At 38.0% G+C, this 112685-nt stretch overlaps 2 protein-coding genes across 2 annotated transcripts; one reads left to right on the forward strand and one right to left on the reverse strand.

The window, feature by feature from the left end:
* Positions 1–22291: 22291 nt before the first annotated feature.
* Positions 22292–83807, forward strand: LOC128467096 (mucin-5B-like). Its single transcript, XM_053448610.1, has 117 exons — positions 22292–22370; positions 23912–23947; positions 24219–24284; positions 25168–25429; positions 25620–25734; positions 25863–25953; positions 26440–26546; positions 27504–27720; positions 27942–28067; positions 28180–28297; positions 28999–29137; positions 29259–29369; positions 29756–29825; positions 30347–30484; positions 30569–30733; positions 31147–31241; positions 31557–31683; positions 31986–32241; positions 32411–32457; positions 32573–32673; positions 32912–33063; positions 33158–33296; positions 33406–33516; positions 33744–33923; positions 34036–34275; positions 34420–34576; positions 34768–34896; positions 35031–35178; positions 35645–35691; positions 36196–36378; positions 36740–39055; positions 39437–40774; positions 42963–43183; positions 43427–43601; positions 43733–43983; positions 44369–44552; positions 44775–44961; positions 45477–45655; positions 45759–45828; positions 46357–46457; positions 46903–46934; positions 47059–47163; positions 47253–47351; positions 47438–47566; positions 47653–47751; positions 47901–48020; positions 48220–48318; positions 48738–48857; positions 49202–49300; positions 49705–49824; positions 50271–50369; positions 50504–50623; positions 50819–50917; positions 51245–51364; positions 51470–51568; positions 51762–51936; positions 52273–52523; positions 52848–53031; positions 53336–53528; positions 54022–54200; positions 54334–54403; positions 54770–54870; positions 55373–55404; positions 55641–55745; positions 55833–55934; positions 56046–56174; positions 56261–56359; positions 56497–56616; positions 56826–56924; positions 58002–58121; positions 58315–58413; positions 59308–59427; positions 59753–59851; positions 60415–60534; positions 60901–60999; positions 61176–61295; positions 61486–61584; positions 61743–61862; positions 62013–62111; positions 62458–62632; positions 62906–63156; positions 63547–63730; positions 63993–64185; positions 64405–64583; positions 64722–64791; positions 65060–65160; positions 65451–65482; positions 65630–65734; positions 65821–65922; positions 66042–66170; positions 66342–66440; positions 67789–67908; positions 68346–68444; positions 68562–68681; positions 69011–69109; positions 69237–69356; positions 69978–70076; positions 70346–70465; positions 74339–74437; positions 74667–74786; positions 75106–75204; positions 75741–75860; positions 75962–76060; positions 76552–76671; positions 76997–77095; positions 77325–77444; positions 78258–78356; positions 78591–78710; positions 78901–78999; positions 79594–79713; positions 79824–79922; positions 80472–80591; positions 81155–81253; positions 81771–81890; positions 82285–82330; positions 82714–82831; positions 82977–83807. Exons 1-117 carry the CDS (start codon positions 22310–22312, stop codon positions 83167–83169), a joined length of 17955 nt encoding a protein of 5984 aa, XP_053304585.1. The 5' UTR covers positions 22292–22309; the 3' UTR covers positions 83170–83807.
* A 10284-nt stretch (positions 83808–94091) lies between these two features.
* On the reverse strand, positions 94092–95915 carry LOC128467107 (acrosin-like). The gene is made up of 4 exons (XM_053448631.1): positions 95567–95915; positions 95040–95305; positions 94784–94929; positions 94092–94449 (listed from the first exon to the last, which is right to left on the reverse strand). The coding sequence occupies exons 2-4, from the start codon at positions 95254–95256 to the stop codon at positions 94198–94200; spliced, it is 615 nt and encodes a 204-aa protein (XP_053304606.1). The 5' UTR covers positions 95257–95305; positions 95567–95915; the 3' UTR covers positions 94092–94197.
* Between the last annotated feature and the right edge of the window lie 16770 nt (positions 95916–112685).

The raw sequence follows: 112685 nt of genomic DNA on the forward strand, positions 1-112685 counted from the left end.
TATATATATATACATACGTGTGTGTGTGTGTATATATATATATATATACATATACATATACATATACATGTGTGTGTAAAGGCAGGGGTGTGTGGTGAGGGCAGTGTATAAATGTGTATGTATGGACAGGCATATGTGTAGATATATATATAGATATATATATTATATATGTGTGTGTGTGTGTGTAAGGGCAGTGCATGTATGTATATGTCAGCAAATCAACCAGCAAATCACCGGTAAGGTACATCGCTTGCCGTGATTGGCTGGTTGTTGTACGCTGGGTAGAGGGGTAGTCTTATACGGCGAGTATAGTCCAAACTCTATATTTGGACTGTAAAAGTTGGGGGTCGTCTTATACGCCCAGTCGTCTTATACGCCGGAATATACGGTATATATTAGAACATTGTTTGTACGCATTCTCAAACTACAATGCATACAAGTGACAGGCATACTTGACTATTCAAATATCAACTGACAGAAAACAAAGGCCTAGCTAGCCAAGCTCATCTCACCTTACTGACATGAAAATAATATACACCAACATGAAACAGTACTTAAATCAGTGAAAGTATATACTAATGCATTTAAAACAATGACTTACAGACTTATATTTCCAAGGCCTGTGAGGAAAAAGGGAGAGCTCATAGCTGTTACTTCTCCTCAGGCTTGCTCACAGTGGAATAACCTGGAACAGGAAGTTGACAGAAACATGGCCAAAAGAAGCCAAAAGAAACTGCAGTACAGTGAAGTACAAATGCAGTAAAACTGCAGTAAATGTGCAGTAATACTGCAGTAAAAGTGCAGTATTGCAGTTTTTTCATGTCCAAAAAATAGCAATATTACTTCAGAAAAACTGCAGTAATTTTTCGTAAGGGAAAGACCTTAATTATTGATTTTAAACTAGATTTGTTACAATGAGAAAAGATACAACTAATTTTTGCTGCTTTTGGAGGACCAATTGACCACTACCTTTCCAATAGGGAATCCCATTTTGCATGTAGAGGAACATGGCATATATGATATATGATATACAGTTTTTGCTCGATTATAAGACGAGATTTTTTTCAGAGCAAGTGCTCTAAAAAACAACCATCTTATATTTAAGAGTGGCATATAGCGGGTTAAAAGGGATATCAGGGAGGCAGAGTGGTATTTAGGGGTGTATAAGGGATATCTGGGGCAGAGTAGCAAAAAGGGGATCAAGAGGCATATCTGGGAGACAGAGTGGCATATAGAGGGTATAAGGCATTTCTGGGGGGGCAGAGAGGCATATAAGGGGGGAAAGGCATATCTGGGAGGCAGATGTGCATAACTGGGGCAGGTTGGCAAATACAAGGAAATTAAAACAAAAAAATGCATTTTTATCAATCATAGTTTTTATTAAATATGAAAAAAATGTTTACATGTGAATTAATATTTACTAGTAAAAGTTTATTTTTTTCCCCTAAATTAATATTTAAAATTGGGGGGAGGGCATCTTATAATAAGGGTCATCTTATAATCGAGGAAATATGGTATATATGATACAGTCTGTATTGGAGGAAAGCTGGCAAGACAGGCAAAACAGGACTGGTCAACACAACTGAATAAAGCACAGACACAAAGGCAGATGCACATAGCACGATAGCCCACTTCCCATGCAGTGGCAGGGAGCTGGATTCATAGCAGGAAAGCCCTCAGATAGGGCGCACGCCTAGAAGGCCACAGACAGGGAACACGGCTGAGGTAAGGGACTCTTAGGTAAGGAGACATGGTCAAGTAGGCCAGGTCTCTACAAGATCACCAATGGATCACACAGAGATTCTCCATTTTGGCTTTATTTTTGTTGAATAAATCATAACACAGTGTAATACGTCATGTTAGCATTTTTATACCTGCTAAGGATCAGATGATTGTTATTATGTCCTGATATGTAAAATCATAGCATTCTAAGAGGTTATACTTTCTTTTTCACACGACTGTGGTTGTGATGGTCAGGGTTACATATACTTTTGGTCATATAGTGTATTATGTTTTAGCACATTGATTTTACTGAAATAAAATAAAATGAGCACTTAAAACATATACATGTGCAATTATTTCTGACTTTGGAAAATATAATAAATATCTTCCTTTTTATTTTTCTCTTTAAGAATGTATAATTCCACATTTGTCTGTCATAGTCCATTTACAACTCTTTCGAAGCACCTATCAAACAGTTAATATTGGATTTTCCAGTTTCACATCAAATAGGTGACAATAGTCTTGTCATAAGATACGTGTTCTTGTCTGCTTTTCTTACAATTTCTAGTAGGCAAACTGAAGAGTGACTAAGACATTTGCAAACAATGAGTTGACGTAAAGATTCAGACAAAAAAACAGGATTTTCTTTGTTTTTACTCTTTGTTTTTTTAAGGTTTTACTTGTACGCCACCAAAAAAATAGAATAACTACAGGCAGAGGAAAACAATATTTAAATATGAAACTTACTTGTACTTACAATTTAAGCAAATGCACATCTTTTAAGGTAGTTTTGTTATTTGGAGAAGTTATAAGATTAATCTACAGTATATGGATACATTTGGCACATCACGAATAGCAAATAGTAAATCTTAGACTTGGAAAGATTAGGCTAACACTAAGGCCTTCTTTTGTCTCCCATAAAAGATATCTCTTTAGCACTGGTTAATGTTATAATTCATGGTTAAGGGGACACTCTAATGTTCCTGTCACTGCTACCATAGAAGAATGGATATTAAAATACTTTGTGAGAGAGATTGCGTTTTGAGGAGCCATGCAGACATCTAGTTAGAAAGAGAGGCAAGACAATAAGTGACACAATCAAAGAGGGAGAGAAGCGATGAGAGAACGAAAGGTAGATTTATTTCTGTCTAAAAGCTATTCGAGAAGTGAAATGTGGCAGTTGTTTGACAGACTGGTAGCAATCAGGGAGGGCTTTTTAAGGGTTGGTAGGTAAGAGTCCGGAGTCTGGAACAGTGGGCCAGCATGCAAAGGGCGATAGGATGATTGGATTACTCTGACAGGGGTAGTTGGAATTAATTTAAGTGTTGATTTAAGGAGGGAAAGTCAGTTAGTAGAGTTGCAATCACAATGGAATTAATCAGTATCTTGGTAATGTCTTATATGAGGAATGAAAGGATTTGAGATATATTTAGTGTTACAGTATGACTGTGCCCAGTGCACAAAACAAGGTCTATAAAGTTTGATGTAGAGAAACTCAAGTGGCTGGACAGGGCCCTGACCTAAACACCCTTGTGATGAATTGGAATGCTGGTTGCGAGCCAGGCCTTCTCATCCAATATCAGTATCTGATCTTTGGCTGAATAAGTACCAATTCCTAGAAATTAAAGTGCTAGACCATAACTGATCAGATTAGATGATGACATATAAGCAGTTCGTTGTACTCACCTAGTCTTAAATAAATACAAACAAGCTACAGGTTCACCAGAAGATAACTCTTTGAATTAAACCGACTACAGAGGTGGAGAGAAAAGAAAATGAACAAAGCATAAACACTGAGTTTAAAAGAAGCATGAAGTAAAGGGTTCACATGTTGATCTCAATTACAAGAGGGCTGTACGTGGAAGAGAAGGAGATGTTGTGATGTCAATGCAGGAAAGCAGATTTGCTAGGTGATTTGTGTAAAGGAAAACCGGGGGAAAACATGATAGCTTAGCATGTCTGTGTAGTCCAGTGTAACTCCGACTGTCCCCTTAAGAGGACTTATAAATGAAAATGAATTATGGTTTAGATGTAACGTGGAAATGAAAATATATTAAGTTAAACAATAACAAAAATCTGTCAAAATGTTACATTACTTTCCCTTTATTGGTTTATTTCTAAATGATAAGTGCATTCGACAACATATATACATATAACAACATACAGTATAAGTATTATAGCATCTAACATTATTACAGTATAACAGTATCTATAAGTGAGGATAGCTGTGGTACTTTTTTTGCAGAGGTTTTTGATCAGGCTCAGTGTTCCATGTACAAGTGAAAGACCACGGTTCCTGGTAGTGGTGACACATAGGCGATACTGTTGCTTCATGGTGAATTCATACAGCACAGCTAAACAAATGTTTCAAAGCTGGCCATGCTTAATGTTTCAAGGTTATGCTTGATTAGAAATAGCATATTTTTCCAATCTATTTAATTTTACAAAATATGATTAATATTTGCTCAAAATGTTCTTGCTTGAAAGACATTGTCCATAAAAACATTATTTTCTAATTCATAGAGGTGGTAATCATAAGGTAACCAAGGTTACTGAGGGTCCTTGGCAATTTGGGTATATTTACCAGTGCTCCAAAAACAACAAAGCATTGCCCTATGTTGTCAATTTTCTTCAAATCAGTCATCATTTCCTACTATAGCCCCATCTAATATAGTCTCTTGCTCTTTCATCTTTCATACAGGAAATTGGTTGTGACATCATGTAATAAAGGCAAGTTCTTTCATATGGACTTATTTCAAAATGGGTTGATTTGGTGTGGCTTATCAGTCGGTTCCCTCGTGTAGCCCTTCTTTACAAAAGGACCACCAACTGTTTTTGGTTTTCAGCAGATCAGCAACAAATATTTCACAAATGAAACAATAAAAATAAGAAGATACATTCTAGAAAGATGACCCTAAGAACATTATGTTATGTCATCTCCAGCCCTGTTGTACTTGCCAAAGCTTGGACTTCATGAACAGATCCATGAACTTCAACACGTTGTTGGAATACCAGTTTGTCACAATCAAAAATAGCATATAGCTATACTGTGTATTATAGTGAACATGTCACTTACATTATAGAGGAACTGTTATCACAGCGTATAGCATATGTAAACCAATTAATTAAAATAATTTAGCTTGTGCTTTTTGTTTGCCAATTGGTGTAATTATTTTGGAGATATTTAAGATATCGAAGTTTAGATTGGCAGTATCCTATGGCAAGGCCAGTATATGTAATCAATGTCCTAAAGTTTCCCTTAATCCTTTCACACATCCTTAAAAAAATACCTGCCCCAATGGTATTGTATACGATGTGTTTATGATTTATATCATTTATAGAACTGTCAAATGTAGATTTAGGGAAGTGACATAGAAATTTAAAGAGATATAAGAATGATTTGGGCCATTTAGAATGCCAGTTTTTTCTTAAAGATGCAAACTATAATCAAACCTTGGTCCCATCTTGGATTGAGGATAGACATATTCCTATCCCCTGCATTTTAAAATTATCTTACTATGTTAAGTTCAGCTTAAGTATTCTAAAAGTAAGCTATTACACTGTAGAGGGATCTTTGAGTATTATAGTGTATCTCTTGTAGCAGAAATATGTCTACTCTCTTTATGTCTAAATTATTAATCAATTTTTTTACATGTATTGATTTAAAGGTATAGCCTTGTACAGCAATATCAATTCACTTTCATATAAAGAAAGCTATTTTTATCCAAAACAAATTGTTAACACACAGGACAGCAATAGAAATCTTAGAAACAAAACAATAAAAACTCAAAATATTCTAATTGAACGACAGTAACAAGTATATAAACAAAACATTAAACAAGAGAAATTATCAAATTTGTATAAATGAAAACATCAATAAAATATGAATTTTCATGAAATGACCAAATCACCATGCAATACAGATAAATAAATAATAATCAATATAATTATCAGAATAAACTGTTACAAATAGAAAGATGACTGATTAATAACGCTGATATGTATAGTCAAAAATAATACAAATGTAATACCAGTGCACTAAAACACCCAACATACACACTGATCATTCATATATGGGAATTAATCTGAATAATGACCCCTTCACAACAAATGATTTGCCATGCACGTCATGGAAAAACATCCCATTGATGACAATTGACGTGCCTGGCACGTTGTGACTTTAAATGGGTGTAAAAAGCGATCTACTATTGCTTTCTTCACAGAAATGCTGTTGCTGTAATTTCTTGATGTCAAGGCATTCAGCATTACTGCATGGAAAGGGTTAAATACCAGCATTTAAAATACCCTGTGATGTCTAGTTTCCAAATATATGTGGTTTGATTGGGTAAATTGAACTGTTCAGCTTCAAAGATTACCCAAATAGGATATTGGGCAGAATTTTCAAATGTTTAGAAAAATGCACATTTCCCAAATTAGGCCTTTTAGCAACCAACAACACACTCATGCATGGGGTTATTATTGTATTCAAGTACCTTGTTATCTTGATATTTCATATTAACCGTCAAGTAAGCTATGAGTGAGACTTTAAATATATTTATGTACACCTCTTGCATTTTTAAATCCTATTCAAATATGCTCCCTAAGCCACTTCATGTTAATCATACTAAGCAGCAGTGAGTGACATTTGACAGGTGACCTCTCTCCAAGTACCTTTTATGTATAAGTTGGCGCTAATGCTGCTTTTAGGCAGGATGATGGTACTAAAATAGTAATTAATATGCACACTCTGCTATATTAAAGGAAAACTTTCACTGTCACACTCTTCCAGTAGCAACTGTGTCACACACCATATTCAAGAATGCAAAGCTTAGAAGATTCACATTTCATTTAATCACCTTAATCTTATAGTATGACACTCCATACTTAACTCCTTCCATTGGTATGCTATCTCATGCCTTTATCTTCTGTTTACACAGTTTTCTCTTATTCTCTTTTAATCGCTAATGAATCTGTGGATTCCAGAGCTTTTTGTCAACATACTAAGACATCATTGGATACATGATTAATATTTATTCAGTAAATTGCACAGAAATATTTTGTAGCAGCGTGTTAATTTCATGCCTCCCATGCAAAGGTTTTATTCTAATTCTTTGACACTATAGGAAAAATGACAAAAAAAACCCAAAAAGTTGTTTTGAAGCAATGTGCAAATACACATGGAAAATCTCAATGGCAAAAGAAGAAGACAAACAGAATAGTTATTTTATGCGACCCTGCATATGGTAGATATCAGTGGCGGAACTACCGGGCCCTGGAGTTCTGCCAGTCAGGGGGGCCCAAGGGGTGCCGAGCGGTTGCTGAAAACGACCGCTCAGCAACTCTTGGGCCCCCCTGACTGACAGAAATCCAGAATGCCTCTGCTCCCAGCCGCTGCCGCTGCTGCCTCCGCCGCTGCCGCCGTCGCCGCCTGCCTCAGCGCTGCCCAGAGTGCAGTGTTGGGAGCGTGAGGCGTTTGTCTCGGGTGCCGGCGCTTCACGCTGAGCGCCGGCATATGACGTCATATGCCGGCGCTCAGGAGTGAAGCGCCGGCACCCGAGACAAACGCCTCACGCTCCCAACACAGGAGTTGAAGGCAAGTGACCTACAAAGGGGGGAGTTAGGGAGGGAGTGGGTAGATCGTGAGAAGGGGGGAAGGGGGTTAGGGAGGGAGTGGGTAGATCGTGAGAAGGGGGAAGGGGGTAGGGGGGGAGTGGGTAGATCGTGAGAAGGGGGGTAGGGGAGGTAGATCGTGAGAAGGGGGGAGTGGGTAGATCGTGAGAAGGGGGTAGGGAGGGAGAGGGTAGATCGTGAGAAGGGGGGTAGGGAGGGAGAGGGTATATCGTGAGAAAGGGGGGGTAGGGAGGGAGAGAGTAGATCGTAAGAAGGGGGGTAAGGAGGGAGAGGGTAGATTGTGAGAAGGGGGTAGGGAGGGAGAGGGTAGATTGTGAGAAGGGGGGTAGGGAGGGAGAGGGGAGATTGTGAGAAAGGGATAGATGGGTTGGGGTGGGGGGGCCCTTAACAGATTCTCGCACCGGGGCCCTGAGGTTTCTAGTTACGCCCCTGGTAGATATTACACTAAATCCTTATGCCACCAGGTCACACACACGTCTCTTATTCCAGGAATCAAAGGCAAATGTAACCCAGGCATGCTCCCAGTAGTGTACCATTGTCAATGTCTTGTTCAGTGTATAGTGGTGGGAGTTATGCTATACTACCTTCAGTGCCTGGCTCAGTATGTAATAATGGGAGTTATAGATTCTGTAGCGCTGTTACAATCAGTCAGTAAAATTAAAACTCAAATAACAAACCCAAAGAGAAGAGGGTGCTGCTCTTACAATCTGGTTGAAGAAGGTACAACATAACTCCTATCACTATATACCACTATATACCACTGTCAATGTCTCTCTCGGTATATAATAATAACAGTTATGCTGGACCACCATCAATGTCTGGCTTAGTGTAAAGTGATAGTAGTTACGCTGCTCCACTGTAATGTCTGGAGTTATTGTGCAGAAGCGTGCAGAGTTGGTCAGGGCCTGGTGCAGGGCACTCTACCAAGTGGGCACCTAGGGTTGTGCGGCCACATACCAGGGCCCTGACATAGCAGCCAATGTTGTCCAGAACAAAGCAGAACTTGGAGATATCCTACAGACACCTTGGAACAGGCATGAGACATAGCACAACAGACAAATGTCCAGGTTGCTGCAGGCTGGGAGTATGAAAGCTAAGCAGAGTAAAAGCAGAAACATAACAAGCAAATGGGACCGAGCAAGCAAGGGGTACAGAGCAGGGAATGGAAGACCAAGCAAGAAACATAGCCAGACAAGACATACATGATACAGGACACAACAAAGGACAGGGAACAAGGAACACAAGCGATGGAGTGAGGAGCCGAGATCCTCAGACGCTTCAGGGAAAAGAGGGCAAAGGTACATAAGAGACAGACAAACATGAATACAGGAACTAACCTAAGATCATGTGATAACAATTGGAGATTCCGTCACATCATATGGCCATAGTATGCTTAGCCCACCACTACGCCAAAGTACTCCAATATACGGTGAGTCCTAGCACTAAACTTGTCCTTCTGAATTAATAAACTGAAACTAAACATTGAACTTAAACACAGAACCAAAAAGGACATACCTTTAGACTGCAGACTGAGACAAACATAACAGACAGGCGGGGCACACCTTAGAAAGGAAACAGAGCTGAAGCTAAGAGCAAAACTGGAATCAAGGAATCAGAAGCACAGAACAGAGCATATGGAAATCCAGGAATGGATTACAGCAAAGGGGAAACTATAGCGAGACAGGGAAAATCAGAGATATGCAGGTCCACAGCCTGGATGGACCCTGACAGATAGGCATTATGCTGTACCACTGTAAATGTCTGGCTCAGTATATAAAGATAGACGTTATGCTGTACCACCATCAATGTATTTCACAGTATATAATGATATGTGTTATGCTGTACCACTGTCAATGTCTGGCTCAATATATCATGATAGCAGTCATGCCATACCACCATCAATGTCTGTTTTACACATTACCTGCTGATTCAATTAGATTGCTAGATTTTTAACAGCAATTAGTGCAGTTTGAGCACTGGCCCACCCTGCTCTCCAGATGCTCCACCCCAGAGACCCTTACCATGGTTTGCAAATTACCAGCAATATACTTTGTATAAGCAAACCCAGTATGTTTCCCTGGGACATTTGTTTAATTGGGAAATGAAAAATGTTGGTGCTCTAAGCATGTTCCAGGCCCAAATAATACAAATGTGTAAAATGAGGCCTACCCAAGAGGTGTGAGCAAGCTGCAAATACAGTGTATTGGCTGCACAGTGTATCACCATAATAAAGTTGGCAACATATATATAAACATTATATAAATGAGAGGTTTTGGTTATATGAATTGGCCAAAGCAATTAAGCTCACCCATCACACTCTCAATAGATTGAGAACCTACTCTCACCTCCTACATAGTAGGCACAAAAAGCATCTTATACTGCTACCAAAACCCTATTAATGTGTTGGGGGAAGCAAGCCACCTCCCAATTAACCCCTCGACAGCAAACTGCAACCAAAAAAGCAGGCTGATACCGTATACCTTCCATGAAGGACTGTACCGCGCATTCTATCACAGTATACAAACAGATTGAGTTGCACCAAGGTTTTAGATTTCAGAAAGGTTGATGTTGCTCCGATGGAAATATATTTTGGTGAGTCTCTGATGGCCTGGTCCAGGAGAAATGGAATTCTCCTGGAATTAAAAGATGTCCTACTAAATGCAGCAGACCATTGCATTAAACTGGTCGGTAAGACTAAAAGAAAATTGAAACCATTATGGTACTCCACAGAAGTGGCACATACATTGAAGGAGAAGAAGGTAGCATTTAGGAATTTTACTGATTGTTGTACAAAGAAAGAACTCCTAGGTCGCTGCTTAAATAGGTTTTAAAGAAGTAGCCATATTTTAACATTTTTAATTTAAGTACTAGTAATGTTTCTTTATAAAAAGTGCCCTCTACATTGCAACTTGAACAGATTGATGTTGTTAAAAAAGTAACCAGATTAAGATATTCATATGAGGGTTACAATAGTTTAGATGACTATTGTTCTTATGTCTGTTAATCACGTAAAGCCAAAAACTCATCTTTATGCAGATTAAAGTCACCGAAAAAAGTATATCTGGTGCAAATTTGGAAAAAATGTCTTATTACCATAGCAGCAATGGATTTGCCCAATCTGTTTGTTGCTATGGTGACCACTTCAGCAACTGTGCTGAATATATTTCTATATAATCACCACATGGTTCAGGAAACTATAATTGTGAGAGTGTCTATAGAATATGGAAATGTAAAAGGTCTATGTAGCTTTGCCTTATGCCATAAGAAACGTGTACATTAGGTTCATGGTCAAACGGCAATGACTCTTAAGGCAAAATGAACGGAAAGTGATACACATATCCAGGATAAAAAGAGCGCGTGAGATCCGTAAAGGAAAAATGGGTGTTTTCCAAAATATAATAGTTTTACGTTTAGAACAAAGTTTATCTTTGGGATATCATGGAAAATTATTGTAAATATGAGATTATGAGATATTTGCCGTTGCATGAAGCAGGAGATGGCAGGAGATTGCAAAACCAGAAAGAGAGCTAATGTTAGTAGTTGCTTCGCATTCCACATACATGGGCTTAATGCTTTTGGCTTTACCAGAAGGTAAAGCTGAAGATGGTACTCAATAGGAAAAGATGGTCTTTGAGACCTCGGTCAACAAGTTAGTCATGAGGAGATACAGAAAACATGTACTACTGCAGAAGCTTGGGGACCATCATCGCAAAACCCTGATCAATGATTAAACATAGAGTTAGACTATAACACTATCACTGTGTATCCTAATGTGACATGGACATCGTGAACATTTTTAATTTTTATTATCACCATAGCATGGAACCTCTAATAAGGATTACAGAAAGAGAGACGTTTAGAAAGATACAGATGTCAGAAACATTTATAAGACAAATTTAAATCAGTTGTTGATGGCAATAATTCTGTTCCTTTTTTGGAATTTTCTTTTAATATGTGATCCAACATCCCCTAATGCTGTTCAACAAAAAGCCTGACAGGCAGAGGGGAACATATGGAGCTTGGCACATCTGTCTATTATTGTAGAATCATGACAAGTATTGTGTTGCATAGTTGTTTCAATGTTCGTCACACTAAAAAAATTGGGATAGGATTGGTATAGGATTTCTCCAGTAATTACTAAAGTGTAGATTATGTTTAACCGTTTCCTGTAGCACAAATCTTGACACGAATTTAAAAAAAAAAAAACACTGGAAATGGGACTGTAAAGTTCTGGATAAATATATTATGGTATATTTTGAACAAACCTTTATTTAAATCATGTCCAAGAAATATCACATTTTTACCAAAATGTTTAATAATTTTCTGTGGTGCAAATCTTGAAAGGCGATTTTTTTAACCATAACAACCCATGGAATATAACCGGTTATTGGAATATTTTAAATCTTTGCCCCAGAATTATTTTTTTATACAAAATCCCAATTTCTCTAGAGAGAAATCGCTGAATCAAAATTGCGAAAAGTTACTACAAAGAGTAAACTGTTTTCTTACATCTTGGTTATTTTATATGCTCACCTCTCAACCCTTGCAATAGTCATCTAAATCCTAACCCCTAAGCTTTTTTGATGTCTGTTTCAGAGCATTTACATTGAAACATTCAGTTCACCATCTTCCACCAAGATTCCCAAGTATGATGAAGATACCAAGAAATAGCAAGGTATATTTTTTTTCTATTAATATGTTAACATATAGAGACACATATAATAAAGTTAACACATTTTTGATTACTGCTGAGTGCCAACATACTTTCCAAAATATATATTTCTTAAGGCAATGTTTTCCACAGCTACTACCGTATTAGTAACTTTTTTTTTATTAATTTTATGACAAGGTTTAGTATATAGTAGAATATGAGCCATCAAATGTTATAAAGAGAAAAGTTATCACCACTAATATATATTCCTCATCGTCATGAACACATCAATATGTAATATAGGATAAAAACTACAAGTTGTAAGATTATACAACCTGAAGTACAAACAGCCAAAACTTGCATATATAAAGAAAACAAAAAAGAAACTAGCAATGCAAAGCTAAAAAAACCCATATGCCTGATATGAAGTATTAACAAGCTTCAGTGTGTAGCAAACTGCTCAATGCAAGTAGGCCATCCTTATTTGGGAAAGACAATATAGCCTTTTTATATAATGTTAATCTTCATCCATAATCCCGTGATTTGGTCAAACCTATGTGTGATAGTTGACCCCTTATGGTTCGGTTCTTCCATATTTTGTATCTTGCTTACCTTACAATCAATAAACCTAAACCCACCCATAGGACCATCTTTTAGGGGTATTATCTGAAAAAACGTAGAAGTGAATTAACAATGGGCCCATCTGAAGAGGTACTTTTACTCTGCCAGTTATACTTAAAAGCTTTCCCAGTAGGTTTATGGTTTTGGGCATTGCTACCATATAGGAATCATACAACACAAACACATACCCTCCTGCAACCTTAAGACATATTAGGGAATGGTTTAACTGGGTTTAACTGAGATCATTAGATTCCAGTTTTTACTTGGCACATCCCTACCCATTGCCCTTTCCCGTTGTATATAATTCATCTTATCTGACCTTTATGAATGAGTTTATGAATGAGGGAGTGACATATGGAGGTAATACCGATGACATTGAAGCCTAAATATATATATACAGTCTTCAACTCATGACAGAATAGTGCCATACTGAAGGTTGACCTAGTTTGTTAACTTATAATAAAGGTAAATTTCATATGACACATTACAGGTTTTGTATCAGGATGACAAAGGTAATTACGCAAAGTCTAGAGTATTTTTGAGAAGCAAGCGTCAAGCTTTAGAGAGAAGGCAGTTGTAGGTGGCAAACCTAGTTCAGACAGTCTGAGAGTTGGGTAAAACCATGAAAGTGATGCTATCTCATGAGATTTAGCTAGTACATCACACTAGATTTGTCTGTATTATAAATAATAGTTTGGGTCACACTGGCAGATATATAATATGATTATTGAAAATAGAATATTATTGTAACTAATTGTAAAAAGTGGATTTTTTTGTTGCCTTCTTTTGGATCAACAGCAATTAACAGATGTGGGAAAGGCTGAACTTGATGGAGTTGTTATGGTTACAAGACAACATTTTAAACTGTGCACCAAATGTATATTTATATGTAACTATCACTTGGCTAATTTAAGAAGGCATTAACATTAATTGCTACGTGTAACAAATCTTAAGGAAAAATGAATGGAAAGTGATACGGATGTCCAGAGAACAGGATAGAAAAAAATGAAAGCGTTCCGTAAAGAAACAAAGGGAGTTTTCCAATATGTAATTGTGTTATGATCATCTTTTGGATGTCATGGAAGGGGATCGTAAGTCTTTCCGAGATCTAATATTTGCTGTTACGTACGCAAAAATAAAAGTATGATTAGTTGGAAAGGGCAACTGAATTAACACACTTGAACAAAAATGAAGAATTGTAATATATACATACCTACAATTCCAGGAGCAGTGGTTTAAAGAAAGATTTAGAGACGTTAAATGAAAAACATAACTATTTTACAATTGCTAAATTAGACCACTTACACTTTAGGTTTACAATTTTATGCTCGGTCCATCAATGGGGAAATTTTAAGAGGAAATTGATATAAACCTGAATATGTGAGGCATCCTTGACATCAAAGTGGAGGTTTTCACCCTCTAACAAGTTCCCCATCAGGTTGAGCTCTGCATTTGAGTGGCCATGGAACCCCCTTTGATCTGGTAGTTGGACAGTGGAAGAAAAATAGACCAAGCCAAACAGTCAGGGTAGCAGAAATCTGATCAAATGCCAAAGTTAAGATGCACCAGAATTGGTTTTTTACATATAATCCCCATCTTCTCTTAAGATATATCCCTGAATGGAACTTATATGAACCTTATATGCTTGAAAACACTACTGCCAGTCAGTTCCAACACTGGCATGGGGAATACTGTGGGAATATAGACCCCCTGTGCACATGAGAAGATATTATTCCTCCTGCCCTTAATTGGCTGATTGGAGAGACTCATCAAATCAGAGATGAGGTGCATAACTGCAGCTTCTATCTAAGGTAAGTCATTTTATTTCTTAATTTTTTAAAAATATATATATTAAGTACTAACAAAATACTTTAAATGCATGCTTTTTATAGTAAGGCTGTCAGGGACAGTAAACTGTTTGTTGAAACGAGTAATTTAGATTTTCTTGGCAAAATCATATAATTTTTCATGAATGGTTTGGCCATTTTCCATTCTCTTTTGGGCATTTTTGCCCCACTACATCTATTCCCACTCTATATCATTCTTTTATTTAATTCATAACTACAACATTTGTGTTTAGAAGATCTTGAGATACAAATACCAGACTGAAGGTTAGGAAAACGTAAATGGCCATTTATGACAATTCCTAATCGTGTAACAATTAATTCTCAAATTTCTGGAAAGAACCAACTGTGGTTATGACTGTACAACAAATAATTGTGAAGCAGAATAAGGGTTAGCTTTCTAGTGCTAGGTCTACTATTCATTTTATAATATACTTAAAATAAAATATGCACAAAATCTCATTATTTTTAGATTATATTAGGTGGATGAGCGTTAGAAAACATTACAGTGACTATAATGACTATAGCACACCAATAATTCTCAAACAGGTGTTTATAAAGGTAACTAATACTAAGATGTAACTAGCCAATATAGGGGAAATATTATTATATGCAGAATTTAGTATTAGGGGGAGAGAACAAAAAAAAGAAAATATATTTTCCATTAAAATTTGATAGCATGAATCAACAGGGCAAGAGTTTGTAATATATCTATGGTATCTTAAAGTTGTGAGATAGATAGATAGATAGATAGATAGATAGATAGATAGATAGACAGATAGATAGATAGATAGATCGATAGATAGGTCGATAGATAGGGAGACAAATAGATATAGATCCCATATTCTTGGTGGGTATTTTGTGAAATAATTAATAGTCAGTCCTCAAATATGATAATGTATGTTAAAAGAACATAAATACTATAAAAAAAAACTCTATTGTATCTTGTAGCCATTTTTGGCTACAGAATCAATTCAGTTTAATCAGTATTGTATATGTAGATAAAAAAAAGAGATTTGCTGTTCTCCAATGTTTAGCATATAGATAGGAGTTCATTAATAATTGTCCCATTTTAATAAATTATTATTATTGCTAATAGTAGTAGTAGTAGTAGGTGTTGTAGTAGTGGTGGTAATAGTATCTGTTCTAGTTACTTATGCATCATTGATATAAGTAAATGATCAATGCCATTGGAATTCATTTAACGTTGTAATCTGTATTTCATGACATAAAGTAGATTTGTTAGTTACTGTATTTTCCGGCGGGTACTGAAACTTACCGAGCCGGAGAATCACGATTCCCCACGAAGCCATGTATCTCTAGGAGAGGGGCGAGCGGAGAATCAGCCTCCCCTGGGCCGGTCTTCAGGGCCGCGCCGAGGTAGGTGCAAGATCGTGATCTCCCCAACTAGCCCTGATCAGCGGGCGCCTGATGAGCAGGGCTGGTTGGGGAGATCACGACCTCCCTCTAACTAGCCCAACATTAGGGAGCTCGAGGTCTGGCACTTCAGACCTCGGCTTCTGTGCTCCCTAATCACTACGCGCCTGCTATTGATGCCGAGCGCGGGGATTACGTCATATCCTGGCGCTCTGCATCAATTGCCGGCGCGTAGTGATGAGGGAGCAGTAAAGCAGAGGTCTGAAATGACAGACCTCGCACTCCCACAACTGGATGGAAGATAGAAGATGAGAAAGGTAAGAGATGGGGAGAAAGGGGTGTAAGGGCAGTCTATGTGTATATATGTGTGTGTGTGTGTGTAAGGGCAGTGTATGTATGTATATGTCTGTGTATGGGCAGTGTATGTGTATATGTGTTTTTGTAAGCTGGTGTGTACGTGTATATGTGTGTAAAGGAAGGGGTGTGTGAGGGCAGTGTATGTCTATAGATGTGTGTGTGGACAGGCATATGTTAGGGAGACCTGACCCACCCAATCCAAGCAGGCTTTGTATACAACAACCAGCCAATCACCGGTAAGGTACATCGCTTGCCGTGATTGGCTGGTTGTTGTATACTAGGTAGAGGGGTAGTCTTATATGGCGAGTATAGCCCAAACTCTATATTTTAACTGGAAAAGTTGGGGGTCGTCTTATACGCCCAGTCGTCTTATACTCTGGAATTCCATGTTTAAAAGCACCTTGCTACACACAGGTTGGCCATTTATTGTCTTTTATTTTAGACATTTTTTTTTTTGAAGTAAACAAAGAGAGGCATATGCTTGTGTGATGAGATACAATAAGGAAAATAGATCTAGCCCTTTCACCATGGTTTGTCGTAATGCTATCTGACCCTGGCACTTGAAACAGACAGCACTAGCTGTCACCCCAGAAAATGACCTCAATGTGTGGAAGCAGGTCTGGTGTCTCCCAGGTTTATTACGAAATCCTTTGTAGTACATGACTGGGAGACATGCACAAGAGTTCTAAGCCAATGTTGACATAGTGTGGAGTGGGGGCAGAGAGGTGTTATTTGATCAAGGACCAAAGTAGAGATGAAACCATGGAACCCCAGTACAATAGACTTAATCACTATCTACAATCTATATTCAGCCCAGATAGGAGAACAACAGGTAGCCAACATTTCTTAAAACTTGAAGATTAACACTCTTAACTAAAAGTGTAGGACCTGCATTGCATTATATTCCAGCAAGCCTTATGTCTACCCCAAGCATGTTGACATTATGTTGGAGATTTTCAACCAAAGTTAAGCCTGTCTATGTTTGTAATGTATCTCTATGTGATATAAATTTGGGTTAAGGCAATATAGTAATATTTATTAACTTATTAAGTTTAGGACTAGTATTTAATTGATAATTAATACATTATCAAGTCTTAACACTATCATGTTGTTTCTACCACTCTAGGACTGAAGTCTGAGAACTCAGATGATATAGTAACAAAACTACATGCACATGTTTCTCTACATCTGGAGAGATAGAAAGAGAGATCATCAGTGATATCAAGCACCTTCGTTTATATATGCACGTGGATGGAATACAATTTAACAACACAATGTAATAATAATAATTTGTAATATATATATACATAATCCAGGATAAAGATGATACTATAAGGAGTTTCCAAAAACAAGTTGATTGCAGAATTTAAAAGTCAATAGTTTACTCTGTTTTTCATCTTATGTTTATCTGTTCTTTAACTAAAGGCAGAAGACCATTTTCATGTTAAAGAAAAGCACAGTGTGAGACAATTGTGTTTTATAAAAAGTAATTCTGCTATAAAGTTTGAAAAAAGTTTTCTATCACCATGGACATCCCATCAATTACTATAGTTTTACAACTATTATGGTTGACAAGTCTATGCAGGTTTGCTATGTATTGTAAGAAAAGTATACAGTGGCTTTATGGTCAAATGACAATGAATATTAGGGAAAGAATGAATGGAAAGTGATACACAGATCCAAGACACAGGATACAAAGAGTTCAAGAGACCCGTAAAGAAACAAAAGGGGTGTTTTGTAAATGTTTTATGTCTGGTACAAACAGTATTTTGAGATGTCATGCAAAGTAAGATCTTACCAATATTTGCCCTTACGTATGTGGAAATAAGAGCATGGTTAGCAGGAAAGATAATACATTCAAAATAGTATTATTTCATTATTATGTCAAATAACTAGTGTTACATTTACTTCACTTTCCTCATGAAAAATCAAATATACTTACCATGGGTTAATAAGTTGACCCTTACCAAAGAGCGTACGGTTTCCTAGACCAGGTGGAGATACTTATTTATGTTGGAAAGTGTGGGTTTCTAGGCTTTCCAGAGATAGGAACAGTCAGTTGGACGGTGAGCAGAAAACCCGCACTGCAGGGAGGGTGTAAAAACAATCATTAAAAAATCCTGCTCAAGGTTTATACCTAGGGTTAGACCATGTTGTTGTGTAATTATGTTATTGGTAACATTTTGGGGCCACAATGCTATGGAACCCCCATTAAGTCGTAGTGGAAGTGCAGTAAAAGACAGAAATCAGGATTCATCAGGGCAGACTGGGAATAAAACCACTGGAAACAACTGAATACCAGTATTCACGGTGCAAGTATTGTGCACATGTGTGGGGTCCTGACCCCAATATTTTAATTTTATCAGAATAGGGACAAACCATGCATTTATAAAGTATATTTGAAGAGAAAACTTTGTCATAAATAGGATGCATATAATAACACAGTTCCAGTAGCCTAGCTAAGGGGGGGGTCATAAGCCCTGATGCCACTCATGAGGGGGCAGCTGAACAGATGTCTTTGTGGCCCTATGGTTGTGGCCCCTAGCTTAGTGCTGTGGACTTTTCACACTGTGCGAAGAAACTCTTTTCCTGCCCAGGTTCCTGCTTCTCCTGGGTGGGAAAAGAGAGTTTTCCACAGTTAACAGGGGTAAGCTGCTGGCCCGCATAAGGTGGTTGTCAGACTGCATGGATGTCTGCGTGGTTCCAGTGCTGCTCGGTCAGCCCACAGACCAGTGAAAACTGCAGGAGAGGTAAAGGGCTGCAGGAGGCTAAATGAATGAAGGAATGAATGAATGCATGAATGAGTGTTTAGGGGCAGAAATTGGACAGGCAGGCTGTTTAGGGGGGCATAGGTTGCACAGGCAGGTTGCTTAGGGTGCAAATGTGGCACAGGCAGACTGTTTAGGGGAAAGAAGTGGCACAGGCAGGCTGTTTGGGGGTAGATGTGGCACAGGTAGGCTGTTTGGGGGCAGATGTGGCACAGGTAGGCTGTTTAGGGGAAGTGGTAGCATAGACTGGCTGCTAAAGGGGCAGAGGTGGCACAGGCAGGCTATTTTAGGGGAAGAGGCCTACCACGTCAGTGTCTGGCTTAGTATGTAGTAATGGGGTTTATTGTGCACTACTGAAAACGGGAGTTATGCTGTATGACCATCAATGTCTGGCTCAGTATATAGTGATGGGAAATATGCTGTACCATATCTGTTCAGTAAATGTTATTTATTTAAAATATTTAATTTATTTATTAAGTTAATAATTTATTTTTTTTCAGATTTATAGTTTGTTTCCAGTTGACATACAGTTTACAAATTTGTGAAATAAATATTTCTGCCAAAATTCATTTTTTTTGTGGGTGTCTTTACATTTAAAAGTGTCGGGTGCCACATATAGGATCCACCCCGGGTGCCAAATACTCTAGGAATGTTCCTCCACAGTTAATATCAGTGTGGCCCATGACATAATTGGTTGGGACCACCTGTGAGAGCAATGGTTCCAGTCCACATAATGCTAAATAATATTTTAAGTATGAAATAAACCATTTAAAGTTTACTTAAATAAATAGCTGAAAAACATACATACATTTAGTCCTGTATGATCTGGGTGTGTTTGGCTTGTGTCCTGTCATGCTTCTGCTACTGCTCCTGCTGCTGTGGTTCAATCCCCTTCCTTACCCTGAGGGATCAATTTGTTCCAATATTTTTACAATTTTTGGAAAATTCAGTGCCATGGAGCTGGATGTGTGTATGTGCCAGAGTCTACCCAGTGCCTTATTACTGCTGTTGCTGCCCTATCAACTTCCTTACTTTGAGGGATCAATTCATCAAAATGGTCCAATATTTGGAGAAACCATAGTGCTGCTATTGCTTGTGGTCTTGCAATGCTAGATATTTAACATGATTGTGCTTAATGAATTTGTCCTTACCAAAGAACTACTGTTTTCCTAGACCAGTGGTACTTATTTATTTTAAACAAGAGTTTCTATGATTTTCCAAACTGGGAACAGATTAATCTATTAATCTTTCAGACCTATAGCCAATTAAATAGTCACTTGTGCTTTTGTACCCACAATATTGAAATCCAAATATCACTGTATGCTGATGAAATGCTATTATGGATAATCCATCGGTCATGATTCCCCGCATAATGCAACATCGCCTTTGAGCGGGCTGCAGGCTTTAAAATAAACCTTGGTAAAACAGAATCACTGTGTAATAACTGCATTTCTCTTTCTCCACAAATCCATCTGCATTCCTCAGGCCTCTCAGAGTGCTTCCGCGAAGTCAGCCATGATGGTAAGTTGTATATTAATAAAACTTTGTGTACGAATGTTCAGTGTAGTCTGTCAACTGTCTTCTGAATATCAAACTAAAGTAATAAACATGGTTTGGAGAATCTAAAGGCATCCACTGTCACATTTATAAGTTTGTGTGTGTTGTTGACCCCATACAAAGCTTCATCTGTATGAAGCAAACATGACACGATCAAAGTGAGTCTATTAGTCAATATTTTACATACAGTTTGATGTCACCATTTAATAGAGAAATTGACCTACAATTACAGACTCTGGTGTCCTTGTATAAGTGTTATTTCTGGTTACAGTATGGATAAATTAATTTACCCATACCACGTTGACACTGCTTCTCATAAAATCTGGTCGTTCAGAGTTGCTGTCCTGGCCCACATAGATGTGAAATGCCACAGTTTTACACAGTTTACAACATTTGATGCCAAACTGGGGACATTTTTGAAGGGATAAATTATTACCACTCAAAAAGGTCAATTTTAACTAAAAGTGTCTTTGCCGACCTGCATGTGATTCACCCCTTAAGCGATCATATGTATGCATATCAGTCTGATTGGCTGGTTTGACTGGATCTCCATCCAGCCACCAACAGCAGTCCCGCCACTGATCGAAGCAGTTCATGGAGCTTAGTGCCGCAAATGGAAGACATGAGCCCTTCTATTCTCATTGTTTCAATGATTGCTTACTTCATGAGATTTACCAACATGGAGATGAACTCTTTCTCAACTGGCTACTTTGATTTCCATTTTTATAATGTAATGGCCCTAAATGTTCAGATACAAACAAGCCAACATATGGTGCGACTGCCCCTTTCCGTATAAATTATGTTATATACTAAATTATTAAAAATGCATTAGTAAACAGCATGTCATGGTGACAAAACCTCTCTAAAGTATGATATTGATAAATTACATGAGCCATGTTATGTAGGCAAATTAAATTGCAACATCGCTCAAGACGCGTTGGAAAGAGAGAATCTTAAAGCATTGTAATTTACACAATATCTCATTCAATTAACCCCTTAATGACAAAGCCCGTACATGTACGGGCTCAAAATGCATTGTTTTCAATGTGTTTAGGGACCACCTATTGTCCTTAAGGGGTTAACATAAAATGTGGGAGCTCTAAAACGTTATACCGACCTACACTTGACGCAAAAACATAACATTCATTTTAAATAAGTGATTACAAATAAAAAATTGAACAGGTGAAGATATGAAGTTGATCAAAATTAAGCTCTACCTGGCCTATAGCATATTAAATGCAGTGCATATAATATTAATAATTCAGAGTTCAATGAATACATTATTTTTGTAATTTTCATTTTAGGACAATAAAAATATATAATAATGTAATAGTAAAAAGGTTTATTGTTTGCTACGGGAAACAGCCCACTCAAAAAGTACAGCATACTGTACGAAAAGATTTGTAAATTGATAGAGATTGCTTATTTTTGAAGACTTTGTACAAATAAATTGATTTTCTACAAGCTTTGGGCATACATAAAAATGCACACAGACACCTTTGTCAATGCATGGAAACAGTTTGCTAACAAATATTTTCTGTGTGTAAAGAGAACTGTACCAAAAAGAAAAAACAGAAAAACATACACATAGGTACACCTGAATACACACCTTAGCATCCGCCCTAACACCCATAAGTAAAGAAGGGACCAGCAACCCCTCCCAAATTTACTGTTTGGGGCACTCCTTGGCACATTTCCAAGGTGGCTCAACAAGTGTATATAAGGACAACCAGAAGACTGGACAAATTGTTCTCTATCTACCTTACCGAGCTGCTAAGAGGATGGGAACCTTTAATGGGGTCCCATTGTGGGTCCTATTGGTCACCTTGAGCCTACTGAACGGTATGTACCGTTACATTTTGTCATCTAGCTTGCATATATAAGTGTGTGTATGTGATAAAGCTTAATAACGCATACATATGGACACATATCCCCAACCTCTATCACCCAGCAGATTGTTTTAGATGGGACATTAGATGGGTAACATTGCCACTCCACGCAAAATGGAAAATTTATCATGCAAAAATTATGATATGATATTTTTCATATAGGTGTACATACTGATGGTTTTTTCTATTTTTTTTTTCTTAAGCCCCCCCTAAGAACATAGAATTTGATGGCCAATTAGTACCATTCCGCCCATCTTCTCTGACATTTTTCATGATGTAAAGAATCAGTTCTTGGTCTTGTCTAAGATTAAGGATAGTTTTATGTTGTATATTTTAAGTATGAATAGCTATAAATGGGAAAATTTACACTTCAATGTGTACCCCTCAATTTCCAATGCTAACTCTGTTAACCCCTTAAGGACAATGGGCGATCCCTAAACCCATTGAAAACAATGCATTTTGACCCCGTACATGTACGGGCTTTGTCATTAAGGGGTTAAGATCTGTTCCAAACAATTCTTAATCTATTTTCATAAAAATGCCAAGTAATCAGGACCTTATGTTTAGATTTAAAGTTGGGGAAGACCTTTGTAGAACTTTAAACACCGGGAGAAGGTTATTGGGGACAGTTATAAGTAAAGGTCAACAAGTTGCCCACTAAACTGGCTAATATGATATTTTGATATTTACTGACCAAAAGAAATAGTAACTATGTATTAATTGATTGAAACGGAAACTAAATTGTAAGAAAGTAGAACTTGTAAGAAAAATTGGAAACTATATTTTCATTATCAAATTCATTTGTTTTGTGTATAATTTGACACAGAAATCAGATATTGGTTCTAAAACCTGTTTAAGGCCAACATAGAGAAACACATAAGCTTTTAGGACCTCAGAGGTCTCTTTTTACAGATGGAACCTTTTTTTCTGTGCTGGCACAATGACAGATATTTCCTTAGAATAGATAAATTGACCAATCATAATTTAAATTTAAATTAATTTGCCTTTTCTTATTTAGTGGATTTTTTTTAATTGCAAGAGGCTTAAAATGTAAATTACTTATTCCCTACTTATGCTGTGCATCATTTTAGGTCAACTGTCTACAATACATAATGAGTCACATGAGTTTTGAGAACCACATATAGAAAAAAAAAGATACATTTTTGTTCTCAAAAGCTTATGTAACTCTACATCTTTTTCTTGGATGACCCCAAAGTATAACCTTTGATTAGGTCATTTAAACAATCACATGTATGCAGAAAATGCTAAGCGAGAAGCCAGTTTTTTAATGATATAAAATCTACATTTGAATTAATTTATTTTTAATCAGCTCCTTACATTACACAATAATGGACAAAGTGAACATAAATCCAGTGTTTTGGTTAAAAAAGCTGGCAAATTAATTACTGCTTTCCAATATACAATGTAGCCTTCATCCTGTTTCTAATTTTTACAGAATGTCACCTTTTTTTCCTAACTTCTGTCTCTTTACAGTTCTCCAAGCGTATGATGAGACTCAACAGACTGACGGTAAGCCAGAAATGTCGCTTATTATAATGTTATCACATGAGCAGCGTATGAAGTTAGTGTATAAAGTTGAGGAGTTATTCGGGACATTAAAACCAAAGATCTTGCAAAATAATTCAATGTTAGAATTAATGTAATAATTTATACTAATTTATATAATGAAGAATACAATTTATGAAATCCAGTTCAATTACCAATTATTATTTGGAAAATTTGCAAAAACAAGCAACATAAGTGATTTTATGTTCTTCTGTATAATTCCTTTTCTCTGAAGTTATGATGAATGGACCTTCAAGGATATCCTTTATCCAGACTACATCTTCCACACCTGTGATTAAAGGTGAGTCACTGAATCCTTAATGCTGTCAGCAGATAGACACCATTCTGCCCGTTTCATCTATTGATTTTCTGCTATACAAACCTTAAACTGTAGCCAATCCTTGTTCTTGTCTTATAGACAAGAACAAGGATTGGTACGAAGATTGGTACGAAGATTGCCAACAAGCAGGGATCAGTAATTATGATGCCCTCCTACCACTATAAAATCTCCCCATAAAATAAAAGCAAAAAAAAATAAGCAACACACAAAGATACACACATGTTTTATTATGTTATTATTATTATATTTGAATGTTCAGTCTAAAGGGCTTTATTTTACATCTATGAACATTGAACTTAGCTGCTATACTCTCAACAATTCTTCCAATTTACTGGCAATGTTGGGGACCTTTATATTTTCAGCAAATAGAAATATTCAGCATCAACAACAACTTTCTATCTCCTGTTACTTAGCCATTCTCTTACGCAATTAACTATTTTTCCATCTAAACATAAAACACTTATATATTATAAAGTTTGAGAAATAAAACACATTTGTCTTTAATATTACATTATTTTATTATATATATATATATATATATATATATATACTAAACCAAAAAAAATCACATGACATTTCCTTTTTACCAAGCAAGCTTTTATGTTTTGAAAATAGTTTTGTTGACATTTTTTGTATATTGTGTCTTCCACTCAACCATGAACAATCAACACCAACGGCTGTTGACACCTATATACATTGTATTTTTCAATCAACTTTCAGCGATCAACACTGCTTAGTGATGTTGACATTTACACACATTGTATTCTCCATCTACCTTGAAGCAAACAGAGCATCTCAATGTTGTTGACATTTACATGCACTGCATTCTCCATCTAACTTACAGCAATCAACACGGCTCACAATAGCAAAATCTGCAGCACCTGGGGGAACTTCCACTTCAAGAACTTTGATGGGGATGTCTTCTATTTCCCGGGAACCTGCAACTATGTCTTCTCGTCCCACTGCAAAAGTGCCTACGAATCCTTTAACATCCAAATTCGCAGAACAGTTGTTAATAATGTTGCTACCATTGATAAGATCAACATGAAAATGGAGGGGCTAGTAGTGCAACTAGACCACAACAATGTGATGGTGGATGATAAGAGGTAAGGTATATTTTTTACTTTTTATTGAGTTGCATTGGAAAGACAGAACTTCAACGCATTGCCGAAAGGTTATAGTATATATTTGTATTAAAACATGTTTATTTTTTTATGAAGTTATTAGAAAATAGTTTTTTTTAAATCTTTGATTTTTCCATAATACTTCTAAATGGACGTCCACATTTTTTTCCAGCGTGCAATTGCCCTTCAGTGGTAGTGGCGTTCAGATTGATAAGAATGGCGTTTATCTAAAGGTGAACTCTAAGCTCGGTCTGGTCTTTATGTGGAATGATGATGACAGCCTCCTGGTGAGAAAATCCATTAATATAAATACAACTAAATATTAAATATCATGTGATATGTAAAGTGAGAACTAATGTATACATAATGATAATTTACCATGCACTAACATTATTTATTTTGCTTCTCTGTCTAGCTGGAACTTGATGAAAAATATGCTAACCAGACCTGTGGCTTGTGTGGAGACTACAATGGCATTCCCACCAACAACGAGTTCATTTCCAATGGTTAGTGTAGAGTTATATTAACTGAATAGAATATGTATTCTGTATGGAAATATTCAACACTATTTGCCTGGCAGGTCACCAGAAATGCTGAACTTATCTTACAAACTTAAGTCATTCTTAAGATGTGAAAACAGGGAACCATCAGTAAAGAGTGACTTCACATGGAAGTAAATGTACGGCGCAGAGAGAAAAAGAAGGGAGAATAATGGGAGGAAAAGAGATTTCCCATTTAGTTCAGCAGAGTTTTCGACGTGTCTTCATAAAATAGAATATCTGTCTAGAATAGCTAAAACTGAGCAAACTTCAACAAACCTTTTTATATCTCAACTCAGTACCAAAGCTGATTAAAAGCAACATATTACATTGCCATATGACACAATAGGCACACTATTTCAATGGCTTTACCTGATCGCCTATAAGATAAGGTTATTATAGACTTGAAAGACTAGTATGCGCCCATATGCCATAACTTTTGTATTTTCTCAGGAATCCAAATCACAGAGACTCAGTTTGGCAACTTGCAGAAATTGGATGGACCCACAGAACAGTGTCAAGAGGTTCTATCTACCCCCAGGAATAACTGCACAGATTATGTAAGTACCATTTTGGATGCAATGACAAGATAGAACATGTTAAATATATATGGTTATGAGAAGCTTTTTTTCCTGGTAACGTTAATATCAGATAGAATTAAAAAATGTAATGTTTTCCACTGTAATACTAATAATTTAGTATGATCTACAGTATGTGTTATCTATGTTTTACAAATGAGTACTGTATTACACACACACACCCTCAGGTTGCCCATCAGTAATTAATCACATGTTATTCTAGACACTATTCTTTCCTGGTACTCCTTCTGTTTCACAAATAAAAGTTTCAGTATCACCTTTTCTATACAAAAAACCCCCCCATCCCCTCTGCTTCATTTGGCTTACCCCAAGGCTAAGTTCTTGGACCTCTAATGTTCTTACCTAACACTGACCACCTTTGCAAACTGGTTCCAGCCTTTGGTTTACAGTGCCACCTATATGATAATTAGACTCAGATCTACCATTTTCCCCTGATCACCTCATCACGCCTGTAATTGCCCTACCTTTGTTTCTAAATGTTCCCCTACACATTGCTCTGTCAAACTGAATTTCATATCTTCCCTCTTTCGACTGGCAACATTTCCCTCAATGTCAATTGTGCAACTAGCACTAGGATATGTTATAATCACAAACAATAGCAAACTGGTACAAAAGGAGAAGAGGGCCATGCTCTTGCAAGGTTACCATCTAGACGTACCATACTCTCCATCCCACACGCTTGCTATCCCGTTTTCACTTCAACCTCTAATTCATCCCATAGATTCATACTAACTCCAAAAACTGTCCCCTACATCCAAAAGTGTTGCTCGTATTTGTCCCTTTCTAAAAGAAGATCCAACTAAAGCCCGGATCTACTGCATCTGATCTCCCTTGATTCCTAAAAGGTCCAAAAAATGGTTGCTAAGAAATTGTTTCCAGGAAAGTTCATTCCAACCTACTTTTTGTATATTTTTATAGGAAAATATATGTGAGGGAATTCTAATGATGGCAGCCTTCTCGAACTGTCACTCCTTGGTGGGTGTTAGGAAATATATTGAAGCTTGTGTACAAGACCTCTGTCGCTGTGACAGCAAAGCAACAGCCATCTGCTTGTGTAACACATTCGCTGAGTATTCACGGCAGTGTGCCCACGCCGGAGGTGAACCACAGAACTGGAGATCATCAAATTTATGCCGTAAGTGGCTTCTAACTGTTACTGTACAATTTTGGGCTTAAAAAAACTGATGTTTTCTATGTGATGATGTGGGAAAATGTACTGTTATATATCCAAGTTTACATGGGTAAATTGGTTAGATCCGGTTTTTATTGTTACTATAATATATTGATCACACAAACAAACATATCAATAGAGGAGTAAACATAATTCTTATGAATTCTGACACACTCACTCCGCAGCTAAAACGTGTCCTTATAACATGAAGTACCAAGAATGCGGATCCCCCTGTGCGGATACCTGTTCCAACCCTGAGAGAAGTCTCCTCTGTGAAAACCATTGTCTGGAAGGATGTTTCTGTCCATCAGGTAATCCTGTTTTACTAAAGTTTAAAAATTATAATAAAAAAAGATATCATTTCTGTCCGTCCCCTTTAAAAAAAAAAATCTAACAAACTATTATATATTTTTTTTAATTTAGGAACTGTATTTGATGATATCAACAACTCAGGCTGTGTCCCCGTTGATACGTGCTCCTGTACCTTCAACGGTAAAACCTATGCTGCAGGAACCTCTTACTCTACTGAATGCAGCACCTGGTGAGGACATCTTGCGATTATTAAGCTGTGTTGCTTCACTCAGTTTGCTCTGACGACTGTTAAGAATCATTATGATACATATGGGTGTTGTTGTTGATGCTATTGCCAGTAATATATTTTTACCCCAAAAATCCCTCTTCCCAGCCGCCATCCTCTCTGCCTTTGCACAAGGAGAGTATGGAGGCTGTGCTGAGCTGGTTGGGGGGATCTATATCTCCCTTGTAACCAACTCATTCAGCAGCAGCACTCGGGTGGGAGGCTCATAGTTTAACCAATATAATATTCTTTAATTGTTGATGATCCCTCTAGATTTAAAAGCTAAAAGCCCATTAAACAACAGCTATTATAAGGTTTACTAGTATAGCCCTATATGACACAATGGACATTTTAACGAACAGGAAAATGCACTAATAACGTTTTCCAACCTAACAAAATACTGTTGTGAGTTTTTTTTATACCGGTGTTATTTAAAAATAATATTTCTGTTACATTAGTTTTACGTTTATAGTTCACATGATTAAACAAATTGTGTTTTTTTATTTTTTTTTATTGATGTAATGTTAAACTTTAAAGGGTTATATCGTTATTAGGAGACCACACCATTTTTATTCAATAGCATTAGTAAAACCTGTATGATGTATAGGAAAGAAAAATGTAATATAGAGTGCCCTCTAGTTGCTCACATATGCATTTTCTCATAGTATGTGTTCAAGAGGAAAGTGGAGCTGCCAGAATGTGCCTTGCCCATCAACCTGCGCAGTCGAAGGGGGATCCCACATTACTACGTATGATCAGACTCGTTATACCATTCATGGGGATTGTAACTATGTGTTGTCCAAGGTATGAACTACTATATTAGAATATTCAACAATCTACATAAATCTTCAATTTAAATGAAAATAAACTAAAATTACTTATCTCGGTGGTCTTAGTTTATGCTTGTTTTCCTTTGCCCACACAGGTCTGCAGCGGTACAGGATTTACAATTCTGGCAGAACTGCGTAAATGCGGTCTTTCCGAGAGCGAAACTTGTCTAAAAAGTTCCACTATAATCCTTAATGGAGGAGAGACAGTGAGTATATATACCATTTGAACTAATACGAGTGTAGATACTGTATGAAAATCAAATAATATTACATATTGTAACATATAGAATTAAAACTTGATCTTTTTGCAAGGTGATTTTTTTTTGTGGCCACATATTGTGGTCAAAGTGAGGAAAATGAGTGTTCACTGCTTGTTTACAAACTCTGAAGAAACAGTAATTTTCAAACAGTAATATATATATATATATATATATAATCTAAACTAGGATGTTTTAGATACATAAACCCCCGAAATTCACTTTTCACAAACAGCTACAGCTTTGAGTTTGTGAATTAAGGAAAATAGAAAGATAAACCTATGGATGGATGCATTTCAGTCCTTTAAGATTCAGCCGTTTAATTATTTCAACAGATTATTGTCATTAAACCTTGTGGCAGTGTGTATGTGAACAACATCTACACCCAGCTGCCTGTCTCTGCAGGTAAGATATCTCTTTTATTCGATTCCTCATATAATTAAGGCAGCCATGACAATGACTTTCTTTTTACCTATTAGACCAGTGGTTCTCAACTCATGGGTCGCGACCCCTCTTCCTGCTGCAGCCCGCGGACAGCCTTTCTACTCCCTCATCTTTTCTGAGGTTATTTTTGGGTCGTGACTTAATGACCAAAGACAAATGTGGGTCCTGAGGATACACGGGTTGAGAACCACTGTATTAGACTATATCTATCAACGCCTAACTTCCTCAGGTCCTGTTTTGTCTAATAATATCCAGATAAGCAATTAACCCACAAAAAAAGCTAATAACTTAAGTCATTCTTGTCTTCAACAAGAGTCATTCTTTAATAGTTGTGTTTGTTTATGTGAAAAAAATGTCCAATCAGGACATCAGCCAGGGTGTTGTATGGTGGAATCAAATCTACATGTTTTGTGAGTCAATCAATTTAACTGTAAATTAGAAACACACCAATTACATTTTTCATTACTTTTTTTTAACCACAGCCAACGTCACCATCTTCAGACCATCCTCATTCTACATTATTGTCGAGTCTAAAATGGGAGTCCAGGTAGTGGCTCAGCTCACTCCTTTCATGCAAGTCTATCTGATACTAGACCCCTCTTTCAAGACCAAGACGTGCGGTAAGACTGATTCCAGTTTACTTTTCTCTTGAAAAAGTAATATGTGCTTGCTTTGGATGATCTAATGTGAATTTATCATCTTAGGTCTCTGTGGAAACTTCAATGACAAGCAATCAGATGATTTCCAAACCATAAGTGGTGTAATAGAAGGAACTGCTGCGTCCTTTGCCAACACCTGGAAAACCCGAGCAGATTGTCCAAATGTTAAGAACGTCTATGAAGATCCATGTTCTCTCAGTGTAGAAAATGGTAATTACCAAACTGTGAAAATGCAATAATTAAGGTACTTTAAAAAATACGGAGGCAGAGAAGAATTCTTCGCGAGGCAGAGACATTATTATGTACATGGAGTGTTGTGTGTGGTATTAAACCATATCCATCCTCTTTTAACCCCTTAAGGACAATGGGCGGTCCCTAAAACCCATTGAAAACAATGCATTTTGAGCCCGTACATGTACGGGCTTTGTCATTAAGGGGTTAATGCATAGTCCAACCTATTTGTTCACACTTTCATACAGTAGTCTTTGTTACTGATCCAGTGGGAAAATAATGCTACCGATTTGCTAGGATCTGATGAGGTTTTAACCACAGCTCACGTAATTACTTTCTGCTTGACTTAGCTATAAGTAGTCGTATGATGTATCTATATTTATTTCCTGCAGAAAAATTTGCTAAGTACTGGTGTGGCCTTATAGCTGATCTGTCTGGACCATTTGCCGAATGCCATTCTACAGTAAACCCTATAATCTACAGACAAGTAAGTCATGAAAAGTTGGTTTGATTTGTATTTGAATTAAGGCACTTGCTAAGTAATAAAAAATTCTATATGGCTAATTTTTCTATTACACCCATTGACAGCAAAGTGAAAAAAACATCAATATTTTGACATATCGCTTGACTGATCATTGGTAAACCATGTGTATTTACAAAACGTTGAATTACAAGATTCTTCCTCTCTGGTGAATTTCTATGATGTCATGCTGATACATACATTTGAGATTTTTTTTAGCCAATGGAATGAAATATAGACTGTAAAATATGAACAATTTACAAGATGTTTTATTATTCCTAGACCTGTATGTTTGACACCTGTAATTGTGAGAAGAGTGAAGACTGCATGTGCGCTGCCATCTCTTCTTATGTCCGCGCATGTGCTGCTAAAGGAGTTATGCTGAGTGGCTGGAGATCCACTGTCTGCTGTAAGTAAAGAATACGCTATAACATAATTTAAATCTGTTATTTTTCAAATGTGTTGAACTGGCCGTCTCGGGCAGATATGTGGAAAATTGTGAGATTAATTGCAATTGCAAGCCCTAAACAGCCAACTCTCGCCCATTATTTAGAAACGTCGCTCTAGGAGACTGGTTTGAGTTTTGTAATGTAATAGGGATAGTTATGTTTTTATTAGAAAAAGGACCCTCATTTTTCTCCTTTTTGCTGCTTTACATGAATCAGAAAGATAATTTGATTAGTTCACATACTTGTTGTGTTTTCTTTCCAGCCAAATACATGAACACCTGCCCCAAAACATTAAACTACACCTATTCAATCACCACCTGCCAGCCTACATGTCGGTCCCTCAGCGAGCCTGATGCCACCTGCGATATTAAATTTTTCCCTGTGGATGGTTGTACCTGCACAGAAGGCTACTACATGGATGACAGTGGAAAGTGTGTTCCAGCTGCCGCTTGTCCCTGTTATTACAAGGGGTCAGCTGTACCTTCTGGAGAAGTTGTCCATGAAAATGGAGTTATGTGGTGAGTAATCTAATGTAAGATTACTTGGAAGGCGTATTTTAGGAGCTGCTACTCTAGCAGAGGTTGATGCCTTTTTCATTTCCCAAGTCCAATTCATCGGTTAATTTAATTATTTTAGTATTGTCTAGCACTGTGTCTTGAAATGTTTCTTTGTCATTCTGCTTCCTAGCACCTGCACTCAAGGACAGCTGAGCTGTATTGGATCCACAGAACTAGGTAAGAAAACAAACCTTTTCATAGTTTATTGTTGTGTTGTATCCAACACATTTTAATTGCCACACATAGATGAAAGGGCAGTTTTTAATCATATAGCCATTTGTCTCCTTACCAGAATGTAAATCTCCAATGGTCTTTTTTGACTGTAAAAATGCTTCGGTGGATGCCAGAGGAGCCGAATGCCAGAAGAGTTGCCAGATATTGGACATGGAATGTGTAAGTGTACATGGTTTTTCTAATTGAAAAAAGTATACCATGGCAGGAAAAAAGTAAACTATTGCCGTCAAGCAAGCGTAAGGAAATGGGTAAACATTAAAATATATATATTTGTAAGATTTTTTGGAGATATCCTGAGATATGAGAAGACGTTATTTTGCTTTTGGTATTTCATTCCGTATTACACATATGCTTAATGAAAGGTGAAAAACAATAAATATTTATCTAATTTCTACAGTATAGAACCAAATGTGTCTCTGGCTGTGTATGTCCTGAAGGACTAGTCGCAGATGGGAAAGGTGGTTGTATAGCAGAAGATCAGTGCCCATGTATTCACAACGATGTCCCCTACCAGCCAGGAGAGCAAATCAAAATGAAGTGCAACACATGGTATGTTTAACTCTGTGAACAAAAGTAATACAATGTAAACTGTTACAATCATTGCTTCTGTATGTTATATGAAATGTGCTTTCTCCTTTTTTAGTACCTGCAAAGATAGGATGTGGCAATGTACCAATGAGCCTTGCTTAGGAACTTGCGCTGTGTATGGTGATGGTCATTACATCACTTTTGATGGAAAACGTTATAGCTTTAATGGAGACTGTGAATATGTCCTCGCACAGGTACAGACATTTACCGGAAAGGAATATTCAAACACCTCTAGATAAAATTCAGTTCATAAGAGCTGTGAAAGGAATTGTGTGTATCTTATGCACTTCTTTTCTCTTTCAGGATCACTGTGGTCAGGTTGGAAGTGATAGCACCTTCCGCGTCATTACAGAGAATGTTCCATGCGGCACCACTGGTACAACATGTTCTAAAGCCATCAAGGTCTTCCTTAACGTAAGTAGTATCTATCTATATGTTTTAGTTATGTATTGTTACTGCAATCCTGCACAGCTTGCTGTGACATAGTGCCTTAAGTTCAAACTTTGCTAGAAAAACGCATTGTAGTGGGTAGATAAATATTGCTTTTGGTTCTATCCATTTAAAACCAAAAAGAATCCTCATAGTTTGCTTATGTGGAAAATAATGTATTTCTTATATTCCTGACTTTCTTCATAATATAGAACTATGAGATGATCCTTACAGAGGAACATATTGATGTGCTGGAAAGAGGCATTGGAGGTGAAATTCCATACACTATCAGACGCATGGGGATCTATCTTATTATTGAAGCCGACAATGGACTGATCCTAATGTGGGACCAGAGGACAAGCATCTTCATCAAACTCAGTAAAGAGTTTGAGGTAATTTTGACATGGCTGTACAGGCTGCTTAGAAAGAGTAACTCGGTTCTAAAACACATTGGATAATTACATATTCTACATATAAAAAGTCATTTTTTTTCTCATTAATCAGGGTAAAGTTTGCGGTCTGTGCGGTAATTTCGATGGCGATGGAAACAATGACTTCACCACCAGGAGTATGTCTGTGGTTGGAGATGTTGTTGAGTTTGGCAACAGCTGGAAACTTTCCCCAATGTGTCCTAATGTCATCACTGAGCGGGATGCATGCTCTGCTAACCCATACCGAAAGGCTTGGGCACAGAAACAGTGCAGCATCATCAACAGCAAGGCATTTTCAGCATGCCACATACAGGTGTGTATGGCCATCTTTCTAGTCATGGTTCAAGGTCACATTAAAAGCATGCATACATGTCATTGTCCATTGTGATTGCACATTTTTTTTGTCTGTATGCCGATGAATTCTACAACAAATTTTTATTTAATATTTTTTGGATAGGTTGACCCATCAAAGTATTATGATGCTTGTGTTACTGACTCTTGCGCTTGTGACACCGGTGGAGATTGTGAGTGTTTCTGCACAGCTGTTGCTGCTTACGCCCAGGCCTGTGGAGAAAGTGGAGTTTGTGTTTCCTGGAGAACACCTTCCATCTGCCGTGAGTATTCAAAGAAATCCTCTACAACAGCACATAAAACTGAAACATTTATGTTGATTAAGTTGACTTGATATAGAAATTATTTATATTTATATATATATATATATATATATTAAACTGGATCATAAACTCAACATTTCAATTTAGATGAATGAAGTTTGAATGTTTTCATTTTGTTTTTAATGTTATAGCGATGTTTTGTGATTACTACAACCCTGAAGGAGAGTGTGAGTGGCACTACAAGCCCTGTGGAGCTCCATGCATGAAGACCTGCAGAAATCCCAGTGGGAAATGCCTACATGAGCTTTCAGGTTTAGAAGGTAAAAAAACACACACTATAAGCTCATGGTGAACTTTATTTTACCATTACTACATTATAGTCATATTTAGGAACCGGTTTTAGATTACGTATCAATGACTTGTATGACGTAAACTGTAATGCTTTCCCGATTAGGCTGTTACCCCAGTTGTCCAGGAGATAAACCATTCTTTGATGAAGATGAAATGGAATGTGTTGTTGAATGCAGTTATTGTTATGATGATGAAGGCAACCACTACAAACCAGGATCCCCAGTTACAGCCAAGGAGAAGTGTCAGTCTTGGTAAGTTTTTTTCGATTCATTAAAACCTTCTTTTTCTCAACAAAAGAAACGTTTTGTAGTATTGAGTTTGACAAAACAAACACTTTTCTGTTCATTTGTATTGAATTGTGCATGTCTAAAGTCCAGTTGAACTAGTATTAACATCATTTGACATGTTTAAAGGTTTTTGTTAACAAAAATAAAATCTGATCATGGATCCACTAATCCTATGTCCATGTCGCATGGATACATGTTTATTTTGAGCCAATCAGTCAAAGAATCGCAAAACTGATCGGCCATCTTGAATCTGGAAATATCCAATGGTTTCCTAAATTGCTCCAAATGGTACATGTAAAATGGACTGTAAAACAATATAAGGTCCTATACATTTACATAGCCTCTTGTATGTTCCATGCAGTTCTGTCATATGAAGTAGTTTTTTAACACAATGCACACAATTTATATTATATCAATTTTTATTCTATAGTGAGTGCACTATTTCTGGTTTTATCGAATGCACGTACAATAGGCAAGGTAAGACTTAAATATATTGTATATACTGTTATTACAAAAATAGCAGACTGAATTAGTTTAAGATTTATGATTTAAATGAATAATATCAAAAAACATTTTATTTAAAAGAATCCCAAATTCAGGTTATTTTCAAGTTACACAGCGTATCAATGTTTGTTCCTTAGATTAAATCGCAGTGTTTGTATAATATATAATTAACATTATTTTTCAATTATGAAAATAATATTGCATTAAAGTATTTTATGAGGGATTCAGCTACTGTTGTTAATAGGACAAGAAACAAAAGTCACTGTCCTAATGAAAGTAAACTAAGAACAGTAGTGATATTCTGAATTCACCCCTCCCCCAAACTATAGATTAAAGATTTCATTATCTATTTAATAAATCAATTCTCAAGAAAATTCTTCATAAATAACCAGCATGCAACATTAGTACTGTACTATCTATATTTAAATGTTGCTTGGTTTTCTGCTTTTGTACATCATATTGGATTTTTTTTTACAGCCTGCAACTGTGAGTACCAAGGGAGAATGTATGACTACAATGATGTCATTTATAACACCACGGATGGAATTGGAGGCTGTATCACTGCAATATGTAAAGAAAATGGCACAGTCTACCGAGACATCTATGCATGTAACACTCCTACTACAACTCCATTCACCTTCACAACCACACCTTCTACAGGTAAGTTGTACAAAAAAATGTCCTTTAATTTGTAACACTGAGATTCCAAGCACATTAATAACATCAAGAACATTCCCCCAGAGGATTATTGCTTATTAAGTAAGTTAGTAGAACTTGGAATTCAAAAAAATATCCAGGACATCATGTATTGCATAGAATTTGCCAGCAACAAACTAGGCCTGAACATTGTGACAGCTAATGAATATTCACAATTACTGAACTATCACTGTATATCTAGAATATATATATATATATATATATATATACATATATATATATATATATATACACATACTTTGTTGTACAATTTCGTATGTTCATTGATATGTTGATAATTATTTTTTATTGCATTTTTATATAGGCACAACAACTCCTCCCATCACTACTACTCCAAGCACAACACCTGTAACAACAACTGAAATACCAACTACAACATTCAAACCAACATGTACCTGGAGTTCATGGATCGATGTTCATATTCCTGGTGGTGGGATGGATGAAGGTGATTTTGAAACCTATGAGAACATTCATGCAGCAAACAAACAAATCTGCCAAAAACCTGATGGCATTCAGTGCAGAGCAGAAAATTACCCAGAAACACCCATTGGTCACCTTGGTCAGGTTGTGCAGTGTGATGTCTCTGTTGGTCTTGTTTGCAAAAATGAAGATCAGGAAGAAAATGTTAAAACATGCCTAAACTATCAAGTGAAAGTTCTCTGTTGCAGCAGTTTAACTACACCAGCAACAAGTACAGCAGAAACAACCACAATACCAAAAACAACCACAACTGAAAAAGGGATCATAACAACCACACAAACTCCTGTACCTCCAACCACTACGCCTAAAATTACTGCAGAGACAACTACTACCACAACTACAGTGCCTCCAACAACACGTACAATCACTACTACCACCACAACACAAACAACCACTATTACAACAAGAGTACCACCAACACCAACTACAACTACCACCACCACTCCAAAAACAACTACAGAACCAACAACTACTAAGGTCTCTACAGTTACACCTAACATTATTTCTGAAACAACAACTACTACAACGCCAACAACTACCACAAAAACCCCTATACCTCCAACCTCCACACCTAAAACGATTCCCGAGTACACTTCTACCACAACTACAGCACCTCCAACGACGACTTCTACCACCACCACTACTACAAAAACAACGACTCCAACTTCTGAAAGAACTACTACAACATCACCAAGCACTACAAAAGAGGCCATAACTACCACAAAAACCCCTATACCTCCAACCTCCACACCTAAAACTATTACAGAGTACACTTCTACCACAACTACAGCACCTCCAACGATGACTTCTACAGCCACCACCACTACAAAAACAACGACTCCAACTTCTGAAAGAACTACTACTACAACAAAAATACCTCCACCAACAACAGCTACTATTACAACTTCCACCACTCCAAAAACAACTACAGAACCAACAACTACTAAGGTCTCTACAGTTACACCTAACATTATTTCTGAAACAACAACTACTACAACGCCAACAACTACCACAAAAACCCCTATACCTCCAACCTCCACACCTAAAACGATTCCCGAGTACACTTCTACCACAACTACAGCACCTCCAACGACGACTTCTACCACCACCACTACTACAAAAACAACGACTCCAACTTCTGAAAGAACTACTACAACATCACCAAGCACTACAAAAGAGGCCATAACTACCACAAAAACCCCTATACCTCCAACCTCCACACCTAAAACTATTACAGAGTACACTTCTACCACAACTACAGCACCTCCAACGATGACTTCTACAGCCACCACCACTACAAAAACAACGACTCCAACTTCTGAAAGAACTACTACTACAACAAAAATACCTCCACCAACTACAGCTACTATTACAACTTCCACCACTCCAAAAACAACAACAGCACCAACAACTACTAAGATCTCTACAATTACACCTAAAATTATTCCTGAAACAACAACTACCACTACAACCCCAACAACTACCGCTCCCAATACAAGCTGTGGCTGCCAATGGTCAAACTGGTTTGATGTAAGCTATCCTACAATAGGTATAGCAGGTGGAGATTTTGATACATTTGACAACATACGAGCTAAAGGATATTCTGTGTGTAATCAGCCATCTAAAATAGACTGTAGAGCTAAACAATACCCAGACACACCGCTACAGGACCTTGGACAAAATGTGCAGTGTAATGCTTCATTTGGATTGTTGTGCTACAACAAGGACCAATTTCCTGCCATTTGCTACAATTATGAAATTAGAGTTTGCTGCAGCCGTGAGACATGTACGACCACCGGTACCACTACAACATCACCAACCACTACTAAAGAGGTCACAACTAACACAAAAACCCCTATGCCTCCAACCTCCACACCTAAAACTATTCCAGAGTACACTTTTACCACAACTACAGCACCTCCATCGACGACTTCTACAACCACCACCACTACAAAAACAACAACTCCAACTTCTGAAAGAACCACTACTACAACAATAATACCACCACCAACAACTATTACTACTACAACTTCCTCCAGTCCAAAAACAACTACAACTACAGCACCAACAACTACTAAGGTCTCTACAATTACACCTAACATTATTCCTGAAACAACAACTACTACTACAAGCCCAATAACTACTACTCCCAACACAAGCTGTGGATGCCAATGGTCAAACTGGTTTGATGTCAGCTATCCTACATCAGGTATAGCAGGTGGAGATTTTGATACATTTGACAACATAAGAGCTAAAGGATATTCTGTGTGTAATCAGCCATCTAAAATAGACTGCAGAGCTAAACAATACCCAGACACACCGCTACAGGACCTTAGACAAAATGTGCAGTGTAATGCTTCGTTTGGACTGTTGTGCTACAACAAGGACCAATTCCCTGCCATTTGCTACAATTATGAAATTAGAGTTTGCTGCAGCCGTGAGACATGTACGACCACAGGTACCACTACAACATCACCAACCACTACAAAAGAGGTCACAACTACCACAAAAACCCCTATACCTCCAACCTCCACTCCTAAAACTATTCCAGAGTACACTTCTACCACAACTACAGCACCTCCAATGATGACCTCTACAACCACCACCACTACAAAAACAACGACTCCAACTTCTGATAGAACCACTACTACAACAAGAATACCACCAACTACTACAGCTTCCATCACTCCAGAAACAACTACAACTACAGCACCAACAACTACTAAGATATCTACAATTACACCTAAAATTATTCCTGAAACAACAACTATTACTACAACATCACCAACCACTACAAAAGAGGTCATAACTACCACAAAAACCCCTATGCCTCCAACCTCCACACCTAAAACTTTTCCAGAGTACACTTCTACCACAACTACAGCACCTCCACTGACGACCTCTACAACCACTACAAAAACAACGACTCCAACTTCTGATAGAACCACTACTACAACAAGAATACCACCAACTACTACAGCTTCCATCACTCCAGAAACAACTACAACTACAGCACCAACAACTACTAAGATATCTACAATTACACCTAAAATTATTCCTGAAACAACAACTACTACTACAACACCACCAACCACTACAAAAGAGGTCACAACTAACACAAAAACCCCTATACCTCCAACCTCCACACCTAAAACTATTCCAGAGTACACTTTTACCACAACTACAGCACCTCCATCGACGACTTCTACAACCACCACCACTACAAAAACAACAACTCCAACTTCTGAAAGAACCACTACTACAACAATAATACCACCACCAACAACTATTACTACTACAACTTCCTCCAGTCCAAAAACAACTACAACTACAGCACCAACAACTACTAAGGTCTCTACAATTACACCTAACATTATTCCTGAAACAACAACTACTACTACAAGCCCAATAACTACTACACCCAACACAAGCTGTGGCTGCCAATGGTCAAATTGGTTTGATGTCAGCTATCCTACGGCAGGTATAGCAGGTGGAGATTTTGATACATTTGACAACATAAGAGCTAAAGGATATTCTGTGTGTAATCAGCCATCTAAAATAGACTGTAGAGCTAAACAATACCCAGACACACCGCTAGAGGAGCTTGGACAGAAGGTGCAGTGTAATGCTTCGGTTGGACTGTTGTGCTACAACAAGGACCAAGTACCTGCTATTTGCTACAATTATGAAATTAGAGTTTGCTGCAGCCGTGGAACATGTACAACTACACCACAAACATCCACTATTACTAAAGAACTGACAACTACTGACCACCTCACAACTAAAGAATCAACTCAATTTACCACCGCTACAACCACACGTTGCTACTGCCGCATGGATGGTGAATTTTTCTTAACAGGTATTTTTCAGTTTCCTATACTCATTTTTTCTACAACAAAGCTGATCTTTTAAAAAATATATAGTTAACTTTTATTGGACTCAATGATTTATCTTATGTTTTAAAGTATGCTATGGGATTTTTGGTGTATATTATTGTGCATTCGTCTTCGGGCGAACATGAAAACGAACACGAAGAGTGCGTTTTCGTGTTCATTCCGAAGAAAGGTATAATAGAATATAGTGGCAGTAAAACGTACATGAAGACGAAGACACACAACAAAAAGAATCTTCGTGTTAGTCTTCATCTTCGTTTACGTCTACTAATCTCCCTGGTCCCTTACCCATCTAGCCTACCTTATCTCTACATCATGGCAGGGGTTGACGGAAGCGGAAATCCATAGGTTCGGCGTCAGGGGTTAAGGGGCCATGCGAACGACTCTATTGGTCGCCTGTAAAGAGCATGCAGATGACCAATAGGCTCACTCGCACGGCCTTTTTAACTCCTGAAGGGGAACCTACGGATTTCTGCTCCCATTAACCCAGCAATTCTGCGAGATAACGGAAGTGGAAATCTGTAGTTTCCCCGTCAGGGGTTAACTTGGCCGGCAGAGACCACTGGTCTCCCTGCTATAACAGTTAAAGGTCTGTACAAGCGACTTTAGTGGTAGTTCGTACGGACTTTCAATTGTTGCAGCAGGGAGACCTGTGGTATCTTCGGGCCAAGTTGGCCCTGACTTGCTCATACGGACATTTAAACTCCTGGTTCCAAAGCTGCTTCGTAATCCGGACGGCATTAACCCTGTATTAATCCCTTCTAAAAAAAAAACGAAACGAAGAAAGAAAAGAACACGAAGAACGCACGCGAATATTCGCCCGAACAGAATACAGGAACGGGCGAATATTCGGGTGGAATACAAAGATTTATTCTCCAAAGACACAAAGACACCACCGGCGCCCAAGTCTAATTACTATTATTATTATTAGTAGTAGCAGTAGTATAATTTAGATTGGATTTTTTTGTCATTGCTGTTAACCTTTGTGGAACTAACCACAGTATCAATTTCTGAACAAATTCAAGCAATAGGCTCAGACAGGATTAAAGGTATATATTCATACAACTTGGTGTATCGTACGTAGGTTAACTGAAGATTTTACTATGCATTATGAAGCCCCATGCTTGTCGAAAGAAGAGTCCTGCTACTTTATAGATAAATCAGTGAAAAGACATTACATGGCCCTTCTTTCAGTGGTTGTTCACTGGTTTAAGCCCTTTGTAATACATAGTGAGGTCAGCAAGTTCAAATATCACGCTCATCTCCTAGTTCAGTCAATATCTGTGTGAAATGTGTAAATGTAAAGCTATCAAAGATGAGTTTGAAAAGTTGTAGCATGCATGTGTAATACAAAAAGAGAGACTAAAAAGGTTAAAATTATATACGCTAGAAAAATGGCGTCTCAGAGGGGATATGATAACATTATATAAATATATGCAGGGCCAATATAAAGAGCTCTTCAGTGACCTGTTCATTAACAGAAATATACAAACAACGAGAGGTCACCCTCTGAGACTGGAAGAGCGCAGGTTTCATAGACGACAAAGGAAGGGATTCTTTACAGTGAGGACAATAAAGGTATAGAATTCACTTCCAAGGGAGGTAGTGTTATCCAATACATTAGATCCCTTCAAAAGGGGCCTCGATATTTTCTTAGAAAGGCATGACATACAGGGATATAAATAGAATAATATTAATAGTTTAGAGCTTCTTGATCCAAGGAGAAATCCGATTGCCTCTTGGAGTCAAGAAGGAATTTTTTCCTGATGGCAGAATTCGAAGTAGCTTAATAAGGGTTTTTTTGCCTTCTTTTGGATCAAGAATAGGGAGGTTAGGTAGAAGGGTTGAACTTGATGGACTTAGGTCTTTTTTCAACCTTATGAACTATGTAACTATATGTAAAAACAACCGACCATGGCATATACATTTTTGACTGATTGTGTACGCAGTCAGACAACAATTGATCATATGATTTTCCTTGTTGGACTAATATTTTTTTGTGCACTCTTATGCAAAGTATGCTATACTTTTCATTTCTGTATGCAGTTTCTATTATTGATTTTGTAACTTTGGTTCCTGTCCTATATGCCTTGTTTTGGACTGGCCCATTGTTCTTTTTCTGCCAACAAATGTGTTTCTTTTTTGTTTTTAAAGGAGCAGTCATTTACAACAGGACTGATGAAGCCGGATGCCATTTCTATGCAATTTGTAATGAAGAATGTAACGCTGAAAGATTCCAAGGACCATGCCAACCTACAACTCTGCCACCCCCAACGACTACCACCACTCCAGTGTCAACAACAACTACATCTATTGAGACAACAACACCAAAGATAGAAACAACAACTCCAGTTGAAGGCTGCCCTCCCAGAAAAGTAAGTTCTTGTACTCTTGTCCCAGACTCTTGTACTGTATTTATACAATACAATTATTGTGTCAAGTCTACTGATTTAACCAAATAGAACAACCGGCCGTGACCTGGATATATTTATAAAAATGACACACAGAATTACCTCTTTGATAGCTAAAACAGAAAGCATAGAATGACATGATATTTATGTGTGTGTGTGTGCATGTGTGCCAGTTCTACATTTAGTGAATTTTCTTTCCTGTTACAGACTAATGAAACCTGGTCAATCAGCAACTGCACAGTGGCCACATGTCATGGAAACAATGTTGTCACTTTCGAACCTGTTTCATGCCCACCTGTGGAGATAGTCACCTGTGATAATGGTTTTCCACCAGTCAAAGTCTACAGTGCAGATGGCTGCTGTTACCATTATGAATGTGAATGTGAGTATCCTGATCAGATATATGGCTGCTGTTTAGCTCGTGTTTTGACTGCAAATGGTATAACTTAAAAAATGCATTTATTAATTAAAAAGTTACTTATTCACATATGCATCTGTTTTGGTTTCTTGTAGGTGTTTGCGGTGGATGGGGTGATCCTCATTATATTACATTTGATGGAACCTACTATACTTTCCTAGACAACTGCACCTATGTCCTCGTACAACAGATCACCCCCAAATTTGATAACTTCCGCATCCTTGTCGATAATTATTTCTGTGATGCTGCAGATGGTTTGTCCTGTCCACAGTCTATAATAGTTTACTACAAGTCCAATGAACTTTTGCTGACTCGTACAATGTTCCAAGGAAGAATGAGAAACATGGTAAGTACTGAAAAATATTTCTATTGTTGCAATTGTTATTGTAAAAAAGTGTCGTGTGTCATCGACAACTTGATTCCTCTTTGAAACACCCTGGCATGAACGGCATTTGATGCAGTGTTTTTCACTGCAACTCATCAATAAATTCATGCAGACATCAAACTCAATAGGTTACAAGATATGAGCGATCAAACTTGGAACCTACGCCTTCACGAGTGATGTTTCAGAAGGGGTGACCAGGTTCCACTGTGGACTATAAAATAAATTCAGCTATATGTTGCCATGAAATTCTTGAGTCATTAAGTTCAGTCTACCACCTAACTGTAACAATTGGACAATTAGTGGCTAAGATGGATGACAATGGCTGTTTCTGTATTTGTCCCAACAGATTAGATTCAACCAAAATTGGGTAACGCCAGGATTCACTGCAGATGGCATTATTGTCTCCAGCGCTGGAATTAACATGGTGGTTGAGATTCCAGAAATAAAAGCCTACATCTCCTTTAGTGGACTGATCTTTGTTATTAAGCTGCCATTCAGCATGTTTGGTTACAACACAGAAGGACAGTGTGGTACGTATTTTCATTGAAATCCCACGTTGGTACACAATATATATTTTATTATTTTATAAATACAACAACAAAACACATCCCCTCTAAGAAAAAAAAACCTCTTCATGTCATCCTTAAATTTCATTTGAAATACTTTCCAGGAATACAGGATCCTCAGACATTTTGCTTTCTGCGTTAAATCCTCTTTGTAATGGTATGGTATTTTTACCTATTTACCAATAGGCACCTGCTCCAACAACAGCACCGAGGATTGTCGTTTGCCAGATGGAAAGGTCGTTGAAGACTGTTCTCAAATGGCTGCCGAATGGAGGGCTAACTTTACAGTCTGCAATCCACCTCCCGAGCCAACACCTTCTGTACCACCAACAGATTGCCCATCTACACCTCTCTGTGATGTCATCCTAAGCGAGTAAGTATTCTTTTATATATTAAAAATATTTTTTTAATTCCATAAGGGATTTCCAACCCCTTTAGCTTGGTGTTTGTGGGTAGGACTCGGGCGATGGTCTGGGTCGGGGGGTCCAACTATAATTTCTTCATGGTTTCTTCTTACTTTATATAAATCTCTTTTTTTGGGGGGGGGATACACTGTACTTTCTAATCCCAATCTCTGAGAGACATGTCATGCTCCCTTTTGACTGAGACACCGCTTAATGCCAGCATTGAAATTGTCCAGTGGTCTAATCTATGTACCATATTTTTATGTAATACACACATTGTTTGGCACTGTAACATGTATACACATTGCCTATGTACTTATGGTCTATTTACAGCGCATTTCTTCTTTCAATAAAAAAAAAAGTATTTTTAAGAGTATTTAAAAAAATATGTATATATCATGACTTTCACATCAATGGAAATGTTTTTTGACACTTGGATATGGTATTTATTGCACCCTATTATCAACTCCTTTACCTTTAACAGTGTATTCGCTGAATGCCACAAGAAGATATCTCCAGAGCCTTACTATAAGGGCTGTGTTTATGATGCATGCCGCATCCGCAACGATTCAGTGCAATGCTCCAGCTTAGAGGTCTATGCGGCAATGTGTGCCTCTATCGATGTCTGTGTGGACTGGAGGGGAAATACTGAAGACCATTGCCGTAAGTAATGCTATCATTTCAAGATCTTTTATAGCATTTTAACAGAAAACACGTAGTGTGACTTTTAGACACTTATCAATGTATTCTTGTTTTTGCACTGTAGCCTACTACTGCCCAGCTGGAAAGGTGTACGATCCTTGTGGTCCAGTGCATTGTGATACCTGCGAGAACAGGTAAAAACATCAGTTTAGAAACTAACCTTAAATTGCATATTACCTGCTTGCTTGCACAGTGTATAGTAAAAGATGTTATTCTTTCTTACTTATATATTTCTGTTGTACTGTATGTGAGAGATGTCATCTTGCTGTCTTAGCATGCATTTCAAAGTGCTGATATGGTATTGGCTTAACAGATCTAAGGATATAAACCATAAGGATATGAACAATGTCTACTACTAGAGGTTTACATACATTTTGCTACAACAATACACACAGAGCTGAGAGGAGGTAGAAGCAAAGACGATGCAGATGATATCAAGCTAAACAAATCCTAAAAATAATGTGATACATTCTCAATATAATGAGGTTATAGTGGAAGTGATCATTGCATGTCAATTATATATATGATATATATATATATTTATATCGATTGTGTTTATACTAATTTAATACTAATTAAAACATTTAGGATATTATTGTTTGTAGCAAGAATGTTGGCAATAGAAATAGAATTAACTGTTCAGAGTCATGTTTTTGTTACAGGGAAGTACCGAGCCTCAGCAATGGAATGACAGAAGGCTGCTACTGTCCCTCTGGAACCAAGCTATTCAACACGTACGCTGATGTCTGCGTTAAGAGCTGCCGTAAGTGTTAAAGAATGACATGGATTTCTTCCATCACTTCTTGGTTTTACCTTAGATTCAGGCTAGCCTATCCCATGCATGTTTAACTTCCAATGTTTAAAAACTAGTTTAGCAAATTATTTTCAGTAATCAATGGGATCTCAGTTGATCAAACTTATTAGTTAGGTTTGCAAGTTAGTTAGTGAGTTACTTTTTTGTAAATCACCAATTTTTGTAATATTACTAAACTTTACTGATTAGTACACGGAAGCAAACATCATACTTATTCTTTACATACATGTTCCCATGTTCACTTAAGACTGGGCAAATGCTTCAAGTGTGGCAGGGCACATAGCCAGACATATTGCACGGACTTTGAACGTGAACATCTTATAGATGCTATAGATTAGCTGTTCAACTTTATGCCTGAATAACCAGTGTAATCTCCTAAATTCATGTGTTCCAGCTTGCGTTGGACCAGATGGAATGCCCAAAGCGGTGAGTGACATTGTACATTTTTAATGCAGATTTTTTTTTTCCTTTTTTCTTTCCTTTTGTCTTTCCATTGTGAGTTAACCAGTGTAGCTGGATATATCATGACATTTTTATATCCTATGTGTAGCCTGCAGAGAAATGGATCAGCAACTGCCAAGAATGTGTCTGTGAGGCCACGTCGCTCACTGTACAGTGCAGTCCACTGAAATGTGTCCAAATTCAATGTGCAGAGGTGAGTTAATGTATTGACATAATTAAAACATGGTAAATCATCATGTCATAGTTAGAACTATTTATATAACTATTTTTTTTTTATGATAGGGCTTCGAGTACAAGGAAGTAAAAGATCAATGTTGTGGCATTTGTGAACCAGTGGCATGCACAATGAAAATGACTGATGACACCACTATTGTTATCAAGGTACTTGTTTATTACATATACATTGTGTTCAATTGAACATTGTTTGACATATGTCATGCAATTTTATATTTTGCTTTGTTTCCCAGCCTGGTGAGACCTGGAACTCTCCTGTTGACAAATGCTCCTACTATCAATGCAACAAAACAGACGAGCAATTTGTTACCGTGAGCATAACAAAGGAATGTACTGTCTCCAGCGCAGATGGATGCAGACCGGTACGTCTCAAGAAAATCTCATGACATTTTGGAAGGGACTTGGAATCTGGCTAAAAAGTGAATAATGTTTTTTTTTATTATTTCAGGGATATACATATAGAAAAGTTGACAGTGAGTGCTGTGGCACATGTGTTCAGGAAGCATGTACAATGATGATGAAGGACAACTCCACTAAAGTTTTGGAGGTACTCCACACTCCCATTTGTTGTTTTCTTTTTCAAAATATTGAAGTTTGATGATGTATATGGTATAGATTTTTTTTTGCTTGGGAATGATGGTGGACAAAGAGTGGATTCAGTCAGTGCTAATTATTTCCTCTTTTGAATTTACCCAGCCTGAAGAAACATGGACCCCACCTAATGAACCATGTCTCTACTATGAATGCCACAAAATAGGAGACCAGTTTGTCCCTACCACCGTGACGAGAGTCTGCTCAATTATGGAATGCAGTGCCGTATGTTACTTTTACTAACACACATTGATGTAGAGATGATATGTTAATGATAAAAATAATCCATTTGAAGCACTTAGCATATTGTTATTCACAGGACTTTGAAACAAGGTGATGTCTGGGAACTGTTGGGGAGAACGCAAGAAAGTGTGGTGAAACCTTCCCAACTTGTGAAAAAAGAATAATTTATTTTGTGTTACAGGGATATACATATATAAAAGTTGACAGTGAATGCTGTGGCACTTGTAAGCAGGAGGAATGTACAATGAAGATGAAAGATAATTCCACTAAAGTTTTAAAGGTATTTAAGCTGTATTTCTATACGTGTAATTTTTGGAGAAAAGTTTTTATAATCAGGACCTTTGCCCTTGAAAGGGTATTTCTCTATAGGGATTTTTATGTATATTTTTTAGAACTTTGTGACAAGTACACATGGCAGAGGGCAAAGGACTCATTCTTGGAGTTCAAATGCATTTTTTTAAGGTGGTCCCAGAACAAAATGTGAGAACTTCAGAAGCCAAAGAAAGACAACTTTCTGGCCCTCAAGCATCCAATCTTCACGTCTTTCCAAAACAAACATGTATCTGTTTGAAATACTCCCTAGATTTAATGCTCAAAACAAATTATATCTAGCTGATGGTTGCTGAAGAGATATCTGCAGCCAGATATACAACATTTGTGAAATAAGATGGTTCTTGATCTTGTCCTTCTACGTTTTAGCCTGGTGAAAAATACACGCCACCAGACGAGAAGTGCATCTCCTACCTCTGCACTGATACTCACGATGTGGTAACTGAGAAAGACAAATGTGATGTTGCCGATGAAGCAGGTTGCTCAGAGGTATGTGCTAAATGATTGGTTTTGCCATTAATTTATAACATTTCTATCCTAAAATAGTGCTTAACTAAATGAAAATAAAAATATATACACATAGACTATCGATGTAAAATATGATTTTAATTGCATAAACAATAACATTGTACTGTGATAAAGAGTGCAATATTGAATTATGTGATACAAATAATCATCATCATCATCAAGGTATAAATACAAGGAACAGAGCAAAAAATATGTATTTTTTTTAAAAATGTTTTAAATATGAAGTGATGCCTGGAAAACGTTGCCTTTAATAGAGGTTGTTTGTACCTGGTTTCAAAAACCTAATCATCTTTTTTGTGTTGCAGGGATATAACTATACAAAATCTGAGGATGAGTGCTGTGGCAAATGTGTGAGGGTGGCATGCACAATGAAGATGAAGGACGATTCCATTAAAGTATTGAAGGTATTTGTTGTACATTTCTCCATTCCTATTTTTTTAACTTTAATTATGTATAATTACGGAGGAAACATTAACATTGACAGCATTCACAATTAACAGGTACATTAACATACTTTGACATACAGGTACAGAAAAGGAAGGCCATGCTCTTGCAAGCTTACAATCTATTAGTAAATCGAGGCGGGGATAATACATAACTAAATGCGAGAAGAAAGATAACCCATCACGTTTCTGTTCTGGAATACCCATCCGCCATGTCTTTCTTAAGCTCAAATGTATTAAGTTGAACCTTTCCTTCGATTTACTTCTAAAAACAGCACGATGATGGTCATGTTGTTCAGATATTTGACCTGGCTTCTTCTAGACAAACTTGTATTTGATTTTCATATCTTTATTTTACCATTTAGCCTGGTGAAAAATACACCCCAGCAGACGAGAAGTGCACCTCCTACATCTGCACCGAGACCTATGACCTGATAACAGAGAAAGAGAGGTGCCTTGTTGTCAGCCCTACAGACTGCTCAGAGGTATGTGATAAATGACTGCAATGTCTGCTCTTCATAACATTTGTGACATAATGTCATGCTGTTCGTAAATTCATAACATTTCAATATTAAAACAGTATTTCATTTCATCAATATATTTATATTGTAATAGAAAGCATTTACTGTAGATATTGCCTCAGTGTTTGACACCAATATATGTTTTAACTGCATTATTATTAGAATATCATGAATAATAGTATAATATATAATAATATTAGAATATGGTGGTCCTATCAGTGTTAATAATGCAAGAAATGAATTTGAAATGAGAAAAAAATATTATTTATTATTCAGTTTGGAACACAAGGGAATTCCCCCGGAAATGTTGAAGCGCAAAAAACACAAGAGCGTTTTTTTAACTGATGAAAGTTTAAAAATAGGGGGTTGTAATCTGGCTAATAATGTGAATCATCTCTTTTGTGTTCAAGGGGTATAATTATACAAAAGCTGAAGGTGACTGCTGTGGCAAATGTGAGACAGTGGCCTGTACAATGAAGATGTCAGATAACTCTACTAAAGTATTAAAGGTAATGAGTCGGCGTTTCCACACACAATTTTTCCCACCCAAAAAATAGTTAACATTATGTATCTTAGTTTTTCCACTCATGTTTATTTTTAAATCTCACATGCAAAGTTTATTTTCTTTTTTTAACTTTTCCAGCCTGAAGAAACATGGACACCACCTAACGAACCATGTCTCTACTATGAATGCCACAAAATAGATGGCCAGTTTGTCCCGGTTAACGTGATGAGCGTCTGCTCTGTCCTGGAATGCAGTGCTGTATGTATATATATCGTATTTTGTTATAGATATTATTCCATATGTTCTAATAATGTAGGCAAGGAACTTGAGGAATTGAGTGAAACTATTGTTATTTATGACAGAGATATGAATACAAAGTGGTAAATGGGAAATATGAGAGGGTGACTTGTGCAGTGATGGATAATAAAGTGAATTATCTCTTTTGTGTTACAGGGATATATGTATAAAAAGGCCGAAGGTGACTGCTGTGGCTCATGTGAGATGGTGGCTTGTACAATGAAGATGGATAACAACACAATCATAACTCTCATGGTACAAACATTAGAATTGGACTTATTTTATGAGTTGGTTCTCAGTGATATGAAGAAAAACCTTGATCATCTATCAGTTTGGTGTACAGGTTGACACAAAAGTGAGACCTTGGGTGCAAATTCTGGTATTCAAGGTGTCTCTAAAGCAAAATTTGTCAAATCTAGTTGAATCATCTAGTTGAACTGAAAAAAACACTTATCTACCTGAAGTTTAAATGTGTTGCAATACGGCTTAATTTGTAACCTTGCTTCCTTTAGACCTCTGCAATGACTTATAGAGTTTAAAAAGAAAATCAGCATGGTTTGCTATTTTTCTTTTATATTTTAGCCTGGTGAAAAATACACCCCACCAGACCAGAAGTGCACCTCCTACACCTGCAATAGTACTTATCATGTGGTAACAGAGAATGAAAACTGCAACGTTTCCAGCTCAGCAGATTGTTCAGGGGTATGTGCTAAAGGACAGCGATATTTTCATTTATGTCTCTAGCCTAAAATAGCGCTAAACTAAACAAATAAGGAACAGAATAAAAAGTACTGTTATTTGTTACAGGATTTTGAATACAGAGTGATGCCCGGAAAATGTTGTGGCGAATGTGTCAAGGTGGCTTGTACGATGAAGATGGATAACAACACAACCATAACTCTCAAGGTATAACAACCGGGTTCTACTGTGCACTCTATTACATGTACAAGAGACCCAAACAACAGCAGTACTATTATATGTATATAAATGGTATCTTTTGATGCAGTTGCTCTAAAATTGAGGTCTGAAGACCATCACTGATTACCTTCTAAGGTGTGTGATTGTGTGTTGGCTAAATTTCTTTTCTGTCCTGTTACAGAGTAATGAAACATGGTCAATCAGCAACTGCACAGTGGCCAAATGTAATGAAAACGATGTTGTCACCATTGAACCTGTGACTTGCAAATCTGTAGAAGAAATCACCTGTGCTAGTGGTTTTCCCCCAGTAAAAGTCTACGATTCGGACGGCTGCTGTTATCATTATGAATGTGAATGTAAGTATCCTGTTTAGAGACGTGGCTGTTGTTTAGCTTCTTTCTTGGCTGCTGATGATAGGACATTCTGTCAGACATTACCTGTAAGACTTTCCTGCCTCTTCATAATCCCAATGATGATACTGAACACATTGTTTTTGAAAAACCCTATAGTGGCTTAAAAATTACATGAATAATAATAACATTTTTTTTTCGTCAATTTCTTGAAGTGTACAAGAGTGATGTTTTGTGACTTCAACATTTAAAACCAATATTGTTAAATTTGGGGGAATAGGAATAGCACATGCATTAAAAAGTTAAGCCCAGTGACACTAATTTGTTTTGTTTTTTTCGTAGGTGTTTGCACCGGATGGGGTGATCCTCATTATATTACATTTGATGGAACCTACTATACTTTCCTAGACAACTGCACCTATGTCCTCGTACAACAGATCACCCCCAAATTTGATAACTTCCGTGTCCTTATTGATAATTATTTCTGTGGTGCTGATGATGGTTTGTCCTGTCCACAGTCTCTACTAATTTACTACAAGTCCAACGAAGTTCTGTTGACTCGTACAATGTTCGAAGGAAGAATGAGAAACAGGGTAAGACTTTAGAAATATGTCCATTTTAACAATTGTCATTCTCAATATGATAGTCAGTATTAAGTTGAACACATGACTGATTTCAAGCAGGGTCAAACCAGGTTGGCTACAGACAGCTTGTCAATGGCTGCAAAGGATATCAGCTCCCTTTTCTGGTACTGACAGAAAATTACCTGTGGTGGAATCAAAAGCAAATTTATGTTAAGATGTTGGATTGAAATACTTGAGGGATTCATTGCAGTCCACCATTGTACTACAAAATATATTTCTGTAATTTGTGCCTAAACTGGATTAGGTAAACACGTTCCATATTTGACCCAACAGATTAGATTCAACCAACTTTGGGTAACCCCAGGATTCACCACCGATGGCATTACTGTCTCCAGCGCTGGAATTAACATGGTGGTTGAAATTCCAGAAATAAAAGCCTACATCTCGTTTAGCGGCATGATCTTTGTTATTAAGCTACCATTCGGCATGTTTGGTTACAACACAGAAGGGCAGTGTGGTATGTACAAAAATGTTTCTTTTTTATTGAAATAACACAATTATTTCACAATATATTTTATTTGTTCTGTTCTGTTTTTTACTATGGTCAAATATACATCATCAAACCATGTACTGTTTTAGAAAAATCCTCTGCATTTAATCTATGCATTTCATACCATACTTGTGCGTGGTGCACTTGTTATATTATAACAGAGTAGTACTTTCTTGTATTACACAGCGTCCTGAATCCTTGGCTTATTTTTCTTTCAAATCTGCTTTGTAATGGTACAAAATGTACTTATGTAACCTTATGTAATCTATAGGAACCTGTTCCAACAATAGCACTGAGGATTGCCGATTGCCAAATGGAGAGGTCATTGAAGACTGTTCTGAGATGGCTACCCAATGGAGGGCTAATGTCTCATACTGTAACCCACCTCCCGAGCCAACCCCAACACCTTCTGTACCACCAACTGCATGTCCACCTGCACCTCTCTGTGATGTGATCCTCAGCGAGTAAGTAATGTCTTATTAAAATAAAAAATAAAAAATACTTCCTTTATATGTATAACTTCTTCTTATCAACAGCATTTGTGAAGCTTACATATGGTCTATATTGTACTGTAAATATTTTGTGTACTGGAAAATGATCTCACGGATTCATTGATCTTGTGTTTATAGTTCCTCTACCACATCGTGTAGGGTCTGTACTATAGGATGTTAGTCTCCAAATGATCCTTACATTTTACACACCCTTGAGAAAAAGACCAGGGCACACTTGCATATCTGGTTAACATACATTAGTGCTCTAACAAAAAATAATAATGTGCACAATAATAGGGATATATACAGAGAAAGGGAAATTATGCACAGAGCTTGATGTATCTTGTTTGTAAATTCACCATTTGTAATTGTGAGCAGTATCATATCTAAAAATACAGATTCATATCCCTAACCCAGAGGGCAATCAGCCTATGATACGGTGTAAAAAATAATCTACCTTTAACAGTGTATTTGCTGAATGCCACGCGAAGATATCTCCAGAGCCTTACCACGAGGGCTGCGTTTTTGATGCATGCCGCATCCGCAACGATTCAGTGCAATGCTCCAGCTTAGAGATCTATGCATCGTTGTGTGCCTCTATCGATGTCTGTGTGGATTGGAGAGCAAAGACTGGAGTTCACTGCCGTAAGTATAGTGGCAGAGATATTTACCCTTATGTGATTTTTAAGGCAATATTGCACTATGCGTTCAGGATCGTGTAGAATAAGATAATATGAAGTATGGCATTGATCAGTTCGTTCTTGTCTTTGCACTGCAGCATACAACTGCCCAGCTGGAAAGATGTACGATGCATGCGGTCCAGTGCATGCTGACACTTGTGACAACAGGTAATAATTTCAGTGAAGAAAGGCTTGTTTAACATAACAATGTATAGCATATATTGCACACTTTATGATGAAAAGTTTTATTCTTTTTTTTACCACTGAATAAGTCCGATTAGTGATTTAAATATAGTGCAAAAAAGCTTTGCTTGCTAGCTTTAAAGAGCACCTGTCACACTTAAGATGATCTCAAATCCCACTGTAAGTGCCTTTGGGTCTTCCGTGCTTCCTTCCTTCTCCATATTGAAGATGGGAGAAACTAGATCCAATGAGTTGGAGTACGACTAGCTAAACGGTTACACACAAGTATGCTGCTACTATCTACAATAAGCACTTATAGGTTACCTATAAAGCTTCATGTTTTAATTACAGACAAATAGCAATCCTCAGCAATGGACTCACAGAAGGCTGCTACTGTCCCTCAGGGACCAAGTTGTTCAATGCTTACACCGATGTCTGTGTTGAGAGCTGCTGTAAGTATGAAAGAACGACACGCTCTTCTTCCCAGTGGATCAAACTTTGAAAGGACACCAAACAAAAATATGACTATTGATGTTGTCAGTCTGTCGGATGAACTTATATTTAAGCTTAATTGTTCTATTATTTTCATCACATTAAACACTGGTGGTAACAGAAGAACTGGTCGGTTGAGCGCTCTTTTTGCGAAAGCAAGGGAAGAAAAGAAAAAACTTTATATTTGTTTCACAACAAAAAGATAAAGTTCAGTAAAACTTTTATGAACTTAACTGAATACTACACAGAAGCATATTGTTTCTTTATTTTTCCTTTACACTGAAGTTATAATGCCTCTATAAAACTAAGCAAATACGTGAAACACTGGGGCACATGGAACCATACAGATTTGAATGTGAACTCCTTATAAATACTATAGATTTGACTGGTTAGTTTTACGTCTATTTATTTGAAAAACATCAGGCCTTTACTAGTGTAATCTCCTCTTTTAATCTCTTCCAGCCTGTGTTGGACCTGATGGGATGCCCAAAGCAGTGAGTGACATCTAACTCTTTTTAATGTAAAAGTGGAATGGTTTCCTTATCTATACTTTCCTTTTAACTTCTTCATTTCCCCTACCTTACTTTCTTCCCTTTCCTTTTCCTTTCCCTCCCCTTTTCTTTTTGTGCTTTCCTTTCTTTTCATTACCATTTGCTTTTATACTTTCCTTTTTCCTTCCCTTTGCTCCTTTGATATACCGTATCATGACATTGTGGTATCCTCTGTACAGAGCGGTGAGAAATGGACCAGCAACTGCCAAGAATGCTTCTGTGAGGCCACGTCGCTCACTGTACAGTGCACTCCACTGAAATGTGATCAAATTAAATGTGCAGAGGTGAGTTTGTTTATTGATGACATATTTAACCAGGGCCTAGATAATTGTACGTCCATTACTATATTTACTTTTATTATTTTCTCACAGGGCTTCCAGTTTAAGGAGGTAGAAGACCAGTGTTGTGGTGGCATTTGTGAACCAGTGGCGTGTACGATGAAAATGAACGATGACACCACTATTGTTATCAAGGTACTTCTTTATTAGATATGCATTGTGTTCAACATTTACACCATAATTTCAATAACTAGCAACGGGACAAGTACTACAACTGCCGTACAATTTTAATACTTTGTTTCCCAGCCTGGTGAGACCTGGAACTCTCCTGTTGACAAATGCTCCTACTATCAATGCAACAAAACAGACGAGCAATTTGTTACCATGAGCATAACAAAGGAATGTACTGTCTCCGGCGCAGATGGATGCAGACCGGTACGTCTCAAGAATCTATAATAAAACATTGAAAGGGGCGGTTTTCAATCTGGTTTAAAAAGTGAATAATTGCTTTTGTGTTTCAGGGATATAAATATAGTAAAGTTGAGGGTGAGTGCTGCGGCACATGCGATCCAGTGGCATGTACAATGATGATGAACGACAGCTCCACTAAAGTTTTGGAGGTACTCCATCTATATCTTAATTTTCACACTTTCATTTATTCACGTTTCATTGACGTGTTTTGTTTTATATGTCTTAAATTATGGTAGAAAAGCATATATTCTGTGACTGATAATATATTCTTTTTAAATTAATCCAGCCTGAAGAAACATGGACCCCGCCTAATGAACCATGTCTCTACTATGAATGCCACAAAATAGGCGACCAGTTTGTGCCAATTACTGTCACAAGAGTCTGCGCAATTGTGGAATGCAGTGATGTATGTTTCTTTTTATAACACATGTTTGTATTGAAATAATTCCATGGGTACTGATAATTTAGGCAAGAAACTTTAGGAAATGTGAAAATATTTCTATTATGTATAAATATTGTTTTAAGATTTGAAAGATCTGAGGGAATGTGAGAGGTTGGCTTGTGCAATGAAACTTTGAAAGAGAGAGTCTAACTAAAATTGTCATATTTTTACAGGGATATAATTATACAAAAGCTGAAGGTGAGTGCTGCGGCACATGTGTACCAGTGGCGTGTACAATGAAGATGAAGGACAACTCCACTAAAGTCTTGAAGGTACCATTTAGATCTCATATCCACACTCTATACCCTAAATGTATTCAACTTTAATTATACAGTATATATTGTGGGTTTTTTCAAGGTGCAACTCCATTTCTGTATTACTATTTTTTTTTAAAACACCACCAAACAAAGCACTCTTTCTTGAGCTTCAATGTATTTCTAATTTGGTTCCAAGCCAAAGTCACAAATATGGAACAAAGATAATCCATTACTTTCCAGTTCTGGAATATACAACCTCTAACTTCCTTAAACTAGATTTATCTAGTTAAAGCTCTACTTTGATTTAAGTCTCTAGATGGCAGTCATATTGTTAAATGACAGTTTAAGAGAAGGAACCTGACTTCCGCTAGACATTTGCAGTTATATTCTTTTCTAAAAGAAACCCAACAAGGGGGCCATGGACCTAATTGGTGGAGGGGCACCATGACCAGTCCTGGACTGGAGGGAAGAACTGTGTTTTTCTTGCCAGAAATTGGCAAGGGCTTGTCCTGGAAGGGGGTGTTTCTTTAGAAGGTCAAAGGGGGCAGTATTTTAGAGAGTATGTTTCCAGAGGCCTTCTTTTTTTCAACATTGGCAGATTGGAACAGGGATTTCAGCCCACCCGTCCATTCTTCTTTTTGTAGGGCATCATGGTCATGTTAAAAACTGGGGATATGTAGGCTAAAGGTATAAATCAGTTTTGCAATTTGGCCATCTAAGGTATGGCAAAAATTGTGGCAACAGTTTCCCATGGGCTGGGTCACAAGGGAGCACTTATAGACAAGGCCCACTCATCTGCTAGTGTAGCGTTGCGGCTTGGAGGACCCGCTGTTTTGGTAAACTTTGTAAAATAACTTTTGGCTACATGCTGTTCCTAGGAAAGGTATTTTTGGACATGTTTGTATAATTTTATTTTATGTGTTTGTTTAAAATAAGTGTCGCAGTGATCAGTTATATGTCAATGAAGCTCTGTGGCCTAACACATTCCAACATGAAGAACTTGCCTTGTGTCCTGTTATTTATGTGTGTGTGTGCATCCTCCAGCGGGCAGTGCCTGGGTCATGGCTTTGACATTGTCCTTCTACATTTTAGCCTGGTGAGAAATACACCCCAGCAGACGAGAAGTGCGTCTCCTACATCTGCACCGATACTTATGACGTGATAACAGAAAAAGAAAAATGCCTTCACATTAGCCCAACAGACTGTTCAGAGGTACGTTCCTAATACCATTACTTTTTATATTTGTAAAAAAAAATGTTCTTAAAAATAATACATTTTCTAATACTTGAAAATGTTATGGAGGATGTGATAGGAATGGCTTGTGCAATGAAAATTGGGGAAGAAAAATGAAAAAGAGGAGGTATGCAAGCTGGGTAAAAAGTGAATGATCTATTTTTTGTTACAGGGGTATACATATAAAGAAGCTGAAGGTAACTGCTGTGGATCCTGCGTGCCGGAGGCATGTACAATGAAGATGAAGGACAACTCCACTAAAGTATTAAAGGTACAAACCACATTTTCACACATTCTCTTATTATCTATAATAACTTTACAACTTTCACGTAGGTCATATTTATGCAATGTTTTTCAAGTAATTGTCATCTCCCATTGTGATTTTAATAGAAAAAAAATAGAAAAAAAAGATATATGCCCTTACGGGAAATGTGTTCATGCACAGAGCAGAAGGGAAGTGTTTATAATCGTAATAATCATACCCTTACGAAAAATTACTGCAGTTTTTCTGAAGTAATACTGCAGTATTACTGCACATTTACTGCAGTTTTACTGCATTTGTACTTCACTGTACTGCAGTATTACTGCACATTTACTGCACTTTTTTTTATATTGCAAACCTACAGTTGTACTTCAATGTACTGCAACTTTATTGCATTTGTACTTCCGTACAAAAATAACTGCAGTAAAACTGCAGTACAGTGAAGTACAAATGCAGTAAAACTGCAGTAAATGTGCAGTATTGCAGTTTTTTCATGTCCAAAAAACTGCAGTATTACTTCAGAAAAACTGCAGTCATTTTTTCCTAAGGGTAACGCTTGTCCTTGTAAGCAACTTTAGGTATAACTTCAAATTTATCTACTCATATAAATATTGACAACAGCTCAAAGCACTCATTCTTGAGGTTCAATCAGCTTTGAAATTTGAGACCCACAGATGACATTACTTCCCGGCTCTCCGGCAACCAACCTCAATGGTTTTGTTAAACTAAATTATGTCTACTTGAACCACTGCTTTCATGTTACTTTGAAAAGAACCTATATCTTGGTGAGACTCATTGATGTTAAACTAGTGCTGAAGAAATTGAGCCTGGCTTCCTTAGACATCTGCAGCGATATATGATAAAATAAATCAACCTGTTTATGTTTGTTCATCTACATTTTAGCCTGGTGAAAAATATACCCCAGCAGACGAGAAGTGCACCTCCTACATCTGTACTGAAATTTATAATGTGGTCACAGAGATAGAAAAATGCCTTGTTCTTAGTCCCACAGACTGCTCCCAGGTATGTACTAAATGACAGCTACGTATACCACTATTTCATGGCATTTCAATAATAAAAACATTTGAAGTAGATTCAGGTTCAATATTAGACACCAATATATATTTTGAAAGATAGTACTATTACAACTTCTGCAAATAGTACAGCGATCATCACATAGCTACCATTAATGCGGGTAATGAACTAAGCCAAGATTTTCATATTTATTAACGGACACTGAATACAAGGTAATAAGAGTGAAATGTTGTAGAGAATGCAGGAGGGACACACGCAATGAGGGCGCTTGCAAGCTGGCTAAAAAATTGAATCGTATCTTTTTGTGTTGCAGGGATATAAGTATGCTAAATCTGAGGGTGAGTGCTGTGGAACATGCGTGCCAGAAGCATGCACAATGAAGATGAAGGACGACTCAATTAAAGTCTTAAAGGTATTCAGTTGGGTTTTCTCTGAGTCTCTCATCTTACTAACACAAGTTGCTTGTCCAGATGTCTATGAAACATTTGCAAGACTCACTTTGAAGGCAGAACTAGTCATTTTTATGCAGTTGTTGAATGCCAGAACTGGCTATTGGATGTACCAGGCAAATTCTCAATGGGCCAGTGGTTGATATCAACAAGCACCTTTATTGCCCATAATATGCATTGTATTAAGCCAGCCCATAGTGCTGTATATATTAAGGATGCATGTTTGTTTGTTTGTTTTGGCTTCTGGCCTTAAAGTGGTAGGGCACCTTCCATGGTGGAACCACAGAAGCAGAAGAAAGATGACTCATTATCAATCTCCTGCGCTCAAATATTCAATCACTTTCTTAAACAAACTATTGTCTAGTTAAACCACTACTTAATGTAGTTTTCAAAACATTCCGTGTCTACCTGGGGGTCATGGATGTTATACTATAGCTGAAGATCTGGATTCCTTATGACAACTGGAGTCTTATATAACATATCTAAAAGAAACCCAAGATTTTGACATCGTAATTCTACATTTTAGCCTGGCGAAAAGTACACCCCACCAGACGAGAAGTGCGTCTCCTACATCTGTACTGACACTTATGATGTGGTAACAGAGAGAGAAAAATGCATTGCCGTTAGCCCTACAGACTGTTCCGAGGTATGTGCTTAATGACAGCTACATTAGTTACATTTCTATACAAAATAGAGACTTATTTTATATAAATGACTTTATATTATGTCATATTACATTATAATATAATGTAATAATAAATACATTGTAATATTAATATTTAATAATGACCCTACTCATATTATCTCTACAACTGCTTCTACTACCAGTACTGCAATAATGATAATTCTATATATACTTTATAGTAATAACTTTGAGCCACTAAGCGAAAATATTATTCTTTACAGTTTTGAGTACATATGTTATGGATCGTGTAAGAAGGTGTGTTGCGCAATGAAACATTGAACAATTGGGCGTGCAATCTAGATAAGTGAATCATCTCTTTTGTTACAGGGATATCAGTATAAAAAAGATGAACTTACCTGCTGTGGCACATGTGAGCAAGTGGCATGTACAATGAAGATGAAGGACAACTCCACGAAAATATTAAAGGTATTCAGTCTACATTTCCATACTCCTAGTTTATATATTCCAAAAATACTTACATTTAATTTTATGTAATCTAATATTATTTTCACTTTTTATTTCTCATATTCCAAATTGAAGTTATGGTGCACGATGCATTCATTCAACTTATATTCGTTCTTTTCTTTTTTGAATTTTTCCAGCCTGAAGAAACATGGACCCCACCTAATGAACCATGTCTCTACTATGAATGCCACAAAATTGAAGACCAGTTTGTCCCAGTTACTGTGACCAGAGTCTGTTCTGTCGTGGAGTGCAGTGCTGTATGTTACTTTTTTATAATATTTATATACAACGATTCCATAAGTGACAATAATATAGACAAGGAAACATATTTATTATGGGGATTTCAATAAAGGGTGATACCTGGGAAATGTGTAGACTGCAAGGAAACTTTAAAAGAGAGGGCTTGCAAACTTTTTAATAACGTGAATAATCTCTTTTGTGTTACAGGGATATATGTTCACAAAGCTTGAAAGTGAGTGCTGTGGATTGTGTGTGCCATCAGGATGTACAATGAAGATGGATAACAACACAATCATAACTCTCAAGGTATAACAACTAGGAATAGTCATGTTTTTTGCCATGGTTCTCAAACCATGGACTTAGAACCATCATGAATGACCCTCAACGTTCCAAGGTTGTTTTTAAGATGATTGCCCTTGTATGCAAATTTAGCATGTTTTTGATATTGTGTTTCTACATTTTAGCCTGGTGAAAAATATACCCCACTAGACCAAAACTGCGTCTCATACACCTGTAATGATAGTTACCACGTGGTAACAGAGAAAGAAAATTGCCCTGTCATCGACCCAGCAGATTGCTTAGAGGTATGTTCCGAATGCCATAACATTTTTATACCAAAATAGTTCTTCGCTAAACCTACAGAAAATGAAAATACTTGTAAGCAGAAAATAATACCAATAATAATACACTTGATCAGCTGAGAAGAAAATGTTGCTACTGTATTTCTTTAATAGGGTTTTGAATACAAAGTGATACCTGGAAAATGTTGTGGCGAATGCGTCAAGGAAGTTTGTACAGTGAAGATGGATGACAACACATCTATAAATCTCAAGGTACATATGTTCTTAGATATGTTCTTCTTCACTAGATATTTCTTGATAATATGTTTTCAGATCTTGCTAAAATCTAGAACACTGTGAAATTCACAAAACAGTTAACATTGTATGCAATTGCTCTGAAAGGTCTGAGAACCATCACTGATTATCTTTGTAAAAGAGGGAGTATGTAGAACATTCTTTTTGCATTTGTTGCAACTGCTTTAGTTTTAATGGATTCAATATGAAGGTATTTATTTATCTATTGACATCTACAAATAGCACAGAAAAACACTTACCGAATTATTGTGCCTCAATACAATTCTAACATGGGCCCTTTGGTGAATTTTCTTTCCCGTTACAGACCAATGAAACATGGTCAATCAGCAACTGCACAGTGGCCAAATGTCATGGAAACGACGTTGTCACCATTGAACCTGTGACATGTCCTCCAGTGGAGACAATCTCCTGTGAAAATGGTTTCCCCCCTGTGAAAGTATACAATTCAGACGGCTGCTGTTACCATTATCAATGTGAATGTAAGTTCCCCGCTTACAGATGTGATTTAGCTTTTTGACTATATATATATATGACATTCAAACATAGTCTGTAAGACCTTTATTTCATCACCATAATCAATATGCTGATACTAAGCAAGAAAAATACAGTTTAGTGAAAAAAGAGCTTCTTCTTCAAGAGGCGTATATAACATACCTAATTTTAATATTTTAAACATGTATTGTGTATTATGGTACGTTACCTGCATTAACACGTTACACTTGGTTACCCTGATCTATTTTGATCTATTATAGGTGTTTGCGCCGGATGGGGTGACCCTCATTATATCACATTTGATGGAACCTACTATACTTTCCTAGACAACTGCACCTATGTCCTCGTACAACAGATCACCCCCAAATTTGATAACTTCCGTGTCCTTATTGATAATTATTTCTGTGGTGCTGCGGATGGTTTGTCCTGTCCACAGTCTCTACTAATTTACTACAAGTCCAACGAAGTTTTGCTGACTCGTACAATGTTTGAAGGAAGAATGAGAAACAGGGTAAGACTTGGGGAGTATGTCCATCGTAGCAATGATCATTCTAAAAATAGTAGAATATATTGAGTGAGATACATGGCTTATTTTTAGCAGGTTGGCATTTTGGTTTCTTTTTAGAACAACCTGACAAGAGCTGCGGTTTTAGGACATCAGCATCTTTACCTTCAATATTTCTAACAAAATTATGTAGACATCAGACCCCATAAGACATATGAATAACTAAGCTAAGGACCTAAGGCTGTACACTGCATAGTGATGATTCAGCATTGGTGGCTGGTGGAATAAAAAAATCTCAATTAAGACATTGCGTTGGAATGCATGATGCTACAATATATTTTTGTAATTTTCGTCTAAGTTGCCTGAATTTGACAATTTCTGTATTTGATTTAACAGATTAGATTTAACCAACATTGGGTAACTCCGGGATTTACCATTGATGGGATTACTGTGTCCAGTTCTGGTATCAACATGGTGGTTGAGATTCCAGAAATAAATGCCTACATCTCCTTTAGTGGACTGATCTTTGTAATCAAACTACCATTCACCTTGTTCGGTTACAACACAGAAGGACAGTGTGGTACGTATTATAAGTGTTGCATTTTTATTATACACATTGTATTTCTGTTATATAAGGTTATTTGTTCTTTTTGTCTTTTTTATGCTCAAAAACAATGCAATTCTCAAAATATTCTCTACCTTTAATCTATGCATTTTAATAACAGCCCTGAATAAGTAATATATCCTTGGTTTCTTTTTCTGTGCTATAGTCCTATATCCTTGGTTTCTTTTTCTTTCAAATCCACTTTGTAATGGTACATTTTCTCTTATGTAATCTATAGGAACCTGTTCCAACAATAGCACTGAGGATTGCCGATTGCCAGATGGAGAGGTTGTTGCAGACTGTTCAGAAATGGCTACCCAATGGAGGGCTAATGTCTCATACTGTAACCCACCTCCTGAGCCAACCCCAACACCTTCTGTACCACCAACTGAATGTCCACCCGCACCTCTCTGTGATGTGATCCTCAGCGAGTGAGTAATATCCAACTGTGCATTAAATACTTTTTCATATGTATTTTCTTTAAACGTATAGTAGCCTTTGTCATACTTTTATATGGTGTCCATTGCACTGCAAAATGTTGTGCTCTGATCAATTAACTCACTAATTCATTGATTTTATGTTGTTTGCCTGCGATATGGGGGATACATTGAAAATCCCTGTTAACAACGTATCTTATATACTTTTAACAGTGTATTCGCTGAATGCCACGAGAAGATATCTCCAGAGCCTTACTATGAGGGCTGCGTTTTTGATGCGTGTCGCATCAGCAACTATTCAGTACAATGCTCCAGCTTAGAGGTCTATGCGGCGTTGTGTGCCTCTATCGATGTCTGTGTGGATTGGAGAGCAAAGTCTGGAGGCCATTGCCGTAAGTAGCTTGTTGGAAATACTTACATTTATGTGGGTTTAAGTTAATTTTACACTCTGTTTTCAGGACACCTTACAATAGAAGCACGCCGTATTATTGTTACACCCTAATGAATGTATCCTTGTCCTTTCAATGCAGCATACAACTGCCCAGCTGGAAAGGTCTACAATGCATGCGGCCCAGTGTGTCAAAATACCTGCGAAAACAGGTAATAACATCAGTTTAGGAAGGCTTGAAGAAACTAAACACGTAATGCATATTATCCGCTTGCTTGCATGATGAATTGTACATTTTAGATTGGCTTAAATGTCAACTGAAGCTTTTCTATTCTGTTATATGTGAGGTCCCCCATCTTGTGGCTTCATCTTTTATTTAAAAAGAGCAGATAGGAAAATATTTTATATCTTAAGTGTACTGCTCTCTGCAGTAAGCAGATCTATATGGGTCTTTTGTAATGGTTGATGTTTCCATCGCAGGCAAGTACCAAGCCTCAGCAATAAAGTCATAGAAGGCTGCTACTGTCCCTCAGACACAACATTGTTCAACAGTTACAGTGATGTCTGTGTTAAGAGCTGCGGTGAGTATGGAAAAATAAATCAGGCACCTTGCCCGTCAGCATTTCACGTGTCTTCAAGTAACTAATAACAATAATAATTATACGTAAATCTACCTGCCCAATAGGCTTAGAAAATTAACCTTTGCAAATCTTCACTTTATGGAGCATTACTAGACTATTTGCAAATCAAAAAGTAGAGTCATCTGGAGCCGTGTTGGCTGGTCACATTGTAATTACCAACTACCTGTTCTAGAAAGCTTATATATAACATTTCCAATAACTAAAGAAACGTTCTTTTTTATGTCTTCCAGCTTGCGTTGGACCCGATGGAATGCCCAGAGAGGTAAGTGACATTTTACTCTTTTAAAATCTAAATGCGAGCTCCCTCTTCTTCCTTCCTCACCACTCTCCCTCTACTCTCCTCTTTTCTTGTATAAATTACCCAGTGTAGCTAAATATATATATTGACACTGTGGCATTCCATGTACAGCCTTCAGAAAAATGGACCAGCAACTGCCAAGAATGTTTCTGTGAGGCCACGTCGCTCACTGTACAGTGCACTCCACTAAACTGTGACCAAGTTAAATGTGCAGAGGTAAGTTAGCTTATTAATAATATTTAACCCTGTCCTAGATAAAGGTATTTCCATTACTATATTTATTTTTATTTTATTTTTGACAGGGCTTCCAGTTCAAGGAGATGAAAGACCAGTGTTGTGGTGGCACTTGTGAACCGGTGGCATGTACAATGAAGATGAACAATGAAACCCCAATTGTTATCCAGGTACTTAGCCATTAAATCTACATTGTGCTCAACATACTGTATGTTACCATAATTTCCATAATTGATAAAGTGAAAGTTGACATATGTCATACAATTTTATATTTTGCTTTGTTTCCCAGCCTGGTGAGACCTGGAACTCTCCTGTTGACAAATGCTCCTACTATCAATGCAACAAAACAGATGCGCAATTTGTTATTTTGAGCGTAACAAAGGAATGTACTGTCTCCAGCGCAGACGAATGCAAACCGGTACGTCCCAAAAGATTAGCGGGAACAATATTAATATAGTCATAACCCCACACGTTCTTAATGAACGTAATGAGGAACTCAGAACAGTATTATATGATTTTAATAGAAAGAGATACCTATGCCATGTTATGAAAAGTGTTAAAGGGTGACTTAAAATCTGCTTTTTTACAGGGATACACATATAAATATGTTGAGGGTGAGTGCTGTGGCACATGTGTGCAGGAAGCATGTACAATGAAGATGAAGGACGACTCAATTAAAGATTTGAAGGTATTCGTTGTTGGTCAGCCTAATGGTGGTTTTAAGGGTTCTACATGAGCGTAAAAAAGAAAGCATACATCCTTACAAAAAATGTCTCCGTGCATAGTAAAAAAAAAGAGAGCAAAGGGGAACTGTTAAACATTGAACACAACACAAAATGAGAATCATTGAAGCAGAAGTAAGATTGCTCATCATTCTCCAGCCTCAAATACCTACCTTCATGTAACTTTCTTCTAGTTAAAACACACACTTGATGTAACACATCAAAACTGTTAATATCTAGCTAAATATATAGCTTAGGGTGTTACGTATTTAAGAAATGTACAGTATATACAGGGCCGGCCTTTGGGGTGTGCGACCTGTGCGACCGCACAGGGCGCCACACTCCAGGGGGCGCCGCCGCCGCCGCCGGGTCCTCCCCCGCCGCCGCCACGGGGTCCTCCGCCGCGGGGTCCTCCTCCGCTGCCGCTGCCGCCGCCGCGGGGTCCTCCTCCGCTGCCGCCCCCTCTGCACCTAAATGAAAACGTTGTTTTTTTTGTTGTTGGTTTTTTTAACTTTATTTAATAACCTCCATGTTAAATAAAGTTTTTTTTAACTTTATTTAACATGGAGGATGTTAAATAAAGTTAAAAAAAACCAACAACAAAAAAAACAACGTTTTCATTTAGGTGCAGCGGGGGCGGCGGAGGAGGAGGACCCCGCGGCGGCGGCAGCGGAGGAGGACCCCGCGGCGGCGGCGGCGGTGGCAGCGGAGGACCCCGCGGCGGCGGAGGACCCCGTGGCGGCGGCGGCAGCAGCGGCGGCGGTGGAGGACCCGGCGGCGGCGCCCCCTGGAGTGTGGCGCCCTGTGCGGTTTGAAGGGGCAGAGGGGGGGTAGTTTGAAGGGGCAGAGGGGGGGTAGTTTGAAGGGGCAGGGGGGGTAGTTTGAAGGGGCAGAGGGGGGGTAGTTTGAAGGGGCAGAGGGGGGGGTAGTTTGAAGGGGCAGAGGGGGGGGTAGTTTGAAGGGGCAGAGGGGGGGTAGTTTGAAGGGGCAGAGGGGGGGGTAGTTTGAAGGGGCAGGGGGGGTAGTTTGAAGGCACAGGGGGGGTAGTTTGATGGGGCAGAGGGGGGGTAGTGAGGGGGGGCGCCAGAGGAGTAGTTCGCACAGGGCGCCGGAACACCTAAGGCCGGCTCTGAGTATATATATATTAAAGAAACTTGGCACATTCTGATTTTGTTCTCGTCCGTGTCTACCTGGGGGTCATGGATCTTATACTATAACTGAAGATCTGGATTCCTTATGACAACTGGAGTCTTATATAACATATCTAAAAAAAAAAACAAAACAGGATTTTCACATTGTAATTCTACATTTTAGCCTGGCGAAAAATATACCCCACCAGACGAAAAGTGCGTCTCCTACATCTGTACTGACACTTATGATGTGGTAACAGAGAGAGAAAAATGTCTTGTCGTTAGCCCTACAGACTGTTCCAAGGTATGTGCTAAGCAACTGTTTTTAATTTACTCATTTAGGAAATTTCTATAGTAAAATATTGCTTACCAAGTCAATAGAAAGAGACATTGATAATGCTTATAAAGTATATTCCTTGGATGGTAATGCTGCCATAAAGTATCAGCTCGGTGTGGTGTTTGAGCAGAGGAAGTCACCCAAAATATCACATGACTGGCAACAATGGCGGCCTCCAGGTCTGCAGATGAAGTTGATTGATTAGAATGAAATGATGTGAAGCCATTTTTCTCAGTCCTATCCTACATTACGGTATTCAGAACTGTATTTTATGCTTGAGGAGCAACATATTTTATTCATGGGACATCACCATTAATAATTCTATGTTATAAAAGATGTTGTTAAAAGAAAGGGGTTGTAAACTTTCCTGACTGAAAAAATGAACCATCTCCTTTGTGTTACAGGGAACTAAGTATACAAAGGCTGAAAGCGACTGCTGTGGATCTTGTGTGGCAGAGGCATGTACAATGGCAATGAAGGACAACTCCACTAAAGTATTACAGGTATTCAGACCACTCTGTCACATTCTGACTTTTTAAAATCTATTTGACGTTAATTATATATGTTGTGCATATTTTCAAGGTCAATTCATAATTTTTTTTAATTATTATTATTATTAGCCTGGTGAAAGATACACTCTGCCAGAAGAGAAGTGCACCTCCTACATCTGCACTGATACTTATGATGTGATAACAGAGAGAGAAAAATGCCTTGTCCTGAGCGCAGCAGACTGTTCAGAGGTATGTGCTGCATTTGCTATTAATTTAATGTAGGTAATTAATTAATCACACTAATTAATTAGTGTAGGTAATATCAAATGTAACTTAATAATCAAATTATGTTGTTTTAAAGATTGTTAAACAAATATTATTATTGGAATAATAAGAAGAACAATTGATAAAACCCTATAGCTGATTGGAGGTAATAAATTTTAAAAATCAATATAATAAATATATAATTTATTAGACGCATTTTAATATAAGGTGATGTCCAGAAAAATGCTATAGAGAAGGGTGGCTTGTAGTATATAAAATTGCTAACAATGTAAGTCACTTATTTTGTGTTATAGGGATATAAGTATACAAAAGCTGAAGGTGACTGCTGTGGATCATGTGAGCATGTGGCGTGTACAATGAAGATGAAGGATGAGTCTACTAAAGTTTTACAGGTATTTATTCATCTTTAAACATGTTTAACTGTTGCTGGATGGACTACAGCTGAAGAAATCAAACTTGGTCTCTATTAGACATCAGCAGCAATATGTATTTTTGTGATATTTTTATTTTACATTTTAGCCTGGTGAAAAATACACCCCAGCAGACGAGAAGTGCACCTCCTACATCTGCACCGAGACTTATAATGTGGTAACAGAGAGAGAAAAATGCCTTGTTGCCAGCCCATCAGACTGCTCAGAGGTATGTGCAAAACAGTAATTGTAGATGTGGGCTAATGAAGATAGGAGGAAGGGTGTCAACGTGTAAGTTTGTAGGCATCCCTAAAGAAGTGGATCAAGAGGGATTTTTTGAAGAAGGCAAGGTGAAAAACTGATAGGCCAGGGGAAAGGCATTCCAGTGGATAGGGCCTTGCAAGCATCCATTAGAACTAGCAAAGGGCAGAGAGAGATCATCAGATGAATGGAGAGACCAGTTAGGACTCTATTTAGGGATGAGCGATGGGATGTAAGTAGGGGAAGCGCTGTGAAGAGCTTTGAAAGTGAGAGTCAGGATTTTGAAATGAATTCAGAAGCAGACAGGAACCCAATAAAGAGGCAGACAGAGGGCATTGGTTAAACGATGGGAGAGAATGATATGTCTGACAGCAGCATTCATAGTGGATTGTAGAATGGCGAGACCAGTATGAGGGACACCACCTAGGACAAGGTTACAATAGTCAAGGAAGATAACGAGGGCATGGACAAGAGACACAAATATTGATATTTATTAAGCAGTTTTAAATAAAGGGTGCTAGAGAACGTAAGGAAATTTCAAAAGACAGTGCTTGCCAAAAATAATGAATCCTCTCTTTTTGTGTTACAGGGATATACCTATTCAACATCCGAGGCTGACTGCTGTGGCAAATGTGTGCCAGTGGCATGTACAATGCAGATGCAGGATAACTCCATTAAAGTCTTGAAGGTATTTGCTGTACATTTCTACATTCCTATTTTTTTCTCAGACATCTTCAACTTAAATTAACTATAATTGATTGACAGCATACACAATTAACAAAACACTCTCTCAGTATGCAAATTCTGGAGACGATCTCTGGATCTCTAGAATATATTTATTAATTTTGCTTCCATTCTTGAAATTGTCATGTTATATGCACTGCTTCTCACGCCGTTGTAAAGGGTGATAGATGAGTGTAAAAGAGATGGATTTGATATTGTTCTTTTCAATTTTAGCCCGGTGAGAAATACACCCCAGCAGACCAGAAGTGCACATCCTACATCTGCACCGATACTTATGACCTGGTAACAGAGAAAGAGAAATGTCTTGTTGTTAGCCCAGCAGACTGCACAGAGGTATGTGTTTAATGACAGCTACATTTATCATTCATTTATAGCATTTCTATACTAAATAGCGCTACACTAGACCAATAATAATGACATTTTATATATATTTTTAATAAATACATTTATTGTAGAGATAGACTTACTCTAATATAACAATATATATATATATATATATATATATATATATATATATATATATATATATATATATACAGGCCCGGACTGGCCATCGGGCACACCGGGCATTTGCCCGGTGGGCCGGGCCACGGCAGGGCCGCATTGACTTAGGGGCTGATGGAGCTGCAGCTCCAGGCCCCTACCCTACCCTACCTACCGGGTCCGCCACTCTAAGGGGCCGGGAAGTCCCCACCAAGGCCGGCCTGAAGGGTCTGCGGCCGCACTGGGTATAAATAAAAACATCGGGTTTTTTTTTTTACTTTATTTAACATCCTCCATGTTAAATAAAGTTTTTTTTAACTTTATTTAACATGGAGGATGTTAAATAAAGTTGGAAAAAAAAACCCGATGTTTTAATTTAAACCCTGTGCGGCCGCAGACCCCTAAGGCCGGCCCTGGTGGGGCCTTCCCGGCCCCTTAGAGCAGGACCGGCCTTTGGGGTGTGCGACCGCACAGGGCGTCACACTCTAGGGGGCGGGGGCGGTCCGCACCGGGTGCCGCTCATCAGGGGGTGCCAACTTGCGGCACCCGGCACCCCTCCAGAGACGGACAGTAATGTCCGCCGCTGGAGGAGCAGGTTCGCAAGGGAGCGGTATCGGAGGTCTTTAACAGACCTCCGGTTCCCTTGAGTGATTTTAAGCCGGGTTCAACCCGGCTTAAAATCACTCAAGGGAGCCGGAGGTCTGTTAAAGACCTCCGATACCGCTCCCTTGTGATCTGCACGGCAACAGCTGCTGTGCGCCGGGGTCTGACAACAAACCCCGGCGCACAGCAGCTGTTGCCCTCTGAACCGGAAGAAGACAGAGAAGACAGAAGAACTGAAGAAGAGGAGCGAAGAGGAGGAAAAGGAGCTGTAAGGAGAAAAGAGGAAAGGTAGGAAAATATTCAGTGAGAGTGGATTAGTATGTATGTGTGGATTGGTATATATGTGTGGATTGGTATATATGTGTGGATTGGTATATATGTGGATTGGTATATGTGTGTGGATTGGTATATGTGTGTGGATTAGTATATATATGTGTGGATTGGTATATATGTGTGGATTGGTGTATGTGTGGATTGGTATATATGTGTGGATTGGTATATATGTGTGGATTGGTATATATGTGTGGATTGGTGTATGTGTGGATTGGTATATATGTGTGAATTGGCATACGTGTGGATTGGCATACGTGTGGATTGGCATACGTGTGGATTGGCATACGTGTGGATTGGCATACGTGTGGATTGGTATGTGTGTGGATTGGTATATATGTGTGGATTGGTATATATGTGTGGATTGGTATATATGTGTGGATTGGCATACGTGTGGATTGGCATACGTGTGGATTGGCATACGTGTGGATTGGTATGTGTGTGGATTGGTATATATGTGTGGATTGGTATATATGTGTGGATTGGCATACGTGTGGATTGGTATATGTGTGTGGATTGGTATATGTGTGTGGATTGGTATATGTGTGTGGATTGGTGTATGTGTGTGGATTGGTATAGGTGTGGATTGGTATACGTGTGGATTGGTATATATGTGTGGATTGGTAAGTGTGTGAGAGTGATGGGTGTTATGCTGTACCATTTCCAATGTCTTTTTCATGATCTAATTATGCTCTAAAAGTACATCATAACTCCCATCACTCTATACTGTTCCATACAGTGGCAGAGCTGGGAGGCAGAGGCCTTGCACCCCCACCGCAGGACTCCTGAAAGGTAAGTGAACTTCAAAGAGGGAGAGGGTAGATAGTTAGGAGGGGGTAGATAGGGAAAAGGGCGTGAGACGGGGGAAAGAGGGTAGATAGGGAGAAGGGAGTGAGAAGGGGTAGATAGGGGAGAAGGGGGGGAGAAGGGAGTGAGAAGGGGTAGATGGGGCAGAAGGGAGTGAGAAGGGGTAGATAGGGCAATCATACTCCTATCATGCCAAGTCTGCGAGTACATCCTGGAATCTGGGTATGCCTGGGCATGATAGGAATGTGATTGCTGTTAACAATCATATATATATACATATAATATTGTTTTTTAATTGTTTTGTCCTATTTTGGTGTGTTACTTACTTTAAATAAAAGTGTTAGATTTTTTTATGGTGTGGGGAGGTCATATTCGGTTTCGGACAGGTAAATGCTGCATTTTCGGTTTCAGTCCAGAATTCGTTTCGGTGCATCCCTACTACTAAGCCAGACAATGAAGTGGTAGGCCTACACCACATCAATGTTTGGCGTAGTATATAGTGATTGGTGTTATGCTGCACTATTGTCAATGTCTGGCTCAATGTATAGTGATAGGGATTACGCTGTACCACTGTCAATGTGTGCCTCAGTATATAGTGATAGGTGTTATGCTGTACCACCGTCATTGTCTGCCTCAGTATATAGTGGTAGGTGTTATGCTGTACCACCGTCAATTTCTGCCTCAGTATATAGTGATAAGTATTATGCTGTACCACTGTCAATGTCTGCCTCAGTATATAATGATAACAGTGAGAAGAGGCAGAGGTGGTAGATAGTGATACAGGGGGATAGATAGTGAGAAAGGGGAGTTTTGTTACAAGTTTTTATTCCTTTCTTTTTTTGGGATGGGGGGGCACCAGAGGAGTAGTCCGCACAGGGCGCCAGAACACCTAAGGCCGGCTCTGCCTTAGAGTGGCGGACCCGGTTGCAGTTGCGGCGGGCTTAAGGGGCTCTGCCTTAATGCGGCCATATTTTAAGGTACTAGCCTGGAGCTGCAGCTCCATCAGCCCCTAAGTCAATCCTGCCCTGCCACAGGCGCGGTCGCAGTTGCTGCTTGCTCTGGCAACAAGGTAAGTAGGGTGAGGGAGGGGGCTGCAGTGAGAAGGGGCAGAGGGGGGTTAGGTAGTGAGAAAGGGGGAGAGGGGATAGATAGAGGCGGTACATATTGATAAGTGGGGAAGGGGGTTACATAGTGAAAAGGGGGAACATAGTGAGAAGGGGCAGATAAGATGATGAAAGGGGGTAGTGTGAATGCGTATGAGAATGAATGAATAAATGTGTGGATGAATTGTGTGAATGCGTATGACAATTAATGAATTCATGTGTGGATAATTTGCTTGAATGATTTGTGAGACTGCATTAATGAATGTGTTAATGATTTGTGTGAATGATTAAATGCAAAGATGGTACATGAAGGGTGGGCTTTAACAATAAATAAATAAATAAATAAATATGGGCTGCTCAGGCTTAAATGCCCGGGCCTATTTTTTGTCCCAGTCCGGGCCTGTATATATATATATACTTAAAATAGATTTTTTCTCATATAAATTCATAGAGGTGTCAATAATTAGGCCACAGATATATTTCACAGTTTTTTATGAACTTGTGTTGTTTGATTTTTTTTATGAAAAGGTTAAACAATAAAGACAATTATATTATATTTACCTAGTGAAGGGCACTTATGCTTCTTGGTACTTATGTTTCTTGGTTTCAGTAGAAAGAGCTAGGAGAGCAGAAAAATTAGACACAAATCTTGTTTTCGAGCTCCATTAACTAAAACGTGCATGCTTCACTTGATAAGCAGTGAAATGGCGCTAGAGTCCATACAAGTAAATACACTATTTTGTATTTTGTAATACACATACAAGTTTTGAATCGAAGGTGATACAAGAAATTGTAATGAAGATAGTAAGATGCTGGTTTGTGCGATAAATCTTTGAACGTAAAGGGCATCCAAGAATGAATCTTCTCTTTTGTGTTTCAGGGATTTAACTATACAAAGTCTGAGAGTGATTGCTGTGGATCCTGTGTGCAGGAAGCATGTACAATGAAGATGAACGACAACTCCATCAAAGTGTTAAAGGTATTCGGTCTATATTTCCACATTCAACTTTAATTGTGTTTAAAGTAGTTTGTTTTTATTTTTACCTTCCTGTTTTATTTGACATTTCATAAAGTGCAACCACTTTAGACTATTTTAGCTGAGGGTCATGGATGTTAGACCTGGCCTCCTTTGGACATCCACAGCTATATGTATATAATTTCTAAAATAAAGTGAGCATGGTTTTAATTATGGTTTATTTACTTCATAGCCTGGTGAAAAATACACCCCAGCAGACGAGAAGTGCACATCCTACATCTGCACCGAGACCTATGACCTGGTAACAGAGAAAGAGAGGTGCCTTGTTGTGAGTCCATCAGACTGCTCAGAGGTATGTGATAAACCACAATCATATTTTGCCATTAATACACAGCATTTCCATACTCAGAAATACATAATGGAGATTATTTGTAGATGGAATGTTTTTTTATGGATAGAGACTCAATCAAATATCTAAAAATAACAATTCTAGAGGTGCTAAGATTTTAGGAATTGAACAAAAATATTGTTACTTATTACAAGGTTTTGGATCCAAGATGATAAAGTAGGAAATGTTGTGGAGAATGAGAGAGGGTGGCTTGTGCGATCAAACTATGGAAGACAGGGCTCACAATCTGCCTAAAATGTGAATGATCTCTTTTGTATTACAGGGATATAAGTATACACAATCTGAGGGTGAGTGCTGTGGATTATGTGAGCCTGTGGCATGTACAATGAAGATGAAGGACAGCTCCATTAAAGTATTACAGGTATTTAGACTACTCTTCCATTTTAAAAACATTAATATTATTTTTTTACTTTCCTAAGGTACAGCCGCTGGATCTCTATAGTACATTTACAAGTCTTATATTAATATAATTGGTCATTTTTGCAGTGGTTCTCAAGCTGTGTTCTGAGGGCACTTAGTGGTCACCTACCATGATGGTTTTGGTGATATAGCATAACAAAATAATACCCTAAAACTGCAAATGTCACCTTTTAACATGTGCCAGGCGTTATAAACTTCATATAACAATGTAAAGGAGAAAGTATATGTGCCTATGGGAAAATGATCCATACATAGGTATTACTCTGTATCCATGTATGTATTTACTGCAACAATGAATAGCACCGAGCATGGCGCGCCTTCATACGCTTCAGAGCATTGCTGAAGTTTCAAAAAAGCCAGAGGTCATGGGTGTTATTACTACTGAACCGATAAAACATGGCTTCCTTTAGACGACTGCAGCAAAATATTTCGAAAATAAAGAAAGAATAATTTTCATTTTGTTATTTTACCTTTTAGCCTGGTGAAAAATACACTCCGGCAGACGAGAAATGCACATCCTACATCTGCACTGAGACTTATACTGTGGTCACGGAGATAGATAGATGCCTTGTCATTACCGCAGCAGACTGCTCAGAGGTATGTGCCAAATGACATTAACATTTTAAATTAATACCAGTATTTAAAATTTGTATAATAAACTAATGTCTTAAAATGAGCCCACCTATTTTGCATTATAGGGATATAAGTATACAAAAGCTGAAGGTGACTGCTGCGGAGCATGTGAGCCTGTGGCATGTACAATGAAGATGAAGGATAATTCCACCAAAGTTTTACAGGTATTTAGTCTGCATTTTCACACTACCAGTTTTTATTTAAAAGTATTCTACTGTAATTCTGTATTTGTTGTTTTCCCATTTGCCTTTTTTATTTAGCTCTCTTTTATGGTACATACAATAGGTTCTCTGGTTTTCTTCTATCCCTTGACAAGTCTTCTATGCAATTGGTCATGTTTTTGCTATTCTTCTAAAACTGTGGTTCGAGCACAATCATTGGTCACTTTACATGGTGGTTTTTCATTTTAATGATCGATCTTTTACCATTTACCACGTAAATTTAGGTATCAATTTGCACACATATTTTTTATTGGCCTACTACTACTAGTAGCACAGAGATTGAATGCATTTCTAAGATGAATCCATACCCAACCTTTCAGTTGAAAGTCATGGATGTGGATCTACAGCTGAAGAAACAGAACTTGCCTTCATTTTGAAACCTCAGTGATATATATAGTATTTTACAGAATAATTTTGGATATTTTACATTTTAGCCTGGCGAAAAATACACCCCAGCCGACGAGAAGTGCACATCCTACATCTGCACCGAGACCTATGACCTGGTAACAGAGAAAGAGAAATGTCTTGTTGTTAGCCCAGCAGACTGCACAGAGGTATGTGATAAATGACAGCTACATTTATCATTCATTTATAGCATCTGTATACTGCAATATGACTTAACTAAATTAATGGAAAATAAAAAAATAAAAATCTAAATATAAACAATAATTGTAGATATAAATTCAATGTAAAACACCATTTTATTGCGTAAATAATTATTAATTTAATAAAAAAAATTGCATGTCTTGCTTATAATAATATAGTGATAATCATGTAGCATTTATTAATGAAGCTAATGATAAGGAACCAAGCAAAATTTGGTAAAAATGAAATAGTTTTAAATAAAAGGCAATAAGATGTGTCTTTTTTGTGTTACAGGGATATACCTATTCAACATCTGAGGTTGACTGCTGTGGCAAATGTGTGCCAGTGGCATGTACAATGAAGATGCAGGATAACTCCATTAAAGTTTTGAAGGTATTTGCTGTACATTTCTACATTCCCATTTTTTTTTCTCAAACATATTGACCTTTAATTATAATTGATTGACAGCATATACACAATTAACAAAACATTGCTTTTTTTAATTCCAAAATTATTCTTGGAAACAATCATTATTGTAACATGCACTGCATCTCACACCGTTGTTAAGGGTGATAGATGAGTGTAACAGAGATGGATTTGATATTGTTCTTTTCAATTTTAGCCCGGTGAGAAGTACACCCCAGCAGACCAGAAGTGCACATCCTACATCTGCACCGATACTTATGACCTGGTAACAGAGAAAGAGAAATGTCTTGTCGTTAGCCCAGCAGACTGCACAGAGGTATAATGACAGCTACATTTATCATTCATTTATAGCATTTCTATACTAAATAAAGCTACACTAGGCCAATAATAATCGCATGTTATATTTTATAAGCTTACACTACTATTTGTATATCACTGCATATTGGAGTCTATTGTTCATTGTTTAGTTGCTGGAAGTTTTTCTGTCTCATTAAACCCCTCCCCCAGCAGCCTTTACTGAAAGCAGGAAGCGTACTTCAATATGCTTTACACATCCTCAGTAGAACTTGTGTTCTGTAGCAGCCAGTCACATGTACGCTATCTGAACACTGATGTTATGCTAGCCTACGTGTGATTGGCTGCTGCTTCATTGATTTAATGGAGAGTGCTACTGAGCATGTGCAAGGAATGTACATACTAATGTTTCTTAAGTTCAGTAGAAACATCACACAAATCTTATTTTCTAGCTGCAATAACCTAAAACTGCGTGCTTCAATTTACTATCAGTAAAATGGCACTAGAGTCCATGCAAATAAATAAATACACAATTTAGGTACTGGACTGTTTTTTTGAAAAGGTATATTGTAATATTTAATAATACTAACATTACTACTACTACTACTGCTAATAATAATAATAATAATAAAAGTAATAATAATAATAATTGTATAAGTTCTAATAATACAATGAATGAATTTGAGCAATTGAGCCAAATTTCTTTTTATGTTTTACAAAGTTTTGAACAGAAGACGATACACAGAAATGTTATGGAGAATGTGAGATGGTGGTTTGTGCAATGAATGTGGGGTTAAAAAATGGCTAAAAATGAATCCTCTCTTTTGTGTTACAGGGATTTAACTATACAAAATCTGAGAGTGACTGCTGTGGATCCTGTGTGCAGGAGGCCTGTACAATGAAGATGAGCGACAACTCCATCAAAGTATTAAAGGTATTCGGCCTATATTTCGTCATCCAGCTTTAATTATGTTAAAGTAACATTTGTTTTTTTATTTTTACTTTCCTGTTTTATTTGACATTTCATAAGGTGCAACCACTTAGCAGACTACTTTAGCTGAGGGAAATGGATGTTAGATCTGGTTTCCTTTGGACATCCACAGCAATACATATCACATCTCTAAAATAAAGTGAGCATGGTTTTAATTCTGGTTATTTTACATTTTAGCCTGGTGAAAAATACACCCCAGTAGATGAGAAGTGCACATCATACATCTGCACCGAGACCTATGACCTGGTAACAGAGAAAGAGAGGTGCCTTGTTATGAGCCCATCAGACTGCTCAGAGGTATGTGATAAACAACAATCATATTTTGCCATTAATACACAACATTCCCATACTAAGAAATATATAACTAAACAAATGCAAAATGAAATATTTGTAGATATACATTTTGTGGATAAAATATATAAAGTAATAATATGAAGAGGGAACTCACAATCTGCCTAAAATGTGAATGATCTCTTTTGTGTTACAGGGATCTAAGTATACACAATCTGAGGGTGAGTGCTGTGGATTATGTGAGCCTGTGGCATGTACAATGAAGATGAAGGACAGCTCCATTAAAGTATTACAGGTATTTAGACTACGCTTCCACACTTCCAAAAATATTAATATTAGTTTTTCACTTTCCTATTTGAATCTCCTAAGGTACAGCTGCTGGATCTCTATAATACATGTGCAAGTCTTCCTTATATTGATAATTGGTCATTTTTGCAGTGGTTCTCAAGCTGTGGACACATAGTTGTTACCTGCCTTGATGGTTTAGGTGATATAGCATAGCAAAATAAACTGCTAAAACTGCCAATGTCACCTTTTAACATGTGTCAGGCGCTATAGCCCAAACATGCAAACACAACCTTCAACTTCCATTCAAAGAACTTTAAATAGAACTTTTAGTAAACTTCATATAAAAATGTAAAGGAGAAAGTATATGTCCTTATGGGAAAAGTATCTATATACAGAGCAAAAGAAGAAGAAAGATGAATCAATTGGGACAAACTCTGGAATATCCAATCTCCGTTTCTTACTTAAGCTCTAGTTGAACTGCACTATGATTTAGTTTTCAATAAGCCAGAGGTCATGGATGTTATTACAGCTTCTGAGATGAAACCTGACTTCCTTTAGATGAATGCCAGCTTGATTTTCATATTTTTATTTTACCTTTTAGCCTGGTGAAAAATACACCCCTGCGGACGAGAAGTGCACAACCTACATCTGTACTGAGACTTATAATGTGGTCACGGAGATCGAAAAATGCCTTGTTGTCAGTCCTACAGACTGCTCAGCGGTATGTGCTGAATTACATTAACATTTTAAATTGATATTTAAAATGCGTATTATAAAATAGCTTTTAACTAAACTATTGTCAAAAAATGAATTGTCTGTTTTCCATTATAGGGATATAAGTATACAAAAGCTGAAGGTGACTGCTGCGGATCATGTGAGCCTGTGGCGTGTACAATGAAGATGAAGGATGACTCTGTTAAAGTTTTACAGGTATATAGTCTGCATCTTCACACTACCAGTTTTTATTTTAAAAAAACTATTTTGATGTAAGTTTATTGTATTTTATTGTTTTTCACTTTCATTTTTTATTTAGCTTTCTGGTATGGTACATCCAATGGGTTTTCTAGTTGTATTTTATAGATTTACAAGTCTTTCATAGAACTGGATATTTTTTTGCCATGTTTCTAAAACTGGTTTGAGCACACTCATTGGGCACCTTACACCATGGTTTTAAGAAGTACATTTTCATGATCAGATCTTTTACCATTGTATGTAAATTAAGGTATCAATTTGCACACATGTTTTTTAATGACCTACTATCACTAGTAGCACAGAGGTTGAATGCATTACTAGGATGGTTCCAAACCATATGGCTGAGGGTCATGGATGTGGAGCTACAGCTGAAGAAACAGAACTTGCCTACATTTTCCAACCTCAGTGATATATATATATATATATATATATATATATATATATATATATATATATATATATAGTATTTTACTGAATGATTATAATTTTGGATATTTTACATTTTAGCCTGGTGAAAAATACACCCCAGCAGACGAGAAGTGCACATCCTACATCTGCACCGATACTTATATTTTGGTAACAGAGAAAGAGAAATGCCTCGTCATTAGCCCAGCAGACTGCTCAGAGGTATGTGCTATTTTGTAATAGTTTTAAATATTGTTGCAATGCTCCTTTCACTTTGTCAAATAATGCTTCAAGATAACTAGAGATACGCTTGGGATCACCTTTCCTTGCTCTGATCAAGCTGACTGCTGATCACACATTGATCTGGAATCAGGGTCTCTACCACAAATGCTAATGTCCCATGCTTTCTGTAGTTTTAAAATGAACAGGATCGGAAATGTGTGTAATAATTAGCATTATATTGTATACTGTAGTATACTATAATATACTGGCTATAGGGATACTGGCTGTTGACAGAAGGACAGCCTTCTTTCTTCAATTCAATCTACAATACTAATTTGAACTCATTTGGACAATTATATTATACTGTGTATAATATAATATTATAGAAATAATGTAGGAAAATAGTAGGAACTGATCACAATATTACTTTGTATTACAGAACTTTGAAAACAAAATGATACTTTGGAAATATTGTAGAAAATGTGAGATGGTGGCTTCTGAGATTGAGACTCTAGTACATGTAGCTTGTAAACTGGCTTGAAATCATCTTTTTTATGTTTCAGGGATATACATACAAACAAGCTGAAAGTGAATGTTGTGGATCATGTGAACCAGTGGCATGTACAATGAAGATGAAGGATAATTCCACCAAAGTTTTACAGGTATTTAGCCAACATCTCTACACTAAAATGTTTTAGGTATATGGTTTTCTCACTTTATTGCTGTATTTGACATTTCTCTAGATACAATCACTACATAGGTTCTACAGTTCTCCATAATACATTGATACATCTCTCTAAAGCCAAGAAAGTGGCCATGGAATTAGGCATTTTATCCAATGGTTTTCCAGCCATGGTTTATAGACAATCGTTGATCACATCTCATGACAGTTGAAAGAGTGATGCATGCTTGAGAAAGACAGCGTTAATTTCCTTTGAGGAAAAAGGTCCATGTCCATAGAGAAGTGAGAGTAGGAGGGGGGCATCATAATCATAACAGATCATAAAGAGTGAGGTAAACAGAAATGGACCTATTGAGAAATTACATTTATAGAGGAAGAAATTAGATTTCAAATCTTCAAAATAAAAATAGATAAACTGACGAACATCTGCAGCCATGTGTACTACATTCCTAAATTAAAATCATAGGGTTTCTTGATAATACTTTTCTACATTTTAGCCTGGTGAAAAATACACACCGCCAGATGAGAAATGCATCTCCTACATCTGCACTGATGCTTATGATCTGATAACAGAGAAAGAAACATGCCCAGCCTTTAACCTGGCAGATTGCTTAGAGGTATGTGCTAAATGACAGCTACACTTATAACATTTGTTTATTTGAATATTTCTTAACGTATCCAATGAAAAATACGATTTTTACATGAAAACATTTATTGTACATGTAATGAATATACATGTAAATGTTTAGTATGTAGAATAATAAGAATAATGAAAGCAATTTAAATATTTTGTATTAGTAAATATTATTTTAATAGTGTAATTTTATTGTACTATGTATTGTAATATCGTAAAGTAATAATGGCAACAAAAAGTTGTGTCTTTATATACTGTATGTATACACTCTGCACACTATAAAGTTACAATATTCTAATGACCTTTTGCTATTTGAATGTCAAGATAGTGTAAATTATTACACCAATGCTCACTCAGTTTTGCTTATGTTGATGCAGGGTACCATCAAAATGTCAGAGAATGGCTGCTGCAAGACTTGTGAACGTAAGAATATTTTGATCAGTTATCACACTCGCAATTGCTATTGAATGCCCATGGGAGTAGTATTACAAAGGAGTTCACTTAATAGTAGGAGCCTGTTAAATATGATTAAACAGGGCTAGAATAGGGGAAATACATACCGCTTGTATTCTGTATTTGTATTCATCTGAACAAATGAATTTTGGATCATTACACATATTGTAGTTATACCTATTCCTAGGTACTCCTGAAATTATTTTTTTTAAAACATTAGATATGGTTTACTTTTTGTTTAGTGCATTTTGGTGTGCTATGGATCCAGATGCATTCAAAAGTAAATGGATGAGTGTATGTCACTGTGATCCACAAACCCACAATAATCTCTTTCCTTTATTTTTTTCTTCCAGCTATTGTGTCGTCATGCCAGGTCTATAAACAGTCCACTCGTATCATAACCGGCACCTGTGAGTCAGACCAGACCGTGGAGCTGTCATACTGTGAGGGAGGCTGCAAGACCACATCAATGTAAGTTGTGGCAGGTGCTCTGTTATAGGGAAATGTAGCTAAGTGTTCTCTTGTGATGTTCCTATTGATGTATAGAATGCATTTAGAAATGAGTGAGGATTGTTTGAATCGGTTCTCATCTTCTTCCATTACCAATTCTTTACAGGTACTCTGCGGAGGCAAATACCATGGAACACAAGTGTAGCTGTTGTCAAGAGATGAAGACCAGCAAACGGGAAGTGAGCCTCAAATGTCTCGATGGAACCAGCTCACTTTACTCATACATCTATGTGGAAGAGTGTGGTTGCACCAGCACAGAATGTAACAAGGATCCCCAAACTTCCAACGGATTAAACTAAATGAGAACTTCATTTTGGCAAAATATTTTTCCAAACTTTCTATTGCTCTGGATAAGCACTCCGTGTCCCCAGCCTATTGATGGCACTTCTTTACACTTTCCTTAAAAGGTCTCTTCAATGATCCCTCCCATTGTCCATCCACAAATGCTAGACAAAGTTGGGCTACCTCACACCTATATGTAACATTGAATAATGTCACACCTCTTGTACATTAGTATATGATTTAGGGAATATTTGAAAAATGGATTTGCACTTTCCGACACTGCTGTTCTTGTTATTAGCTGGACTATCATTGTGCTGAATTCTCTACAGTTTTAATGTTTCTTACAATTGTAGTCCACATTTCTGAATGAGGAGGCCACTGTTCATCTGCTGTCAAACCATAATTATGTTTACATGATGAAATTATTTTTAGTGGATGGCAATCAAGAACTGTTTATTTTTGAATCCCTGTTTAATTATACTTCCAAATGAATAGTTTTGTACAGTTGAGGAAAATTCAGCTATTCATTTGTTCTTTGAAGAATTGCAATGCTATCTTACACTTTTTTTTCTGGCATTGAGGTGTAGAGGGTTGTGTTTTTTATTTCCAGAGCATAGAATGTGATTTAAATAAAAGTCTTTTAACTATCTTAAAAGTGTGTTTCTTCTTGTTTTTTCTTTGTTTTGTACAAGTATGAAGGAGGTATTTGAAAACAAAGATTAAGACTGCTTCTAAATGTAAAGCTACACACCAATATTCATGGGAGTTATACTTTAACTCTTTATGTTTTCAACTACTTTCTTTCTCTGTACTGATCACACTGTGGTTAATGATCAGAGATCTGGTGAGTCTGGTGAGTGTGAGCATTGACACCAACAGGAAGGGAATGCCTGATCATGTGATCAGGCATTCAAATAGTAAAGTTCTACTAACACTCGCACCAGGCAACATTACACTGGAGTAGTCTGCATGGAGCTAACGCTGTTTTCATCATCATTCAATCGCAAAGTGACTCAACATGTAAATTTCACCTGAAAACCTCATGGTCATGAGATTTCAATGTCAACACCATAAAGAAGTATAATTCCTCAAAAAATAAGATTAACAGGAAAGCACATATTTATCAATTCACATCTCACACTCCAAAAAGGAGGGAAAATACAATTTATGCCCCCTGATTAGGATCAAATTAGATTCTGCAATTGATTTACAAAAAAGGCAGATATTGGCTTCTGAGGATCATAAATAAGGTTAATCAGAGGAGGCTGTTGAAGGTACAAGGACAGATGCTGGCTAGGATTAGGATGTATTGAGTATTCCATCCATGGACAGTCTTGGGGAAGGGTCAATAAATACTAAGCTAGACGGTATAGAAAGGGAAGGTCATTAAGTTAATAACCAGGTGGGTGGATCTGGCATGGTTAGTACAGATAAAAGGAAGAGGCCCATAAACTTGTGCATTTGGATTTGTACGAACAGCAGTCTTTTTTTAAAAAAAATGGCCAATTTTGTGAATTCTTATGAATCTCTAAAAATGCAGAAAGCCCCCAATGAAACAAAGACAAAGCAAAGAGTTCTGAATTTTCTTTTCAATTTCACTGGTTCCTTTTCTCACACTCTCACCCACTCTCTCTTACACTCACATTCACATTCCCCCACACTCTCATTCACTCTTGTCTATAAAAGAGGTGTAGGAGTCATTTGTGGGAAGAGCTATGCAATGACAGTAATAAGCATATGTAACCCTTGTGAGTTGAAATAGTCAGTGGGGGTAGAACTGCCCGGAAAATGTTAGTGGGTATTTGTTACAAACCACCAAACACGGGGGATAATAAAGAATCACAACTGTTAATGCAAAGAGGAAAAAAAACTTTTAATTTTAATTAGAAAAATCAGAAATAGGTTGGAAAAATGGATCCTGTAGTTCCTCCAAGAGGAAGATATTTTTGGTAATATGAGCCAAGATGTTGTTAGTGGAAGAGCCTCCTAGAAATGAATCATTGGTAGACTTTGTGATAACACACAATGTAGAAAGCCTGTCGAATATTTGAGGAGCAATAATCACAACATGATGTATTTTGAAATGCACTTGGTTAAACAGTGTTGTTGGGGAAGAACTAATTTCTTTCAAGAAAGCTAACCCATGTGGTCAAATACAGCAGACAAGCTACTGTAGCTGAGATAGCTGAAAAACGTAATGCTAGTTCTGATAGAAAGGTGTCAGACCACAAAGCCCATCGCAGTTTGTTGTGAATGGGGCTGTGTAGCCGCAGACCAGTCAGGGTGCCGATGCTGACCCCTGTCTTATTAATTTGTGATCAAGCATTTTTGTTTGCCTCCTGACTAATTATGTTTTATTTCTCCTACCTAATAGGAAAACTATACAATACATACTCAAATAACCAAAGATACACTTGGATTTGCAAACACCTGAACACACAGTTTAGCATCCTGACATATTGCAAGTAGAGGAGGAATCAACTACTCCTCCCAAATTTCCTAGGTGGGACGATCGTTGGCACATTTCCAAGGTGGCTCAACAAGCATATATAAGGAGCACCAGATGTATGGTCAAATTGTTCTCTTCCTTATCAGTACACTGCTTCTAAGAAGATGGGAACCTTTAAAGGGGTCCCATTGTGGATCCTCTTGCTATTTTTCAGCCCACTGAATGGTAGGTACCATTTTTAAGGAGACTTGCATATATATATATATACTTGATAAAGTTGAATAAGTTCATTATAAGGTAAAATGGATATAATGTTAGGTAAATTTTTATTAAAGTTAATTAATACATTAGTCCCAAATTATGGCAGGCGCTGTGTTATTATTCTGCTTAAATGTCGTTGAAATTGTCGATTATGTATGGACTATATTAAATTGTCCGTGATGCGTCCCAATGGTTGCGATCATATAGTTGTAAAACCTTTGCACACCCGTTTTCATTTTTATATTGGAAGAAATAAGTGCATTAACCACACAGTGATACTGTAAAGATCGGTACCTTATTCATACAGTACAACATGCACTAGTTGCTGAGGGTTTATCAGTTACGTTTATACACTGATTTAAGACAAGACCATATCCTGATTAAGATCTGAGTCTCTACATCAATAAAAATGAGCAGAGTAAATGGGCCAAATGGTTCTTATCTGCTGTAAAATTCTGTGTTTCAATGTTTTTATAGAAGTGCCATTCTGAAACATGCATCGACATTAATATGCATATATTGTCTATCTATTTATTTATCTATCTATCTATCTATCCAGGGCCGGCCGAAGACTTAACGCCGCCTGGGGCGAAGTTTAAAACGCCGCCCCCCCCCCTCCCGCCGACGCCAGGGGGGGGCGACATTTTAAACTTCGCCGACACCATTATCTACCCCCGCCCCCCCCGGTACTTACCTTTAAACAGTCCTGCGGCGAGTCTCCCTGCTCTGCCACGATGCCGGCTTGTAATGCTGAGCGCCGGAAATTGACGTCACTTCCGGCGCTCTGCATTACAAGCCGGCACCGGGACCGAACAGGGAGACTCGCCGCAGAGGAGAGAGAGAGAGGGGCGCCGAGCGGGTAAGCGAAAACCACTCGGTGCCCCTCTCTCTCTCCTCCGCTTCAAAAAAAAAAAAAGCGCAAAGTGCCGCCCCTTCTAAAGTGCCGCCTGGGGCAATTGCCCCAGTCTGCCCCATTATAGGGCCGGCCCTGTATCTATCTTTTTAATCTAAATTTAAATTCATTTTCATAGTTACTTTGCTTTATATTGTGCCATGAATCAAAAACTAAAAAGATGGTTCTACTTATGCTTAGATCTCTCTGTACATTGAACAATGAATCACAAAGTGAATATAACACTAGTGTTTTGGTTTAGAAAGTGACATTTAAATTACCAATATCCAAAAAGCATGTTTCAAAATCATTTTAGAATATTCCCTCTTTTCTCATGTCTCCGTCTATCTTTTTGCGCCGCTGCAGCTCTGCAAATGAATAATGACTGCAGTTTTGATGAGACTCCTGATTCCAATTTTGATGAACAACAGAAAAGTAAGTTAGAACTTTTTTTTATTATTCACCATGGGTGTAAAAGACAGTGTTGCAATCAATAGTGTTTGATTTTGCTTCCAATAAGCATCCGTTAGCTGCCATTGTATACACCACATTCTGGTGATCCTTTATGGTAACGCTAATGAAGTCCTGTCTGTACAACCAACTTTTCGCTTTTGTTTGCCACAAAGCAGTATAAGTATGTTAGGGAGTTGTGTTTGTCTAGAAGATTTGTGCAGTAATACTAGAGCTAGAATACATACACATGACTAATATGAAGCTGCCTGAAAAAAATGATATAATGCAAAAACAAATAGCACAATACTTTTGAAAACATATTTTTTATCTGAATGCATGCTGTTATTTAGCCTAATTTACTTGTCTATTGATATAAATTACCAATGCTTATAATACTTTTTCACGTTGATGCAGGGTACCATAAGAATGACAGAGAATGGCTGCTGCAAGACTTGTGATCGTAAGGATATTTTGATCAATTACCATATTAAAACAATATGAGTGAACAGGGCTAGATTACCTATAGCAAAGGCATTTAATTGATCTAGCTAATACATTTAACAAAGTGGGCAAAAGATGAATCAATTCACTCCATTAGGCATCTATTTGCTTTTTTCCCTATTTTCATCAGCACATCTCCCACAGAATTGCTTGTTCATGTTTTACATCTCTTGTGGCAATGGGGGGGGGGTAAAATGTATTATTATGCCTCATGAGGGTACCTGAAACTAATTAACTTTGGTTGGGGAAAGTTTCGCAGATATGGTGCGTTAAATGGATACTCCATTTTTTTCCAATATGGTTCCAGATGCATTCATACGTACTCTGACTCAGGATGAAATGGATGAGCATACGTCACTGTGATCCATAAACCTCTAACAATCGCTCTATTTCCTTCTTTTTCTTCCAGCTATTGTGTCGTCATGCCAGGTCCATAAACAGTCCACTCGTATCAGAACCGGCACCTGTGAGTCAGACCAGACCGTGGAGCTGTCTTACTGTGAGGGGGGCTGCAAGACCACATCAATGTAAGTTGTGGCAGGTGCTCTGTTATAAGAAAAATGTAGCAATGTGGGTAATGTCAACATATATGATTATTTTAGAAGCAACTTAGAATACCCTGGTTCTGTTTTCATCTTCTTCCATTACCAATTTGTTAAGGTACTCTGCAGAGACAAATATCATGGAGCACAAGTGTAGCTGTTGTCAAGAGATGAAGACCAGCAAACGGGAAGTGAGCCTCAAATGTCTCGATGGAACCAGCTCACTTTACTCATACATCTATGTGGAAGAGTGTGGTTGCACCAGCACAGAATGTAATAACGGATTAAAATAACTGAGAACTTCATTTTAAGAAAATATTTTTCTTTACATCCTATTGCTCTGGATAAGCGCTCCATGTCCCTAGCCTATCGATGACACTTCTTTAATCTTGTATTTTTTCTTTAAAAAAAAAGATTTCTTTAATGGTCCCTCCAACTGTCCATCCCCACAATGCTACCCAAAATAAGTGACCTTACGCCTATAACAGTGTGAAGTTATACCTCCTGTACACTAGTATAGGATTCATTGTCGCGCTATCCCATTTGTAGAAATGACGAACGCATCTGCACTCCCTACACTGTCAATCTTTGTATGTAACCAATAGATCTGCAATCTGGATATTTTAGTGTGCTTCACAAACGGAGGATATTCTGCACTACAATGTAATGTCTCATATTGTTATTGTGCCTACCATACTCATAGTCTACCACAATATATATATATATATATATATATATATATATATATGTACTATTTATTAATTTTAAAGTGGTGGGGGGAACTGTTTGTTATTTCTAAATGTGTATTTAATCATATTTGCAAATTAATATTTTCTACAGTAAGAAAATATTTAGCTATTTATTTCTTTAAAAAATAGTGATAACATATGTTTATTTTATCTGTCATTTGGGGGCAGAAGGTTAAGTGTTTTTTTTCCAGACTATAGAATGTTCATTCAATAAAAAAAATGTAAGCGTCCAGAAGAGTGTTTTTTTCTTTATTTCTTTGTTTTATGGCATCCTGAAGGGGACATACCAATACATTTTAGACAATGCTATGCTTTCAACTTTGTGGGAACAGTTTGGGGAAAGCCCCTTTCTATTCCAGCATGACTGTGCCCCAGCACACATAACAAGGTCCATAAAGACATGGCTGGATGAGTTTGGTGTTGACTGGCCGCACAGAGCCCTGGCCTGAACCCCATCAAACACCTTTGGAATTAACTAGAAAGGAGATTACAACACACACAGTATAATAACACACACAAACATACTTATACACTCAGTAATATACACTACTGTATATGGACAAAAGTATTGGGACACCTGACCATTACACCAGCAGGCACTTTTATGAAATTGCATTCTCAATACATAGACATTAATATGTAGTTGGTTCCCCCTTTGCAGCTAAAACAGCGTCCACATTCATCCAAGATAGCGTTTGTGAGGTCAGGTACTGATGTTGGAAGAAAAGACCTGGCTTCAATGAGGTGGAGGTCGTGGCTGTGTGTGGGCTGGTCAAGTTCATCCAATCATGTGATTATGGACCTTGCTTTTGCCCTTTCCCACACTGTTCCCACAAAGATGGATGCGTAATGCAACAAATCTCGGTACCCAGAGGTCCGCTTCCTCCGCTACTCCAACCTCTGAACTTCTCACTTATTATGGGGCAATGTCAGAATATCGGTCACTAACATCTTCACCTCTCAGTCAAGACTAGATGGGTGACTAGACTACTGACTAGATGAGACTAGAGGAGGTAATTTACACACAATAATCACAGCAAGACATACACACAATTCTCAATTAGGGCATCTTTTGCATACTTCTCAGAAAAGACAGTTCGACACCCATTTATTATTACGTTTCATAGCTTAATGCAAAACTAACTTTACCGGTGCTTTGGCAAACTCTATAAATCCCGACTGGGGTGTTTAGAAGTGCTTCATATCTCTGGAACTCTTATGTTATATTCGTTGGATAATTTAAATATCATTACCCACGAAATGTAATGCTGCGTAACAAGTTTCCTCAGTGGGGGATCTAGGCTAGATTTGTTCCGGCTTTGAAGGTAGCTCCACCATTTTTATATATAAAAATCAGTGTTATAACTGCATTTAATGGACTCCAGGAAAAAAAAAACACCATAATATCCAATCAACTTACAAAACATTGAGAGGTTTTAGTTGCCTTTTTTAACCTTTAATGATTAAAGTGTAAGATTTGTAATAAAGCTGTGGCGACCTCTCTACCCCAGATTTTGATTTGGGCTTTGGCGAGCTTTTGTAGGCTATAGACCTAAACATTTAAATGGTTATAGAGGGTCACTAAATGACCCGTTTAAACAGGGACACATAGAAAAGGAACAATATAAGGCTATTTAAGCTTTAGAGCAATGTGATACACTCACACCCACTAAGCTCCTGGAAATGAAGGCCATCACAGCAAGAAAGACAGGCAGAGGGATTTGGGTCCCAAAAAGGGACCTGCTCTCACAAAAGTACAGTCAAACAAACATATCCATCAGTAATTTTAACCATTTTTGCCTTCACCACTCAACCATCTTTAAATGTACCACTACTTTTGACCAAAAGGACATCCTAAGGTCATTCCCCCACTAGGAGATTTATTTCAGATTAACTGCACTCAGCATAAGCATCTGTTATAGATGAATGTTAACAGTAAAAAAATCTAAAAAGAAAAATCTAAAAAGCTAAAAATAGGTGACTTGCACCGTGCCCACTAGAAAAATTATTTTAAAATAATTCAATAAAACATAGTGTAGTATGCAAAGGAGAATTTTCCTCTGTAAAATGAACATAACTATGAGTTAAGGTAATTACTTTCTGTAGGTTTACGAAATATAAATTAAAACACAGCCCAATAACTGCTGTCTCATAACTTCTGTATTAACTGCTGTAATGCTGGTTCCTAACAAAATGGTTCCCAACAAAATGGTCTCCCTGGCACGGTCTTGCCTATTGACACAAAACATTTGTGAGAAACCAAACTTGAGACTTTAGTATTTTGACAGTTTCTTCATCACACGCTACTCATGTTTAGGATAAACAGTCATACAAAGGACATGCCATTCTACTAACAGTGCCAGTCACACGGACAGAGAAAATGAGTTCTGGAAAGTCAAGATTAAATCTGAAAAATGAGAATCCCTCATTAAAATCTTACATGGTATTTATGCAACTCAATTAAAATAGTAATTGAGATGAATCCAAGGGTTTTGAGAAAGGTAGAAGGTTCACACCACTGAAATAGGAAAAGTTTAAACAATAGATTTTTCTCTTTGTCTGGAAGAGCACTCATTTGTTCCATTAACTTTTTCGAAGATAATTGTTGTGGATAAATATGTCTGTCCACGCTTTCAAAATATATCCATTGTATAATTAATATCAAGCGGCATTCCCAGTTATTTCCAATCCTAATTCTTGCATCTACAAACATATATTTATGAATGTTTTCTTTCTATTCATTACCTGATGTGCACCCAAACATATTTAACACAGTGCTCTGTACAACGGCATGAGCTCTTCCCTCTATCTACTGCTAATACCTCTCGCTATACAACCAAGCATTCTGCTAGCATTACCTGCTGCTCTATTGCAATGTGTACCTACCTTTAAATCCTCAGAAATAATTACACCTAAATGGAATATAAACAGGGCCGGCCCAAGACAAAAGTTTAAAGTTGCCGCCCCCCCCATTATCTACCCTTCCTCTACCTCCGTTCCTGCCGCCCCCCCCCATTATCTACCCTTCCTCTCCCTCCCTCCCTAATATCTACCCTTACTCTCCCTCCTCACTCTCTATTATCTACCCCCCCCCCCTTGTACTTACCTTTCAGCAGTCCTGCGGCGAGTCTCCCTGTTCGGAAATGACGTAATCTTCCGGCACTCAGCATTACAAGCCAGCACCCAGTCCTAACAGGGAGACTCGCCGCAGAGAAGAGAGAGAGGGGCGCCGAGCGGGTACTGACAACTTGGTAAGCGAAAACCACTCGGCGCCCCTCTCTCTTTCGCTTTAAAAATAAGAAAAAGGGCTTGTCTGGAGCAGTTGCCCCACTCGGCTCCATTGTCGGGCCGGCCCTGAATATAAATGTTGATTTCTACAAGTTATAAATGTCAAATAATGCAATACCCTAGAGTGTCACTAGAGCAGTGATGTGGGCTGTATGTTCCTCAATAAAGCATATCAATAAGTAGAAAACATGCATCATTAAGATGGAAGCCATGGATTTCAAATCCAAGCTCTTATATTTTGATGATGAACATTTCCTGTAGACATTGTTCTGGGGGCTAACATGCCATGCTTCTGCACCAGGAGTTAGTGTCCGTTCTAATTTCTTAGTACCATTCATTTGTACCATATTATTATTATTATTATTAATTGGAAGATGCATTGTAATTTGTCAGAAGGACAAATCAACATGGGAAGTTTGCACTGTGGCCCCATATATATATTGTGGGCATGCGAGCGTATAAATATTTTATGGACTAAAGCATTGCAATTGTTCTTTTATGGACTAAAGCATTGCAATTGTTCTTTTATGGACTAAAGCATTGCAATTGTTCTTTCAATTAACCACTGTAAACATAAACAAATTCTGTAGACTCAACACTGTTACAATAAGGTGGCCTATTATGAACAGAAGTATTACTGTATTAGCAATACATATTATGTCTGCAGTCAAAATCTCCATAGCATGATCATGGAAGAAAGCAGATTTTACTTGGCAACAAATATTCAATCAATTATCTTACCAACTGAAAATTATAATTTTCATCCATTTATGACCCCAGTGTACCCATCTTCTGATGGCTACTTCCAGCAGGATATTGCACAATGTCACCAAGTTCACATCATCTCAAACTGGTTTTACGAACATGACAATGAGTTTACTGCACTCCAATGGCGGTGCAACGGGAGATTTGTAGCATGGATATGCAGCCGACAAATCTGCAGGAACTGCGTGATGCCATCATGTCCATATGGACCAAAATCTCTGAGGAATGCTTCCAGCAGCCTTGTAGAAAGTATGCCACAAAGAATGAATGCAGTTCTGAAGGCAAAAGGGGGTTCAACACCATACTAGCAAGGTGTACCTTATAAAGTGGCCAGTGAGTGTGTGTATATATGTGTATATATAAATATACACAAATTAGAACCTGAAAATCAGGTATCTCTGATTTTGAAATCTTCTCAAAAACAGTAAGAAAATCCCTGGGTCTCAAACATTTTATTTTGTGTTCCTTTTTCACTGACCCTTAAGAGGTAATCTTTTTATTTATATTTTAAATGTACATTGTGTTGTTGCTGTGTTGAAGAGTTAGTGGGGAATTATATAGGGTTAGGATTAGGATTATGTAGATGTAAAAAAAAAAAGAAGCAAATTTAAAGAATATAAAACGGTTTCCAAGTCAGGGCAAGTTAACAAATATATTTTCCCCATTTATACCAGCTGTGTACAATAAATATGCCTATAAGACTGTGAAAAAATGTGTTTTCAAATATCTTATTTTTAAAAGAATATTATTCACAATAAATGAATGTATATGGTTTAAAAAATCCTTTTGTGACTACACTTTTGGTCCTTAAGGGGTTAAATATAGCATTTTATATGAATATTTGCATTTAATATCCTAGTGTACCATAGAAACAAAATACACATTGATATACACACTAACCGGTCGTAACCAATGTGGACCCATGTGTCTACATGACAAAAGAAAGACTAACATTAATGCCCTTGCTTGATTCTCTTACAAGATAATGTCACGTATTGTTTGAATCCCCAGCATTCCGTGTTCATCACAAGCACACGTCTTATTGATGCATTCCTATTTATTAATCTATTAGCCTATACATATAACTAATTGCTGATTTGCTATGCAGTTCTCTCTTGCATAGAGATGGCTCGGTTCTTTCTAATTCAGGAGCGCTGAAAAACCTTCTTAACGATTTTGTAGAAGAATTCAGCAATTTGCCGGAAGAGTTTCTTCACAGCCGACATTTGCGGTTTCTTGAAGACGACTCCATTGATCCACTCGTCGTAATACTGGGTTGAAGTAAAAACTCCAAGGATTTGCTTCTGGCGACAGCTGGAGCCCCAGCTGGTTATGCCGACCACAGTGTAGAACTTAGCCTTGCTCCTTTTGCACATCAAAGGTCCTCCGCCGTAACCCTGCGGAAATCAAAGTAAGGCAGGTATTCCTTTATAAAGACTTTCAATAATTACAATGCTGGAATCAGGACATTTTCTCTGCCTGGGTCTGTGCTGCTCCTTCCTGCATTTCATCTTTCCCCTTTCTGAAATGTTCAATAATATTTCCCTACAGAATCTTTAAATAGCCTTTTTTTCCCACACTTTTTTCTGACCCATGTAACATGCAGAAACATATTACCTCTCAGCTGTTCCTCGACACAGTGTTACAGAACGAATTCTGTCCAGGGTGTTAAAAATATTAACAAATTATCATCGCTGAGTAAAAGGGGCATTCTAAGAAAAATTGGCTTACCTGGCAACTGTCGTCACCTCCCTGCTCAAATCCAGCACACAGGTTGTAGTCACCCACTGCTCCGTTGTACCAGGTTGGGCGGTTGCAATGGTGAACTGGAATAATGTTTACTGGGGCTTCATGAAGAATGTCCGATGTTCCAGTGGCTGAATAGAAAATAGAGCATATCAAACACAGGGGGTAAAGTACAAACCATGTCCCTGTAACCACCCTCACTATATATATGTACAAAACCTATAGATAAATCTGTGCTTACATTGTTCTTTAATGACACCCCAGCCTGCAACGTAGCAATCGTCCAATTTGCTCAGAATTGCTTGTTTGGCAGGAAGGCAGGCAGGCTGAGTGAATTTGTCAAATACGATGGTCTGATCCAGCTTGACCAAAGCGATGTCATTGCTTTCGGTATCAGGGTCGTAATTCTCATGTTCAATCTTCTCTCTTATAGTTCGGATCTGAGCATGTGCCCCCATGTCTGAGAGTTGGTTGGTCCCAAACACAAGTCTCCAAGAATAATACTCACTGAATAAAACAAAATGCTATTTATTAGTATAAACAGGGATAATGAAGAAAATTGTATTATAAGACATAGTCAGAGCTCAGACTTTCCTCAATAATAGTTTTATATAACAGGAAGCAAGAACGCTTATGTTTTCTACAAAACACGGTTATGGTTCTGATTAAAGGTCTCAATCAGTTGTAATACAGACCCCAAAGGTCCCCTTTCTCCCAAACTGACCCAACACTGCATTGTTTCTTCCATAAAATAATGAAGTTACTTACTTGCCAACATCCCGGAAACAATGGGCAGCTGTCAGAACCCATAAATTATTAAGGACGACACCTCCGCATACGTGGAAATACTCATCGTCCCTGTACTCCTGGATACTGATTACCCAGGGCCAGTTACCGGGCTCCGCATCCTTTCCTCCCACCACGCGGGAGCCACGGAAATCCTCCGCTAGGGGTCTGTCTCCACAGACTGAAATAGAAAGACATTGGAGAAAAAGGACGTTTTACTTTCATTTAAAATGATGGGCATGCTGAGACAAAAATGAAAAGGAGACACTGAATTTTATGAAGCATTAGAAAGTAAATTAATGTCCATGGAGGGGATGAATGTAACTATAGCTTTTTAGTTCTCAAATTATATCAGATATATATATATATATACATATAGTATAGATATAGTTCTATTTCACCATTTAGGTACAATAAAATAAATTAGACATGTGTTATTAAGGATTTGTCATTTATTATGATTGTGATTATTATCACTCCTACTAATAACCTGATCCTAATTTGAAGCTATTTGACAGTTACAGGTATTAACTGTTTTAGAGCAGTACAAATAGGGGGGGTGATGGATTAAGGAGTTATTTATATTAGAATAGGCTGCAGAAATATAAAACATCCCTGAATTGTAATGGTAATGGCCTATATCTCCCCTAAAGCCAATGATAACAAATTAAAAACATAGACTTTCCTTCTGTAATAACAGATCTACTTACCTCCATTGTCAGAGCTCTCAGATGTTCCAAAAAGAGCCCATATAATTAGAAAAATCACATGTAGCTTCATATTTAGTCCACATTGAAAATCCTATCTGCTCAAGCAAGAGAATGGGCAGAAAATATTGTACACCTGCTGGAATTCCGGCATCATAAAGGCAGGACTAGGTATGAGGTCACAAAACAGTGAAAGTGTGAAACATGGAAATACAGAGACTGAAACTGGAAAATAAATAAATACATAATCAAATATATGTAGAAATATAAATAGCAAAAAAATAAATGTTATGCTTCTGCTGCAGAATAAATAAAATGTATTAATTTGCTGATCTTAAAGGAGAAGTGGGAATTAAATAAATTAAGGGAAGACAAACAAGAAAAGTTTTATATATAACAAGAATAACTTCATATATTTGTCTATTCTATTTACCCCTAATGAAGAATATGAGAACAGGACACAGATCTTGCAGTTGAATGTAGACGATCTGGTGAATTGATAGGGTTAGTTGATCATGGACCGAAATTAGTTTCATTTGTTCATATCAAGAATTCACAAATGTGTCTTCTCTAAGACTTAATGTATAATACAGTTACGTGTATTACAATCTTTAGTCCTTATTAAAATAATGAATACTTATACAACAAATATGTGCTGCTACTTGGAGCAATCCATAGCATGTACTTCTTCTAAGAGTATAGTTCATCGCACACTTCAACTCAGCCAACCCAGCGTACATGTACAGAGTCAACCGCCCTGGTATTTAAGTCGCGAGAAATGCCGCTTTTTATCGGTACAGACTGACCAAAATGGAGAAAAAAAGCGCACTTCCCAAATGTGGCATTTTAAATCTCAAACAACACGACAAACCCATGCATGTGGGGTATCACTGCACTCAGGAGATGTTCCTGAACACACATTGGGGTGTTGTTTGACAGTGACATATACCAGCACCTGTATATCTATAACTAAAATACAATTTGTGTGAAAAAAAAAAATTACTATTACAAAGTTTAACAAAGTGTGGTTGTATAACTGTTGCATGGAAAGGGTTAAAATGGCAGCATTTGAAATACCCTGGGGTGTCTATTTTTCAAAAATATATGGTTTGAATGGGTTAAATTGAGTTAACCGGCTTCAAAGATGTTCCAAAGAGGAGATGGAGGCAGACTGACCAGATTTGTTAAAAAAGGTTTGGAAATCATAAAACGCTGCTTGTACTTATTGGCCTATAACTTACAAAAAACAGCAAAAAAACATAAAAACATTGGGTATCTCTAAACTCAGGACAAGTAGTAGAATCTATTTAGCTAGTTTTTTTATTTGCGTTTTTAGGTGAGTAAAAGATTTTTCAAATAAAAGTCATAAAATGTGTTTTTTTTCAATTTTTCACCATGTTTTTTTAATTTTTTTTTTAGTAAATAAGATATGATCAAAATAATGGTATCTGAAGAAAGCCCATCTTGTCCTGAAAAAAACAATATATAACTTATGTGGGTACACTAAATGGGTGAGGAGAAAATTACAGCTGAACACAAGCACCACAAAAGTATTAAAACAGCCTCGGTCCCACAGGGTACAAAAAGAAAAAATGAGCCCGGTCCTTAAGGGGTTAAATGCGTTTCATGATGGTACTGTACTGTAAAAGTGAGTCAGTTCAATTTTCAAAAACTGGAAATTGGAGAGAAATAGGTGAAGCCCAAACGCCACAAGTATCCCCCTGGAACATAGTTATATGTTGGTGCATTCTAAATAATCACCAGCAAATCATTGGGAGTGCAAAATGCAGAGGCTTACCTCTTGGTCGTAGTTATTTGCTAGTGCATTTTTAGATGAGGGGGGACATTTCATATATTTATACATATTTATTGGGGTCTGTGTGAGGTTTTTTAACCCATTCCGGAGCAAGAGATTTTCATACTCCAATGGTGACAGTTGCTAAAGCATGATTTCACTTTTATACCTTTGATATAAGAATGACACTTCATGAGTCCAGAGGTGATTTGTCTATGAAGGGGCATTTGTGATCTAAAAGATCAGACAAATGGTCTTAAATATTTGATACCCCCAAAACCTTAATCTAGTACAAATGTCCTGCTGGAGCAAACACAAGATCTGTATAATTATAGTTATTTCAGTGTGTTAGATGGAGCTTTCCTCTTGCTAGCAGTTCATCTGGTGAGTCGCTACAGAATATCTGCATTCAGCTGTATCTTCAGCTGACCAGAAAATGAATTCATTAGAGCCTCTATATTAGTTGTAGACGGAGATCTAAAACAGAGTGCCTCTAGTGGCAACTACTTCTTTATTGTTAATGCCATCGTGTGAATGAAGGCATTTTGAAGCTGACGTGTAAAGGCCACATGGTGCTGGCCGTCGTATGTAAAGTGCTGCCCAGTAGGGTATAGCATCTGTATGTTCTTCCACAAATGATATCAATTACTGCAGAGCCGTCACTGAATCCCACAGATGGTACATTTTACTGGTTGCTCAGCATCGCGTAACATTTATGTGTCCAGTTAAAAATTGCAGGCGCAATGAGGGTCCACCGCCCAGCAGGTGCGGGTTCCATCTCTGATACATATCATCAGCGACGTCGTCCATTAAATGCGTTTCATGATGGTACTGTACCGTAAAAGTGAGTCAGTTCTTTGAATACGGAATATATTTTATTTTAATACATATACTGACCATTGCTCTTATGAGTTTTGGCTGTTGCTGATCAGTGGACTAGAAATGGGCATCTGTGCAATAAAACTTTAGCCATCTCATCAGTGTTCCAATCAACTGCAATTGGTGGCTACTGGCTGAGACGGTTGGGGGTTCAAGTAATGATCTCTCTCTTCTGCATCACGCCGTGTTCTTTGATGCACAGGGACACTGGGTGAACTTGTGGTTATATCTCTTGTCTCCGTTCACTAAAAGATGAAATGATCCGTATGTTAAGCAATATTTCCACTGACCAGACTCAACTGCAGTTAGGGGTATCCCCCCGGAGGCAGAGGACACATGGGGCTATGTTTGAGTTTGGGAGGGGGGCACTGGTGGATTCCTGGGGAGACTTATTACTTGCCTTCCCAGTCCATTCATGTCTAAGTAACCCTGTGCTTATTGGGGACACGGGGCGAACGAGATGGCCCGTCTGGTCTGATCTTATAATCCTTGATACCTAACATACTTCATCTAACATATTATCCTTCATGTGCAACATGCTTCATCTAACATACTATCCTTCAGAACCAACAGACTTCAGCAGAGTCTTCATCTTGCTATCCTTCTGTAAAACACAAATCGGAATAGATACAACACCTGTTAATCTCCGCAGCATAATAGATTCCGAAAATAGTAAATACAGAATCTTCCGTACCCTGCGTCATTCCGATCGTGCTAATAGCGACAATACGTTTCACCCGTCACAGTTCACGTGTCCTTGATCAGAACTAGAATTACTGCTACCCAGGGTAAATGGCAAAGTGGCAAGTTTTCATGGGGTTAAATAATGTTAGGACATACAAATTAATAGGAGTAACATTCTTAATGCCATAGTTGCTTATATGGAAGATAAAACAGTATCTTTAATATAGGCGATGTGCGTTTTGATCCTGCACTTTTTCTAGATCTCTTCCTCAACACTATTCCTTACATTTGGTCCATCAGTATGATCAGTATACCGGGGGCTCCCACCTAGTTTTCCGTATGGGAGAAGAAACCTAGTTCAGCTACTCGAGGGTTCACGAAAGAGAAAAAAAAGAAGAAAAAAAACAAACCAGGACAATCTGAGCTTTTCGTAATATAAGGGTTTGTATCATTTCATAACAAACAATTAACATACCTTAGGTTGATACAAAACAAGACCCGGACGAGATGCCACATGCACCGTTGGCTCGGATCTGTGTTACGACGTAGTGCCGCCTTGCCAAGGAATTGTACAACTGCCATCCTTTTAACAAGGGGGACGTGTTCATCGCACACTTCAATTCAGCCAACCCAGTGTATAGAGTCACCCGCCCTGGTATTTATGTCGCGAGAAATGCCGCTTTTTCCCGGTTATGGCGAGCCTTTAAAAATTTTTGAAATGCCGCGGATTTTAGGTTTTGGTGAGCATTTCAATATTTTTTGGTTGTTGTTAACTGTCGTATTAAAAACTTCTATGGGTAATTTATTGAGTAACATGATTACTTTGCATTATCATGATGTTTATGTCAGCTATTCTTGTAAAGCATTTGCTCAGCTGCACACAGTCAAGTCAAACGGGAGTTAATATATGCGTGGAATCGACCAATCACAGTCGAGTGGGCGGGGTTATCCGGCTGACGCAATAACAAAGGCACGAGCGAAAAGCTAAGTGCTGATACAGCTGCTGAAAACCTATTTTGACACAAAAACTGGAAATTGGAGAGAAATAGGTGAAGCCCAAATGCCACAAGTATCCCCCTGGAACATTGTTATATGTTGGTGCATTCTAAATAATCACCAGCAAATCATTGGGAGTGCAAAATGCAGAGGCTTACCACTTGGTCGTAGTTATTTGCTAGTGCATTTTTAGATATGGGGGGGGAGAGACATTTCATATATGTATTCATATTTATTGGGGTCTTTGTGAGGTTTTTTAACCCATTCCGGAGCAAGAGATTTTCATACTCCAATGATGACAGTTGCTAAAGCATGATTTCTCTTTTATACCTTTGACATAAGAATGACACTTCATGAGTCCAGAGGTGATTTGTCTACGAAGGGATATTTGTGATCTAAAAGATCAGACAAATGTTCTTAAATATTTGATACCCCCAAAACCTTAATCTAGTACAAATGTCCTGCTGGAGCAAACACAAGATCTGTATAATTATAGTTATTTCAGTGTGTTAGATGGAGCTTTCCTCTTGCTAGCAGTTCATCTGGTGAGTCGCTACAGAATATCTGCATTCAGCTGTATCTTCAGCTGACCAGAAAATGAATTCATTAGAGCCTCTATATTAGTTGTAGACGGAGATCTAAAACAGAGTGCCTCTAGTGGCAACTACTTCTTTATTGTTAATGCCATCGTGTGAATGAAGGCATTTTGAAGCTGACGTGTAAAGGTCACATGGTGCTGGCCGTCGTATGTAAAGTGCTGCCCAGTAGGGTATAGCATCTGTATGTTCTTCCACAAATGATATCAATTACTGCAGAGCCGTCACTGAATCCCACAGATGGTACATTTTACTGGTTGCTCAGCATCGCGTAACATTTATGTGTCCAGTTAAAAATTGCAGGCGCAATGAGGGTCCACCGCCCAGCAGGTGCGGGTTCCATCTCTGATACATATCATCAGCGACGTCGTCCATTAAATGCGTTTCATGATGGTACTGTACCGTAAAAGTGAGTCAGTTCTTTGAATACGGAATATATTTTATTTTAATACATATACTGACCATTGCTCTTATGAGTTTTGGCTGTTGCTGATCAGTGGACTAGAAATGGGCATCTGTGCAATAAAACTTTAGCCATCTCATCAGTGTTCCAATCAACTGCAATTGGTGGCTACTGGCTGAGACGGTTGGGGGTTCAAGTAATGATCTCTCTCTTCTGCATCACGCCGTGTTCTTTGATGCACAGGGACACTGGGTGAACTTGTGGTTATATCTCTTGTCTCCGTTCACTAAAAGATGAAATGATCCGTATGTTAAGCAATATTTCCACTGACCAGACTCAACTGCAGTTAGGGGTATCCCCCCGGAGGCAGAGGACACATGGGGCTATGTTTGAGTTTGGGAGGGGGGCACTGGTGGATTCCTGGGGAGACTTATTACTTGCCTTCCCAGTCCATTCATGTCTAAGTAACCCTGTGCTTATTGGGGACACGGGGCGAACGAGATGGCCCGTCTGGTCTGATCTTATAATCCTTGATACCTAACATACTTCATCTAACATATTATCCTTCATGTGCAACATGCTTCATCTAACATACTATCCTTCAGAACCAACAGACTTCAGCAGAGTCTTCATCTTGCTATCCTTCTGTAAAACACAAATCGGAATAGATACAACACCTGTTAATCTCCGCAGCATAATAGATTCCGAAAATAGTAAATACAGAATCTTCCGTACCCTGCGTCATTCCGATCGTGCTAATAGCGACAATACGTTTCACCCGTCACAGTTCACGTGTCCTTGATCAGAACTAGAATTACTGCTACCCAGGGTAAATGGCAAAGTGGCAAGTTTTCATGGGGTTAAATAATGTTAGGACATACAAATTAATAGGAGTAACATTCTTAATGCCATAGTTGCTTATATGGAAGATAAAACAGTATCTTTAATATAGGCGATGTGCGTTTTGATCCTGCACTTTTTCTAGATCTCTTCCTCAACACTATTCCTTACATTTGGTCCATCAGTATGATCAGTATACCGGGGGCTCCCACCTAGTTTTCCGTATGGGAGAAGAAACCTAGTTCAGCTACTCGAGGGTTCACGAAAGAGAAAAAAAAGAAGAAAAAAAACAAACCAGGACAATCTGAGCTTTTCGTAATATAAGGGTTTGTATCATTTCATAACAAACAATTAACATACCTTAGGTTGATACAAAACAAGACCCGGACGAGATGCCACATGCACCGTTGGCTCGGATCTGTGTTACGACGTAGTGCCGCCTTGCCAAGGAATTGTACAACTGCCATCCTTTTAACAAGGGGGACGTGTTCATCGCACACTTCAATTCAGCCAACCCAGTGTATAGAGTCACCCGCCCTGGTATTTATGTCGCGAGAAATGCCGCTTTTTCCCGGTTATGGCGAGCCTTTAAAAATTTTTGAAATGCCGCGGATTTTAGGTTTTGGTGAGCATTTCAATATTTTTTGGTTGTTGTTAACTGTCGTATTAAAAACTTCTATGGGTAATTTATTGAGTAACATGATTACTTTGCATTATCATGATGTTTATGTCAGCTATTCTTGTAAAGCATTTGCTCAGCTGCACACAGTCAAGTCAAACGGGAGTTAATATATGCGTGGAATCGACCAATCACAGTCGAGTGGGCGGAGTTATCCGGCTGACGCAATAACAAAGGCACGAGCGAAAAGCTAAGTGCTGATACAGCTGCTGAAAACCTATTTTGACACAAAAACTGGAAATTGGAGAGAAATAGGTGAAGCCCAAATGCCACAAGTATCCCCCTGGAACATTGTTATATGTTGGTGCATTCTAAATAATCACCAGCAAATCATTGGGAGTGCAAAATGCAGAGGCTTACCACTTGGTCGTAGTTATTTGCTAGTGCATTTTTAGATATGGGGGGGGAGAGACATTTCATATATGTATTCATATTTATTGGGGTCTTTGTGAGGTTTTTTAACCCATTCCGGAGCAAGAGATTTTCATACTCCAATGATGACAGTTGCTAAAGCATGATTTCTCTTTTATACCTTTGACATAAGAATGACACTTCATGAGTCCAGAGGTGATTTGTCTACGAAGGGATATTTGTGATCTAAAAGATCAGACAAATGTTCTTAAATATTTGATACCCCCAAAACCTTAATCTAGTACAAATGTCCTGCTGGAGCAAACAAAATATCTGTATAATTAGTTATTTCAGTCCGTTAGATGGCGCTTTCCTCTTGCTAGCAGTTCATCTGGTGAGTCGCTACAGAATATCTGCATTCAGCTCTATCTTCAGCTGTCGACCAGAAAATGAATTCATGTGGTTTTTGTTTTTCTTTTTTCTGCACGTTACGGGGCAATAAGTACCAGTAGCGTTTTGCTATTTCAAAACCATTTTTTCCCCAAAGCTGGTCATTCTGCCCCATGTGCTATTTCGGGTATCTTTGAAGCCGGCCAATTAAATTTACCCCATCAAACCATCTATTTTTAAAAACTAGACACCCCAAGGTATTTCAAATGCTGGTATTTTAACCCTTTCCATGCACTAATTTTACCACCAGCCTTTGTCAAACTTTATGGTAGTACATTTTTTTTTATTTTTTTCACACACGTTGTAAATCAGGTATAAATTTACTGCTCCTAGTATATGTCCGTGTCAAACAACACCCCAATATGTGTTCAGCAACATCTCCTGAGCGCAGTGATACCCCACATGTTGGGTTATTTGGGAGGTAAAAGGCCACCTTTGTGAGGTGTGTATTTTTTTGCCATTTAGACATCTGATCCTCCTGTCATGGGACATCTTTGAACCCAGCCAATTCAATTTACCCCATCAAATCATACATTTCATACAACCCTATGGGCATTTATAATGCCAATATTTTAACTCTTTCCATGCGTGAATTTTTGTGAAGATAAAGAATTGTAGGACTTGCTCATTAAAAACTTTTTTTTGTGACAGTGGGGATTTTTACATGTTACCATATTTTTTAATTTTTTTTTAAATTGTTTACCTTTTTTTTGTTTTTTTTTTCACTAATCACCCTGATTACTGAGCTGGGCTCCATTGACCTTGCATGGTTGGATGCAGTACCTGGATAGACCCTCTGTGAACCCATTCAGTTTTTTTATTGTTAATGCCATCGTGTGAATGACGGCAACGTCATTTACATGATGGCACTTGTAGTTGCTCTTCGGATCAATCACAAGGCTATCGGGGTAGGGGGGTAGTGTTGCAACATGCCTCTATATCGAGGCATTTCAGCAACACAGTTTATGCTTAGGAAGCGATACCGATCGCTTCCTAAGCTGTTTTAGCCGGACGCCGCCGCGATCTTTGATAATCGGTGCAGCGGCCATTTTTCTTCCGGGGCGGCTTTCCTCCCCGGAGCCACGGTCAGCCTCACTTGTGAGGCTTCCGTGGATGCTGCAAAGCCGCCAATCGCGGCAAAAACAGATGCAGATATTTAACGGCAGCCCGTACATGTACGGGCTTTGTCGTTAAGGGGTTAAATTGGAATTTCAGTTGGCTCTCAAAATGGGGCCAAATAAAATCTCTTTCTTGTTTCTATTCTTTAGCAATAGTTCTCTTTGCTGCTAAGCAGATGTGAATGGTTAAGTTCATCTGCACCGGGGTCAGAGTGGGCCAGCGGGGGCCAGCCTATATGTAGTAAAAGGGAAGATAGGGATTTTGGTAAGATGATATTGTCTATTCTTTTCAGATATTCCAAGATCTTGTCCCAGAATCTGGCAACTTTCGGACAGGTCCACCAGATATGCAGGTATGTTCCCTCCGAATACCTACATCGCCAACATGTCTTAGAAATGGCTGGGAACATGCCTGCGACTCTGGTTGGTACCAAATACCATTTATTCGTGATCTTAAACTGGGTCTCAAGTAAAGATAAATCATGTACCTTAGGAACCTCCTGAACCAGTTAGCCAGTCATTAGGTGGGATTGTAATATTTAAATCTTTCTTCCAGCGTGCTATTATTGGCATTATAACTTCGCCTCCTTCTTTTGTCCTTATAAATTCTGCGCATTTTTAATAAAGCTTTGATGTATTGGAACTGACAATTTGTGCTAATTTTTGCATTATATCTCCTTGTGTAGATAAAACTTGCTTATTTATGCAGTTCTTAACTCTCAAGTAATTAAAGATAGACTTTTTCGTTAACTTGTACTTTTTAACTAATGAAGAGAAAGATAGCATCTGTCCCTGCATCCTAATGTCTGCTATTGTTTTGACACCAGCCTGTCTCCATTGTTCTAGAGAGATATCTTCCATTATTTCTTCCAATATGTGTTTTTATTATTATTTAACTAATCTATGAGTCTATCTTTAATACCAATTTTCATTTTGCTTTTCACCCATTCTGGTATGATACTCTCTAGATTCCTATTTTTAACCTGGATTTGGGCTAGTGGGTCTTTGTCTTTTAACGACCAGATAAATGTATTTAAATTATTGGCTCCACAAGTTTTTTGCTCTATCGTATACCACACTTCTCCCCTAGAATGTTCCATTTATGTTTTCACTATGTGGGAGAGGATACTGGCTTCATAATGCTCTTTTACTAAGAGAAAGCCCATTCCTCCATCTCTAGTACGAGCTCCCATCATTCTGGCGTTAATCCTAGGAGTCTTTCCTTTCCACACTTTCCAGTTGGAAAAGCCAACTCTGCGGGATGTTTAGTGGGAGCATACGGAACAAGTAGTTCCATCTTGGCATCAGATAAGATCTCAGGTCATTAACCCATACATATCTAACGTTCTTTTCTCGCAGGAATCTTAATTCTTGTTGAAAAGTTCTCCTCCAATTTCTTGTTGAAAAAGAAAGGTCTGCATAGATCTGAATATCCTGAAATCTTGAGTCTTTCAAAGATTTATTCCTCCCGGATCTTAATATGTTCTCCTTCAGGTGGTAAGAAGAGAAGGAGGCTATAACATCTCTGGGGATATTGTCAGCAATCGATTTATGTTTCCTCAATCGATGACATCTGTAGTTTATCATTGGAGTAAGACACTGGAATGTTCCTAAAACAGAGGTTGGATCTGTGTGAGCGATCCTCAAGATCGGATATCTTAATTTGAAGATCTTTGAATTTATTTTCTAAGCTTCTAATGGCCTCAGTGGCCGTTGTCTGTTGTTTTTCCAGATATTCATATTTAGATTCTATTTTTGTAAGCTTTTTCTGTCAGCATAGCAATGTCAGTCTTAATTTATTTACAACTGCTGTAGATTTCTTGTTTTATATTTATCATTAAATCATCCAAAGCGTTTCTGAGTATGTCTTGAGTAACTACTGCAATATCCGATCTTATGGGGCTGACTATTGCTTCCGCCGTTGAGGACGTTGATTGTACTTGTGAATAGTCTAGTATATCTTTAGGCTGGCTGGGGAGAAGAAAGTCAAAGCTCCTTTATCTCATTTGAAGGCCTTTTTTTCCTTTTCCCTGCCTTTGATACTCTGATGTTTAGAGGGCATAATTGCACGTCGTGCAGATACTTATTTAAATTAGTCAACAGTGGTTCAAGCAAAATGATAGAACTGTGTCTGATGTATATACTTAGTATACACAGTGAAGAGGAATTTCATTGTAGAGAAATAATAGGGTTTTCTCATCATCTTTTTCTCTTCCTGCCTCCTTCCACCCTCCTTCTTCTCTTCTCTCTTCCCCTTCCCCACCTCTCCCTTCCTTTGGCTTTTGGCACTCTTATCCCCCCATTAAGATTGAAAGTTATAGTCTTTGATGCATTAAACAGAGCGTTTGCATATAAGTTTGTTCAGAACAATATAGATAGCAAAGAAGGAGGGAAATAAACAAAGGCACTTATCTGCAGCACCCTGTCTTGTCCGTATCCCACAAGAATTGCTGTTAACAATAGTTGGAGAGCCTATGTAGCCAATGTATACGATAGATGGTATATTTTAGTCAAGACGCAGGCTCCATTCAGCACCACCGTTGTTTCTGTTAGACTTGGACACCAGGGGGCTCTTCGTGTTCGTCTTCGTGCTCGTCTTCGGGGAAAAAAATCTTCGTATTCTGCGAATATTCTCCTGTTCCTGTCTTCTCTTCAGGCGAATATTCGTGGACATTCTTCGTGTTTGTTTTCTTCCGGTTAAGGGGTTAATATGGGGTTAACACGTACCGCAGCAGCTCTGGCGCCAGGAGTTTAAATGTCCGTATGAGCAACTCTATTGGTCGTCAGCAGGGGGCTCGTCTGCCAATGGTTGATGGCAGACGAGCCCCCTGCTGGCGACCAATAGGGTCGCTCGTACAGACTGTTAACCTCCTGGTGCCGTAACTTGTCTGGCAGATACCATTGGTTTCCCTGTTCTATCATTTATTAACTGATAGAACAGGGAGACCAGTGGGATCTGCCAGGTAAATTGCTGCATTAGGGTTTCACTTCCGTGAACTGCCGCAATGCCGCGATGCCAAGGTAAGTTAGAAGGGGAAGGGACCAGGGAGAGTGGTACACGAAGACAAAGACGATCACGAAGATCTTCGTGGTGTGTGTCTTAGTCTTCGCCTACGTTTTACCGCCGCTGTCTTCTCTTCGGCGTGTCTTCGGAACATGTTCGCCCAAAGACGAATGCACAAGTCTAGTTTCTGTATATAAGTATATCTCACTGGTTTGGCGGCGGCAGGTAGAGCACGAAATCCATTTTGCTGTCGGCTCTCCTTGTTCCGCTTTTAATCTGCTGTCACAGAAATGCTGTCTAGTGAGTCTTCACCCAGGCTGAATCTCTATCCCTGCATGTCTCAATCACGAGGAGTCCCCTCGCTTCCGCCTCCAGGAGCGTCGCCACGCTCCACCGCAACCAGCCCCCCCCCCGAATCAGATTTTTTAAAGCATATTAAACCCATATTATTGTGTGTTTGGATTGGTCCAACTTTTAACTTTAACATTTTTTTTAAATCTGTGGGTATTTGAGAGATACCCAACACAACAAAAAAGATCCCGGAATTTCTTCTGAACCAAAAGCATAGGGAACAAAATTTGTTGACGAAAAACTAATGAGCCAAAAACTAAAATTTCCCTGAACCGTTTTGGTCCATGTGCATCTTTCCTATCGTTTCCTTTTGATTTCAGCATACAAGCCTAAAAAACATTTATTTAAGGGGTTTTAAAAAATATCATGCCAAGGTCAAACTAGCTTGCCTAGTTCATTTTGGTTGTGTTAACAGAATACCGCCTAAACAGAATACAATAGAATTTAAATGTACCCTTCCTTGATTACTACTAAGTTGCCATGTATCTTATTTATATAAACATTCAAATATAGTTTTGCCTTCAAAACAAACCTAGATATATACCGTATTGGCTCGGATATAGGCCGCCCCCGTATATAGGCCGCACCCTAAAAGTTTGGTGCTTTTTTAAAGAAAAAGTTTTTTTCTTTAAAAAAAGCACCAAAAAACATCCTGCCACTCTGTCCTCTCCCCCCCCGAGATATGCTGCCACTCTGTCCTCCCCCCCCTCGAGATACGCTGCCACTCTGTCCTCCCCCCCCTCGAGATCCGCTGCCACTCTGTCCCCCCCCCCGACTTACCAGAGCAGACTCCCGGGTGTCTTACGGGGCCGGAGGGGGACATCTATGCACATCGTGTATACAACTCCCGGTACCGGCACTCAGCGGAAGTACCGGCACCGGAAGTTGTATACGCGTATTGCGTAGATGTCTTCCGCCGGCCCTGCAAGACACCCGGGAGTCTGCCCTGGTAAGTCGGGGGGGTTAGAATGCATCGTGCGCACGTTCACCGGCAACGGCGCATCGCCGCTGCTGGTGAACGTCCGTGCGATGCGCTTAGACAACCTCCCGTGCCGGCACCCCCCCGTGGGAAGTGCTGGCACGGGAGGCTGTCTGAGCGTATCAGACAGTAGGATACAGGTCCCCTGCACCGCTGCGGGGGATCTGTATCCTAACCCCGCTGCCTGCCCGGCGCCCGGGACTGCATGTCCCGGGCGCTAGACCCCGAATATAGGCCGCACCCCCACTTTAAAGACTTAAAGTGGGGGGAAAAAGTGCGGCCTATATTCGGGCCAATACGGTATTTACGAAAAACCTTGCTGACATGCTGAACACTGAACCAAAAAAAATGTATCTTTATCTGAACATGTGCTATTTCTGGCTGAAGCAACTGGTAACTCTTTTGTTCTTTTCCCTGCTAAAGCAGTTTCACTATGCATTGCTATTAACTCATTATATACTTGTTTTTTAAAAATTGAACATGTACTTCATTTCTTACAGTTGCTAATATTTAACAAGGAGTTTCAATATCTTGTGAATTCCTTTATCTCAAATATAGGTATGAAGCAAAGCAAAACATCTCAGTAGGCTTTTCACCCCGTACTCATTGCAAGATCCATCATTCTGTGACAATGCAATGGGGTAAGCTTTAATTATCAGATGTCTTAAGACCACCTGTTTCACCTACAAGAAAGTGTCACATTAAACATATACTACTACGCAATCAACATCTATGTTGACAGCTAACATTGAATTTGTTTATGTGAGAGGTGTGCAAGTGGTTGTTCTCAAGAAATGGGTACATTCTACGTTTGAAAGAGGGTAGTGTTACAGTGGATATAAAAACAGGGGTGTGTAGACTTTTTATTTGCACTGTATATAGATTAGAAAGAAATTTAGCGCCAGCATGGGTAGGTGAAGAAAAACACTTTTTAGACTTGATTCCAGACATCATACTGCATGTATCCTAAATAGTCTGGATTGCTGTAAGAATATTTGATTGTAATTTAGCAAACTCCTTTATCTCAACACAATAAACAGAGATTGGCATATAAAAAACTTACAAAAACTGTTCTCAGTTCTCTGTTTCTAAAATTATATTATAAAGGGATTAAATTCAGAAACGGAGTGATTTATTGGATATGTAAAAAAACATGCATGTTTATTCTGAGATTATTTCACTGCAGTGTTTATTAAGAATTGTGTTTTCTTTATCATTGCATGCAGCTAGTTGGATTTACTGTTTTGTCACACTCTAATGTACTTTTTACTCTGTATCAGGGTATGTTTTTTGTTTTTTCAGATATATCATTCTTAAGAGACATGCAGCTCTGTTTCTGGCACATATGTGGTCAATGTAAATACCAAGTCCAATTATTCCCTTTGGTATAGGATAAGGAAATGTACAAACGCCATAACAAAGTATGAGAATGGACATCGGCTTTATAAACAGAGACCCAGGCAGAGTCTTAAAAGGTGATCAGAAGTCTGTAGGATAAATGAACTTCTCCATTTGAATTTTCCTAAAACAGTGCTGTAATCTTAACTCTGGCTGGATGCCTTTCATAGTCTAAATTCGTACTAAGCCTATCTGTATATAAATAAAATTTGTAAAGATGAAATCTTTCCAAGCTGTAATCTAATTGGTGTAAGAATATACTTAGTTTTATAGGTGTTTTCGTTGGGGAAACTTCTGGTTTTTAAGAGGCAATTTGTTACTCAGTTGAAAGATGTTACTCAAACTCTAATCACTTTCCCTGATAAAATTACTCATTTATTTGTAGACTATTTCTGAAATTTCTATGAAACAGAACCCATTGATTTCGATGCTATGATTGCGTCCTTTCAACAGGTGCAAATACCCAAATTTACCCAACAACACAGGGATTGCTAGAAGCCCCCATCTCCCTGCAAAGGATCAGATTGGTTGTCAAATAATTGCAAAATCATAAAACACCGGGCCTTGATGGCCTTAATGCAGAGTATTACAAAATCTTAGCCCCCCACTTATCGACTCATCTTCGTGAACTATATAACTTACTGGCTGGTGAAAGACCCCAAAGGACTTCAATCTTTCTAGGATTGTAGTTATTGCTCAACCTAACCGGGACCCTGAGCGAATGTCCTCGTATCGCACAATATCCCTCTTCAAGGGACTACAGTGATGGCTTCACACCTCCAGCCCATCTTGGTGAGGTTGATTGCCCCGTCCCAAATGGGATTTCTCTGAGGTAGACATTCTACTCAGAATGTTAAGAGTTTGATTTCGCCTATTGCTTCCACTAAATTGGCAAAAAATGCATCTACTATAGTGATTAGCTGCTGTGCTGATTAAATCATTTGATCGTAAATCATGGCAATACCTCATCCTTTTTAAAATTCCATCATTTTGCCCTTCACTTTACTCACCTGTTTCAGGCATTGTACAATTCTCTCCTAACTCAACTTTTGTCTAGCAGGTGGAATTCGCCATAATTTTATGTTGGGTACAGGTACCTGACAAGGTTGCCCCCTCTCGCCCCTGCTATTGAACCTCTTATACGTCTAATTGATCTTTTTCTACACTGTTACAGGGCATCTCCGTGGGAAGGAATTAGTTGAGGGTGGTTGCTTTTGCTGATGACCTTCTCTTATTTCTCTCTAACCCAAAACAGTCTATATTCCCGCTTATGCATATCCTTGGTATGTTTCGTAAAGCCTTGGTGCTTTTAATAAATATCAAAACAGAGGCACTTCTGACATTCACACAAGCCAAGGGCTGATGACTTGTGTAAGGCTTGGGCCAAATTGCCCCTTTCTTTCACGGGTAGGTGTCATCTCTATAAAATGGCTACGTTCCCAAAATTATTATATCCTATCCACATGCTTCCAATTACTCTACGAAGGAATGATGTTTGAAAGAATCATAGGTCCCTTCATCGGTTCCTATGGGATGATAAGCGGTCCAGAATAGCGTTAGCGAAGCTGCAAAAGACCACATAAAAAGGAGGACTAAATATTCCAAATCTGCTGGATTACAATTTAGAGGCTAATTATAGGTGTGGGGTGGAACACAGGTGAGGAGACGTTTGGGGTTGGGGTTTCTTAACTCTAGATTTACATTGCTAATTCAGAACCCTAAATTCCAACAGGGTGAATCTGATCCTATTTTTAGGAGGCTGGCGGTTGCGGGTGGAAGTGATTCCTCAAACAGGGGTACCCAGCCTTGGGTACGGTGACCCTGTAAAACCGACGTCCACTTAAAACACGCTTCATTTTTGTCAGCACAGT

This window comes from Spea bombifrons, chromosome 10, assembly GCF_027358695.1.
Source record: "Spea bombifrons isolate aSpeBom1 chromosome 10, aSpeBom1.2.pri, whole genome shotgun sequence".
Taxonomy (NCBI): Eukaryota; Metazoa; Chordata; class Amphibia; order Anura; family Pelobatidae; genus Spea; species Spea bombifrons.

Coding starts and splice junctions, on each gene's coding strand:
- LOC128467096 (XM_053448610.1), top strand. CDS start 22,310: ATGGGAACCTTTAATGGGGTCCCATTGTGGGTCCTATTGGTCACCTTG. Junction 69,110..69,236: donor AGTCTACTAAAGTTTTACAG/GTATTTATTCAT, acceptor TTTACATTTTAG/CCTGGTGAAAAATACACCCC. Junction 78,357..78,590: donor ACTCCATCAAAGTATTAAAG/GTATTCGGCCTA, acceptor TTTACATTTTAG/CCTGGTGAAAAATACACCCC.
- LOC128467107 (XM_053448631.1), bottom strand. CDS start 95,256: ATGGGGGCACATGCTCAGATCCGAACTATAAGAGAGAAGATTGAACAT. Junction 94,930..95,039: donor GGGTGTCATTAAAGAACAAT/GTAAGCACAGAT, acceptor TTTTCTATTCAG/CCACTGGAACATCGGACATT. Junction 94,450..94,783: donor GAGGTGACGACAGTTGCCAG/GTAAGCCAATTT, acceptor TGATTTCCGCAG/GGTTACGGCGGAGGACCTTT.